The sequence below is a fragment of the Oncorhynchus keta genome, chromosome 22 (assembly GCF_023373465.1).
Source record: "Oncorhynchus keta strain PuntledgeMale-10-30-2019 chromosome 22, Oket_V2, whole genome shotgun sequence".
Taxonomy (NCBI): domain Eukaryota; kingdom Metazoa; phylum Chordata; class Actinopteri; order Salmoniformes; family Salmonidae; genus Oncorhynchus; species Oncorhynchus keta.
This window is the reverse complement of record NC_068442.1, coordinates 41,309,430-41,453,608: the sequence shown is the minus strand read 5'-3', so window position 1 is coordinate 41,453,608 and position 144,179 is coordinate 41,309,430. Positions and strand designations below refer to the sequence as shown.

At 41.6% G+C, this 144,179-nt stretch overlaps 5 protein-coding genes across 13 annotated transcripts in view; 3 read left to right on the top strand and 2 right to left on the bottom strand.

Annotated features, from left to right (window-relative positions):
- Window positions 1–73,753: 73,753 nt before the first annotated feature.
- Window positions 73,754–74,555, bottom strand: LOC118401514 (protein FAM174C-like). The gene is made up of 2 exons (XM_035799090.2): window positions 74,008–74,555; window positions 73,754–73,889 (listed from the first exon to the last, which is right to left on the bottom strand). The coding sequence occupies exons 1-2, from the start codon at window positions 74,283–74,285 to the stop codon at window positions 73,754–73,756; spliced, it is 414 nt and encodes a 137-aa protein (XP_035654983.1). The 5' UTR covers window positions 74,286–74,555.
- Window positions 74,556–75,441: 886 nt separating this feature from the next.
- Window positions 75,442–102,854, bottom strand: LOC118401513 (polypyrimidine tract-binding protein 1-like). 7 transcript variants are annotated; one of them, XM_035799088.2, is made up of 17 exons: window positions 102,706–102,796; window positions 101,897–101,950; window positions 101,505–101,524; window positions 98,356–98,386; window positions 88,960–89,023; window positions 88,660–88,832; window positions 88,279–88,425; window positions 84,852–85,010; window positions 84,665–84,775; window positions 84,285–84,474; window positions 82,854–82,934; window positions 82,458–82,594; window positions 80,166–80,199; window positions 78,800–78,892; window positions 78,472–78,688; window positions 78,222–78,299; window positions 75,442–78,058 (listed from the first exon to the last, which is right to left on the bottom strand). In XM_035799088.2, exons 5-17 carry the CDS (start codon window positions 88,973–88,975, stop codon window positions 77,926–77,928), a joined length of 1,569 nt encoding a protein of 522 aa, XP_035654981.1. In that variant the 5' UTR covers window positions 88,976–89,023; window positions 98,356–98,386; window positions 101,505–101,524; window positions 101,897–101,950; window positions 102,706–102,796; the 3' UTR covers window positions 75,442–77,925. The 7 variants fall into 7 exon arrangements, with proteins under 7 accessions (XP_035654981.1, XP_035654976.1, XP_035654978.1 ...); XM_035799083.2 differs by lacking the exon at window positions 101,505–101,524 and having other exon boundaries at window positions 102,706–102,854; XM_035799085.2 differs by lacking the exon at window positions 101,505–101,524 and having other exon boundaries at window positions 84,297–84,474; window positions 102,706–102,854.
- Window positions 102,855–109,608: 6,754 nt separating this feature from the next.
- LOC118401512 (uncharacterized) lies at window positions 109,609–117,503 on the top strand. Its single transcript, XM_035799081.2, has 3 exons — window positions 109,609–110,047; window positions 110,393–111,320; window positions 116,500–117,503. Exons 1-3 carry the CDS (start codon window positions 110,039–110,041, stop codon window positions 117,354–117,356), a joined length of 1,794 nt encoding a protein of 597 aa, XP_035654974.1. The 5' UTR covers window positions 109,609–110,038; the 3' UTR covers window positions 117,357–117,503.
- A 9,896-nt stretch (window positions 117,504–127,399) lies between these two features.
- LOC127910644 (uncharacterized) lies at window positions 127,400–137,040 on the top strand. The gene is made up of 2 exons (XM_052475252.1): window positions 127,400–127,547; window positions 135,198–137,040. The coding sequence occupies exons 1-2, from the start codon at window positions 127,541–127,543 to the stop codon at window positions 135,995–135,997; spliced, it is 807 nt and encodes a 268-aa protein (XP_052331212.1). The 5' UTR covers window positions 127,400–127,540; the 3' UTR covers window positions 135,998–137,040.
- A 2,663-nt stretch (window positions 137,041–139,703) lies between these two features.
- LOC118401510 (ELAV-like protein 1) overlaps window positions 139,704–144,179 on the top strand; it is a 6,279-nt gene continuing 1,803 nt past the window's right edge. The window contains exons 1-7 of one of the 3 annotated variants that reach the window (XM_035799079.2): window positions 139,704–139,871; window positions 140,649–140,708; window positions 140,902–140,979; window positions 141,159–141,333; window positions 142,276–142,379; window positions 143,061–143,214; window positions 143,420–143,645. In XM_035799079.2, the coding sequence (XP_035654972.1) occupies window positions 140,673–140,708; window positions 140,902–140,979; window positions 141,159–141,333; window positions 142,276–142,379; window positions 143,061–143,214; window positions 143,420–143,645 (773 nt within the window). In that variant the 5' untranslated portion in view covers window positions 139,704–139,871; window positions 140,649–140,672. Of the gene's footprint in view, window positions 139,872–140,648; window positions 140,709–140,901; window positions 140,980–141,158; window positions 141,358–142,275; window positions 142,380–143,060; window positions 143,215–143,419; window positions 143,646–144,179 lie in introns of those variants that run through there. The other 2 variants (XM_035799078.2, XM_035799080.2) reach the window with 2 other exon arrangements.

The following is a 144,179-nucleotide window of genomic DNA, read 5'->3' as shown; positions in this document are numbered from 1 at the left end:
GGGGGGACAATTAACAAAAACATACAAAAACAATAGACAACTTAACATTTACATACACTACATACATTTCCACAAACATTAATGACATCACACTTCCTCAGACCCACATGTTCCCACCATATCCAAACCCAATGTTGTTTCTAATGCTTGGAAGACTCTGCCCCATATGACTTCAAATTGTGTTACGTTGTTTCTGACTGTAGACAGATTTTTTTCAATATTTAAATAATAAAACATTTGATTCTTCCATTCTCTTAATGCTGGGGTTGTCATGCCCTGATCTGTTTCACCTGTCTTTGTGCTTGTCTCCACCCCCTCCAGGTGTCGCCCATCTTCCCCATTATCCCCTGGATACTTATACCTGTGTTCTCTGTTTGTCTGTTGCCAGTTCGTCATTGTTTGTCAAGTCAACCAGCGTTTTGTCTCAGCTCCTGCTTTTCCCTGCTATTCCCCAGTCTCTCTTTTTCCTCGCACTCCTGGTTTTGAACTTTGCCTGTCCTGACTCTGAGCCCGTCTGCCTGACCACTCTGCCTGCAGTCCTGTGCCTTTGCCACTACTCTGGATTAATGACCCCTGCCTGCCTTGACCTGTCGTTTGCCTGCCCCTGTTACTGTAATAAACATTGTTACTTCAACACAGTCTGCATTTGGGCTTTACCTAAAATGTGATAGTACGAACTGACCCTGACTGACCCAGCAGACTTGGACCAGCTCCGCAACGCCCAAGGAGCCATCATTAATAGACATGAGGAGTTGCCTCGCGGTCTGATGGAAGGGTTCCAGGACGAGGCCAAACGTCATGACCTAGCATTGGACGCATTGTGGGAGCAATTCCAGGGGTTTCCTACCAGGCAGCCTACCACGACGGAAACCTCCCAGCCCCTCAGAAACCTGGCTGTTGCCGCGCCGTCACCCCGTTTTCCCGGGAACCCCGCTTAACTACCCCGGAGCACTATGATGCTCTAAATGCTCCCTCATTTTCGAGCTGCAGCCTTCTTCGTTCCCCTCGGACCGCTCAAAAATTGCATACATTATTACGCTGATGTCCGGAAGGGCACTCGCCTGGGCCATCGCGGTGTGGGAGCAACAATCCACCGTCTGCCTCAGTCTGGAGGTATTCGTGGCGAAAGTGATTCAAGTTTGAGGTTCTGGTGTGTGGGAGAAAGGCTGCCCGGAAGTTACTCCAGCTTCGGGCAGGACTCCCTCGATGTGGCAGACTATTCGGTGGATTTCCGCACGCTAGCAGCCTGGAACATGGAAGCGCTGTTCGACGCGTTCCTGCATGGCTTATCGGAGGAAGTAAAGGACAAGCTTGCAGCCAGGGAACTACCGACAGATCTTGACTCATCACTTTAACCATTCTGCTTGATGGTCGGCTACGGGAACGTAGGAGGGAGAATAGGTCTGATTGCAGTCCCAATCGCTCACTCAAGGATCCCACCTTGCATCTCATGAACTCTGGAAGTCCCAGAGAGGATACGACCTTACCTGAGTTCCTCCATGTGCTTCCAAAGACCGCCGATTTGCCTCTTCCCAAGCTGATACAGCTCGGCAGGGCTAGGCTGTCTCCAGCAGAATGCATACACAGACTTATCACCCAGAGTTGTCTGTATTGTAGTACTGCTGGTCATTATGTGTCTATCTGTTCCTTCAAGGGACCTAGCTCATTGGTAGGAATGAGTACTCTGGTAGGTCTTAAGGATAATTTTGCTTCTCCCCTTACTCGCCCGCCTCTCCATGCCACCCTGCGGTGGGGCGACCAGTCCAATTCTTTCCAGATCAAATCAAATCAAATCAAATGTATTTATATAGCCCTTCGTACATCAGCTGATATCTCAAAGTGCTGTACAGAAACCCAGCCTAAAACCCCAAACAGCAAGCAATGCAGGTGTAGAAGCACGATAGTCATTGACTCGGGGGCCGATATGAGTCTTATGGACGTTACTCTGGTGTCTGAGCTGGGCATCACTACTCAATCCTTCTCTGTTCCCATGAATGTTAGAGTGCTGGATGGGCGCTCTATAGGCCAGGTCACCCACCATACCACCCCATCAACCTACGTGTGTTGGAGAACCACAGCAAGATGATCCAAGATAGGCTTTCTGCAAGGTTTTGTACATCTTACCTATCATATGAGTACCTGTTTCTGACTCAATTAGGATTTCCTCAACTTAAAAATATATATATTTCATCTTTATTTTACTACTTTGCTCTGATGTCCAAACGCTTTCAGGTCGATATTTTGTGATATACAACTTTTAAGTTCTAAACTCAGCAATAAAAGAAATGTCCTCTCGCTGTCAACTGTATTTATTTTCAGCAAATGTATCATGTGTAAATATTTGTAAGATCATAACAAGACTCAACAACTGAGACATAAACTGAACAAGTTCCACAGACATGTGACTAACAACAATGGAATAATGTGTCCCTGAACATAGTGGGGGTCAAAATCAAAAGTAACAGTCAGTATCTGGTGCATTAAGAACTGCAGTGCATCTCCTCCTCATGGACTGCACCAGATTTGTCAGTTCACTCTTGTCTTGCAGGAAATCACTCACAGAACGAGCAGTGTGGCTGGTGGCATTGTCATGCTGGAGGGTCATGTCAGGATGAGCCTGCAGGAAGGGTACGACATGAGGGAGGAGGATGTCTACCCTGTATTGCACAGTGTTGAGATTGCCTGCAAGGATAACAAGCTCAGTCCGATGATGCTGTGACACATCGCTCCAGACCATGACGGACCCTCCACCTCCAAATTGTTGCCGGTGATGTCTGGTGAGGACCTGCCTTACAACAGGCCTACAAGCCCTCAGTTCAACCTCTCTCAGCTTATTGCGGACAGTCTGAGCACTGATGGAGGGATTGTGCGTTGCCCTGGCCACATCTGCAGTCCTCATGCCTCCTTGCAGCATGCCTTAGGCACGTTCACGCAGATGAGCAGGGACCCTGGGCATCTTTCTTTTGGTGTTTTTCAGAGTCAGTAGAAAGGCTTTAGTGTCCTAAGTTTTCAGAACTGTGACCTCAATTGCATACCGTCTCTAAGCCATTAGTGTCTTAACGACCGTTCCACAGGTGCATGTTCATTCATTGTTTATGGTTCGTTGAACAACCATGGGAGACAGTGTTTAAACCCTTTACAATGAAGATCTGTGAAGTTATTTGGATTTTTACAAATGATCTTTGAAATAACAGGGTCCTGAAAAAGGGACGTTGGTCATTGGTCAATCTAAAATTGGACTGTCATAGATTTTTGTCATGGATTTTTTATTTTATTTCCTATTACAACGCTTTCCATGTGGTCCAATTTATCAGTGAATTCTGAAAAGCTATCCAAGGATTGTTCCCTGGGGGGGGGGTTATGGAGTGATGTTGGTTCTTGTAGAATCCGTTTCATTTTTCTCCATGTTGTTATAGTGTTCTTAACTATGAAGTTGTTCATGTTCTTAGCGCCAACCTTTGAAAACAGACACGTGAGAAGATTCTGGGGATGAGCATGTGCATCTTCAATATGTACCTGTTGTTCCTCTTTAGTGTATTTAACAATATGTCACAAGTAAAAGCCTTGTGTGGTGAGTTGAATTCCAAACCTGGAAGGTTAAAACCACCCTCAGATTTAGGGACATTTAAAACTTTCCTATTTACTGTGAGTTGTATTTGCCCATATAAAGTCTGTTATGGCCGAGTATACTTTTTTAAAGAATGTCTTCAGTGGGGTAATAGATAAATAAACAGTACAACTTTAGGAGCCATTCTATTCTAGAGGTTTATTCTTCCTATAAGATTTATGGGGGAGATTGTTTCATTGAATTAGATCTGCTTTCATGCTCCCGAGTGGTGCAGCAGTCTAAGGCACTGCATCTCAGTGCTTGAGGTGTCACTACAGACACCCTGGTTCGATTTCAGGCTGTATCACAACCGGCCGTGATTGGGAGTCCCATAGGGCGGTGCACATTTGGCCCAGCATCATCTGGGTTTGCCCGGTGTAGGCCATCATTGTAAAAAAAATATTTGTTTTTAACTGACTTGCCTAGTTAAATAAAGGTTAAAAAATGTTTTTTAATTAGGATATTTACTTTATTTTTGTGGATCACTTAAAGGAGTCATTCATTTGTTTTATTCTACATTCATTTTATTTATCTTGAGATTTTAGATTATTCTGAAAATATTTTTAACAAGTAGGGCATTGAGTTTTCAATATTAGTCAGGTATATCAGGAGATCGTCGGCAAATAAGTTTAGTTTATATTCATATTTACCAATTCTGATACCAGTTACGTTTGGATCCTGTCTAATTCTTTCTGCAAGCGGGTCAATTGTCGTGTTCATTACATGACACAATAGACTTCCTAATATGGATGCCGTATAGATGAGCACGCAATGTGCCAATGAGACAGTTCTCAGGTCAGTTGTCTTATCTGGAGAGCCACCCGTCTGGGCAAGAGCAGTTTACCAGTCAAGTGGGACTTGTGACATTACATTTATATATTTTGCTAAGGCTAATACACCACTGATATGAATGTTTTTGAAATTGCCGAAAATTGTCCTGTTAATGGCAGGCCTATGGTTCTTTGAGACAAATGGGTACATGAACTTCACAAGAGGTTAAATTAGCGACACCGAAGCCTCAAGCAAACGCTCGTGCCGACTCACTCTTTCTCACAGAAACATCCACGGTAGTTGAGTGAGTGATGGTGCCTTCACTACCCATCATCACCTGCCGCATCACGACCAATCTGTCTGGTATACCCTTACATGTAGTTTCATGTTATCACGTTTTGCTTTACATGTTGCCACACGTTATCACATTAAATTCACATGAGATCACATTATCACATTAAATTCACATGAGATCACATTATCACAATAAATTCACATAAGATCACATTATCACATTAAATTCACATAAGATCACATTATCACATTAAATTCACATAAGATCACATTATCACATTAAATTCACGAGATCACATTATCACATTAAATTCACATGAGATCACATTATCACATTAAATTCACATGAGATCACATTATCACAATAAATTCACATAAGATCACATTATCACATTAAATTCACATAAGATCACATTATCACATTAAATTCACATAAGATCACATTATCACATTAAATTCACATAAGATCACATTATCACATTAAATCCACATAAGATCACGTTATCACATTAAATTCACATAAGATCACGTTATCACATTAAATTCACATAAGATCACATGATCACATGAAAACACATGTTTTTTGGAACACTTCCCATGTGAAATTCAAGAGGATACAGTATAAGTGAGGAGATAAATAAATAAAAGACACTAGATGTAGAGACTGTTTTCCCCAGAATGCCAGATAAGCCAATGTTCCTTAAGGATGACAGAGCAACATCACTGACGCCCTCAGCTCTCCCCAACTGTCAGGTGCTGAGGTGGCGCAGTAGAGGAAGATGGACAGACAGAAGGACCGTCGAGACCTGACGTGTCTGAAGGTAGGTGAGAGGCATCACTCAACGGACAAGTTGGCATATCAAGAGGTCAGAGTGCGTGTCAGGGAGTTACTGACTGCATTAATCCACACAGTGCCCTCCACCACTGCTGCCTACCGGCCATTTGTCTAAATCTTTTTCAGCCCGAGTCATCTGATGTCAACAGCCAGACAACCAAGGAGGCGAGTTATATGCATTGACATCGGTTAAGGTGAGAAAGGGAGTGTGAGAACTTCCCCATTGAGAAAAATACAAGTACTTTCCTAGCCATTATGATGACGAACTGACTTAAAAACGGAACAGTCAGCAGCCTTACAGCATCAACAACTAGCTGTGTGACTCAGAAACTGACCTGATAGCCTGATAACAGAATGACCATAGTTTGGATGTCTTTGGTAAGAAAACATCAAACACAATGAAGAGATGTCACATCGTAACAGCGATTTGACTGGTCAAATAATACACTGTGACATTATCTGTCAAAGGGACATGCTACTGACACACCTGTTCCTTTCAGTCATATGACCCTGATCCTAACATCTCAAACCTTCTGCGATCCGAAGATTTCCACTCCTCCTGCATGTAACAAAGTCTTTCAGTGACGGCTTGCTGAGTATGGTAGTCTACAATTTGACTTGAAGATTTTGTGTCGGCCTGTCCCTCAACAAGTTCTATATTCAGCCTAGTAAGGGAATACCCCATACATCACACAAACACACACACACACACACACACCTAGAGTAGAATTACTGTGAAGTTGTTACCTAAACAACCCTCATTATCAGTTCTAATGAAAACACTTTGCTGCTAAATGCTTAATGGTTCCAATGAAAACACTTTGCTGCTAAACGCTTAATGGTTCTAATGAAAACACTTTGCTGCTAAATGCAGAATGGTTCCAATGAAAACACTTTGCTGCTAAACGCTGAATGGTTCTAATGAAAACACTTTGCTGCTAAACGCTTAATGGTTCTAATGAAAACACTTTGCTGCTAAATGCAGAATGGTTCCAATGAAAACACTTTGCTGCTAAACGCTTAATGGTTCTAATGAAAACACTTTGCTGCTAAATGCAGAATGGTTCCAATGAAAACACTTTGCTGCTAAATGCAGAATGGTTCCAATGAAAACACTTTGCTGCTAAACGCTGAATGGTTCTAATGAAAACACTTTGCTGCTAAATGCAGAATGGTTCCAATGAAAACACTTTGCTGCTAAACGCTGAATGGTTCTAATGAAAACACTTTGCTGCTAAATGCAGAATGGTTCCAATGAAAACACTTTGCTGCTAAATGCAGAATGGTTCCAATGAAAACACTTTGCTGCTAAACGCTGAATGGTTCTAATGAAAACACTTTGCTGCTAAATGCAGAATGGTTCCAATGAAAACACTTTGCTGCTAAATGCAGAACGGTTCTAATGAAAACACTTTGCTGCTAAATGCAGAATGGTTCTAATGAAAACACTTTGCTGCTAAACGCAGAATGGTTCTAATGAAAACACTTTGCTGCTAAATGCAGAATGGTTCCAATGAAAACACTTTGCTGCTAAACGCTGAATGGTTCTAATGAAAACACTTTGCTGCTAAATGCAGAATGGTTCCAATGAAAACACTTTGCTGCTAAACGCTGAATGGTTCTAATGAAAACACTTTGCTGCTAAATGCAGAATGGTTCCAATGAAAACACTTTGCTGCTAAATGCAGAACGGTTCTAATGAAAACACTTTGCTGCTAAATGCAGAATGGTTCTAATGAAAACACTTTGCTGCTAAACGCAGAATGGTTCTAATGAAAACACTTTGCTGCTAAATGCAGAATGGTTCCAATGAAAACACTGCTGCTAAACGCTGAATGGTTCTAATGAAAACACTTTGCTGCTAAACGCAGAATGGTTCTAATGAAAACACTTTGCTGCTAAATGCAGAATGGTTCCAATGAAAACACTGCTGCTAAACGCTGAATGGTTCTAATGAAAACACTTTGCTGCTAAATGCAGAATGGTTCCAATGAAAACACTTTGCTGCTAAATGCAGAACGGTTCTAATGAAAACACTTTGCTGCTAAACACTGAATGGTTCTAATGAAAACACTTTGCTGCTAAACGCTTAATGGTTCTAATGAAAACACTTTGCTGCTAAACGCTTAATGGTTCTAATGAAAACACTTTGCTGCTAAACGCAGAATGGTTCTAATGAAAACACTTTGCTGCTAAACGCAGAATGGTTCTAATGAAAACACTTTGCTGCTAAACGCTGAATGGTTCTAATGAAAACACTTTGCTGCTAAACGCTTAATGGTTCTAATGAAAACACTTTGCTGCTAAACGCAGAATGGTTCTAATGAAAACACTTTGCTGCTAAACGCAGAATGGTTCTAATGAAAACACTTTGCTGCTAAACGCAGAATGGTTCTAATGAAAACACTTTGCTGCTAAATGCAGAATGGTTCCAATGAAAACACTTTGCTGCTAAACGCTGAATGGTTCTAATGAAAACACTTTGCTGCTAAACGCAGAATGGTTCTAATGAAAACACTTTGCTGCTAAACGCAGAATGGTTCTAATGAAAACACTTTGCTGCTAAATGCAGAATGGTTCCAATGAAAACACTTTGCTGCTAAACGCAGAATGGTTCTAATGAAAACACTTTGCTGCTAAACGCAGAATGGTTCTAATGAAAACACTTTGCTGCTAAATGCAGAATGGTTCCAATGAAAACACTTTGCTGCTAAACGCTGAATGGTTCTAATGAAAACACTTTGCTGCTAAATGCAGAATGGTTCCAATGAAAACACTTTGCTGCTAAATGCAGAATGGTTCTAATGAAAAGATGTTGCTGCTAAACGCTGAACAATTCTGTCTTTAGTGAAGGCTCTCTATCCTGAACAGCTACATTCTACACTCATCAGCATTTCTCTTCAACTCTTCTCTTAACTGTTTGCAGGAAATATTTCAATATAACACAATTGTAAAAAAAATCTGGAAAGATACATCTGTTGTTTTGCCATTTTTGTTTTACTCTGCCAGAAAACACACTGGATGATTCAGAATCCATTGAAGAACTTGAACGATTTAAAAATATATATATATTTTTATTTTACCTTTATTTTACTAGGCAAGTCAGTTAAGAACAAATTCTTATTTTCAATGACGGCAGGAACAGTGGGTTAACTGCCTGTTCAGGGGCAGAACGACAGATTCAATGATGAGAGATACTTACGAGCTCAAAAAAATGTTGCTGGTTTCGGAAGATTTAAGCACTGTTAAGGACAACAAACCCAATCAAAGAAACAAACCAAAGCCAAGTTGGCCAAGCGGTATCAACGATTGCATCAAGCAAGAGGGCGCGCCTGGAGAGTGGGGAGAGGTTTACGGATATGGATGTTGAAATCCATCAATGAAAGGCCAAACTAGATATCTTAGATATACTACAAGAGGACATCAATGATTATGTGCCAGTCTAGAATTCAGACAATGTCAGATTGATGATCGAGGGAAAGAGAAACAGTGGTGAAGGGTATTGTAGACAAACGGAGAACAAACAACAAAGAGAGAAAGGGAGAATAAACAACTTAAAGAAACCTTGCTTGATGTACAATCGTATATTTTCAGGGATACCGGAGCATACGCTGTGAGGACACTGTCCAAGACTTTATGTCAACTCAACTGAAACTGCCCATATGCTTCCGGCGCCGACAGAGATGGCCGACCTCGCTATGTGTTCTTAGGAAACTATGCAGTATTTCGTTTTTTTTATGTATTATTTCTTACACTGGTACCCCAGGAAATCTTAAGTCTTATTACATAAAGCCGGGAGGAACTATTGGATATAAGAGCAACGTCAACTTACCAACATTATGAGCAGGAATACGATTATTCCAAAGCGGATCCTCTGTTTGGTCCACCACCCAGGACAATGGATCGGATCCCAGCAGGCAACCCAAAACAACGGCACCGCAGAAGGAGAAGACGGAGCGGACTTCTGGTCAGGCTCCGTAGACGAAATCCGAGCAAGGGTTGACTTCCAGAGAGACATCAGAGATTGTAACATTCTCTGTTTCATGGAAACATGGGTCACTCGATATACGTTATCAGAGTCGGTACAGCTACCTGGTTTCTTCACGCATCGCGCCGACAGAAACAAGCATCTCTCTGTTAAGAAGAAGGATGGGGTGTATACCTTATGATTAAAGAGTCATGTTGTGATCATAACAACATACAGGAACTCAAGTCCTTTTGTTTACCTGACCTAGAAGTCCTTACAATCAAATGCCAACCGCATTATCTACCAAGAGAATTCTCTTAGATTATAATCACAGTCGTGTACACCCTCCCCCCCCCCCCCAAGCAGACACCCTGACAGCCCTGAAAGAACTTCATTGGACTCTATATAAACTGGAAACCACGTATCCTGAGGATGCATTTATTGTAGCTGGGGATTTTAACAAGGCTAATCTGAAAACAAGGCTCCCTAAATTTTATCAGCATATCAAATGCGCGATCCGGGCTGGCAATATTCTGGATCATTGTTACTCTAACTTCCGGGACACATACAAAGCCCTCCCTCGCCCTCCTTTCGACAAATCCATTTTGTGCTCCAAGCCTATAGACAGAAACTAAAACAGGAAACGCCTGTGCTCAGGACTGTTCAACGCTGGTCCGACCAATCTGATGCAAGTGTAGCGAAATGCTTGTGCCTCTAGTTCCGACAATGCAGTAATATCTAACAAGTAATCTAACAATTTAACAAAAACTACCTTTTACACACAAGTGTAAAGGAATGAATAAGAATATGTACATATAAATATATGGATGAGCGATGGCCGAACGGCATAGGCAAGATGCAGTAGATGGTATAGAGTACAGTATGTACATATGAGATGAGTAATGTAGGGTATGTAAACATTATATAAAGTGGCATTGTTTAAAGTGACTAGTGATACATTTATTACATCCAATTTTTTATTATTAAAGTGGCTAGAGATTAGAGTCAGTATGTTGGCCTCAGCCACTCAATGTTAGTGATGGCTGTTTAACAGTCTGATGGCCTTGAAATAGAAGCTGTTTTTCAGTCTCTCGGTCCCTGCTTTGATGCACCTGTACTGACCTCGCCTTCTGGATGATAACGGGGTGAACATGTAGTGGCTCGGGTGGTTGTTGTCCATGATGATCTTTTTTTTTTATCCCTCAGGACCGGAGCACTGCAAGGATGCATGCTCTCATCTCTACTCTACTCTACTCACTCTACATCAATGACTGCACCTCCAACAACGCATCTGTCCAACTACTGAAGTTTGCAGATGACACCACTCTGGTCTCTCTCATCACTGACGGCTAGAGAACTCCCCCCATCAGGTCTCCCCCTCGAGATTGATGGCTCAGCTGTTAGCACAGATGAATCATTCAAATTCCTGTGGACCATCATCAGCGGAAGGACAACATCACAGCGGTCACCAAAAAGGCACACCAGTGGATTTACTACTTATGGCAGCAATGTTGAAGAACCAATGGCATCGATTCTTCTCTGCAGATGCTCTTAAACTCAGATTGGATGGGAAGTGTCGCTGCACGGCTATTTTCAGGTCTCTCCAGAGATGTTAGATCGGGTTCAAATCCAGGCTCTGGCTGGGGACTCAAGGACATTCAGAGAATTGTACTGAAGCCACTCCTGCATTGTCTTGGCTATGTGCTTAGGGCCATTGTCCTGTTGGAAGGTGAACCTTCACCCCAGTCTGAGGTCCTGAGCGCTCTGCAGCAGGTTTTCATCAAGGATCTCTCTGTACTTTGCTCCATTCATCTTTCCCTCGATCCCGACTTGTCTCCTAGTCACTCCTAATTAACATCCCCACAACATGATGGTGCCAGGTGTCCTCCAGATGTGACGCTTGGCATTTAGGCCAAAGAGTTCAATCCTGGTTTCATCAGACCAGAGAATCTTGATTCTCATGATCTGAGATACCTTTAGGTGACTTTAAAAAATTGTTTTACCCCCTTTTCTCACCTATTTTGTGGTATCCAATTGTTAGTAGTTACTATCTTGTCTCATTGCTACAACTCCCGTACGGGCTCGGGAGAGATGAAGGTCCTCCGAAACACAACTCAACCAAGCCGCACTGCTTCTTAACACAGCTCGCATCCAACCCGGAAGCCAGCCGCACCAATGTGTCGGAGGAAACACTGTGCACCTGGCGACCTGGTTAGTACGCCACAGGAGTCGCTAGTGTGCGATGAGACAAGGATCTCCCCACCGGCCGAACCCTCCCTAACCCCAACGCTAGGCCAATTGTGCATCACCCCACCGACCTCCCGGTCGCGGCCGGCTGCGACAGAGCCTGGGCGCAAACCCAGAGTCTCTGACCAAGAACCTCCTCCCTTGATGGCTCAGTTTGGCCAGGCAGCCAGCTCTAAGAAGAGTATTGGTGGTTCCAAACTTCTTGGGGACCTTCAATGCTTTCACCCAAACATAATGATGGTCATTATGGCCAAACAGTTCTATTTTTGTTTCATCCGACCAGAGGACATTTCTCCAAAAAGTACGATCTTTGTCCCCATGTGCAGATTTTTTTGGCGGTTTTGGAGCTGTGGCTTCTTCCTAGCTGAGCGGTCTTTCAGGTTATTTCGATATAGGATTTGTTTTACTGTGGATATAGATACTTTTCTACCTGTTTCCACCAGCCCCTTTCAAGGTCTGCTGTTGTTCTGGGATTGATTTGCACTTTTCACACAAAAGTACGTTCATCTCTAGGAGACAGAACGCGTCTCCTTCCTGAGCGGTATGACGGCTGCGTGGTCCCATGGTGTTTATACTTGCGTACTATTGTTTGTACAGATGAACGTGGCACCTTCAGGCATTTGGAAATAACTCCCAAGGATGAACCAGACTTGGAGGTCTACATTTCTTTTTCTGAGGTTTTGGCTGATTTCTTTTGATTTTCCCATAATGTCAAGCAAAGAGGCACTCAGTTTGAAGGTAGGCCTTGAAATACATCCACAGGTACACCTCCTATTGACTCAAATTATGTAAATTAGCCAGAAGCTAAAGCCATGACATCATTTTCTGGAATGACGCACTGGAATTGTGATACAGTGTTAATCTTCTCTTTCTTTAAACAATTGTTGGAAAAATTACTTGTGTCATGCGCAAAGTAGATGTCCTAACCGACTTGCCAAAACTACAGTTCACTGACAAGAAATTTGTGGAAGGTTTGAAAAACACGTTTTAATCTTTTCCCGTTATTTAACTAGGCAGTTAAGAACAAATTCTTATTTTCAATGACAGCCTTGGAACAGGTGGGTTAACTGCCTGTTCAGGGGCAGAACGACAGATTTGTACCTTGTCAGCTCGGGGATATGAACTTGCAACCTTTCGGTTACTAGTCCAACACTCTAACCACTAGGCTACCCTGCCGCCCCAATGATGAATGATGAATGTAAACTTCCGACTTCAACTGTAAATAAGGTATTTCTATTTTTTTTATTTTAATACATTTGCAAACATAAAAAAACGGTTTTCACTTTGTCATCGTGGGGTATTGTGTGTAGATTGATGAGGATTGTTTTTATTTCATCAATTTTAGAGTAAGGTTGTAATCTAACAAAATACGGAAAAGGGGAAGGGGTCTGAATGCTTTTCGAATGTACTGTATATCAACTTTGATTAAACTCCACTGTCTGTATTCTGTCTCTAAATGGTGTCTATCACTAGCAGCACCATATCACCAAGTAACATTCTGACTATGTGCACATGCACTTAGTGAATAAAGGTGATTGATTCTGATTCTGACAAAGCTTGGTTAAAGTCTAACATTAGCTTGAGCCTTTGGGGAGAAGAACAATAGTGAATGTAAGGGATGTTCAGATAGATACAGGCTGACAGTGAGGCTATGCGGATGCTTCCAGAGTGAGTGCCCACAGCGAGAAGAGGTCTCTGATATTGACAAAGTCATTGGCTGGAAAACATTGCCATTTGGAGAGTCAGCGGGATAGACTGTCTTCAATAACATCACGCCTGTGTACAAATCAATTAGAAGGGAGAGCGGGTATAACTTAAAGGCTTGCTGCTCACACACATAAACATGCATACATAAGTACATCCACATATATGTGGTCCTTCTGTAGCTCAGTTGGTAGAGCATGGCGCTTGTAACGCCAGGGTAGTGGGTTCGATTCCCGGGATCACCCATACGTAGAATGTATGCACACATGACTGTAAGTCGCTTTGGATAAAAGCGTCCGCTAAATGACATATATTATATTTTATTTTTTACATATGCATGAACACATTCATACATGGATAAAGCGCCAGTGTTTCCTCTATATTCATTTAGTAGCGGCGCTCCACCGCTAAATCACGGCCACCACTGCAAATATACAATGAGAGTACAAAACATTAGGATCACCTTCCTAATATTGAGTTGCACGCCCTTTTGTCTCAGAAGAGCTTCAATTCGTCAGGGCAGGGACTCTCTACAAGGTGTTAAAAGCGTTCCACAGGGATGTTGGCCCATGTTGACGCAAATGCTTCCCACAGTTGTGTCAAGTTAGCTGGATGTCCTTTGGGTGGTGGACCATTCTTGATACACACTGGAAACGGTTGAGCGTGAAAAACCCAGTAGCGTTGCAGTTCTTGACACATACCAGTGCGCCTGGCACCTACCCTGTTCAAAGGCACTTCAATATTTTGTCTTGCCCATTCACCCTCTGAATGGCACACATACACAATCCATGTCTCAATTGTCTCTATTCTTAAAAATCCTTCTTTAACTTGTCTTCTTCCCATTCATCTGCACTGATTGAAGAGGATTTAACAAGTGACATCAATAAGGGATCATGGTTTTCACCTGGATTCACCTGGTCAGTCAAGAGCACGTGTCCTTAATGTTTTGCATACTCAGTGTATATGCAGTACCAGTCAAAAGTTTGGACATACCTACTCATTCAAGGGTTTTTCTTTCTTTTTTACTATTTTCTACATTGTAAATAGTGAAGACATCAAAACTATGAAATAACACATATGGAAAATAGTGTCAAACAATTCAAAATATATTTTATATTTAAGATTATTCAAAGGAGCAAACCCTTTGCTTTGATGACAGCTTTGCACACTCTTGACATTCTCTCAACCAGCTTCATGAGGTTGTCACCTGGAATGCATTTCAATAAACAGGTGTGCCTTGTTAAAAGTTCATTTGTGGAATTTCTTCCTAAGCTCATCAATTGTGTTGTGATAAGGTAGGGGTGGTATACAGAAGATAGCCTTACTTGGTAATAGACCAAGTCCATATTATGGCAAGAACAGCTCAAATGAGCAAAGAGAAACGACAGTCCATCATTACTTTAAGACATGAAAGTCAGTCAATTCGGAACATTTCAAAAACATTCTTTAAATGCAGTCGCAAAAACCATCAAGCGCTATGATGAAACTGGCTCTCATGAGGACCGCCACAGGAAAGGAAGACCCAGAGTTAACTCTGCTGCAGAGGATAAGTTTGTTAGAGTTACCCGCCTCAGAAATTGCAGCCCAAATAAATGCTTCACAGAGTTCAAGTAACAGACACATCTCAAAATCATCTGTTCAGAGGAGAATAGGGTAAGTAATCCTTCTCACCCCCCTCCCCTAAAAAGATTTAGATGCGCTATTGTAAAGTGGCTGTTCCACTGGATGTCATAAGGTGTATGCACCAATTTGTAAGTCGCTCTGGACAAGAGCGTCTGCTAAATGACTTAAATGTAAATGTAAATGTAAATGAGAATCAGACCTTCATGGTCGAATTGATGCAACAAAAAAAACACTGCTAAAGGACACCAATAATAAGAAGAGACTTGCTTGGGCCAAGAAACACAAGCAATGGACATTAGACCGGTGGAAAGCTGTATTTTGGTCTGACGAGTCCAAATAATCCTGGAAATAATCCTAATCTTCCATGCCGTCCCTAGGAGGGGTGCGTCACTTGAGTGGGTTGAGTCACTAACGTGATCTTCCTGTCCAGGTTGGCGCTCCCCCTTGGGTTGTGCCGTGGCGAAGATCTTTGTGGGCTATACTCGCCCTTGTCTCAGGATGGTAAATTGGTGGTTTGGAGGCTGTGCTTTGGCAAAGTGGTTGGGGTTATATCCTGCCTGTTTGGCCCTTTCCGGGGGTGTCATCGGATGGGGCCACAGTGTCTCCGGACCCCTCCTGTCTCAGCCTCCAGTATTTATGCTGCAGTAGTTTATGTGTCGGGGGGCTAGGGTCAGTTTGTTATATCTGGAGTAATTCTCCTGTCCTATCCAATGTCCTGTGTGAATTTAAGTATGCTCTCTCTAATTCTCTCTTTCTCTCTTCCTTTCTCTCTCTCAGAGGACCTGAGCACTAGGACCATGCCTCAGGACTACCTGACATGATGACTCCTTGCTGTCCCCAGTCCACCTGGCCGTGCTGCTGCTCCAGTTTTAACTGTTCTGCCTGTGATTATTATTATTTGACCATGCTGGTCATTTATGAACATTTGAACATCTTGGCCATGTTCTGTTATAATCTCCACCCGGCACAGCCAGAAGAGGACTGGCTACCCCACATAGCCTTGTTCCTCTCTAGGTTTCTTCCTAGGTTTTGGCCTTCGAGGGAGTTTTACCTAGCCACCGTGATTCTACACCTGCATTGCTTGCTGTTTGAGGTTTTAGGCTGGGTTTCTGTACAGCACTTTGAGATATCAGCTGATGTACGAAGGGCTATATAAATACATTTGATATGATTTGATCTATAAACATTTGAACTTGGGCATGTTCTGTTATAATCTCCACCCGGCACAGCCAGAAGAGGACTGGCTATTAGATGCCTGGTTCCTCTCTGGAAAACCTCAGGAAGACTCCAGGAAGTTTTGCTCCAGGCTTCTAGACCTCAGGTTTTAAGTCCCTGATGTAAGAAGACATTTGATTGATTGGAAGACCTCAGATGTATTAGAGTCCCCAGGAAGACCTCAAGAAGTCCCCAGGAAGACCTCAGGAAGTCCCCAGGAAGACCCCAGGAAGACCTCAAGAAGTCCCCAGGAAGACCTCAAGAAGTCCCCAGGAAGACCCCAGGAAACCCCAGGAAGACCCCAGGAAGACCTCAGAAAGATCACAGGAAGACCCCAGGAAGACCCCAGAAAGACCCCAGGAAGTCCCCAGGAAGACCCCAGGAAGACCTCAGGAAGACCCCAGGAAGACCACAGGAAGTCTCCAGGAAGACCCCAGGAAGACCTCAGGAAGACCCCAGGAAGACCCCAGGAAGACCTCAGAAAGATCACAGGAAGACCCCAGGAAGACCCCAGGAAGACCCCAGGAAGACCCCAGGAAGACCCCAGGAAGACCTCAGGAAGACCCCAGGAAGACCCCAGGAAGACCACAAGAAGTCCCCAGGAAGACCCCAGGAAGACCTCAGGAAGACCCCAGGAAGACCACAGGAAGTCTCCAGGAAGACCACAGGAAGACCTCAGGAAGACCCCATGAAGACCACAGGAAGACCCCAGGAAGACCACAGGAAGTCTCCAGGAAGACCACAGGAAGACCTCAGGAAGACCCCATGAAGACCCCAGGAAGACCCCAGGAAGACCACAGGAAGACTCCAGGAAGACCCCAGGAAGATCCCAGGAAGACCCTAGGAAGACCTCAGGAAGACTCCATGAAGACCCCAGGAAGACCCCAGGAAGACCCTAGGAAGACCCCAGGAAGACCTCAGGAAGACTACAGGAAGACCCCAGGAAGACCCTAGGAAGACCTCAGGAAGACCCCAGGAAGACCTCAGGAAGACTCCAGGAAGACCCTAGGAGTTGGCTACAACTTATTTGAGCTGTTCTTGCCATAATAGGGACTTGGACATAATATGGACATAATATCACACACTACACCCCACAAACGCACACACATGGGCGCACACACACACACACACACACACACACACACATATATATATATATATATATATATATATATATATATATGTGCACTCACGCACAGCAAACAAGCTTTCAATTTCCCCGGATTATCCCGACCCAGTATGATAACATAATCAAACTACCCGTGGTGAAGGAGAGTGAATGTCAATAGCGGTGACCTCCACACCTCTTTTGCCTCTCCATGTGGGTTCCTACCGTAATCAAGATGTCTTTTAAGGGCTGGCGTCCGGGCGAGTTGGAGGGTCTATGCATGCGCCTGCACAGCGAAGTTGAAAGGCAACATTAAGGAAACATTGCCTGTCGTGTATGGGGGTATACCAGGCAACAGGCACAATTGGCTCAGTTTGGCGCCACAGCGAGACACAGAGGCCCATGGAAATGTGTTCCTAAGCAGCATGTTTATCTAACCTCCCACCACTTTCTGTTTCATGATTATCGTGTGTGTGTGTGTGTGTGGGGGTGCTCTGTGTGCATGAGGATGCGTGTGTGTGTGTGTGCATGTGTGTAGAATGTGTGTGTGTGTGTGTGTGTGCTCTGTGTGTGTGTGTGTGTGTGTGTGTGTGTGTGTGTGTGTGTGTGTGTGTGTGTGTGTGGGGGTGCTCTGTGTGCATGAGGATGCGTGTGTGTGTGTGTGCATGTGTGTAGAATGTGTGTGTGTGTGTGTGTGTGTGCTCTGTGTGTGTGTGTGTGTGTGTGTGTGTGTGTGTGTGTGTGTGTGTGTGTGTGTGTGTGTGTGTGTGTGTGCATGAGTAGATTGTATGTGCATGTGTGTAGAATGTGTGTGTGTGCGTGCTCTGTGTGTATGAGGATGTTTGCGTGTGTGTGTGCATTGAATAAGGAGTAAAAGATTGGGAGATTGAGAATGAGAGACCGCAGCTCCATCTTTCTTTCCATCACCGAAAGGGATAATTAGGTATTCAAATGAACCACCGAGCTGTCAGCACTCAGGAGGACAGCATCCTCAATCAGGGTTGGCGCAGAGAGGTGCCATGGGTTCATTTCTAATTACAACCATGATATCCTGGTGTCACCACTCTACCACTGTCTGTTGTCAGCTAACACAGATCAGAGGCAGGCCTATCCCTATCATCCTCATCACAGGGCTCCACCTGTAAGGCAGGAACCATTATCTGTGGCTCGTGTTTCCCTGAGCAAGATAACAAGATGGACAAGCACACCACCAGCATGTTGTCTTCAGTAGGAGGGTGTGCAGGGCCTAGCTGTAAGGCCTCCCTTGTGACATATACAGGCATTGAATTGATTCCTACAGGGTCGACTAACTAAAGCAATGATAAATCAGAGTGGATGATGGAAGGGGTTGAAAAGAGCATGGTGCATTAAGAACACAAAAGGAAAGTATGTCCTGCTTCTACCAACGGATCTCTCTCACTACCTTCCGCTTTCTTTGTCTCTCTCTATGTCCATCAATCAAATAATCCATCTATCTATTGAAGCTGGTGTCATGTGATGTGTCATATGATCAGTGTTGACAGGGAGGTCTGCATTAGGTGGATTCCATTAGGAGTCAGTGTAGGTGGGTAGGAGTGGATAGAGAGACACACATGAAAACCTCATCTCAGGGTGACACTGCCAGACGGACTCAGCGGCTGCTAGGGAGGCTTAGACTGTGTGTTCAGAATGGGGAATCGGAGCCCAGAATATATATATGTGAGAGAGAGAGAGAGAGAGAGAGAGAGAGAGAGAGAGAGAGAGAGAGAGAGAGAGAGAGAGAGAGAGAGAGAGAGAGAGAGAGATAGAAAAAGAGAGAGACAGAAAGTCACTGTATACATGACACAACATGAGTTCCTGTTGAGCAGAGCAGGTAAAACTAAATTACAAGGAGATTTAGAGAGTGTGTATGTGCTCGTACACACGAGGAAGAGAGAACACGCTGAGGGACCAGAGTGAAGTATCCACTGCCGGTAGCTTTCGAAGAGCTTGAGGCAAAATTACAATCGTGATGCGACATGGGGGCCTTAGCGACACCTTAGCGACAGCCAGGTAATTACCTCCCAGGGCTGAGAGGGCCCTGATGTTCACCCCACGGGCTACCTGTCCCAAATGGCACCCTATTCCTTATGTAGTACACTACCTTTGTATACAAAAGTAATGCAATGTATAGTGAATATGGCGCTATTTGGGATGCAACCAGGGTTTGCTTCTGATTCCACCAGTATAGAATTGTGATAGTCTCCTGATTGTATGGTGGGGTTGGCCTCGTCTAGCTCTGTAGACTGCCTGAATTCAGTGAGGTAGAATGGCCTGCCACCCTGCATCCATGCCAGTGTCTACTGAGTGCCTGAAGAAGTGAACACATCAATGCCGTTTCTGTTTCTCAAGATTCGAGAAGCATCAGAGGGGTGCGCTGCAACTGGGGTGCGCTGCAATCCTTCAGCGGGCGATATACAGATTTCTCTTTCGATTAGGTGTACACGTTTTGAAATTGACCCCAGTCTGGAACCTGCTGTCACACGAGGAGCTTGATGTTTTCACCTGAGAGGGCTTTGTGATAAACACAGATGATTTGACGTTTTACAAGAGACTGCTGTCACGAACCTGTCATAACAATGTCATAGGAGTGATATAACAACTGTTATGCAATGTCATGCAAACCAGCTAAATCTTGTCAGTAAAAGGAGGATGGAGGAAAGAGAGTGTGGAAAGAGTGGAAGATGTTTTTCTCTCACTACAACTGTAGATATCTTCAGATGAATAGTATCCGTGGAGGGAGAGCACAAGCTTGTTATGGGAAAGTGCACTCGCAGACATATTGGTAACACCTTACTTGACACCCAGCTACATAACACGTTATTACAAGGTCATAACCATGTCATAATATGCCATAACAGCTGACATAATTTGTCAAAATCTGTGTCGTGACATTACATTCATTCATCTGATGACTGTTATATATCTAATAAATAACTATGTTTAATTGTTACCCGATTAAATGAATCATGTAACAATTAACTCATTAGGATTTGGGGCACCACGAGAGCGGTTCTTTAAAGAGTTTCCATCTCCCGAATTAAACTCTAAAGGTATTAAATCCATAAGCAGTCAAATTAATAATCATAACTTCGTATCATATCATTATTCTGAACAAAAACTCAAGCCTTACTTATGATTCAGTACTACACAAATTGGTTTAATTATTTATTTACTAGCTAACTAAATGGCAACACAGGATAAACATGCACACTTAATGCATTAGAAATAGCAGACTGACAACAATATGGTTGCTTGTTACAAAAGACATGGAGGGCGAGAAAGAGAGAGAGAGAGAGAGAGAGAGAGACAGACAGACAGACACTTAACATTGGTACATTTAGAAACTACTCTCACTTATACTGTGCACACGAACCGCTGCCTGCTTGGAGTTAAAAATCATGAACGTATTTATGAGGAAATGCCTTGGTTTGCCGTATATCTCTCCTAACTGGGCCTTCTTGGAAAGGGGGTTGTTGGGCATTTTCGCGGCACGCTTGTCCAAACGGGGTCCCCACCCGTCTTCTACTGTTGTTCTCCTCTGCAGTCATCTGGTATCCAGTGACTTGTCGTGTAGTCCTGAACAGAACTACATGGTTTATTCTCCTTCCATTCGCTCTGGAAGATGCCTCTTTGAAGATAGGCTAGCCAGCCATGTTCATGGTTCCCAGTGGGGTGATGAGAGTAGCGTAATACGATGGTTTGAGAATAGTAGAAAAGTCCCACTTAAATGTGCTTTTCTAGATACTTTACATAGGAGCAGTGATTGTACGGGGGGTGACTTTATCGTCTCTACCTCATGTTGAGACTTCAGAGTTCAAACCACTTTAAACATGAGCTGCAGCTCAACGTCTCTTTGGTCTGTTAATTCTTAACCCATAATTTTACAAAGTTCGCTCAAAAGGGGCGGTTCCGTCAGGCTCACACTTTCTCTAACCTCACTCAAGGCGTGACTTGTCACTTGTACAAAGTTATGTAAAACTATTATCTCTTATGGCTCCTAAAATCATATCCCTAATTTTTCAGATTTCATGCAGGATGGACACTTCACACATAGTGGTTATACTTTCCAAATCACACTATTTCCTCTATAACATTTTGAATGACATCACAAAATAACGGGGGAGGGGGTGCCGGTTGAAGTTATTTATTGTAAAGCTGATCTGACCTATTTGGATCCGTACAGGATAGTCATGACATCTTTCATGATATGGTCATAACACTGTCATGAGCCATATATTTAAACCTGTTGTGACATATGTTGCGTTATTTTATGGCTGGTTATGATACCTACAAAACCCACATTTATTCAAATATTTTTTTCCCTGCCAAGAAGTATCCTTTCGGTTGAAAGTTTGTTTTTTAAATCATTTGTTGTTGTTGTAATGAATTCTTTACAGTCATGTTTTTTCATAATATTTTAAATAACTTGTAGAAGAATTATGACCATCCTGTGTCACTTTACTTGGACTAAGAAAATACACTTCTGTGGCTCAGTTGGTAGAGCATGGCGCTTGTAGCGCCAGGGTAGTGGGTTCGATTCCCGGGACCACCCATACGTAGAATGTATGCACACATGACTGTAAGTCGCTTTGGATAAAAGCGTCAGCTAAATGGCATATATTATTATTATATTATTATATTATTACAATGGCAAGAAGCATTATGACCATCATAATCATATAAGCCAGATAGGCCTATCATGTGCATGTCCTTATGTCAGTCATCAGTCAAAAAGAGGGTGTCTTGTCCTGCTCCTGAAATCTGCTCCTGCATTCATCCCAGTCATCACCAACAGAGCATTGGGGGTAGTTGCATCTCTGACATCAATGTGAGAACAATTACAATGATCATTTAATATGGTCAATTTCTGAAAGGTTTATTTGACATTTTGCAGGATGAAATCTCTAGAGATGCTCCATCTCATTTTCAAGTGTGTCCAAATTAACAATACAAAACAAACAAACAATACCTAACAACAATACTATGGCAACTACTGTCTAATAATAATAACAATTAAATAATAATTGTAAAAATTAAGTACATTAACAACATAAAATCTTTTGTACAACGAATAGGCCTACAAGTAATACAACTACTGCTCCAACTACTAAAACAACTAATACAACCAATAAAACTACTGTTCTAACTACTAATACAACTAATAAAACTAATGCTACAACTACTAATACAACTAGTAAAACTAAAGCTCCAACTACTAAAACAACTAATACAACCAATAAAACTACTGCTCTAACTACTAATACAACTAATAAAACTAATGCTACAACTACTAATACAACCAATTAAAAAAAAACTACTGCTACAACTACTAATACAACTAATAAAACTACTGCTACAACTACTAATACAACTAATAAAACTACTGCTACAACTACTAATACAACTAATAAAACTACTGCTACAACTACTAATACAACTAATAAAACTACTGCTACAACTACTAATACAACTAGTAAAACTACTGCTCTAACTACTAATACAACTAATAAAACTAATGCTACAACTACTAATACAACTAGTAAAACTAATGCTACAACTACTAATACAACTAGTAAAACTAATGCTCCCACTACTAATACAACTAATAAAACTAATGCTACAACTGCTAATACAACTAGTAAAACTACTGCTCTAACTACTAATACAACTAATAAAACTAATGCTACAACTACTAATACAACTAATAAAACTAATGCTACAACTATTAAAACAACTAATACAACCAATAAAACTACTGCTCTAACTACTAATACAACTAATAAAACTACAGCTACAACTACTAATACAACCAATAAAAAAAAACTACTGCTACAACTACTAATACAACTAATAAAACTACTGCTACAACTACTAATACAACTAATAAAACTAATGCTACAACTACTAATACAACTAGTAAAACTAATGCTACAACTACTAATACAACTAATAAAACTACTGCTACAACTACTAATACAACTAGTAAAACTACTGCTACAACTACTAATACAACTAATAAAAGTAATGCTCCAACTACTAAAACAACTAATACAACCAATAAAACTACTGCTCTAACTACTAATACAACTAATAAAAGTAATGCTCCAACTACTAAAACAACTAATACAACCAATAAAACTACTGCTCTAACTACTAATACAACTAATAAAAGTAATGCTCCAACTACTAAAACAACTAATACAACCAATAAAACTACTGCTCTAACTACTAATACAACTAATAAAAGTAATGCTACAACTACTAATACAACTAATACAACTAATGCTACAACTACTAATACAACTAGTAAAACTAATGCTACAACTACTAATACAACTAGTACAACTAATGCTCCCACTACTAATACAACTAATAAAACTACTGCTACAACTACTAATACAACTAATAAAACTAATGCTACAACTACTAATACAACTAGTAAAACTAATGCTACAACTACTAATACAACTAATACAACTAATGCTACAACTACAACTAATAAAACTAATGCTACAACTACTAATACAACTAATACAACTAATGCTACACCTACTAATACAACTAATACAACTAATAAAACTAATGCTACAACTACTAATACAACTAAGAAAACTACTGCTACAACTACTAATACAACTAGTAAAACTAATGCTACAACTACTAATACAACTAATACAACTAATGCTACAACTACTAATACAACTAATACAACTAATACAACTAATGCTACAACTACTAATACAACTAAGAAAACTACTGCTACAACTACTAATACAACTAGTAAAACTAATGCTACAACTACTAATACAACTAATAAAACTAATGCTACAACTACTAATACAACTAATACAACTAATAAAACTAATGCTACAACTACTAAAACAACTAATACAACCAATAAAACTACTGCTCTAACTACTAATACAACTAATAAAAGTAATGCTACAACTACTAATACAACTAGTAAAACTAATGCTACAACTGCTAATACAACTAGTAAAACTAATGCTACAACTACTAATACAACTAGTAAAACTAATGCTACAACTGCTAATACAACTAGTAAAACTAATGCTACAACTGCTAATACAACTAGTAAAACTAATGCTACAACTGCTAATACAACTAGTAAAACTAATGCTACAACTGCTAATACAACTAGTAAAACTAATGCTACAACTGCTAATACAACTAGTAAAACTAATGCTACAACTGCTAATACAACTAGTAAAACTAATGCTACAACTACTAATACAACTAGTAAAACTAATGCTACAACTGCTAATACAACTAATACAACTAATAAAACTACTGCTCTAACTACTAATACAACTAATAAAACTACTGCTCTAACTACTAATACAACTAGTAAAACTAATGCTACAACTGCTAATACAACTAGTAAAACGAATGCTACAACTACTAAAACAACTAGTAAAACTAATGCTACAACTACTAATACAACTAGTAAAACTAATGCTACAACTACTAATACAACTAGTAAAACTAATGCTACAACTACTAAAACAACTAGTAAAACGAATGCTACAACTACTAATACAACTAGTAAAACTAATGCTACAACTGCTAATACAACTAGTAAAACTAATGCTACAACTGCTAATACAACTAGTAAAACTAATGCTACAACTACTAAAACAACTAGTAAAACTAATGCTACAACTACTAATACAACTAGTAAAACTAATGCTACAACTACTAATACAACTAGTAAAACTAATGCTACAACTACTAATACAACTAGTAAAACTAATGCTACAACTACTAATACAACTAGTAAAACTAATGCTACAACTACTAATACAACTAGTAAAACTAATGCTACAACTACTAATACAACTAGTAAAACTAATGCTACAACTACTAATACAACTAGTAAAACTAATGCTACAACTACTAATACAACTAGTAAAACTAATGCTACAACTACTAATACAACTAGTAAAACTAATGCTACAACTGCTAATACAACTAGTAAAACTAATGCTACAACTGCTAATACAACTAGTAAAACTAATGCTACAACTGCTAATACAACTAGTAAAACTAATGCTACAACTACTAATACAACTAGTAAAACTAATGCTACAACTGCTAATACAACTAGTAAAACTAATGCTACAACTACTAATACAACTAGTAAAACTAATGCTACAACTACTAATACAACTAGTAAAACTAATGCTACAACTACTAATACAACTAGTAAAACTAATGCTACAACTACTAATACAACTAGTAAAACTAATGCTACAACTACTAATACAACTAGTAAAACTAATGCTACAACTACTAATACAACTAGTAAAACTAATGCTACAACTGCTAATACAACTAGTAAAACTAATGCTACAACTGCTAATACAACTAGTAAAACTAATGCTACAACTGCTAATACAACTAGTAAAACTAATGCTACAACTACTAATACAACTAGTAAAACTAATGCTACAACTGCTAATACAACTAGTAAAACTAATGCTACAACTGCTAATACAACTAGTAAAACTAATGCTACAACTACTAATACAACTAGTAAAACTAATGCTACAACTACTAATACAACTAATAAAACTACAGCTACAACTACTAAAACAACTAATACAACTAATAAAACTACTGCTCTAACTACTAATACAACTAATAAAACTACAGATACAACTACTAAAACAACTAATACAACTAATAAAACTACTGCTCTAACTACTAATACAACTAATAAAACTACAGATACAACTACTAAAACAACTAATACAACTAATACAACTACAGCTACAACTACTAAAACAACTAATACAACTAATAAAACTACTGCTCTAACTACTAATACAACTAATAAAACTACAGATACAACTACTAAAACAACTAATACAACTAATAAAACTAATGCTACAACTACTAATACAACTAGTAAAACTAATGCTACAACTGCTAATACAACTAATAAACCTACTGCTCCAACTACTAATACAACTAATACAACTAATAAAACTAATGCTACAACTACTAATACAACTAGTAAAACTAATGCTCCAACTACTAAAACAACTAATACAACCAATAAAACTACTGCTCTAACTACTAATACAACTAATTCTACAACTACTAATACAACTAGTAAAACTAATGCTCCAACTACTAAAACAACTAATACAACCAATAAAACTACTGCTCTAACTACTAATACAACGAATAAAACTACAGCTACAACTACTAAAACAACTAATACAACTAATAAAACTAATGCTACAACTACTAATACAACTAGTAAAACTAATGCTCCAACTACTAAAACAACTAATACAACCAATAAAACTACTGCTCTAACTACTAATACAACTAATGCTACAACTACTAATACAACTAGTAAAACTAATGCTCCAACTACTAAAACAACTAATACAACCAATAAAACTACTGCTCTAACTACTAATACAACGAATAAAACTACAGCTACAACTACTAAAACAACTAATACAACTAATAAAACTACTGCTACAACTACTAATACAACTAATAAAACTACTGCTACAACTACTAATACAACTAATAAAACTACTGCTACAACTACTAATACAACTAGTAAAACTAATGCTCCCACTACTAATACAACTAATAAAACTAATGCTACAACTACTAATACAACTAATAAAACTAATGCTACAACTACTAATACAACTAGTAAAACTAATGCTCCCACTACTAATACAACTAATAAAACTACTGCTACAACTACTAATACAACTAATAAAACTACTGCTCCAACTACTAAAACAACTAATACAACCAATAAAACTACTGCTCTAACTACTAATACAACTAATAAAAGTAATGCTACAACTACTAATACAACTAGTAAAACTAATGCTACAACTGCTAATACAACTAGTAAAACTAATGCTACAACTACTAATACAACTAGTAAAACTAATGCTACAACTACTAATACAACTAATAAAACTACTGCTACAACTACTAATACAACTAATAAAACTACTGCTCCAACTACTAAAACAACTAATACTACCAATAAAACTACTGCTCTAACTACTAATACAACTAATAAAAGTAATGCTACAACTACTAATACAACTAGTAAAACTAATGCTACAACTGCTAATACAACTAGTAAAACTAATGCTACAACTACTAATACAACTAGTAAAACTAATGCTACAACTGCTAATACAACTAGTAAAACTAATGCTACAACTGCTAATACAACTAGTAAAACTAATGCTACAACTACTAATACAACTAATAAAACTACAGCTACAACTACTAAAACAACTAATACAACTAATAAAACTACTGCTCTAACTACTAATACAACTAATAAAACTACAGATACAACTACTAAAACAACTAATACAACTAATAAAACTAATGCTACAACTACTAATACAACTAGTAAAACTAATGCTACAACTGCTAATACAACTAATAAAACTACTGCTCCAACTACTAATACAACTAATACAACTAATAAAACTAATGCTACAACTACTAATACAACTAATAAAACTACAGCTACAACTACTAAAACAACTAATACAACTAATAAAACTACTGCTACAACTACTAATACAACTAATAAAACTACTGCTACAACTACTAATACAACTAATAAAACTACTGCTACAACTACTAATACAACTAATAAAACTAATGCTACAACTACTAATACAACTAGTAAAACTAATGCTACAACTACTAATACAACTAATAAAACTACAGCTACAACTACTAAAACAACTAATACAACTAATAAAACTACTGCTACAACTACTAATACAACTAATAAAACTACTGCTACAACTACTAATACAACTAATAAAACTACTGCTACAACTACTAATACAACTAATAAAACTAATGCTACAACTACTAATACAACTAATAAAACTAATGCTACAACTACTAATACAACTAGTAAAACTACTGCTACAACTACTAATACAACTAGTAAAACTAATGCTACAACTAATAAAACTACTGCTACAACTACTAATACAACTAATAAAACTATTTTTTTTTTATTTTTTTATTTCACCTTTATTTAACCAGGTAGGCTAGTTGAGAACAAGTTCTCATTTGCAACTGCGACCTGGCCAAGATAAAGCATAGCAGTGTGAACAGACAACACAGAGTTACACATGGAGTAAACAATTTAGCAAGTCAATAACACAGTAGAAAAAAATGGGCAGTCTATATACAATGTGTGCAAAAGGCATGAGGAGGTAGGCGAATAATACAATTTTGCAGATTAACACTGGTGATAAATGATCAGATGGGCATGTACAGGTAGAGATATTGGTGTGCAAAAGAGCAGAAAAGTAAATAAATAAAAACAGTATAAAAACAGTATGGGAATGAGGTAGGTGAAAAAGGGTGAGCTATTTACCAATAGACTATGTACAGCTGCAGCGATCGGTTAGCTGCTCGGATAGCTGATGTTTGAAGTTGGTGAGGGGAGATAAAAGTCTCCAACTTCAGCGATTTTTGCAATTCGTTCCAGTCACAGGCAGCAGAGTACTGGAACGAAAGGCGGCCAAATGAGGTGTTGGCTTTAGGGATGATCAGTGAGATACACCTGCTGGAGCGCGTAAAACGGATGGGTGTTGCCATCGTGACCAGTGAACTGAGATAAGGCAGCTTTACCTAGCATGGACTTGTAGATGACCTGGAGCCAGTGGGTCTGGCGACGAATATGTAGTGAGGGCCAACTAGAGCATACAAGTCGCAGTGGTGGGTGGTATAAGGTGCTTTAGTGACAAAACGGATGGCACTGTGATAGACTGCATCCAGTTTGCTGAGTAAGTGTTGGAAGCCATTTTGTAGATGACATACAAGTCGAGGATCGGTAGGATAGTCAGTTTTACTAGGGTAAGCTTGGCAGCGTGAGTGAAGGAGGCTTTGTTGCGGAATAGAAAGCCGACTCTGGATTTGATTTTTGATTGGAGATGTTTGATGTGAGTCTGGAAGGAGAGTTTGCAGTCTAGCCAGACACCTAGGTACTTATAGATGTCCACATATTCAAGGTTGGAACCATCCAGGGTGGTGATGCTAGTCGGGCATGCGGGTGCAGGCAGCGATCGGTTGAAAAGCATGCATTTGGTTTTACTGCGTTTAGGAGCAGTTGGAGGCCACGGAAGGAGTGCTGTATGGCATTGAAGCTCGTTTGGAGGTTGGATAGCACAGTGTCCAATGACGGGCCGAAAGTATATAGAATGGTGTCGTCTGCGTAGAGGTGGATCAGGGAATCAACGCAGCAAGAGCAACATCATTGATATATACAGAGAAAAGAGTCGGCCCGAGAATTGAACCCTGTGGCACCCCATAGAGACTGCCAGAGGACCGGACAGCATGCCCTCCGATTTGACACACTGAACTCTGTCTGCAAAGTAATTGGTGAACCAGGCAAGGCAGTCATCCGAAAAACCGAGGCTGTTGAGTCTGCCGATAAGAATTTGGTGATTGACAGAGTCGAAAGCCTTGGCGAGGTCGATGAAGACGGCTGCACAGTACTGTCTTTTATCGATGGCGGTTATGATATCATTTAGTACCTTGAGTGTGGCTGAGGTGCACCCGTGACCGGCTCGGAAACCAGATTGCACAGCGGAAGGTACGGTGGGATTCGAGATGGTCAGTGACCTGTTTGTTGACTTGGCTTTCGAAGACCTTAGATAGGCAGGGCAGGATGGATATAGGTCTATAGCAGTTTGGGTCCAGGGTGTCTCCCCCTTTGAAGAGGGGGATGACTGCGGCAGCTTTCAATCCTTGGGGATCTCAGACGATATGAAAGAGAGGTTGAACAGGCTGGTAATAGGGGTTGCAACAATGGCGGCAGATAGTTTCAGAAATAGCGGGTCCAGATTATCAAGCCCAGCTGATTTGTACGGGTCCAGGTTTTGCAGCTCTTTCAGAACATCTGCTATCTGGATTTGGGTAAAGGAGAACCTGGAGAGGCTTGGGTGAGGAACTACGGGGGGGCGGAGCTGTTGGCCGAGGTTGGAGTAGCCAGGCGGAAGGCATGGCCAGCCGTTGAGAACTATTGAAGTTTTCGATAATCATGGATTTATCGGTGGAGACCGTGTTTCCTAGCCTCAGTGCAGTGGGCAGCTGGGAGGAGGTGCTCTTGTTCTCCATGGACTTACAGTGTCCCAGAACTTTTGGAGTTGGAGTTACAGGATGCAAACTTCTGCCTGAAGAAGCTGGCCTTAGCTTTCCTGACTGACTGCGTGTATTGGTTCCTGACTTCCCTGAACAGTTGCATATCACGGGGGCTATTCGATGCTATTGCAGTCCGCCACAGGATGTTTTTGTGCTGGTCGAGGGCAGTCAGGTCTGGAGTGAACCAAGGGCTGTATCTGTTCTTGGTTCTGCATTTTTGAACGGAGCATGCTTATCTAAAATGGTGAGGAAGTTACTTTTAAAGAATGACCAGGCATCCTCAACTGACGGGATGAGGTCAATGTCCTTCCAGGATACACGGGCCAGGTCGATTAGAAAGGCCTGCTCACAGAAGTGTTTTAGGGAGCGTTTGACAGTGATGAGGGGTAAAACGTTTGACTGCGGCTCCGTGGCGGATACAGGCGATGAGGCAGTGATCGCTGAGATCCTGGTTGAAGACAGCGGAGGTATATTTGGAGGGCCAGTTGGTCAGGATGACGCGTCTATGAGGGTGCCCTGTTTACAGAGTTAGGGTTAAACCTGGTGGGTTCCTTGATGATTTGAGTGAGATTGAGGCATCTAGCTTAGATTGTAGGACTGCCGGGTGTTAACATATCCCAGTTTAGGTCACCTAACAGAACAAACTCTGAAGCTAGATGAGGGGCGATCAATTCACAAATGGTGTCCAAGCTAATGCTACAACTACTAATACAACTAGTAAAACTAATGCTACAACTACTAATACAACTAGTAAAACTACTGCTACAACTACTAATACAACTAGTAAAACTAATGCTACAACTAATAAAACTACTGCTACAACTACTAATACAACTAATAAAACTACTGCTCCAACTACTAAAACAACTAATACAACCAATAAAACTACTGCTCTAACTACTAATACAACTAATAAAAGTAATGCTACAACTACTAATACAACTAGTAAAACTAATGCTACAACTGCTAATACAACTAGTAAAACTAATGCTACAACTACTAATACAACTAGTAAAACTAATGCTACAACTACTAATACAACTAATAAAACTAATGCTACAACTACTAATACAACTAATAAAACTACTGCTACAACTACTAAAACAACTAATACAACCAATAAAACTACTGCTCTAACTACTAATACAACTAATAAAAGTAACTACAACTACTAATACAACTAGTAAAACTAAACAACTAATACAACTAGTAAAACTAATGCTACAACTGCTAATACAACTAGTAAAACTAATGCTACAACTACTAATACAACTAGTAAAACTAATGCTACAACTACTAATACAACTAGTAAAACTAATGCTACAACTACTAATACAACTAATAAAACTACAGCTACAACTACTAAAACAACTAATACAACTAATAAAACTACTGCTCTAACTACTAATACAACTAATAAAACTACAGATACAACTACTAAAACAACTAATACAACTAATACAACTACAGCTACAACTACTAAAACAACTAATACAACTAATAAAACTACTGCTCTAACTACTAATACAACTAATAAAACTACAGATACAACTACTAAAACAACTAATACAACTAATAAAACTAATGCTACAACTACTAATACAACTAGTAAAACTACAGCTACAACTACTAAAACAACTAATACAACTAATAAAACTACTGCTACAACTACTAATACAACTAATAAAACTACTGCTACAACTACTAATACAACTAATAAAACTACTACAACTACTAATACAACTAATAAAACTAATGCTACAACTACTAATACAACTAGTAAAACTAATGCTCCAACTACTAAAACAACTAATACAACCAATAAAACTACTGCTCTAACTACTAATACAACTAATAAAACTAATGCTACAACTACTAATACAACTAGTAAAACTAATGCTCCAACTACTAAAACAACTAATACAACCAATAAAACTACTGCTCTAACTACTAATACAATGAATAAAACTACAGCTACAACTACTAAAACAACTAATACAACTAATAAAACTACTGCTACAACTACTAATACAACTAATAAAACTACTGCTACAACTACTAATACAACTAATAAAACTACTGCTACAACTACTAATACAACTAATAAAACTAATGATACAACTACTAATACAACTAGTAAAACTAATGCTCCCACTACTAATACAACTAATAAAACTACTGCTACAACTACTAATACAACTAGTAAAACTAATGCTCCCACTACTAATACAACTAATAAAACTAATGCTACAACTACTAATAAAACTACTGCTACAACTACTAATACAACTAATAAAACTACTGCTCCAACTACTAATACAACTAGTAAAACTAATGCTACAACTGCTAATACAACTAGTAAAACTAATGCTACAACTGCTAATACAACTAGTAAAACTAATGCTACAACTACTAATACAACTAATAAAACTACAGCTACAACTACTAAAACAACTAATACAACTAATAAAACTACTGCTCTAACTACTAATACAACTAATAAAACTACAGATACAACTACTAAAACAACTAATATAACTAATAAAACTACTGCTACAACTACTAATACAACTAATAAAACTAATGCTACAACTACTAATACAACTAGTAAAACTAATGCTACAACTACTAATACAACTAATAAAACTAATGCTACAACTACTAATACAACTAATAAAACTACAGCTACAACTACTAAAACAACTAATACAACTAATAAAACTACTGCTACAACTACTAATACAACTAATAAAACTACTGCTACAACTACTAATACAACTAATAAAACTACTGCTACAACTACTAATACAACTAATAAAACTAATGCTACAACTACTAATACAACTAGTAAAACTAATGCTCCAACTACTAAAACAACTAATACAACCAATAAAACTACTGCTCTAACTACTAATACAACTAATAAAACTAATGCTACAACTACTAATACAACTAGTAAAACTAATGCTCCAACTACTAAAACAACTAATACAACCAATAAAACTACTGCTCTAACTACTAATACAACGAATAAAACTACAGCTACAACTACTAAAATAACTAATACAACTAATAAAACTACTGCTACAACTACTAATACAACTAATAAAACTACTGCTACAACTACTAATACAACTAATAAAACTATTGCTACAACTACTAATACAACTAATAAAACTAATGCTACAACTACTAATACAACTAGTAAAACTAATGCTCCCACTACTAATACAACTAATAAAACTACTGCTACAACTACTAATACAACTAGTAAAACTAATGCTCCCACTACTAATACAACTAATAAAACTAATGCTACAACTACTAATAAAACTACTGCTACAACTACTAATACAACTAATAAAACTACTGCTCCAACTACTAAAACAACTAATACAACCAATAAAACTAATGCTACAACTACTAATAAAACTACTGCTACAACTACTAATACAACTAATAAAACTACTGCTACAACTACTAATACAACGAATAAAACTACAGCTACAACTACTAAAACAACTAATAAAACTAATGCTACAACTGCTAATACAACTAATAAAACTAATGCTACAACTACTAATACAACTAGTAAAACTAATGCTACAACTACTAATACAACTAGTAAAACTACAGCTACAACTACTAATACAACTAATAAAACTACTGCTCTAACTACTAATACAACTAATAAAACTAATGCTCCCACTACTAATACAACTAATAAAACTACTGCTACAACTACTAATACAACTAATAAAACTAATGCTCCAACTACTAATACAACTAATAAAACTACTGCTCCAACTACTAATACAACTAATAAAACTACAGCTACAACTACTAATACAACTAGTAAAACTAATGCTACAACTACTAAAACAACTAATACAACTAGTAAAACTACTGCTCTAACTACTAATACAACTAATAAAACTACAGCTACAACTACTAATACAACTAGTAAAACTAATGCTACAACTACTAATACAATGAATAAAACTACAGCTACAACTACTAATACAACTAATAAAACTACTGCTCCAACTACTAATACAACTAATAAAACTACTGCTACAACTACTAATACAACTAATAAAACTACTGCTCCAGCTACTAAAACAACTAATAAAAGTAATGCTCCAACTACTAATACAACTAATACAACCAATAAAACTAATGCTACAACTACTAATACAACTAATAAAACTACAGCTACAACTACTAATACAACTAGTAAAACTAATGCTCCCACTACCAATACAACTAATAAAACTACTGCTACAACTACTAATACAACTAATAAAACTACAGCTACAACTACTAATACAACTAGTAAAACTAATGCTCCCACTACCAATACAACTAATAAAACTACAGCTACAACTACTAATACAACTAATAAAACTACTGCTCCAACTACTAATACAACTAGTAAAACTAATGCTACAACTACTAATACAACTAATAAAACTACTGCTCCAACTACTAATACAACTAATAAAACTACAGCTACAACTACTAATACAACTAGTACAACTAATGCTACAACTACTAAAACAACTAATACAACTAGTAAAAGTACTGCTCTAACTACTAATACAACTAATAAAACTACAGCTACAACTACTAATACAACTAGTAAAACTAATGCTACAACTACTAATACAATGAATAAAACTACAGCTACAACTACTAATACAACTAATAAAACTACTGCTCCAACTACTAATACAACGAATAAAACTACAGCTACAACTACTAAAACAACTAATACAACTAATAAAACTACTGCTCCAACTACTAATACAACGAATAAAACTACAGCTACAACTACTAAAACAACTAATACAACTAATAAAACTAATGCTACAACTACTAATACAACTAATAAAACTACAGCTACAACTACTAATACAACTAGTAAAACTAATGCTCCCACTACCAATACAACTAATAAAACTACTGCTACAACTACTAATACAACTAATAAAACTACTGCTCCAGCTACTAAAACAACCAATACAACCAATAAAACTACTGCTCTAACTACTAATACAACGAATAAAACTAATGCTACAACTACTAATACACCTAATACAACTAATAAAACTACTGCTCCAACTACTAATACAACTAATAAAACTACAGCTACAACTACTAATACAACTAGTAAAACTAATGCTACAACTACTAATACAACTAATAAAACTACTGCTCCAACTACTAATACAACTAATAAAACTACAGCTACAACTACTAATACAACTAGTACAACTAATGCTACAACTACTAAAACAACTAATACAACTAGTAAAAGTACTGCTCTAACTACTAATACAACTAATAAAACTACAGCTACAACTACTAATACAACTAGTAAAACTAATGCTACAACTACTAATACAATGAATAAAACTACAGCTACAACTACTAATACAACTAATAAAACTACTGCTCCAACTACTAATACAACGAATAAAACTACAGCTACAACTACTAAAACAACTAATACAACTAATAAAACTACTGCTCCAACTACTAATACATCTAATAAAAGTAATGCTCCAACTACTAATACAACTAATACAACCAATAAAACTAATGCTACAACTACTAATACAACTAATAAAACTACAGCTACAACTACTAATACAACTAGTAAAACTAATGCTCCCACTACCAATACAACTAATAAAATTACTGCTACAACTACTAATACAACTAATAAAACTACTGCTCCAGCTACTAAAACAACTAATACAACCAATAAAACTACTGCTCTGACTACTAATACAACGAATAAAACTAATGCTACAACTACTAAAACAACTAATACAACTAATAAAACTAATTCTACAACTGCTAATACAACTAGTAAAACTAATGCTACAACTACTAATACAACTAGTAAAACTAATGCTACAACTACTAATACAACTAATAAAACTACAGCTACAACTACTAAAACAACTAATACAACTAATAAAACTACTGCTCCAACTACTAATACAACTAATAAAACTACAGCTACAACTACTAATACACCTAATAAAACTACTGCTCCAACTACTAAAACAACTAATTGTTAGAGGAAATTATAGTTAAGATGATTAATTATGTATACATTATTGATTAGAACCATTTATTCTAATACTATTATGTTATGGTATGAAGAGTAAAAGTTATTGGTTAAGCTGTTACTGAAAATATAAGCAGAACAAATTAATTGTCTGTGTCTCTTGGGAAGGTTAAAGGGCGAGCAATGCTATGGCTTTTCATACAGATAAGAATGTTTTGGTTGGATTCCATTAGTGGAGAGAAGTATATATTTTAGACAGGTTGGAATGTAGTTTTATGAGGGGAGTAAAACATCTCTAGGACTGAATACTACCTATTGTAAGGATGGGAGAGGGTGTGAAACTGATGACGTCATTTTATGTTCTCTTTCTTTAAAATGTAATGTTCTTTGTATTTTGGGTCAGTACTCATCAAGAATAAATGCTGAACTTGTTTTTAAGACTGGTCTCTTGCTAATTCATGCAAATGATAAACTTACAACTTATCATGAATTAGAAATGAGTGCGAATTGAATTGGTTTTGGCAATAAAACATAAAGGAATTTAGAATTCCTCTATCACTAATACAACTAGTAAAACTACTGCTCTAACTACTAATACAACGAATAAAACTACAGCTACAACTACTAAAACAACTAATACAACTAATAAAACTACTGCTCTAACTACTAAAAATTTTTTTTTTTTTAAATGGGCTAATACTAATACAACGAATAAAACTACAGCTACAACTACTAATACACCTAATAAAACTACTGCTCCAACTACTAATACAACGAATAAAACTACTAATACAAATAATAAAACTACTGCTCCAACTACTAATACAACGAATAAAACTACAGCTACAACTAACACAACCAATTCAACTACTGCTACAACTAACACAACCAATAAAACTACAGCTACAACTACTAATACAACCAATTAAACTACTGCCACAACTAACACAACCAATTCAAATACTGCTACAACTACTAATACAACCATGGCTTAGGATTAGCCCATTGTTTTCAATTTTCACCTAAAATGACATATGTGTATGTGCAAAGTTTTAGACTGATCCAATGAACCATTGCATTCATGTTCAAAATGTTGTATCAAGACTGCCCAAATGTGCCTAATTTGTTTATGAAACTTTTCATGTTCAAAATTGTGTACTCTCCTCAAACAATAGCATGGTATTATTTCACTGTAATAGCTATTGTAAATTGGACAGTGCAGTTAGATTAAGAATAATTTAAGCTTTCTGCCAATATCAGATATGTCTATGTCCTGGGAAATGTTCTTGTTACTTATAACCTCATGCTAAACGCATTAGCCTACGTTAGCTCAACCGTCCCGTGGACAGGACACCGATCCCGAAGAGTAACGTATACAGGGAAATATAACAAACATACTGTTGACAAGTAGGTGGGGAATTGAATGTTTTGCCTTGTGTGGTAGGTTTTGTGGGTTTTGATACTTTTATGCAGGTGTCATAGCCAGATATAAAATAACACAATATATGTCACAACAGGTTGAAATGTATGTCTCATGACAGCAGTGGTGTGAAGTACTTAAGTAAAAATACTTTTTTTTTTGTATCTGTACTTTATATTACTATTTTTTATTTTTGACAACTTTTACTTTTACTTCACTACATTCCTAAAGATAATAATGTACTTTAATCCATTAATTTCCCCTGACACCTAAAAGTACTTCTTACATTTTGAATGCTTATCAGGACAGGAAAATGGTTCAATTCACAATACTACCTGATCTGGCGGATTCACTAAACACAAATGCTTGGTTTGTAAATGATGTCTGAGTGTTGAAGCAGGCCCCTTGCTATCTGTAAATTTAATATAAGGAATTTAAAATTATTAATACTTTTACATTTGATCAATTACATTTACTTTTGATACTTAAGTATATTTAAAACCAAATACTTTTAGACTTTTACTCAAGTAGTATTTTACTGGGTGACTTTTACTTGAGTATTTTCTATTAAGGTATCTTTACTTTTACTCAAGTATGACAATTGGGTACTTTTTCCACCACTGCATGACAGTGTTATGACCATATTATGACCAGTTATGACAAGTTATGTTATGACATGTTATGACCTTGTAATAACGTGTTATGTAGCTGGGTGTCAAGTAAGGTGTTACCAATATGTCTGCGAGTGCACTTTCCCATAACAAGCTTGTGCTCTCCCTCCACGGATACTATTCATCTGAAGATGTCTACAGTTGTAGTGAGAGAAAAACATCTTCCTCTCTTTCCACACTCTCTTTCCTCCGTCCTCCTTTTACTGACAAGACTTAGCTGGTTGGCATGACATTTCATAACAGTTGTTATATCACCCCTAGGTGTCAAGTACAATATTGCCGATATATTCAAGTGCATATCCATAGCACGGGTCAATTCAAGGTTTGCAGCATTTGAAATAGTCATTGTGTGGTCCTTTCAACATGAATACCATCACCTGGTTGACCCAGTCTTTGAGGATTTGAAATCAGAAGACCAAACGCCGCCCAGACGCTCCAGAGACTTAACCTGGGTCCCCTGACAACTCCTGACACTTCAAAGTGAACTTTTCCCCAAAACGGTGCCTCAACTATTAGAGAGAGAAAGGGGGAGGGGGATAAAACAGTCAAATTGTCTGCTTGGAACAATGTTCTGTGGAGAATGGGAGAGGGAGACTGAATGGGAGAGGGGCTATTTATACCTGTTATGACACTGAAAAGAACACAAAAAGAACCGCGCCTGGTATAACAGTTCATACCGCTACGCAAATGGCTTTTTCATGAGGACTAATAGGAAATGATATATTATTATGTCTTGCCGCTTGACACACTGATTATAAAATGAATCAAAACAAAGACCGCGGGAGGAGAATTTGTTTTTTAACATGAACCGGTGGGGGAACACTGATTTATTTTGAAAATAATTTCATTGTTTTATTCATTGCTCTCCCAAGAAGCAATACACACCTCGTTAAACAGAAGTGGGGGGGAAATGTCTTTGTTTTTCTATTATTTTTACTCATCTCAGCGACCGAATCCTTTCGGTAACCTCTAAAATGTCATTCTCTCTTACTATCGCCTCCCAGTCTTCATACCGAGACTATCAAGCTTAATGGTATTCAGAGAAGCCCCTCTTCCACCTTCCCTCACCTTCATTCCCAAGCATTGTGCGGTCTCAGACAAATGAGTAGCAATCACAACAGGATCAAATTTAATCCGGAGAAAAATCGACTTATTGGTAAATGCATGGCTAAATTAGTCCCTTGTCATTACTTACCAAGGCCTATACTCTCCCTACTCAATCCCACTTCCCTCATTTCCTCTAATGCTGCAACTCTGTTTGCTGTTTTGGGGATGTATGGCAGGCTGTACAATACACCACCTCAAAAGGCTCAGAACGAGTCACATTTGTCTTCTGCTTTTTTATTTTCTCATCAGCTATTAGTTTGGCAACGTTTTCATATCGCATTCCTATATCAATTCATCACATTTAAAATTATCATTTTAATGTCGCTCGTTGTGTTAGGATTTCACAACAGATTCTGCATTTAACCCAACTCCTCTGAATCAGAGAGGTGCGGGGGACTGCCATAGTCGACATCCTCGGCGCCCGGGGAACAGTGGGTTAACTGCTTTGTTCAGGGGCAGAACGACAGATTTTTACCTTGTCAGCTCAAAGATTTGATCCAGCAACCTTTCGGTTACTGGCCCAACTGTCACGACTTCCGCCGAAGTTGGCTCCCCTGCATGTTCGGGCGGTGCTCGGCGGTCGTTGTCACCGTCCTACTAGAAGTTGGCTCCCCTGCCTGTTCGGGCGGTGCTCGGCGGTCGTCGTCACCGTCCTACTAGAAGTTGGCTCCCCTGCATGTTCGGGCGGTGCTCGGCGGTCGTCGTCACCGTCCTACTAGAAGTTGGCTCCCCTGCATGTTTGGCTCGGCCCTGCATGTCCTACTAGAAGTTGGCTCCCCTGCATGTGCTCGGCGGTCGTCGTCACCGTCCTACTAGAAGTTGGCTCCCCTGCATGTTCGGGCGGTGCTCGGCGGTCGTCGTCACCGTCCTACTAGAAGTTGGCTCCCCTGCCTGTTCGGGCGGTGCTCGGTGGTCGTCGTCACCGTCCTACTAGCCGCCACCGATCCCTTTTTCGTTTGTCTGTTTGTTTTGTCTTATTAGTTTCACCTGTGTTTCTGTTGTTTGGTTTAATTAGCTTCCCTATATTTAGTAGGTAGACCCACCCTTGTTTTGTGCGGTATTGTCTTTATGTTACGTGTGTGCATTTTAGGTAGTGGTCGATTTTCTTTTCTTTAACTTGGCACCCTGTGGTTTTTGGGTTGTCTCGCGCCATGTATTTGTTGGGCTTATTATTTTGTTGTGCCTGAGTAAAGCACTTAACCTCAGTGGAACTCTCTCTGCGTCTGATTCCTGCACCCACCTAGTCCCGCGTGACACCAACTCTCTAACCACTAGTTGGTAGTGTGAAGGTGTGTGGTCGTGTGATTGTGTGTGGTAGAGTGAAGGTGTGTGGTAGTGTGAAGGTGTGTGGTAGTGTGAAGGTGTGTGGTAGTGTGATTGTGTGGTAGATTGAAGGTGTGTGGTAGTGTGATTGTGTGTGGTAGTGTGATTGTGTGTGGTAGTGTGAAGGTGTGTGGTAGTGTGATTGTGTGTGGTAGAGTGAAGGTGTGTGGTAGTGTGAAGGTGTGTGGTAGTGTGATTGTGTGGTAGATTGAAGGTGTGTGGTAGTGTGATTGTGTGGTAGATTGAAGGTGTGGTGTAGGCCCCAAGTTCCCGTAGTTCCCATAGTTCCCGTAGTCAAACTGCAACTGTAATTGTCAGAAGGCGGGTTTCTCATGAGAAGTATCTCGCCAAAGAAGCGTTCAATAGCCAAGGTCGGACAAAAGCCTGTCACATTCGTCAGCCAGATGGCGGAGCTCTTATGAATTCCTCTAAAATAGATTAACGCTGGCGTGTTGGGAAGGTGAAGGGTCCACAGGGTGAACAAACAAGGAGTTTAACTCCCTTTGACTGGGGTCAGACCTACAGAATGAGGCTAGGGCCGTGGGGGGAGGGGATTCAGACCCACATTTTTCTGAGACGGAGGACAAAAAGGTCAGGAGTATTAGCAGAACACACCCTGATACCCCTGCAATCTCACCTCGAGTCCTGTGGAGGGAGGCTGCGCCCCGAACCCCCAAAACACAGCCTATAGGCTTTTGTTCCCCCTGCAACAAGGGAGGAAAAAGGCAGCGTCAAAGAGCTACTAAAAGGAGAAATCTTTAATCATCTTGAAAGGGACTATTGAGTGAGGCTGTGTCTCCCCTCTCTTCTGAACTGTCCATCAGCCTTACCATGGAATGTGGGGGAGCCACTGAGGGGTGACAGGCGGGACTGTTAGATGGGGAGGGGGGTTGGAGTGGAGGAATGGGAGGCTTGAAGGTTGGGTACTGGGCAGGGGAGGGGTGTGGATAGAGGCAAAGGAGTAGGTTTTGGGGGTGTTTGTGTGTGTGTGTGGATGTGCATATCTATATGTGTGTGTGTTTGAGGGGAGGGGTGGATTATGCAAAAAAAAATAGTCCAAAAATGCATCAAGTGGAACGCTCTGTGCTTGACTACAATGTGAGACCAAGCTGGCATGCCGGCGCTTTTCCCACAATCCCTCTTTGTTCGCTGGCGTGTCACCCGGGCCCGGCGTGGGGAGAGCGGGAAAGAGAGGGAGAGAGGCAAGCCACTGATCACTGTGAGGAGGAAAGGGGGGATGATAGATGGAAGTGGATATGGACCCTTCTCCTCCATCCAACAAGGCTCTCCAATCTCTCCATCTCATTTACATGGGATTGAATTCAAGGCCAGATGCATCACTTCTTCATTTTATTATCCACCCTGTCTTTCTTGTTTCTTTGATTCTTATTATTGTCATGGTGGAAGTCTTTGATCTAGTTGGCCTTGGCTGTGATGAACCTCCTCTTCTCTAAAGACCAGTGAACTTCCTCTTCTCTAAAGACCAGTGCCCTGCCTCCTCAGGCCTTCTACAGTCCTCTTCTCTAAAGACCAGTGCCCTCCCACTGGAGACACACCTTTAGAATCAACATTGTTTCCACGTCATTTCAACAAAATGTGGAATAGACATCTGTGCCCAGTGACCTGCCTCCTCAGGCCTTCTACAGTCCTCTTTTCTAAAGACCAGTGAACTGCCTCCACAGGCCTTCTAAAGTCCTCTTCTCTAAAGACCAGTGACCTGCCTCCTCAGGCCTTCTAAAGTCCTCTTCTCTAAAGACCAGTGAACTGCCTCCTCAGGCCTTCTAAAGTCCTCTTCTCTAAAGACCAGTGAACTGCCTCCTCAGGCCTTCTAAAGTCCTCTTCTCTAAAGACCAGTGAACTGCCTCCTCAGGCCTTCTACAGTCCTCTTCTCTAAAGACCAGTGACCTGCCTCCTCAGGCCTTCTACAGTCCTCTTCTCTAAAGACCAGTGAACTGCCTCCTCAGGCCTTCTACAGTCCTCTTCTCTAAAGACCAGTGACCTGCCTCCTCAGGCCTTCTACAGTCCTCTTCTCTAAAGACCAGTGAACTGCCTCCTCAGGCCTTCTACAGTCCTCTTCTCTAAAGACCAGTGAACTGCCTCCTCAGGCCTTCTACAGTCCTCTTCTCTAAAGACCAGTGAACTGCCTCCTCAGGCCTTCTACAGTCCTCTTCTCTAAAGACCAGTGAACTGCCTCCTCAGGCCTTCTACAGTCCTCTTCTCTAAAGACCAGTGAACTGCCTCCTCAGGCCTTCTACAGTCCTCTTCTCTAAAGACCAGTGAACTGCCTCCTCAGAGTGTCACTCGTTTAGAGGAGAGGGCATTGGGATTTCAGTGTAGAGATTGATGGGCGAGTCTGAACTTGATATACACACGCGCAAACTTACCTTTCCATTATCATCCGTATATAATTTGTTTCTTGATGATCAGCTTCCCAGACCAGAAGTCTACTCTTGATCAAAAAAAGCATGTTGAATAGAGAACCTTCATTGAAAGTGGTTTTAAGAACACAAATAGTCTTAAACTAGCTCCACCAAAGTCGGCCTGAGAGTTCATGGTATGTCGGAGAAAATAAACCTAATGGTGACAAAGGGTTAGCAATTAGCCAAAATGGGTCGAGTGGTCCAACTTTTACCAGGCCACAGTCAGTGATGAATAGCACCAAAAGCCTACAAGCCCACAGCTGGTTTTAGCATGTTCCCCCAATCTGCCCCATTCAGTCTTCCAACAGGCCAGGGAGATTAGAGAAGGAGCATGGAGTGGATTCTGTTTGCACAGTATTTACCCAACACTGCTTCTTTTCATTTCAGAGGAGCAAAGCCACTTGAAGGGATAAAGAGACCGAGAAACATGGATAAATAGACATATGACCAGGGAGCTGACAGACAAATGTGTTCTTATGGTCTTTCGGGGTTATTGCCTTCTCTGTTTACAAACGCTTGACTGCTCTCCACACAAAATCCTATGATGGACTACTGAAACGTTTCCCTTCATCGTCATCGTTTAGGAGAGGACAATCAAAACATCTCCTAACTGAAAGTGGGGAGAAAGTGACATGTGCAAATAAAGGTAGACATGCAGATTCCATGCATAGCCGAAGTACAACTATTACTTCATACCTCAAACAATGTTCTAGTCATTTCCAGCCTAGTTGCTTTTCCAATTTCTTAAGGGATCTGAATGACTGCACCAATGCAGGTTTGTCCAGTAGTATAAAGAGTCTAAAAGGACACTAAACCAGAGGTTAAAAAGCCAAACCAATCACTAACTTCTATGAAAATAAAGAACAATTTGACTGTGTTCAACTCCATGGTGACATCCATATACTTAAAGGTGAGCGGGACTTTTGCCATTGAATACATACAGTATGTGATTCAATGTTGTGGGATTCTCATATGACGGTGTGGTAAGGAATACAATTACATTTCATTAGGGTTGATTTCCTTATGCTCACACCAAGAAGCAAATATAGCCTACTGCACAAGGTACGTTATGAGGAGAGCACTGTGCAGAGAAATTAGGCTCCTGAAATGTACTGTAGGCTATACCAGATGATTTATATGTACACTAGAGGGGCGTTGTTTCGAAGTCACCATGCCTCCATCTTGGCACTCCTCTACCATTATAAAAAATATTTTGGAAGCTATAGAAATGCATTTATTAACGTCTAAATTTGTTCTTGCCACATTTATTCTATTACAGACACCTTAATGCATACTTTGAATGATATTATGTGAGCTAAACATTCAAATAAAACATCAAATAAATATATAACAACATTTTTTGAAAGTTCTAATGTTACTGTCCCTGTGACCGGGAATCCCATAAGGTGGTGCACAATTGGCCCAGCGTCGTGACGGTTTGGCCGGGGGGCTTTACTTGGCTCTAGCGACTCCTTGTGGTAGACTGTGCGCCTGCAGGCTTCTGGGTTAAGCGGGCTGGTGTTAAGAAGCAGCTATGAAATTGGATCGCAACTGAGTTGAAAAAGAAGATAAAAAAATGCACACAGAAATATGTATACAGTACCAGTCAAAAGTTTGGACACACCTACTCAAGGTTTTTCTTTATCCTCTATGGGATCGGTGTCCCTATACCGGGACGGTTGAGCTAACGTGCAATAATGTGATTAGCATGGCATTGTAAGTAACAGCAAACTTTCCAGGACATAGACATGTCTTATACGGGCGGAAAGCTTAAATTATTGTTAATCTAACTGCACTGTCCAATTTACAGTAGCTATTACAGTGAAAAAAATACCATGCAATTGTTTGAGGATAGTGCACAACAACAACAAAAAGGTAAATAATGTTCTTACATTCAGTAATCTTGCTCTGATTTGCCATCCTGGGGGTCCCTGAGATAAATTGTAGCGTAGTTTTGTTTGATAAAATCTATTTCTATATTCAAATGTAGGAACTGGGTTCTACAGTTTGAACCCCTGCTGTCTCTGGCTCCACACCCACCCCGCCATCTAGATGTGTGAAGGTTAGTGTCTTTTCTGTAGGGATGCTAATCATCCATCATGTATGACCTTCTTGGGAGTGTGTAAACTTCCAAAAATGACAAAAGTAATAAAAAATGTATGTTTTTATGTACTTGTACATTTTGATGTACTTGAAAATGTATCAATTGAAAAAATTGGCACATTTGGGCAGGCTTCATTCAAAATGTTGTGCAGTATTGTCATGCTTGATATGAATCCATGCTGTATCCCAGGCGCACATTTGGCCTGCGTGGTCCGGGTTTGGCCGGGGTAGGCCGCCATTGTAAATAAGTTGTTCATAAATTACTTAGTTAAATAAAAGTGAAATAACAACATTTTTAAAAAATGATTCACTGGCTCAGTCTGAAACTTTGTGTACATCTAAACTCCTGTCATTTTTCTTGCATTTCAAAGATGATGGAACAACAACAACAAAATATAATATATATATTGTGGTAAACCGTGGGTGTTGGGTTGAGCGTACAGAGACAGGGAGGCTTTAGTCCACAAAACAACTTTACTAAGACGGATAATAAATATATCAAAGAAATCACTTTGGTTTTGCTCGGTCTTTCTTCGCTCTCTTAACTGGTGTCCGTCTCTCCCTCTTCTCCCTCGCGGTGTGCTATCGTGCTCCTTTTATTTAGCCTCCACGGCTGATTGGCACGTTCCTCTAATTACCTCCACTGATATTTAGATTTTGGCCACTAAATGGCATCAGTGTATGTGCATAGTTTTAGACTGATCCAATGAACCATGCACTCTACTCAAACAATGGCATGGTATTCTTTCACTGTAATAACTCATGTAAATTGGACAGTTCAGTTAGATTAACAACCATTTAAGCTTTCTGCCAATATCAGATATGTCTATGTCCTGGGGAATGTTCTTGTTTCTTTTTTTGTATTGTGTTATTGACTGTACGCTTGTTTGTTCCATGTGTAACTCTGTGTTGTTGTTTGTGTCGCACTGCTTTGCTTTATCTTGGCCAGGTCGCAATTGTAAATGAGAACTTGTTCTCAACTAGCTTACCTGGTTAAATAAAGGTTAAATATTTATTTATGATCCAAGCCCAGCTTATTTAATCTCTACCATTGTGTAGCTGAGTTGTCATAACGCTTCAGCAAATGTACATTATTCCAGGGGCGTTGGAAGACACAATGTAAGTAACCTAATTTATGTCCCTCTAACTGCTCTGAATGCCTCTGCTGATCCCACAGCTATTATAGTATGCAGTAATCATGTGACTATGAACCAGAGTTATACTGTTAGGACTGAGGCGGTGTGCCCTCGTAGGAAGTCCACTGTGTGCAGCTCACCCTGCATGAACATAAATAGCATGAGTATGTCTACTTCTGCTTAGCTTCCCAGTAAAGCAATGAAAACAATAAAGCGTCCCCGAAAAGTGATAAAAATAGCCCACGTAAACATATATAGCCTTAGAAACAAGGTTCATGAAGTCAATAACTTGCTTGTAACAGATGTCATTCATATTCTGACTATCTCTGAAACTCTCTTAGATAATACCTTAGATGATACAGTGGGGGCAATACATGGTAGAAAATACAGAAATACCAATGGGGGGGTGTTGAGGTCTATATTAAGAACCACATTCCTGTAAAGCTTAGAAGGGAGCTCATGTTAAATACTGTTGAAGTAACATGACTACAGGTTTATCTGCCTCACCTAAAGCCCATTCTGGTGGCAAACTGCTATAGACCACCAAGTGTTAACAGTCTGTATCTGGATAATATGTGTGAAATGCTTGATAATGTATGTGATAAACAGGTATATTTTCTGGGTGATTTAAATATTTATTGTCATTCATCAAGCTGCCCACTCAAGAAAAAGCTTCAAACTGTAACCAGTGGCTGCAACCTGGTTCAGGTTATCAGTCAACCTACCAGGGTAATTCAAATCAAACCAAATCAAATGGTATTGGTCACATACACATCCTTTAGCAGATGTTAATGCAAGTGTAGCGAAATGCTTGTGCTTCTAGTTCCGACAGTGCATTAATATCTAAGAAGTAATCTAACAATTCCTCAACAACGACCTAATACACACAAATCTAAAGGGATGGAATTAAAATATGTACAGTCGTGGCCAAAAGTTTTGAGAATGACACAAATATTAATTTTCACTAAGTCTGCTGCATCAGTTTGTGTGATGGCAATTTGCATATACTCTAGAATGTTATGAAGAGTGATCAGATGAATTGCAAAGTCCCTCTTTGCCATGCAAATGAACTGAATCCCGAAAAAACATTGCCACTGCATTTCAGCCCTGCCACAAAAGGACCAGCTGACATCATGTCAGTGATTCTCTCGGTAACACAGGTGTGAGTGTTGACGAGGACAAGGCTGGAGATCACTCTGTCATGCTGATTGAGATCAAATAACAGACTGGAAGCTTCAAAAGGAGGGTGGTGCTTGGAATCATTGTTCTTCCTCTGTCAACCATGGGTGCCTGCAAGGAAACACGTGCCATCATCATTGCTTTGCACAAAAAGGGCTTCACAGGCAAGGATATTGTTGCCAGTAAGACTGCACCTAAATCAACCATTCATCAAGAACTTCAAGGAGAGCAGTTCAATTGTTGTGAAGAAGGCTTCAGGGTGCCCAAGAAAGTCCAGCAAGCTCCAGGACCATCTCCTAAACTTGCTCAGGAATGGCAGCAGGCAGGTGTGAGTGCATCTGCACGCACAGTGAGGCGAAGACTTTTGGAGGATGGCCTGGTGTCAAGAAGGGCAGAAAAGAAGCCACTTCTCTCCAGGAAAAACATCAGGGACAGACTCATATTCTGCAAAAGGTACGGGGATTGGACTAATGAGCGCTACCATCAGTCCTGTGTCATGCCAACAATAAAGCATTCTGAGACCATTCATGTGTGGGGTTGCTTCTCAGCCAAGGGAGTGGGCTCACTCAATTTTGCCTAAGAACACAGCCATGAATAAAGAATGGTACCAACACATCCTCTGAGAGCAACTTCTCCCAACCATCCAGGAACAGTTTGGTGACGAACAATACCTTTTCCAGCATGATGGAGCACCTTGCCATAAGGCAAAAGTGATAACTAAGTGGCTCGGGGAACAAAACATTGATATGTTGGGTCCATGGCCAGGAAACTCTCCTAACCTTAATCCCATTGAGAACTTGTGGTCAATACTCAAGTGGCGTGTGGACAAACAAAAACCCACAAATTCTGACAAACTCCAAGCATTGATTATGCAAGAATGGGATGCCATCAGTCAGGATGTGGCCCAGAAGTTAATTGATAGCATGCCAGGGCGGATTGCAGAGGTCTTGAAAAAGAAGGGTCAACACTGCAAATATTGACTCTTTGCATCAACTTCATGTAATTGTCAATAAAAGCCTTTGACACTTGTGAAATGCTTGTAATTATACTTCAATATTCCATAGTAACATCTGACAAAAATATCTAAAGACACTGAAGCAGAAAACTTTGTGGAAATTAATATTTGTGTCATTCTCAAAACTTTTGGCCACGACTGTACATATAAATATACACACTTGGATTGCGTCCTACCTGACAGGTCGCTCCTACCAGGTGGCGTGGCGAGAATCTGTCTCCTCACCACGCGCTCTCACCACTGGTGTCCCCCAGGGCTCTGTTCTAGGCCCTCTCCTATTTTCGCTATACACCAAGTCACTTGGCTCTGTCATAACCTCACATGGTCTCTCCTATCATTGCTATGCAGACGACACACAATTAATCTTCTCCTTTCCCCCTTCTGATGACCAGGTGGCGAATCGCATCTCTGCATGTCTGGCAGACATATCAGTGTGGATGACGGATCACCACCTCAAGCTGAACCTCGGCAAGACGGAGCTGCTCTTCCTCCCGGGAAGGACTGCCCGTTCCATGATCTCGCCATCACGGTTGACAACTCCATTGTGTCCTCCTCCCAGAGCGCTAAGAACCTTGGCGTGATCCTGGACAACACCCTGTCGTTCTCAACTAACATCAAGGCGGTGGCCCGTTCCTGTAGGTTCATGCTCTACAACATCCGCAGAGTACGACCCTGCCTCACACAGGAAGCGGCGCAGGTCCTAATCCAGGCACTTGTCATCTCCCGTCTGGATTACTGCAACTCGCTGTTGGCTGGGCTCCCTGCCTGTGCCATTAAACCCCTACAACTCATCCAGAACGCCGCAGCCCGTCTGGTGTTCAACCTTCCCAAGTTCTCTCACGTCACCCCGCTCCTCCGCTCTCTCCACTGGCTTCCAGTTGAAGCTCGCATCCGCTACAAGACCATGGTGCTTGCCTACGGAGCTGTGAGGGGAACGGCACCTCAGTACCTCCAGGCTCTGATCAGGCCCTACACCCAAACAAGGGCACTGCGTTCATCCACCTCTGGCCTGCCATCCTCCCTACCACTGAGGAAGTACAGTTCCCGCTCAGCCCAGTCAAAACTGTTCGCTGCTCTGGCCCCCCAATGGTGGAACAAACTCCCTCACGACGCCAGGACAGCGGAGTCAATCACCACCTTCCGGAGACACCTGAAACCCCACCTCTTTAAGGAATACCTAGGATAGGATAAAGTAATCCTTCTCACCCCCCTTAAAAGATTTAGATGCACTATTGTAAAGTGGCTGTTCCACTGGATGGCATAAGGTGAATGCACCAATTTGTAAGTCGCTCTGGATAAGAGCGTCTGCTAAATGACTTAAATGTAATGTAAATGTAAATAAATATATGGATGAGTGATGGATGAGAGGCATAAGCAAGGTGCAATAGATGGTATAATTTACTGTCTAGACCCCTTACTTTTAAAAATCTTTACTAACGACATGCCAACTGACTTTGAGTAAAGTCAGTGTGTCTATGCATGCAGATGACTCTACACGTCAGTTACTCCAGTGACTGAAATGACTGCAACACTTAACAGAGAGCTGGAGTTAGTTTCAGAATGGGTGTCAAGAAATAAGTTAGTCCTAAATATATCAAAAACTTAAAGCATTGCATTTGGGACAAATCATTCACTAAACCCTAAAGCTCAACTAAATATTGTAATGAATAATGTGTAAATTGAACAAGTTGATGTGACTAAACTGCTTGGAGTAACCCTGGATTGTAACCTGTCATGGTCAAAACATATTGATACAACAGTAGCTAGGATGGGGAGAAGTAATAAATCGCTGCTCTGCCTTCTTAACAGCACTATCAACAATGCAGGCCCTACAGGCCTTAGTTTTGTCACACCTGGACTACTGTTCAGTCATCTGGTCAGGTGCCACAAAGAGGGACTTAGGAAAATTGATATTGGCTCAGAAGAGGGTAATACGGCTGGCCCGTGGATGTACACAGAGAGCTAACATTAATAATATGCATGTCAATATCTCCTGGCTCAAAGTGGAGGAGAGATTGACTTCATCACTACTTGCATTTGCGAGAGGTCTTGACATGTTGAATCCACCGAGCAGGACATGCCACCAGAGGTTTCTTCACAGTCCCCAAGTCCAGAACATACTATGGGAGGCGCACAGTACTACAGAGAGCCATGACTTTGTACTCCCCCATTCTCATCGACGGGACTGTAGTGGTGCAGGTTGAGAGCTTCAAGTTCCTTGGTATCCACATCACCAACAAACTATTATGGTCGAATCACACCAAGACAGTCGTGAAGAGGGCCCGACAATGCCTATTCCCCCTCAGGAGACTGAAAAGATTTGGCATGGGTCCTCAGATCCTCAAAAAGATCTACAGCTGCACCATCGAGAGCATCCTGACTGGTTGCATCACCACCTGGTATGGCAACTGCTCAGCCTATGACCGCAAGGCACTACAGAGGGTAGTGCGTACGACCCAGTACATTACTGGGACCAAGCTTCCTGCCATCCAGGACTTCTATACCAGGCGATGTCCGAAGGCCCAAAAAATTGTCAAAGACTCTAGCCACCCTAGTCATAGACTGTTCTCTCTGCTACCGCACTGAAAGTGGTATCAGAGCGCCAAGTCTAGAACCAAAAGGCTTCTAAACAGCTTCTACCCCCAAGCCATAAGAATCCTGAACAGCAAATCAATTGGCTACCCGGAGCGTTTGTATTGTCCCAATCTGTTGATGGAATTTATAGCTTTAAAGGAATGATTAGACTACTCCACTCAGAAACTAATTGTAGAAATTGACTAGAATCATAAAGTTATAATTAATGATGTGTGTAGTTTTAGTCAGTCAAACAATATGTCTATTATAGTGTCTTGAGCACAGACTGTCTGAGCAATATTCGGTGCCGACCTGACTAGAGATTTGGGAGAGAACTGGACATCTCAAGGACAAGGTCTCCCTAATCTCTGTCGGCTGGGTAGTGAGACAGTATGTGCGTCGGATACCTTCTGTTTCGTGTGGAAGTATGTGTGTGTGTATGTTTGTGTGAATGTGTAGCCTGATGTTTGTGTGAAGGTGTGCGTGAGAAGCCAGTTTAAAATGAATTGTTTTGTACAATAGAGCAGCGCGCTCTCGTAAATACATTTTCTGACTATCGTAGCTGGGCCTCCGTCTGATTCATTTCAACCAGTTTCTTACAAATTCTGGGTTTCAGGCTGAGTAGTTAATTGAATTGGGTTTATGAACATTGAGAGCATAATTCTCGTGACACAACCACACCCCCCATTTTTACCTCGACTAACCAGTGCCCTTGCAAATGGACTCTGTACCGGTACCCCCTACATATAGACTCACTACTGTTATTTTATTGTAGCTTCTTATATATAAACTCAGCAAAAAAAGAAACATCCCTTTTTCAGGACCCTGTCTTTTGAAGATAATTCGTAAAAATCCAAATAACTTCACAGATCTTTATTGTGAAGGGTTACAGCACAATGGTTTGATTTGTTTGATCGTAGCTAGCTACATAGCTAGCTACATAGCCGTCTTTGTATCAAAGATAATTGTGTAGTCTAGAGCGATTTTCTAGGTTAGCTAGCCAGCTATTGTCGTTCTTTTAACGCAACGTAACGTAATCAACACTGCTAGCTAGCCAGCTAGCCCCCGAATAGCAGCACTGTAGAAACTATTACACTCAACGGAACGACTTGATTAGTGTAGTGTCAACAACGCAGCCACTGCCAGCTAGCCTACTTCAGCAGTACTGTATCATTTTAATCATTTTAGTCAATAAGATTCTTGCTACGTAAGCTTAACTTTCTGAACATTCGAGACGTGTAGTCCACTTGTCATTCCAATCTCCTTGCATTAGCGTAGCCTCTTCTGTAGCCTGTCAACTATGTGTCTGTCTATCCCTGTTCTCTCCTCTCTGCACAGACCATACAAACGCTCCACACCGCGTGGCCGCGGCCACCCTAATCTGGTGGTCCCAGCGCGCACGACCACGTGGAGTTCCAGGTCTCCGGGAGCCTCTGGAACTGCCGATCTGCGGCCAACAAGGCAGAGTTCATCTCAGCCTATGCCTCCCTCCAGTCCCTCGACTTCTTGGCACTGACGGAAACATGGATCACCACAGATAACACTGCTACTCCTACTGCTCTCTCTTCGTCCGCCCACGTGTTCTCGCACACCCCGAGAGCTTCTGGTCAGCGGGGTGGTGGCACCGGGATCCTCATCTCTCCCAAGTGGTCATTCTCTCTTTCTCCCCTTACCCATCTGTCTATCGCCTCCTTTGAATTCCATGCTGTCACAGTTACCAGCCCTTTCAAGCTTAACATCCTTATCATTTATCGCCCTCCAGGTTCCCTCGGAGAGTTCATCAATGAGCTTGATGCCTTGATTTACATTTACATTTAAGTCATTTAGCAGACGCTCTTATCCAGAGCGACTTACAAATTGATGCAAACACCTATGACAACCAGTGGAACAGCCACTTGCATCTAACTCTTGTTGGGGGGGAGTGAGAAGGATTACTTACCCTTACTTACCCTATCCTAGGTATTCCTTGAAGAGGTGGGGTTTCAGGTGTCTCCGGAAGGTGGTGATTGACTCCGCTGTCCTGGCGTCGTGAGGGGGTTTGTTCCACCATTGGGGGCCAGAGCAGCGAACAGTTTTGACTGGGCTGAGCGGGAACTGTACTTCCTCAGTGGTAGGGAGGCGAGCAGGCCAGAGGTGGATGAACGCAGTGCCCTTGTTTGGGTGTAGGGCCTGATCAGGGCCTGGAGGTACTGAGGTGCCGTTCCCCTCACAGCTCCGTAGGCGAGCACCATGGTCTTGTAGCGGATGCGAGCTTCAACTGGAAGCCAGTGGAGAGAGCGGAGGAGCGGGGTGACGTGAGAGAACTTGGGAAGGTTGAACACCAGACGGGCTGCGGCGTTCTGGATGAGTTGTAGGGGTTTAATGGCACAGGCAGGGAGCCCAGCCAACAGCGAGTTGCAGTAGTCAAGACGGGAGATGACAAGTGCCTGGATTAGGACCTGCGCCGCTTCCTGTGTGAGGCAGGGTCGTACTCTGCGGATGTTGTAGAGCATGAACCTACAGGAACGGGACACCGCCTTGATGTTAGTTGAGAACGTCAGGGTGTTGTCCAGGATCACGCCAAGGTTCTTAGCGCTCTGGGAGGAGGACACAATGGAGTTGTCAACCGTGATGGCGAGATCATGGAACGGGCAGTCCTTCCCCGGGAGGAAGAGGAGCTCCGTCTTGCTGAGGTTCAGCTTGAGGTGGTGATCCGTCATCCACACTGATATGTCTGCCAGACATGCAGAGATGCGATTCGCCACCTGGTCATCAGAGGGGGAAAGGAGAAGATTAATTGTGTGTCGTCTGCATAGCAATGATAGGAGAGACCATGTGAGGTTATGACAGAGCCAAGTGACTTGGTGTATAGCGAGAATAAGAGAGGGCCTAGAACAGAGCCCTGGGGGACACCAGTGGTGAGAGCGCGTGGTGAGGAGACAGATTCTCGCCACGCCACCTGGTAGGAGCGACCTGTCAGGTAGGACGCAATCCAAGCGTGGGCCGCGCCGGAGATGCCCAACTCGGAGAGGGTGGAGAGGAGGATCTGATGGTTCACAGTATCGAAGGCAGCCGATAGGTCTAGAAGGATGAGAGCAGAGGAGAGAGAGTTAGCTTTAGCAGTGCGGAGCGCCTCCGTGATACAGAGAAGAGCAGTCTCAGTTGAATGACTAGTCTTGAAACCTGACTGATTTGGATCAAGAAGGTCATTCTGAGAGAGATAGCGGTAGAGCTGGCCAAGGACGGCACGCTCAAGAGTTTTGGAGAGAAAAGAGAGAAGGGATACTGGTCTGTAGTTGTTGACATCGGAGGGATCGAGTGTAGGTTTTTTCAGAAGGGGTGCAACTCTCGCTCTCTTGAAGACGGGAGGGACGTAGCCAGCGGTCAGGGATGAGTTGATGAGCGAGGTGAGGTAAGGGAGAAGGTCTCCGGAAATGGTCTGGAGAAGAGAGGAGGGGATAGGGTCAAGCGGGCAGGTTGTTGGGCGGCCGGCCGTCACAAGACGCGAGATTTCATCTGGAGAGAGAGGGGAGAAAGAGGTCAGAGCATAGGGTAGGGCAGTGTGAGCAGAACCAGCGGTGTCGTTTGACTTAGCAAACGAGGATCGGATGTCATCGACCTTCTTTTCAAAATGGTTGACGAAGTCATCTGCAGAGAGGGAGGAGGGGGGAGGATTCAGGAGGGAGGAGAAGGTGGCAAAGAGCTTCCTAGGGTTAGAGGCAGATGCTTGGAATTTAGAATGGTAGAAAGTGGCTTTAGCAGCAGAGACAGAGGAGGAAAATGTAGAGAGGAGGGAGTGAAAGGATGCCAGGTCCGCAGGGAGGCGAGTTTTCCTCCATTTCCGCTCGGCTGCCCAGAGCCCTGTTCTGTGAGCTCGCAATGAGTCGTCGAGCCACGGAGCGGGAGGGGAGGACCGAGCCGGCCTGGAGGATAGGGGACATAGAGAGTCAAAGGATGCAGTAAGGGAGGAGAGGAGGGTTGAGGAGGCAGAATCAGGAGATAGGTTGGAGAAAGTTTGAGCAGAGGGAAGAGATGATAGGATGGAAGAGGAGAGAGTAGCGGGGGAGAGAGAGCGAAGGTTGGGACGGCGCGATACCATCCGAGTAGGGGCAGTGTGGGAAGTGTTGGATGAGAGCGAGAGGGAAAAGGATACAAGGTAGTGGTCGGAGACTTGGAGGGGAGTTGCAATGAGGTTAGTGGAAGAACAGCATCTAGAAAAGATGAGGTCAAGCGTATTGCCTGCCTTGTGAGTAGGGGGAAGGTGAGAGGGTGAGGTCAAAGAGGAGAGGAGTGGAAAGAAGGAGGCAGAGAGGAATGAGTCAAAGGTAGACGTGGGGAGGTTAAAGTCGCCCAGAACTGTGAGAGGTGAGCCGTCCTCAGGAAAGGAGCTTATCAAGGCATCAAGCTCATTGATGAACTCTCCGAGGGAACCTGGAGGGCGATAAATGATAAGGATGTTAAGCTTGAAAGGGCTGGTAACTGTGACAGCATGGAATTCAAAGGAGGCGATAGACAGATGGGTAAGGGGAGAAAGAGAGAAAGACCACTTGGGAGAGATGAGGATCGGTGCCACCACCCCGCTGACCAGAAGCTCTCGGGTGTGCGAGAACACGTGGGCGGACGAGGAGAGAGCAGTAGGAGTAGCAGTGTTATCTGTGGTGATCCATGTTTCCGTCAGTGCCAAGAAGTCAAGGGACTGGAGGGAGGCATAGGCTGAGATGAACTCTGCCTTGTTGGCCGCAGATCGGCAGTTCCAGAGGCTACCGGAGACCTGGAACTCCACGTGGGTCACGCTGGGACCACCAGATTAGGGTGGTCGCGGCCACGCTGTGGAGCGTTTGTATGGTCTGTGCAGAGAGGAGAGAACAGGGATAGACAGACACATAGTTGACAGGCTACAGAAAAGGCTACGCTAATGCAAGGAAATTGGAATGACAAGTGGACTACACGTCTCGAATGTTCAGAAAGTTCTTACGTAGCAAGAATCTTATTGACTAAAATGATTAAAAGATACAGTACTGCTAAAGTAGGCTAGCTGGCAGTAGCTGCGTTGTTGGCACTACACTAATCAAGTCGTTCCGTAAGCTCCTTTCCTGAGGACGGCTCACCTCTCACAGTTCTGGGCGACTTTAACCTCCCCACGTCTACCTTTGACTCATTGCTCTCTGCCTCCTTCTTTCCACTCCTCTCCTCTTTTGACCTCACCCTCTCACCTTCCTACCCTACTCACAAGGCAGGCAATACGCTCGACCTCATCTTTACTAGATGCTGTTCTTCCACTAACCTCATTGCAACTCCCCTCCAAGTCTCCGACCACTACCTTGTATCCTTTTCCCTCTCGCTCTCATCCAACACTTCCCACACTGCCCCTACTCGGATGGTATCGCGCCGTCCCAACCTTCGCTCTCTCTCCCCCGCTACTCTCTCCTCTTCCATCCTATCATCTCTTCCCTCTGCTCAAACCTTCTCCAACCTATCTCCTGATTCTGCCTCCTCAACCCTCCTCTCCTCCCTTTCTGCATCCTTTGACTCTCTATGTCCCCTATCCTCCAGGCCGGCTCGGTCCTCCCCTCCCGCTCCGTGGCTCGACGACTCATTGCGAACTCACAGAACAGGGCTCCGGGCAGCCGAGCGGAAATGGAGGAAAATCTCGCCTCCCTGCGGACCTGGCATCCTTTCACTCCCTCCTCTCTACATTTTCCTCCTCTGTCACTGCTGCTAAAGCCACTTTCTACCACTCTAAATTCCAAGCATCTGCCTCTAACCCTAGGAAGCTCTTTGCCACCTTCTCCTCCCTCCTGAATCCTCCTCCCCCCTCCTCCCTCTCTGCAGATGACTTCGTCAACCATTTTGAAAAGAAGGTCGACGACATCCGATCCTCGTTGCTAAGTCAAACGACACCGCTGGTTCTGCTCACACTGCCCTACCCTGTGCTCTGACCTCTTTCTCCCCTCTCTCTCCAGATGAAATCTCGCGTCTTGTGACGGCCGGCCGCCCAACAACCTGCCCGCTTGACCCTATCCCCTCCTCTCTTCTCCAGACCATTTCCGGAGACCTTCTCCCTTACCTCACCTCGCTCATCAACTCATCCCTGACCGCTGGCTACGTCCCTTCCGTCTTCAAGAGAGCGAGAGTTGCACCCCTTCTGAAAAAACCTACACTCGATCCCTCCGATGTCAACAACTACAGACCAGTATCACTTCTTTCTTTTCTCTCCAAAACTCTTGAACGTGCCGTCCTTGGCCAGCTCTCCCGCTATCTCTCTCAGAATGACCTTCTCAGAATGACCTTCTTGATCCAAATCAGTCAGGTTTCAAGACTAGTCATTCAACTGAGACTGCTCTTCTCTGTATCACGGAGGCGCTCCACACTGCTAAAGCTAACTCTCTCTCCTCTGCTCTCATCCTTCTAGACCTATCGGCTGCCTTCGATACTGTGAACCATCAGATCCTCCTCTCCACCCTCTCCGAGTTGGGCATCTCCGGCGCGGCCCACGCTTGGATTGCGTCCTACCTGACAGGTCGCTCCTACCGGGTGGCGTGGCGAGAATCTGTCTCCTCACCACGCGCTCTCACCACTGGTGTCCCCCAGGGCTCTGTTCTAGGCCCTCTCCTATTCTCGCTATACACCAAGTCACTTGGCTCTGTCATAACCTCACATGGTCTCTCCTATCATTGCTATGCAGACGACACACAATTAATCTTCTCCTTTCCCCTTCTGATGACCAGGTGGCGAATCGCATCTCTGCATGTCTGGCAGACATATCAGTGTGGATGACGGATCACCACCTCAAGCTGAACCTCGGCAAGACGGAGCTGCTCTTCCTCCCGGGAAGGACTGCCCGTTCCATGATCTCGCCATCACGGTTGACAACTCCATTGTGTCCTCCTCCCAGAGCGCTAAGAACCTTGGCGTGATCCTGGACAACACCCTGTCGTTCTCAACTAACATCAAGGCGGTGGTCCGTTCCTGTAGGTTCATGCTCTACAACATCCGCAGAGTACGACCCTGCCTCACACAGGAAGCGGCGCAGGTCCTAATCTAGGCACTTGTCATCTCCCGTCTGGACTACTGCAACTCGCTGTTGGCTGGGCTCCCTGCCTGTGCCATTAAACCCCTACAACTCATCCAGAACGCCGCAGCCCGTCTGGTGTTCAACCTTCCCAAGTTCTCTCACGTCACCCCGCTCCTCCGCTCTCTCCACTGGCTTCCAGTTGAAGCTCGCATCCGCTACAAGACCATGGTGCTTGCCTACGGAGCTGTGAGGGGAACGGCACCTCAGTACCTCCAGGCTCTGATCAGGCCCTACACCCAAACAAGGGCACTGCGCTCATCCACCTCTGGCCTGCTCGCCTCCCTATCACTGAGGAAGTACAGTTCCCGCTCAGCCCAGTCAAAACTGTTCGCTGCTCTGGCCCCCCAATGGTGGAACAAACTCCCTCACGACGCCAGGACAGCGGAGTCAATCACCACCTTCCGGAGACACCTGAAACCCCACCTCTTTAAGGAATACCTAGGATAGGATAAAGTAATCCTTCTCACCCCCCCCCCCCTTAAAAGATTTAGATGCACTATTGTAAAGTGGCTGTTCCACTGGATGTCATAAGGTGTTAATTTGTAAGTCGCTCTGGATAAGAGCGTCTGCTAAATGACTTAAATGAAATGATGTTAAATGAAGGGTTTAAACACTGTTTCCCATGCTTGTTCAATCAACCATAAACAATTAATGAACATGCACCTGTGGAACGGTCGTTAAAACACTAACAGCTTACAGACGGTAGGCAATTAAGGTCACAGTTATGAAAACTTAACACACTAAAGAGGCCTTTCTACTGACTCTGAAAAACACCAAACGAAAGATGCCCAGGGTCCCTGCTCATCTGCGTGAATGTGCCTTAGACATCTGCAAGGGGGCATGAGGACTGCAGATGTGGCCAGGGCAATACATTGCATTATGCTCAGACTGTCCGCAATAGGCTGAGAGAGGCTGGACTGAGGGCTTGTAGACCTGCTGTAAGGGAGGTCCTCACCAGACGTCACCGGCAACAACGTCGCCTATGGGCACAAACCGACCATCGCTGGACCAGACAGGACTGGCAAAAAGTGCTCTTCTCTGACGAGTCGCGGCTTTGTCTCACCAGGAGTGATGGTGGGATTCGCATTCGCGTTTATCATCGAAGGAATGAGCGTTACACCGAGGCCTGTACTCTGGAGCGGGATCGATTTGGAGGTGGATGGTTTGTCATGGTCTTGGGTGGTGTGTCACAGCATCATCGGACTAAACCTGTTGTCATTGCAGGCAATCTCAACGCTGTGCGTTACAGGGAAGACATCCTCCTCCCTCATGTGGTACCCTTCCTGCAGGCTCATCCTAACATGACCCTCCAACATGACAATGCCACCAGCAATACTGCTCGTCCTGTGCGTGATTTCCTGCAAGACAGGAATGTCAGTGTTCTGCCATGGCCAGCGAAGAGCCCGGATCTCAATCCCATTGAGCACCTCTGGGACCTGTTGGATTGGAGGGTGAGGGTGAGGGTTAGGGTCTTTCCCCCCAGAAATGTCCGGGAACTTGCAGGTGCCTTGGTGGAAGAGTGGGGTAACATCTCACAGCAAGAACTGGCAAATCTAGTGCAGTCCATGAGGAGCAGATGCACTGCAGTACTTAATGCAGCTGGTGGCCACACCAGATACTAACTGTTACTTTTGATTTTGACCCCTCCCTTTGTTGAGGGACACATTATTCCATGTCTGTTAGTCACATGTCTGTGGAACTTGTTCAGTTTATGTCTCAGTTGTTGAATCTTGTAATGTTCATACAAATATTTACACGTTAAGTTTGATGAAAATTAACGCAATTGGCAGTGAGAGGACATTTCTGTTTTTGCTGAGTTTATATATATACACTACCGTTCAAAAGTTTGGGGTCACTTAGAAATGTCCTTGTTTTTGAAATATATATTGTTTTGTACATTAAAATAACATCAAATTTATTAGAAATACAGTGTAGACATTGTTAATGTTGTAAATTACTATTGTAGCTGAAAACGGCTGATTTTTTAAATGTAATATCAACATGGGTGTACAGAGGCCCATTATCAGCAACCATCATTCCTGTGTTCCAATGACACATTGTGTTAGCTATTCCAAGTTTATCATTTTAAAAGGCTAACATGATCATCATTAGAAACCCTTTTGCAATTATGTTAGCACAGCTGAAAACTGTTGTTCTGATTAAAGAAGCAATAAAACTGGGCTTCTATATACTAGTTGAGTATCTGGAGCATCAGTAATTGTGGGTTTGATTACAGGCTTGAGCCTGTAAAAAAAAACTTCTGAAACTTGTCAGTCTATTCTTGTTCTGAGAAATGAAGGCTATTCCATGCGAGAAATTGACAAGAAACTGAAGATCTCATACAATGCTGTGTACTACTCCCTTCAAAGAACAGTGCTAACTGGCTCTGACCAGAAGAGAAAGAGGAGTGAGAGGCAGAGTTGCAAAGAAAAAGGCATATCTCAGACTGGCCAATAAAAAGAAAACATTAACATGGGCAAAAGAACACAGACACTGGACAGAGGAACTAAAAGGCCAGCATCCCGGAGTCGCCTCTTCACTGTTGACGTTGAGACTGGTGTTTTGCGGGTACAATTTAATGAAGCTGCCAGTTGAGGACTTGTGAGGTGTCTGTTTGTCAAACTAGATACTCTAATGTTGTCCTCTTTGCTCAGTTGTGAACCCGGGGCCTCCCACTCCTCTTTCTATTCTGGTTAGGGCCAGTTTGCGGAGTTCTGTGAAGGGAGTAGTACACAGCGCTGTATGAGATCTTCAGTTTCTTGCCAAGAATGCATCTGAGCTCAATTTGGAGTATCATAGCATCTGTCTGAATTCTTTTATAAAAAAGGTATTTCTGTTTTTTTTCATACATTTGCTAAAATAAAAATAAAACTGTTTTCGCTTTGTCATTATGGGGTATCGTGTGTAGATTGCTGAGAAAAAATATATATTTAATCCATTTTAGAATAAGGCTGTAACATAACAAAATGTGGAAAAAGTCAAGGGGTCTGAATACTTTCCGAAGGCACTGTATATGGTAGTAGAGTAGTGGTCCGAGGGCACACATTTAATGTCTTGTGAAATCTGTTGTGAATGTATTATAATGTTTTAAAGATTGTATAACTGCCTTATTTTTGCTGTATTTTCCTTGGCATCAGCTAATGGGTATTATGGGGCTCCATAATAAATAGAAATACAAATCTGATAGTGGTAGTGATAGTGATAGTGATAGTGGTAGTGATAGTGATAGTGGTAGTGGTGTCCTGTGGTAGCCTAGTGTCCCTTATGGGTTCAGATCAGGTGCTTACAAAGTATACACAATAGACATACATAATTTACACACACACGCGCACGCACGCACGCACGCACGCACGCACACACACACAAAAAGTCAGCTCAGACAGATCAGGCTGAGAGGCCCAGCTCATGTGCTCCGTCAGCATAAGCTGGGCGGAAAATGAATGTGTTTATGCAACAAATGTTGGTGCATTGATCGTATCGAACCGAATCACATAGCATCGATTTGTTCTCTAATCAAACTGAATAATTTCAAACTAAAACATATTGTTCCTGTATCATATCGGAGCCGGTGTATGTATCGAATCATCTTGAAATGTAAAGATGCACATCCATATTAATTACATGTCATTTTGTTCCCTGAATCATTTAATTGAAATACTGTAAAATTCCATGAATTCCTATGGAGGACTTCTCCTTCTGGGGAGTACCAATATGGCCGACTGGAGACTTTAAAACATCTCATTGACCAATACATAGCATCAATAATCCTGGGTTATACCTTTTGACATTTAACCTTTTTGGGATTGCTTCTATCACTCAATCCCACAGACAGGAAATGTCCCTTAAGCGCAAACTCCCCAAATACCATCAACAGAAAAATTAACATAACCAATCATCATTACCCCCTTTTGTGAGGGAGAGAGAGAGCGTGTGTGTGTGTGTGTGTGTGTGTGTGTGTGTGTGTGTGTGTGTGTGTGTGTGTGTGTGTGTGTGTGTGTGTGTGTGTGTGTGTGTGTGTGTGTGTGTGTGTGTGTAGTTTGCTCAGGATCCCCCTCTCTCCCCTCCTGCCACTCAACTCTTCACAAGATCTATTCAGTGCAGGTCTTCTTTGTTCGGGAGACTTCCTTTGAGGCCCCCGAAATCTTCTCCTCTCCATTCTTTGTGTCGGGGATGAAAAGGGCGCCGTTTATTATGTCTCCCAGTGGCGCTCCAGCAGCCTGGAGCAGCCTATCCACTCAAGCATTGAGCAAGGTCAGTAGTGAGTGTCTCCTCTGACTTGAAAAAGTGGAGGGAGGAAAGGGGAGAGCGAGGCAGAGGGCGGTGGGGGGTAGAGAGAAAGAAGGAGAAATAGAGGGTCCAGGTGACAGCAGAGGGAGGTGGGGAGAGAGAGAGAAAGAAGGAGAGAGGGAGGTATCAACAGAAAGTAAAGGAAGAGGAAAGAGAGAGCTTGAGTTGTGCCTCGGCCTCTCTCGCTCCTCAGGGGCTTTCCCTGTTGCTGGGTTTGACCTCTCAGTGAGGGGAGAAAGACCACCTCTGTCGAGGGAATATCATCTCACGTCTAGTCCCATCAGAAACAGGTCCAGCTGGTAGAGCTTGGCCTTGGGCCACACAGTAGGAGTCACACAAGATACTGGGGGCTACACTGCTTGTGAAATTCTTGTGAGCTCACAGAAGTTTTTTCTATCGTTTCCATAGCAAGACAGAAGATCACACTCAAGTTCAATAGGGGCAATATTGTATAGATTACAGTAATACAGCTAGACTTGATCCCCAAACATACCACAGATACAGTAAGCTTCTGGTTTCAGTTAGTTTACTCAGAAGAGGTAGGCCCCATCCACAACTATGTAAGAAGATTTTTTAGACTTCCTTTCACAGCAACTGCAGTATAATTCAAATAGAAATTGTATACTAGAATCATGGGAAGAAGAAGAGATATACAGATAAATGCTTTGGTTTTTTTCAGGATGTCACCAATCACTTTAGAAAAAAATATTATTTCTTAAACCTGGTAATATCATGCCCCTCTTCAGCCGAAAACAGGACAATCGATAAGAGTGTAGTGTAGTCTCTCTCTCTCTCCCTCCCCTCCCGGAGGACCTGTGCCCTAGGACCATGTCTCAGGACTACCTTGGCTGTCCCTAGTCCACCTGATCATGCTGCTGCTCCAGTTTCAACTGTTCTGCCCGCAGCTAGGGAATACTGTCATGTTCAACGGACGTGATACCTTGTCCCAAACCTGCTGTTTTCGAATCTCTCTCTACCACACCTGCTGTCTCAACCTCTCAATGCTTGGCTATGAATTGCCAACTGACATTTACTTCCGAGGTACTGACCTGTTGCAATCTCTACAAACACTGTGATTATTATTTGACCCTGCTGGTGATCTATGAACGTTTGAACATCTTAAAGAACAATCTGGCCTTAATGGCCACGTACTCTTAGAATCTCCACCCGGCACAGCCAGAAGAGGACTAACCACCCCTCAGGGGCCTGGTTCCTCTCTAGGTTTCTTCCTAGGTTTCTGCCTTTCTAGGGAGTTTTCCAAGCCACCGTGCTTCTACATCTGCTTTGCTTGCTGTTTGGGGTTTCTGTACAGCACTTTGTGACATTGGCTGATGTATAAAGGGGTTTATAAATACATTTGATGGATTGATTGACTGTAGGACATTGTATAAGACGCAGCATAATCTGATAAGAACAGGTATGAGGAGTGTTCCCTCCTAGCGAGTGTGGTACAGCCAAAAGACTGAGGGACTGAAGAAGTGTACATGGCCTAACAGAAGTAACCCAGACAACACAGTAGGGATTCAAAAGCAAAGGTGTATTGTGGCCTCCCCGTGTCTTACAGGCTTACAGTTGCTTTAAATGATTTCTGCTGTGTTGGAAATGGCATGTGAAAAGCAAGCAGAAAGCTGACACTCTTTGAAGACTCAGAAAGAAGACAGAGAAAAAATAAGAATGATAAACATCACTTGTGTGGTTTCTCTCCTTCATTTAAATGCAGAGGATCCATCCCAGGCCACACGGTCCTACTGAGCAGGATTTGGAATAAATTCATTTCTCTCTTTGCTCTTCTTTCTTCCCTTCCTCTCTCTTTTAAATTTCAGATTTCTATGCTTCAGTCATTGGATTTCTTGGAGACGATTTCTCAAAGCTCCAGCTGTGCCACTCAATGGCATTCGTTCCCCTTGTTGGCTCGCTTCTCCACATTTTTTGGAGTGCTGCAAATTGCCGTTGACACGAGTCAACCGGAATTACCTAATGCAAATCCTCTTCTGGGCTGGGCCCGGCTCTCGGATGTTTGCATCGAGCAAGGATGTCACAGTGGAGTTTAACAGAGGTAATTGGAAAAGCATATGCAGCCCAGGCCAGAATGGCACACACCGGCATGTGCACCTGCAATGCTAGATGCCTCTCCAACACCAACTAATACAGGCATATACAAGGCAGTCAGCAATAAGAATGCACTTAGAATTTACAAGAAAGAGAGAGTGAGATGAACTATTTGTGACTCCAGGGTATATTACAGGGTATATTACAGGGTATATTACAGGGTATATTGTTACAAGCGTATTTCCCTCACATTTTCCCTTCCCTACTTCCTTCTTGTACGTACCATACCTGGCCTGTGCAAAACAGCATTATACACTGAGTCTACAAAATAGTTAGGAACAACTGCTCTTTCCATGACATAGGTGAATCCAACCCCATCCGATGCATTGAAAGGATGTGGGTGGACAATGTGTTCATAAGGGTGCAAATTAAAAACATTCACAAAAGCTCTGACGAAGGTCTTGAGGCCGATACGTAAAACGTAATAAAGAGCAGTGATACTAGCAAGAGCAGTGTGCAGGTTTCTTATTTTTTCTCTTCGGTGAATCCAGGTGAAAGATATTTTAAGCCTTGAGACAATCGAGACATGGCTTGTGTATGTGTGCCAGGACAGGGAAGAGCTTTGACTGGGCTGAGCATTAACTGCCTTCCCGAAGGAGAGGGTCAAGAGAAAAATCTTCGGTGGTGCACCTATGTCCAAACAGTAAACATTTTAAATATATGTTTTATATGTACAGTGCATTCGGAAAGTATTCAGACTCCTTGACTTTTTCCACATTTTGTTACGTTACAGCCTTATTCCTGAGTGGGTTTTATTATTTCCCCCCCCCAATCAATCTACACACAATACCCCATAATGACAAAGCAAAAACAGGTTTTTATACATTTTTGCTAATGTATAAAAAAAAAAATCACATTTATATAAGTATTCAGACCCTTTACTCAGTACTTTTTTGAAGCACACTGGCAGCGATTATGGCCATGAGTCTTGGGTATGACGCTACAAGCTTGGCACACCTGTATTCTGGGAGTTTCTCTCATTATTCTCTGCAGATCCTCTCAAGCTTTATCAGGTTGGATGGGGAGCGTCACTGGACAGCTATTTTCAGGTCTCCCAGTCCGGGCTCTGGCTGGTCCACTCAAGGACATTCAGAAACTTGTCCCGAAGCCACTCCTGTGTTTTCTTGGCTGTGTGCTTAAGGTCGTTTTCCTGTTGGAAGGTGAACCTTCGCCCCAGTCTGAGGTCTTGAGCGCTGTGGAGTAGTTTTTCATCAAGGATCTCTCTGAACTTCGCTCCAATCATCTTTCCCTCGATCCTGACTAGTTTCCTAGACTCTGCCACTGAAAAACATCCCCACAGCATGATGCTGCCACCACCATGCTTCAGCGTAGGGATGGTGCCAGGTTTCCTCCAGATGTGATGCTTGGCATTGAGGCCAAATAGTTCAATTTTATTTTCATCAGACCAGAGAAACTAGTTTCTCATGGTTTCTGAGAGCACAAAACATCTCAATTGGGTTGAGTTCAGGTGATTGTGGAAGCTAGGTCATCTGATGCGGCACTCCATCACTCTCCTTCTTGGTCAAATAGCCCTTACACAGCCTGGAGGTGTGTTGGGTCATTGTCCTGTTAAAAAACAAATGCTAGTCCCACTAAGCGCAAACCAGATGGGATGGCATATCGCTGCAGAATGCTGTGGTAGCCATGCTGGTTAAGTGTGCCTTGAATTATAAATAAATAACTGGAAGGAGTATCAGACCACTGCAAATCTACCAATACCTGGCCGTCCCTCTAAACTTTCAGCTCATACAAGGAGAAGACTGATCAGAGATTCAGCCAAGAGGCCCATGATCACTCTGGATGAACTGCAGAGATCTACAGCTGAGGTGGGAGACTCTGTCCATAGGACAACAATCAGTCGTATATTGCACAAATCTGGCCTTTATGGAAGAGTGGCAAGAAGAAAGCCATTTCTTAATGCAGTGGTCTGATACTCCTTCCATTTCAATATTGTCGCTTGCACAGTGCTCCTTGGGATGTTTAAAGCTTGGGAAATCTTTTTGTATGCAAATCCAACTTCTTCACAACAGTATCTCGGACCTGCCTGGTGTGTTCCTTGTTCTTCATGATGCTCTCTGCGCTTTTAACGGACCTCTGAGACTATCACAGTGCAGGTGCATTTATACGGAGACTTGATTACACACAGGTGGATTGTATTTATCATCATTAGTCATTTAGGTCAACATTGGATCATTCAGAGATCCTCACTGAACTTCTGGAGAGAGTTTGCTGCACTGAAAGTAAAGGGGCTGAATAATTTTGCACACCCAATTTTTCAGTTTTTGATTTGTTAAAGTTTGAATTATCCAATAAATGTCGTTCCACTTCATGATTGTGTCCCACTTGTTGTTGATTCTTCACAAAAAAATACAGTTTTATATCTTTATGTTTGAAGCCTGAAATGTGGCAAAAGGTCGCAAAGTTCAAGGGGGCCGAATACTTTCGCAAGGCACTGTGTATATATAAATACAGTTGAAGTTGGAAGTTTACATACACTTAGGTTGGAGTCATTAAGACTCATTTTTCAACCACTCCACAAATTTCTTGTTAACAAACTATAGTTTTGGCAAGTCGGTTAGGATATCTACTTTGTGCATGACACAAGTAATTTTTCCAACAATTGTTTACAGACAGATTATTTAACTTATAATTCACTGTATCACAATTCCAGTGGGTCAAAAGTTTACATACACTAAGTTGACTGTGCCTTTAAACATCTTGGAAAATTCCAGAAAAGGTCATGGCTTTGCATGCTTCTGACAGGCTAATTGATATAATTTGTGTCAACTGGAGGTGTACCTGTGGATGTATTTCAAGGCCTACCTTCAAACTCGGTGCCTCTTTGCTTGTCATCATCGGAAAATCAAAAGAAATCAGCCAAGACCTCAGAAAATAATTGTAGACCTCCACAAGTCTGGTTCATCTTTGGGAGCAATTTCTAAATACCTGAAGGTACCACGTTCAACTGTACAAACAATATTACGCATTTATAAACACCATGGGACCACACAGCCGTCATACCGCTCAGGAAGGAGAAGCGTTGTGTCTCCTATAGAAGAACATACTTTGGTGCGAAAAGTGCAAATCAATCCCAGAACAACAGCAAAGGACCTTGTGAAGATGCTGGAGGAAACGGGTACAAAAGTATCTATATCCACAGTAAAACTAGTCCTATATCGACATAACCTGAAAGGCCGCTCAGCAAGGAAGAAGCCACAGCTCCAAAAACGCCACAGAAAAAAGCCAGACTACGGTTTGCAACTGCACATGGGGACAAAGAGTGAACTTTTTTGAGAAATGTCCTCTGGTCTGATGAAACAAAAATAGAACTGTTTGACCATAATGGCCATCATTATGTTTGGAGGAAAAAGGGGGAGGCTTGCAAGCCAAAGAACAGTGTTGTGGGGGTGCTTTGCTCCAGGAGGGACTGGTGCACTTCACAAAATAGATGTCATCATGAGGCAGGAACATTATGTGGATATATCGAAGCAACATCTCAAGACATCGGTCAGGAAGTTAAAGCTTGGTCGCAAATAGGTCTTCCAAACGGACCATGACCCCAAGGATACTTCCAATGTTGTGTCAAAGTGGCTTAAGGACCACAAAGTCAAGGTATTAGAGTGGCCATCACAAAGCCTTGACCTCAATCCCATAGAACATTTGTTGGCAGACCGAAAAAGTGTGTGCGAGCAAGGAGGCCTACAAACATGACTCAATTTACACCAGCTCTGTCAGGAGGAATGGGCCAAAATTCACCTAACTTATTGTTTGAAGCTTGTGGAAGGCTACCTGAAACGTTTTACCCAAGTTAAACAATTTAAAGGCAATGCTACCAAATACTAATTGAGTGTATGTAAACTTCGGACCCACTGGGAATGTGATGAAAGAAATAAAAGCTTAAATAAATCATTCTCTCTACTATTATTGACATTTCACATTCTTAAAATAAAGTGGTGCACCTAACTGACCTAAAACAGGGAATTTTTACTAGGATTGAATGTCAGGAATTGTGAAAAACAATTTTTAAATGTATTTGGCTCAGGTGTATGTAAACTTCTGAGTTCAACTGTATATATATATATATATATATATATATATATATATATATATATATATATATAGCATTTTCAGGATGTGAAAAGGTTCAGAGTAAACTTAAACGACTAAAACCAGATATAACGTATGTAGAAAAAGATAATGAACTAATATATTTTTAAAATAAGATCATCTTTGAGAACTAACAATCACCAAAAGAAAAGATAGTCTGGAAGAATCTAAAATTCCAAAAATTAGTATTTTTGTCATGGCATGGGTCCCACATTGATTTTGTTATAATGTTTGAGTAACTCATAAGCCAAGGCAAAATGTGTAGAATTGCAGGAAATAAACTTTACAACATTTTTCACTGCAGCCAACCTGAGGGCCTCGAAAATGTTCGGCCAGCAACCGCACCATAAGTCCCCTTTTGAGCCAGAAAAAAACCCTGCCCACCTAAAATATTTCTGTCTTACTAGCTAGGTTTCCATCCAATGTGGTTACAAACCACGTTTCCGTCCACAGTTTTTATGCATATAAAGTCATACCGTATGATTGTATAGAAACATGAAGTTAGGTTCATTTGTTAGTTAGACATGGTGGGATCTTTTTGTGTTGGTAAAATTAATAATGAGAGAAATGGTAGTGTAAACTCCTCTATGTGCAAATATTGATATAATAACCATCATATTGAAGTAAACTTGGAATCACGTGATGATATGGTGTGTGGTCCTCTCCCACACTACTCGGGAAACCATGTGGTTTATCAGGTTACAAATGGATTAAATGATGAACTTCTCCGGGTGGTGAAAGTTCACCGTGATATTGATGTTCCTTTCCAATAAACATTGAGGGTCTTATTCTCTATTGAGTGCACGTGCCAAAACCAGCGTAGGCACATTTACTATTTAAGACAACAGTTTTTGTGACAAAACAGTCGGTAGAGTTGAAACTGCAATGGAAACACATTGAAAATCAGATTGTTATTCGGTCCACTTACAGGAGACAATATATTTTGTGTGCACTGTCATCATGCCCTGATTTTTATCCACAAGTCCATTTGGTGGAACCACACCACAGGTGGGAAAATGTGCATATTTTCTTTCCCTTGAAAATCTGTCACCAATTGAATGGAAACCTAGCTAGTTTATCTTATTACATCCCTGTATAAACAGCCAACTGATGCTTTGGGTAGTCAGAAGATAATGTACTGATCAGTAGAGTAGGATGAACAGCTATAATGATGATGAGTCAGAAAGGACCGAGGGGGTGTGGAGAAAATATACCCCATTGGAGAACATATGACACACACACTCAAATGTGGTAACATTCTTATATTCTAGGCCTCTGTCTCTGGGCAGAGTTTGGATATTAATAGTGGAACAAGTGGAGATAGGTTGCCATCTGGTGGCAATTCTTTGTTATGTCCATACTGTAAACTTTTCAAATCAAATCGGCAACATATGAAGAGAATTTGGGTCCATTCCATTTGAATTATTGTTATGTGAATGGCTAGGTCAAATTTAAATTGCATCCAATAAAACTCCTGAAGTTGCAATAGGCCCTGTTCTGTATACAGTTTTTCATAATCCCACTGATTTAGAACCTTCACAATGACCAGCAAAACCAGTCAGTTTTGGTCAAAGTTTCACTGTTTTTATTTTCATTGTTATTTGAAAAGAGCAAACAGGAACAGCCTAAGTGTCAGAACAATCGAACAAGGCTACCCACCACCAACCAGAGGGCCTCGGCCCTGCTGCATCCACACAGCACTCACTACTAGTCTTCAACTAGTCTTCAACATGGAACACAAGACTTAATACACACAGACTTTGAACTCATTCCCAACACGACTGTGACTTCTGTATCACACAGGCCAAAGTATTGACAAATGAATGATATTGTCGATCACAATGTCCATACAGTTGACAGAGAGAGGATGGCGAGAAAAAACCCATGAAAACAAGTCAAAACTGTATTGGTAACAAATTAGATATTCAAACTGAGAAGGTCATCGTTATATTTGTTAGATCCAGTCAGAGAATTGAAGTTTCAATGAGGCCTTAATCATGTGACTAACATCGCTAGCATTAAATACAAGATTAGCACAGACTGAATGGAATGCAGACAGAAAAACACCTTGAGACGAAACAAATCTTATTACACCAGCGAACGATGTGATCTGGCATCCCAACAGCTGCTGTTCCCAGCTCAGGTGCAGCATTTACATTCTTACAAAATATGACTGTTTCTAGTACAGACGTACTGTTTCTCCCCCACATCCACCCCCAAATGATTCCCCAATGGTTTCTCCCATTTCTGTCCTGTATCATCAGAAACCCTCCCTGGTAGTCAGTTCCAACTGTGTGCTCCCAGTCCCCCTACTCATTCTCTATAGAGGTCTGATGGCTGGAGAATAGTCTACATTGGCTGGGTGAGTGAGTGAGTGACATACTCTGCAAAACAGACACTCATGGCACTTGATGCCAGATTCTGGACCCTATTCAAACAAGCACAGTAACTGGGTTTTGTGGCATATGTTTTTGAGATAAGACTACACATTTGGATCCATGTACTTGACATAACAGTACAAATCAAAAAGGAGATGCTATATTAATTCAGAAATGCCATTTTCTGTCATGAGGGAAATATAGTTTTACACTTATCCCAGAAACACAATCCCAAATTTCGCTTCTTGAATAGCATCCAAAATGACTTATGGAGATACATTAGGGAGGGTATCAGGGTGATCAGCCAGATTAATGGGCCTGCTACTTTAGCCAGAGCAAAATGGCAGAGATGTTGACATTGTTTAAAGGGTATAATCAATTTTTCCAATATGTGTAATCACAAGAGAGACACCTGGGAGTATTCTCAGCAGGATAGCTGCCCTTTTGAGAGAACTCTCTCTTCTGATTATCGGGAAGGTAACCTCACATTCTACTATTACCTGTTACCTCCTTGAAAGAAAGGTACAATTAACCAAGATTTTACAATGTAATGTTTCCCCCTAGCAATTGCTATGGAAACAAGTACAGTAGTGACAGAGACTTCCAGGGATCCACTTAAAAAGTAAGTGCTTCAGCAACTTGAGTATGGTTTGGAAACGTAATACACAATAGATTCAAAAACGTATTTTGAATAACCAAGGATTGGTAAAGGATTTTCTTTTAAATAATGTAGGATCTTGTGTTAATACAACAGCAAGTTCTCTGGACAAAACACAGAGTAGATGTTTCCAAAAGTGAAAATGAACTTCATAAACATAAATACAATTTCAATCAGTCAACAGCAACCATGTGTAACAAAAAGCAAAGAACCAGCTCTGAAACGAGTCATTCTTTAGAAAATCCCATCATATGTTTTTTTTTTCTCGTTACAGTTGAACTGATATGAGTAACATCTTCTCTTACAAAGTTGCAGGTAAACATAAAGGAGGGCGTGATATTTATGATTTCCAGTGGAATTGCATATTGATTAGCCTGCATTTACTAAATAAGGTGCTATAATTAGAGACAAATTCCATACTGTCTTGAGATTGTAAAAATGTCTTAAGTATTGCTTTCTGAGAAACTCCTTTGTGTTAATAGTATTGTGAACATATTAGGTCTGGGTCTTCCAAATAGAGCAGGTACATCCTACAGTACAACATTCTAGTGCTGGTGCATAGTTCAAATGGGGTGGGGATATTGGTAGGCTGGTTTAGTTTACAGTAGTTTGTAAACACAATCAGGCTATTAGCCACTAGCCTAACGAATGGTCCAGTTTTGATTCAAGGTGGTCATCAAAATATATAGGATGACATGGCAACAGTATTTTGTTAGGAGACAAAGAAATAAAACCTTGGCAACACCACATCGACCGGGTTAATTGAGATATTTCATTTTGTTCATTGTCGTCTTTGTTATGCACAGTTCAAGATGGGCAGAGGGGACATAGTGGTCCACTTTACACGAAACAACGCATTGTCGCTGAGCTGATTTGAAAACATTATTCTGCTCACATTCACTCAAGCAGCTTTGGCATCAGACCCAGCACAACTGGTTTGGTCTTGTAATGTTACAAATCCCATTTCTTCTTCTTCATAGATAGAATCAAAGGTCGGTTTGGTCACCAAAAACACCATATCTTCTTCATACCCAGGCAGCTATACAACATGAGTGTTCATCAGAGGATAGAGCAGTCATTTTGATAGCCAGTTTTGCTGTTTTCATGGCCAAAAGATTAAGAAAAACAATGATATGCCATAATAACCATTGAAAAATATGCTTTGGGAAGGTCTCCATTCTTTCCCTAGTCCAATGTGTGTTCTTTGACAAGACCCAGACTTATCTGGTAAAGACAAAACATAAAGACAGACAGAGCACAAGTTAGATCAATCAAGTAATAATGACACCAACAAGGTTTGAAGGTGTAATAATTGAATCAGGGGTCATTGTCTAATAACAAACCACACATGTTGACACAATAACATGTTCAATGTGATTGGTGGACCAAGTTACATGAAAAAAAGCTGTCCTTTAAAGTTTGAGGTACTGTTCTTGTATTTGAGTGATCGTTAGTCTCAGTATCAATGCAAACTTGCAAAGTAAAGGACTTTGTACAGTTAGTACAGGAGTAACATTGCGTGGACTGTAGACATGGTATCTAACTCACTTTCTCAGGGACCTGGCTTCATATACAGTGTCGTCCTCCTCCTCATCACTCTCCAGAGCAGCCATCTCCAAGCTGTCATCATAGTTTGACAACAGGCCATATTTCTTCCGAGAGGTTGTTGTTTTCTTCAGCCTAAACATAACATAATTAAATGTCATATACACACGGAAACAGGCATTCAAAGCTGAAATGAATTAGGCAGCCATTGCTACCAACAACTAGTATGTTATAATCAACTTGTTATACTCACCGCACAGCTCTCACGAGGAAATAGAGCACTCCAATTGTGGTGATTCCAATAAGGACATACAATGTTCTTTGTATCATTGAATTATCTACATTGAAAGCGTTGAAAAAGTTGCGGTGATTGTTCTTGGACGTCGTGTTGTTGGCACTCGAATTCGTGATATGTTTGGTGTTGATGGCAGTAGTAATAATGCCTGTTGGCGACATCGTGGATTCCTCTGCTATGGTTGAAATAGCCCACAACGTCGGTAAAATAATCCTCATGGCTCCTTGAAATTGCATTTTTGCTGTTGGTTAACACTAAAAAAGATGGAGTAACACTAGAATTAAATCGGCACGTTGTTTCAATCGAGGTAATAGCAAGTTCACTCGAGCATTTCGTTGAAAGCATACGTGGTTTTGTTTGTTTTGATAAGTACATTCATCCACTGGGAAGTTCTTCCTGTAGTGACGCAGTTGTCCAGCAGTGTCACGGGTATTCGTGTACGTTTTAACGTTTAAATGTATACATGTCTTATTTTACTGTCAGGTGGGTCTACCTTCATTTACAATGTTTGGGGAAATGGAAAACGTAATGAAAGTAATAATACAATAGTCATCTTAACTAGAAACCTAATCAGCACCAGTGTATCATGATTATCATCAGCCCAAATGCCGGCAGATGGCGATATTGAGTCGTTTAATCTGGAACGACCCAATATCGCCATCTGCCTGCATTTGGGCTAGATTATCATCTAACTAATACATTGCTTAAATAGGCTCATCAGAAAAAAAACTATATAATATATAAAAAGTGTATAATTATACATCTGACCAGGGAAATCTCAAGGCCCTAGTTATAGCCACACATTTTCCTGATCAGGCCGTAAGGAAAAACAGGCCCCTATCTATGACATGAAACAAAACTAGCAAGCTACTACACAATGCAGTTAATAAAGAAGTTGGCTCTCAGCGTTACTAGTATTTAGGATACAATACATTCACTCAGACTTTACTGAATTTGACCACCAGTGCCCCCTCAAACATGTGATGTATGATGCCACACAAGGTACCTTCCAAAAGTATTGTATGCCAGTTTTACCATTTCAAATCAATACTTTTTATTTTACCTTTAACTATTAACCTTTATTTAATAGTGCTGCTCATGTCCAGTTCTTTCATAAGCATTTGGACAGATAAGCTCAAATAGGAACTATGGTCATTCGTGTGTGTTTGTAATATATTGAAAATTATGAGCAAGCAGGGCTCTATTGCAAAAGAGACCTTGTCTCAATGGGAACTCCTGTTAAAATACATTTACATTTTACATTTAAGTCATTTAGCAGAATAGATTCAAGTTAGTATTTAGCCCAGAAACAAATGGGAGCCGTCTTTATAGATCAAATGCTTTGCGGGACAAAGAAGAAACAGGTGAAGAACCTAAAGAGGAAATGACAAGTAAAAAGCAGAGAAAGTATTTATTGAAGGCACAAGAACCAGGAAAGTGTGAGCTATACAGAACACTACACAATGACAAAATAATTTACATTTGTGTTACAAAACAAATGTCATTTGTTTTCTATGACACATTTACATTTACATTTAAGTCATTTAGCAGACGCTCTTATCCAGAGCGACTTACAAATTGACACTAAATCAAAATATTAATGTTTCATTGATATAAAACCTATATTGCTTCTGAATAGATACTTTCCGTGGTACAAAAAAAAAGAAAATCATACACAGCTTTTCATCCCAACCCCTCCAGCAAGCAACATCACCTTGAAGAAAATCTGCCATCTTTAGTGATCGAGGTTGTAATTATTTTAAATGCTTTGCAATTTTGCATAATTGGTAAACCCACTCTTGCTATGGCCTGGGGTATGCAAAGTACGTAAAAGGGCTTTATTGTGAACACATGCTACATATTGATATAGAAGCAAGTGTCACTTATCCTTAAGTCAGGTTGAGTTGTCTAGAAATTGTGATTCTTCTACATTGGAGTCCATGCATAGGTTAGCATATAATAAACTGATATGGTCAAGGAACCTCAAGTGATTAAACAAAATGTCTGAGCCCTATGACGCCAAAATTCTATTATTGCTTTTGCACCAGGTCAACATTGGGAGAAACTGAGGAGTTGATGCACAACTAAATTGTGAAAAACTAAAAGAACCACTTACTCAACATTTCCAACAGAAAATGATGCACAAGTGAAATATGTATTAATACCGACCTTTCAAATAACTATTCATAAGTGGTGTACAACGTGTCCATCGATGTAGCCAGCGTATAGCTTCACTGCTGACGTATAGTTGTCTGGCGTGTGCAATTCCTACAAGTCTGAGGGCTTGTAAACCAGAAACACATTCATTACAACTAAACAGACAAAAAAAAAAAAAAAAACAGCCCAACGTTTGAAAAGCACCTGTCCAAAAATTGCTAAATGGATCTCAAATTGAGAGGCACGTTGTCCAGACGAGTCCAGTTCCTAGACTACCATGACAGAGGGTGCCGTATAGCCGCTTTTAGCATTGACTGAATGAAGTAAGTTACAGCCCTGTAACATAAGTCTACTAACCCCTCATGAGAAGGCCTTTGTGAACACTTATGAGTGACAGACTTTTGAAAATATTCACACATTTCTTAACATGTAAAATGACAATCATTCGTTCTTAGACGCAATTGTAAACGATATGACAGTTTAATGCCAAGATGAATGACGAACTGAGAAGCTTAATTCATAGATCACAGCAGCACAGTCGCAAATAGTCTGCATATGTGTAAGACTCAAAAGAGCCTAGTAAATGTGCAACAATGTGCAGGCAGACTCCCACACTGGTAGTGAACTATGAATAAAGCTGTGTCTCATGTTAGCTACAATAACTTGCAAAAAAGCCTCATTTGGTTTTGAGCTGAAGTGTATGACAGAAGTTGTACAAATGTACTAAATCAAACAGTCACTGCATCAGAGGGAGGCAAGCAATTAGGACAAAAATCATAAACAATACACTTATCAGGAAAGCTCAGCCAATAGACCTTTTGCAAAGGCACAGTGGTTAAGGCAACCACTGACCAAGACCTGTCTACAACAAACAGTATATTGGAATAACAATTGTGGCCAATATTGGATTTGTACAAAAATGATTGCATACATTTCAGAAAATTCTAAACAACCTACATCTAGAGATACATTAAACAAGACTAGGAATATGAATCACATAACCCATTGTACCGGCGTGTATGTATATATAGCATTGTGGATTGAATCATGCAACTAGTTATCTCAACTTTTAAAACAAGAGGGCGCTTTAAAACAAGTCAAAAAAATTATTTAAAAAAGGACACCTTCATGATATATCGGGGGGAGAAATGGACAACCTGGTAATACATTTCATACAAAATGGTAAACGCATAAATCAGCTGTAAACCTGGTCTTTGCAAACAAAGGGTTTGAGAGGGGAAGATGGCCAAAACAATTATCTTGTAAAATGCCCAAAATATAAATTTGAAGGACGTAAGACTTCTTTAGTAAGGCACAGAAAACATCAGAAGGCAAAGAGGACATGAGGCGTCACAGAATTACCTCAGTGCCTAGTGGTACTGGACCCCAAAGGCAAATGGAACTTTCCAGTAGGCTGAAGTTTAGGCTAGGTGAGTGTCTTTAGTCAGACTCAGAAAGGCAAGTGTAAACTACTTGTGTCTGTGCAGAGAGACAGAGCAAGGAATTCATTCACCTCAAAAAGGCAAGATAATAGAAAACTAAGAATGTAAAACCAAGTGTTAAATTACTTTTTCCATAGGTCAATGTATATAGCTTTGTGTATATAAATATCATATACTAGGAATGATGCAAGTGAATTCTGTGGTTGAGGCTACTATGAAGAGCCGAGTCACCACAACTCACTACGGCCCGTTAACAGTAGCGTTTTGGGCTGCCCCCTCAGATTGTGGATTTGGAGAAGGACACCCTCAGGTGGTGGTTCTCGCCCAGGTCGTGATTGTGGAACTTGATAAGGGACTCTATGGCCTCCTCCACTGAGTCCATCTGGACCAAAGCCATCTTGCGGTCTTTCCTAAAAAAAATAATGCACCAACAGTCAGATACACAGACTTAAAAAAAAAAAGTTGACATACGGTCCGATATGTAGACATTCCTTAAAACATCATCCATACAACCAGATAGAAAATAATATAATTTTTTAATATTTTTTTTTAAATGGGGAAAAGATAACTTACTGGAAGAACTTGAAGGCCTTGACCATTGCACCAGAGCTCGCAAACAGCATCTTAAGGTCATCCTCAACCACAGAGGGACTAAAAAGAAAGACAATTGTAAAACTTGACAAGACTTTAGCAGTAGTTCACCAAGACATCCTGTAGCTATTGGCTGAGTTTTTCCTGTACCATGAAAGTGGTACCTGTGGACTAGCAGCTATCGAAAGAGTCAGTGGGCTCATTGCAGCAGAAACGCCTCCAGTCTACTTACGGGATGTTTGAGAGGTGCAGGGTGACTGAGGGAGGGAATATGTTTGAGTAGTTCTTGGAGCCAGGCTTCTTGAAGCGGTGCAGAGGGGAGTTGCTGTAGTCCTTTGTCAGGCCCTGGTCCTCGTGGCCCTCACGGGGCAGCTGAACGTTGGTGTGTTTGGACAGGGTGACTCGCAGCGCTGTCCCGTGTAGCCTCTGGCCATTCAGGTGGCTCATTGCTGTTGGGAGCAGAGGTTAAGCCCTGAGTCTTCTAATCCAAGATGTACATCGCTCCCTACATATGGTTTTGTTTAGCACTACTTTTCCAATAAAGTTTAGCTGGGCCTTACCTAGCTGCGCCTGAGTCCCATCAGACATCTGGATCAGAGCGTTCTCCTTCTTGTTGAACAGGATCTTCACTCTCATTACATCACCATATACACCTTCACACAGATTTAGGATGGGGAGAGAACAACAACTGTTTTGAAACCAGGTTTTTGAGCACCTTTAAGATTTTAACACCTATTTTAACACCATTGGGAAGCTTGTGTATATGAATAACTTCAGTTCACAATCAAGATTCTCCTCCATTTAGTCAAATGAGAAGGGGGTGAAATGCATTCTAGCAAGAGCAACTGAAGCCACTGATCATTAAAATGTTGCATCATGGCCACTATTGTGAATTACTCAGGTACAGTTTGTGTGACTTCACTACACCATAAATGTCCATTAAAAAAACTACACCATAAATGTTCATCAAAAAGAGTAGACTACCGTGTGGACATCGGTTTAAATAAACTCAAGGAATTGGAATTCTCAAAGAGAAAGGCAGTGGAACTGCGAAACGTAGCTACACTTGGATGGAAAAAGATCAAAGGTCAAATGAGGGTTTTATGTAGAGGAAATGACTTGTCTACCAAGTGACCCCTCCCTGTTGAATTGGTAAATAACATTGAAGACCATTAATGGTTAAAAAAAATTTAAAAAAATAAAAAAACAGGAACCGAGTCAGAAATAAGAATAAGGATCCTAAACATTGAAAAATTGGCCATATGTACTCTGAACATTAACCAAAAGCAATTGACACAGCGTTTGTAAAAAGGGCATGCAAAATGAAAAAATCCAGCATGCAAATTTACCATGAAAGCTATGACTGAACAGACAAATTATAAAATCTCATGTAAGTTACAGCATCTCACTGAATTTCCCACAAGATATTCTTATCAATTCAAATGCACAACCTGCAGTCTTGTCATTTCCACTATTCTTAAGAGAATAGTAAACTCTGATAAAAACAATTATTCATAGGTTCTCAGGTCATGAAATTGGTCAATAGTATTAAAGAGAATAGTCAGCAATATCTATATAGCGTGGGACCTAAAAATGCAGCCTTGAGAGATCGGCACAAAATTTGCATTGCTTTTAAGGTCCACATATACTCTTTACCAATTTGGCTGAAGTTGACGACCAGACTCAAACCATATCAACTATAGACATTTCAGATAAGGAAACATTTTTGACCAATCTATTCCTTTAAAACATTTGCTATGCCTGTGGACACAAACATTGAAAATGCTGCAACTTTTCCACCAAGTTTCTCAAATCAACACGCAAAACGCATGAAACTCAAAACATTTGAAACAAACTGGTTATGAAAAATAGAACTGAACAAACAAGTAGTAATATTTTTTTTTAAAGGTGCCAATGACAACATACCGAAAAGAATAAAGAGGCATTGGGGCGTAACTCTCTTTATAAGACAGCAGAGGAAGGCAGCGGAGGGAGGAAGGGACAGGAAAAGGATCGGAGGCAGGAGAGTGGAGGAGGTTCAACATATCATCCACAGCGGAGGCAGTTCCACGGGGTTGGATCATGAGGAGGGTTAATAAATTGGACAGGAGATAGGAAGGGGAGGGGTATGTAACAACATGATATGAGCAGAGATGAGTGGATATGTTTATACGTGGTGTGTTGAAGATGTGGTGTAATGGTTCAGAAAAAGAAAGTGGATACATGAGGCGTGCAGTCAGTTTGGCAAAAAAAAAAAAAGGGTGAGAGGGTGAGATAGGGGGAATGGGGACAGAGAGAAACAAGAAAGAGGTAAAAAAAAAAAACAAGGTCAGTATACAAAGAAATATGAAGTGTTCCATACAGCATAGAATGTGCATTAAAAAGAGTTTAAATTATGTAAAGATCACCGAACCTACAATGAAACTAGGAGGAATGATACGCGAGTGGCTGAGACCATATGTATTCTATAATTCTGTCTGAGTTTAAGTGTACCATTGACATTAACATAAATAGATACACTCTTTAGATTAATGATTGTGGAAATATAGGTTGGGCTTAAGCTGAAGGCCATGCAAACGATAAAAGCAATGTTGGCTCTAAATTGGATGAAAAATGGCTCTACATGTATGTGATAGGTTACGGGAATGATTTCTCAAAGAACAATTTAAAGTGTATCATGTTTAGTAGATGAAGAGGGACTGGTAATATTATGTTGAGAAATTGAACGTTAATAGAAATTCCACACAGTTTATGTACAGTATGTAGGTCCTACTGCCTGGATGTTAAATACTATAGTCCGTATGCATGAGAAGGGCGCAAAAGCGAATCTGCATTTTGATTTAATGAAAACGTACATTTAGAATTCTAATAATGATTGAATGAGGCAACATAAATGTATCTCCTAAGTGTTTGTATCTTCTGCCTGTGAAACACCAGTATCGGGATGGTACAACACAGGAGTGAGAGGGAAAAAACGAGGGAAGAAGAAACCAAGAGCTCTGCTACACTGGACTTGTATGCAATGCCTTCTTGAAGGAGTTGACAGAGGAAAAGTGGGATGCTATATTAGGGTTGGACGACTTCAACCTTTTGTCCTTTCATGACTCGGTGCCCATAAAACCTTGTGGAATACATTAGCCACCCCCAATTTCATTTTCTTTTATTAAATACATTTAAACTATGATAAAATGACAATTGGGCATAAGCGCGAAATCGAATGCAACAGGACGAATCATGACAAAAAGCCTGGAAGCGCAGGTAATGGTAAAAATGTTCTAGTGTTCCTTTCTGGTGGAAGAGCAAAATATGGCAAGTTAGTGTCTTACCGTAGAGAGTTGGGTTATAGGCTGGATAGAAACAGTCTACCGTTTAAACAATTGCTTTATTTGCCTCACGAAACAATAGAAAAATAAGTTGTTTGTTCGCTCTCATAAAGCTATGCCTATAGACTTTCATTCTTGTTTATTTGTGAAAGTCACATCCACTCGGGACAACACCTTTGTAGGCTACTATATATGTATTTGGGTAATAAGCTAGACAAGGTAGTTGAGAAGTGTCCGTTATAAAAATAAATAAAAATAAGGTTTAGGCAATAGCCTAAATGCTCAGGCATCCGACAGAGAATTTTTTTGCACTGCTATCATGAATTAAGCCATTGTCGGTCACATCACGAGGTCGTCACCATCAATCATGGCTGTCAGAAGATGCTATCGTAATATCGCCCCAGCTCTATGCTGCTGTATATCACCGAGGCATGACTTAATGCATGTGTGTGTGTGTGTGTGTGTGAGAGAGAAGGGTGGGCAGAATTCTAAACATTTTCAATAGACATGGTACATTAACATAAATGTTTTAATGCCGAGTGCCAGCATATAATACACAGCCATCAATGTACTTGGCATGTTTCATGTGGGCCCACTGAAGCAGCTCTCTCCACATACTGGCTGCAGTCCAATTCTCTACCCTTTTCCCCAAAGTGTGCACTCATTCACTTCCTCTCATGGATTTAAAAGTAAGTACCTGGCGGGACGAAATATGGTGTTGAGTAACCCAGACTTATGACAATCAACTTCCTTTAAAAACACATGAAGGAAGAGAGAGCAAGTACACACTTGGGGGAACAGGGTAGGAAATAGGAAGGAAACCGAGAAGCTCACAGCTGGAGACTCCTTTGACCTGGGCCACCAGGGTGCGAGAGTGAGGCAAGGCAGGACTAACCTCTGGGTTGAGGTTACTGAGCAGCAGAACACAGTTGCCACCGGTGAGTTGTTGGAAGCCCATTCTGCCTGCAGCCGCTGCAGCCCCAGGCATGGTCAGATGGGCCAGGCCTCCAGGAACCCCCTGCATCGTCAGGCCTGTGGAGGGAAGCCAATGGAGCGGGATAACAATTCAGTGAACAAGCTTCGAAATGAGTTGACAGATAAACGGCTGGACAGGAAGCCGCACAATTGACACTAATCTGCTCATAGGTCAAGGTCTGCAAAAGTATCAAAGTAGTCAGTGTTGCCACTCAATGGTAGTAGATGAGGACAGTTTCCCCCTTTAAATGTAAAGTTCTAGTGAAAAAGTCTTATGTACGTCAGGAGCAGAGCGTCAGAGGAGGAGCCAACTAACCTGCAGCTTGCTGAATGGTGAAGGCTGGGGGGAAGGCATGAGCTCCCGCATATGGGTTGGCCGAGATAATCCCGGGAGGACCTTGAGAGAAAAACACGTGGATACAGAGGAGTGTTAATCAATTGCTTGAATTGATCAATTTATTGTAAATTATACAAACAAATGTTCAAATTATTGTACAGGGGAAAAAGGTACAGGGGTCAGCCATATACAATATATACACACAAAAAAAAGGATGTTGGCACCCCTTCAAATGAGTAGATTTGGCTATTTCAGCCACACCCATTGCTGACGGGTGTATAAAATTGAGCACACAGCCATGCAATCTCCATAGACAAATATTGCCAGTAAAATGTCCTTACTGTAGAGCTTAGTGACTTTCAACGTAGCACCGTCATAAGATGCCACCTTTCCAAAAAGTCAGTTCATCAAATTTCTGCCCTGCTAGAACTGCTCCGGTCAACTGTAGGTGCCGTTCTTATGAAGTGGAATCGTCTAGGAGCAACAACGGCACAGCCGCGAAGTGATAGGCCACACAAATTCACAGAATGGGAACACTGAGTGCTGAAGCGCGTAAAAAATTATCTGTCCTCAACACTCAAGTTCCAAACTTCCTCTGGAAGCAAAGTCAGCACAATAACTGCTCGCCAGGAGCTTCATGAAATGGGTTTCCATGGTCGAGCAGCCGCACACAAGCCTAAAATCACCATGCGCAATGCCAAGCGTCGGCTGGAGTGGTGTAAAGCTCTCTGCCATTGGACTCTGGAGCAGTGGAAATGTATTCTCTGGAGTGATGAATCACACTTCACCGTCTGGCAGTCCGACAGACTAATTTGGGTTTGGCGGATGCCAGGAGAACGCTACCTGCCCCAATGCATAGTGCCAACTGTAAACTTCGGTGGAGGAGGAATAATGGTCTGGGGTTGTTTTTGATGGTTTGAGCTTGGCCCCTTAGTTCCAGTGAAGGGAAATCTTAACGCTACAGCATACAATGTCCTCCAAGAGGATTCTGTGTTCCAACTTTGTGGCAACAGTTTGGGGGAAGGCCCTTTCCTGTTTCAGCATGACAACACCCCTGTACACAAAGCGAGGTCCATACTGAAATGGTTTGTCGAGATCAGTGTGGAAGAACTGGCCTGCACAAAGCACACAACACCAGTACCCAACCTCACTAATGCTCGTGGCTGAATGGAAGCAAGTCCCCGCAGTAATGTTCCAACATCTAGTGAAAAGCCTTCCCAGAAGAGTGGAGGCTGCTATAGCAGTAAAGGGGGGTGGGAACAACTCCACATTAATGTACATGATTTTGGAAGGCGATGTTCAAGGAGGTGGTGCCAACATACTTTTGGTCATGTAGTGTAGCTCCCCACCTGTTCAGTTATGTCTAAATGAAAAGCGAGAAAGGACGAGAGGTATTTTAAACATATTTACCATAGTACTCACCGAAGGCTGCAGCCATAGCCTGGTGGTCGATTGAGGGATGGCTGTCCCCCGTGGGCAGGTCGGGACGCGTGTAGTCCCGGCTCTTGTCATTGTTGTACTTCACATTCAGGCTGGTCAGCTTGGAGAAGTTGATGCGGAGGGTGCAGCAGGCGTTGTAGATGTTCTGCCCATCTAAACACTTCAACACAGGGCAACAGTTTCAACATTAAACTATCCATAAAAGTGGCCAAATATCCAGGATTTGCTCATTCGTCTTTCAGAGTATTCCTTTCCACCCCATTTTCAAAATGTTAACACATTCAAGTCAGGATCTAAGAATACAATGAAGTGCTGTGTATTAATTGTGACAGGTAGAGGGTGCCACTCACAAGTTTTGTGTGCTGAGCAGTCAGGCAGTCAGAGTACTGCAGCAGGGCCTGGAACTGGTTGTTTTTGGTGAAAGTAATGATCTTCAGCACCGCTCCGAACTTGGAGAAGATCTGTGAGCGACGACAGCATGGTCAGGCGGAATACAAACACAGACCTAAACATTCATACATGTAATGAGTGTGTTACCTGATGCAGCACGTCTAGGGTGACGGGGTAGAAGAGGTTCTCCACTATGACACGCAGGACGGGGCTGGCCCCGCTCATGCCGGCCGAGGCATCCACCCCTGCCATGGGCATGCCCCCCGTCTGCAATACGTTCACCGCCTGCAGTGCCGCCTGGGCTCTCTGTGGGGAGGGGAAGAGAGGAGGGTGGTTCAGTGGAAGAGTTGAAAAGCTCAGGTAGAAATGTAACGAGTAGAGCTGACGTGACTCCCAGACTAGAGGTCGACCAATTTAGATTGTTCAACGCCGATACCAATTATTGGAGGACCAAAGAAAGCAAACAACAATTTTTTTTAATTAAAAATGTAATACGCAGATTTGTATATATTTTTGTAATAATGACAATTACAACAATACTTGAATGAACACTATATTTTAAAATAAATATGATACATAAATAAAATCCATTTAGTCTCAAATAATGAAACATGCTCAATTTGGTTTAAATAATGCAAAAACGCATACCTTGACTATTGGATGTTCTAATGGGCACTTTGAATTGCCAGCCTAATCTCATTAGTTGAAGTCATAAACAGTGCTTTCATACAAGCATTGCTAAGAGCTGCTGGCAAACACAGTAAAGTCTGAATGAATGCTTACGAGCCAGCTGCCGCCTACCACCGCTCAGACTGCTCTATCAAATCAAAGAAAAATGAGCCTTTGGTCATTATTATTGTCAAATCTGGAAACTATAATTTCGAAAACAAAATGTTTATTCTTTCAGTGAAATACGGAACAGTTCCGTATTTTATCGAAAGGGTGGCATCCGTAAGTCTAAATATTGCTGTTACATTGCACAACATTCAATGTTATGTCATAATTATGTAAAATTCTGGCAAGTTAGGGCCGCTTGGCTCGTTGCGAACTAACTGTTGCACATACCCTAACTGCATGCAATGAACGCAATTAAAGTGACACAAATTACCTAGTTAATATTGCCTGCTAACATTCATTTATTTTAAATAAATATGCAGGTTTAAAAAAAGAAAAAGAAAAACTTCTGTGTATTGATTTTAAGAAAGGCATTGATGTTTATGGTTGGGTACATTCCTGCAGCGATTCTGCTTTTTTCGCAAATGCTCTTTTGTTAAATCATCCGTTTGGCAAAGTAGGCTGTGATTCGATCATAAATTAACAGGCAACGCATTGATCATATGCAATGCAGGACAAGCTAGTTAACGTCAAACATGTGAAGTTAACATAATCACTAGTTCATTTTTATTTTTTATAAGATAAGTTTAATGCTAGCTAGCAACTTACCGTGGCTCCTTGCTGCACTCACGTAACAGTTGGTCAGCCTGCCACGCAGCCTCCTCATGGAGTGCAATGTAATTGCAAAAACGCTGATTACCGATTGTTCTGAAAACTTGAAATCGGCCCTAATTAAATCGGCCATGCCTTAGGTCGACCTCTACCACAGACAGTCATCTGTTCTACACAAAACATTTAAATAAGTTAAGATCTTTAAGTTTCACCTCACAGAATAAACTCAGGTTAGTAATATAGCCCAAGTCCCTAGTTGCTTGACATTCACTTGGGGGGGGGGGGTGACATGTTTGTATACTCATCAGTGGAAACTCTGGGGCCTATTTGTGAGTGTAATACACCTGGTGGGAAGAAAAACACCCCATGGAGAGAAACTTCATATCAGCAAAACAAACATCTTGGAATGTTCATGTGCACCGCAGCAGTATTTATGTTCACTGAGCAGATAAGACTAAGAACGGAGTCATTTGAGCAGGGAGCAGAGAGAGCACAGCTGTGGCTTCTATTGGTCACCATTGGCATGCAGTCTCCCAGGGGAGTGCCTCATTTGGAGGGCGCATAGTACACACTACTCTCAACCACAAGATATGCAGGGAAAGGTAAACAAGCCTTTAACCTGTTAATCCTACCCCCTACTTTTTCGAACATTCTGTTAAAAATTGCGCAACATTTCAGCGCCCTGCTAATCATGCCAGGAATATAGTATATGCATATGATTAGTATGTGTGGATAGAAAACACTCAGACGTTTATAAAACTGGTTAAATCACGGCTGTGACTAACAGAACGTGCGTTTCATCGAAAAGCGCAGGAAAATCTGATCACTGAAAATGGAAATATATATCCATGCGCGACTTGAACCCATTGATAAAGGTGAACCACATTTAATGGGGCTGAGGTTGCAATACCTACAGCTTCCACACGTTGTCTAGAGTCTTGTCATTTGCCTAGGCTTTGTTTCTTGGTCAAACAGACGCAAGGCAACGCATTTCCTCCGGTCTCCGACCGGATATTTTGGTTGAGAATTACCCGGACATTTTTTCCAGACGGACAGCTAAAGAATATACTTCGCCTCGTGATCAATTTGATCGCTTATTAACGTTTAATAATACCTAAAGTTGCATTACAAAAGTATTTCGAAGTGTTTTGTGAAAGTTTATCGTAGACTTTTTTAATTTTAAAAAATGACGTTACGTTATAAGACGCTATTTTTTTCCGTTTATCACAGTCTTCATAGATCGATATCTAGGCTATATATGGACCGATTTAATCGAAAAAAAGACCCCAATAGTGATTATGGGACATCTAGGAGTGTCAACAAAGAAGATGGTCAAAGGTAATGAATGTTTTATATTTTGTGCGGTTTGTGTAGCGACGACTATGCTAATTATTTTGTTTACGTCCCCTGCGGGTCTTTTGGGGTGTTACATGCTATCAGATAATAGCTTCTCATGCTTTCGCCGAAAAGCATTTTAAAAATCTGATTTGTTGCCTGGATTCACAACGAGTGTAGCTTTAATTCAATACCCTGCATGTGTATTTTAATGAACGTTTGAGTTTTAACTAGTACTATTAGCATTTAGCGTAGCGCATTTGCATTTCCAGATGTCTAGATGGGACGCCTGCGTGCCAGGTAGGACCAAGAGGTTAAGCTTGTGAAACACACTGCAAAAGAAGGTAGAAGTTGAACAAATTAGCAGTCGAGTGCCGACAGCTCCCTTTTCGCTAACATGGAAAATCTTCATTCTGATTGGCTGTTGTCAGCTACGATGCTGACAAGTAGACAGGTGGTTTGCTTGTGCAGTCACACAAGGCCTGGCAAGAACACAGTTCCCAAATGAGTCATTCTGACCCTGAAAAACAGGAAAAAGAGGGGCGAGCTAGAGCCCATAGCCGGTTCAAAATATCTCTTAAGAGGAAACCCACTTTATGTTGGCTCTAAGCCTCAAAGTCTTTGCTCAGCGCTACCTACAAACAAAACAAAAAACAATCTTAATGAAAAGTCCTTGAGTCAAGTCCATATGTAGGCCTACAACTTCTCTTATGGCCTTCCACAAGAGTACACCTGAGCAGATAAAGGGGTGTGAAAAGTTGAGAAGGATGCACACTACATGAACGTGACTCACCACTTGGTTGGGGGAGTTGTCAGTCTTGAGCTCCTGGTGGTTGGAGTACTGCAGGAAGATGGGATGGTTGCGGATGACGGGCGTCACAGAGGCATAATAGCTGACCATGGCCTGGGCCGCGTCCTCCGTGTTCATCTCTACGAAGGCCTGGGCACACAGAAGAAAGCAAAAAGAATAACATCTCAGAACAGCACTACATGTTCCTTTCTGGATAACACTTGGCGGCTGCTACTACCACCACCACCTGCTAGAGCTAATGAGCAAGTGGTTCTCAAACCTCTTCTCGGGGACCCCCCAGACATCTCACAATTTTGCTGTAGCCCCTGGGCTTTAAATCAGGTCTATTAGTTCTGGAATAGAAATGCATGCAAGAACACTTACCTGGTTTTTTCCTTTGAGCATGAGCAGGTTGGTGACTTTACCAAAGGACAGGCCCAGGGAGATGACCTCAGCCTCGTTGATGTCGTCGGGGAGCTTGCGCATGTGGATTACACGCGACGGGATGCCCGGGCTCCTTATGTCACCTTTGAACTTCTTGCTGTCATTGCCATTGGCTGTGGAAGAAATGCAGAGCACAGTTTGGATGTACATCCTTTTGGAGAAAGGACAAACTTTTGGACAAACTTTAAAAAGTTTCTTTCTTTGATATTAAAACAACAAAATAGAGTTTTCAAAACTAACCTGTGGCACAGGTCATTATATTGGGTACGTTTGAGGCGCAGGAGAAAAGCTCGTCTGATCCTCTCTGCAAAGGGGAAAGGACATGATGTTGAGACCAATGCAGAATCTCCCCACCGGCACAAACTTATGAAGGGAAAAGGGAGAAACAACTTCCCATGTACATTGGCAACACAAAAGAAACGTAACAATAGCCACTAAGTAAACCATTCACTTTGACCTTGCAAAACAATGGGGAGACAAATATTGACAATGGCACGGGTTGTCCCAGTCACAGGTCGTCACCATCACAGCCTAAACTAACAGATAGCCTAGCAGTCATGATCCTTCAACAGCCTTGCCTTCAAACAGGAGACCCATTGAGTCAAACACAGGCCAGCAGGCAGTGCCTTGTGACAATGGGAACAGGAAAACAGGAAAGGGTCAGCTTCTTAGCTAACAGTAAAGGTTCTCGGACCACCCCTGAGCTACAAGTAGATGACCAAATGGTGAGACCAACGTTGCAGACTGATGGTGATCCAATGACAGGACTTGTAACCTCATTAGGTCCTCTATGGTCACACCCTGTCCCACTCAACACCTACCCCCACTGCCTATGCATTGTATGTGCATGCACGCAACTATGGGTGTTGGGGGTCACAGTACCGGCATAGGTTTTAGTGAGAGAACCAGAGAGGGAAGGGGAAAAACAACTCCATTTCTTGGTCGCCAAACTGCAAGAATGAGGGCGGGGGAGGGAGGGGGAACAGAAACCAGAGTCACTGGCCTGGCGGTACATCACCCCCGTAGTCTAGCCAACCCCGGGTGGTTACTAGTGGGGGTTGGAGACGGCTGTCGTGGAAATTTCCGGTATTTACCAAATCATGAGAGCAAACCACACTCAAGTCAAAGTTTGTGATAACTAAGTCCATCTTTAATTATATGAGCTCCATCACAACCCTGTGACTCTCAGATGAATTCAGTGTCTATCAATGAATTCTCTGAGAGTCCCTTACACATTGCAACTGAGATCCTTTATAGCAAAGACACTAAACTAGGTTCTTTTCTCAAAATCAGAACCATAAACAAATCCTCCATATCAACAGGCATATATCAAATCCATCCTATCTTGACAAGATCAGAGACACATTGACTGGCACACAGACATTGTGGAGCCAAGAGATCCACGCTCGACCTCTCCCCTCTCTCCGGCCCACAACTTAATCTTGACAGACCAGATGACTGCAAACCCCGCCACAGTATTATACAAAAACATTCTGATGAGAAGTAACTTACAAACATATGATGAATATAAAACATCTTACCTATGTTACCAACTAATTCTGATTATTCTCCAACACGGCTCAGATGGTGACCCGTTCACGTTTTCCTCATAGTGTGGGCCAAGCCCCCAAAACTCATTAGCTAAAAGCTCCATTCACCAATCTGGCCCTCATACCACCATGGCCACCTAGTCAGCCCCAGCTTCCAATTGGCTGATTCACCCCCCTCCCTCCTCTAACTATTCTCCAGGTCTTTGCCGTAAATGAAAAATGTGTTCAGTCAACTTACCTGGTAAAATAAGGGTGAAATAAAAATAAATAACCATCAGTTAGCTTGAAACAATCTTAAATGTTATTTTCTTGGTATCTTACCAAAAGCGGCACAGTCCAAATATTGTCTTTAATCTATAAACCCATATTAATAAAGAAAAGAGTCAACCAAGCTCAATTCTGATCACACACACACACACACACACACACACAAAAAAGTATCTATATCCATAGTAAAACAAGTCCTATATCGACATAACCTGAAAGGCCGCTCAGCAAAGAGAAACCACTGCTACAAAACCACCATAAAAATAACCAAACTACAGTTTGAAACTGCACATGAGGACAAAGATGGTACTTTTTGGAGAATGATTCATTTCAGCTTTTATTTCATTCATCATATTCCCAGTGTGTCAGAAGTTTACATACACTCAATTAGTATTTGGTAGCAGTGCCTTTAAATTGTTTAACTTGGGTCAAATGTTTCAGGTAGCCTTCCACAAGCTTCCCACAATAAGTTGGGTGAATTTTGGCCCATTCCTCCTGACAGAGTTGTGTAACTGAGTCAGGTTTGTAGGCCTCCTTGCTCGCACACGCTTTTTCAGTTCTGCCCACAAATGTTCTATGGGATTGAGGTCAGAGCTTTGTGATGGCCACTCCAATACCTTGACGTAGTTGTCCTTAAGCCATTTTGCCACAACTTAGGAAGTATGCTTGGGGTCATTGTCCATTTGGAAGACCCATTTGCGACCAAGCTTTAAATTCCTGACATGTTGCTTCAATATATCCACAATTATCCTCCCTCATGAAGCCATCTATTTTGTGAAGTGCACCACTCCCTCTTGCAGCAAAGCACCCCCACAACATGATGCTGCCACCCCATACTTCACGGTAGGGATGGTGTTCTTCGGCTTGCAAGCATCCCCCTTTCTCCTCCGAACATAACGATGGTCATTATAGCCCAACAGTTTTTGTTTCATCAGACGAGAGGTAATTTCTCCAAAAAGTATGATCTCTGTCCCCATGTGCTGTTGCGAACCGTAGTCTGGCTTTTTTTTTATATGGTTTTGGAGCTGTGGCTTCTTCCTTGCTGAGCGGCCTTTCAGGTTATGTCGATATAGGACTCGTTTACTGTGGATATAGATACTTTTGTACCCGATTTCTCCAACATCTTCAAAAGGGCCTTTGCTGTTGTTCTGGGATTGATTTGCACTTTTCACACCAAAGTACGGTCATCTCTAGGAAACAGAATGAGTCTCCTTCCTGAGCGGTATGACAGCTGCGTGGTCCCATGGTGTTTATACTTGCGTACTATTGTTTGAACAGATGAATGTGGTACCTTCAGGCATTTGGAAATTGCTCCCAAGAATTAATCAGACTTGGAGGTCTACAATTTTTGTCCTGGGGTCTTGGCTGATTCCTTTTGGTTTTCACATGATATCAAGCAAAGACGCACTGAGTTTGAAGGTAGGCCTTGAAATACATCCACAGCTACACCTCCAATTGACTCAAATCTTGTCAATAAGCCCAATCGAAGCTTCTAAAGCCATAACATAATTTTCTGGAAACTTCCAAGCTGTTTAAAGAATCTGTCTGTAAACAATTGTTGGAAAAATGCAAAGTAGATGTCCTAAGCCACTTGTCAAAACTATAGTTTGTTAACAAGACATTTGTGGAGTGGTTGAAAAACAAGTTAATGACTCCAACCTAAGTATGTAAACTTCCGACTTCAAATGTTCAAGATCCTATAAAAATGGGAGGTAGAGTGAAGTATACTTTACAACATGTGTAAAGAGGCTGCACACCAGCTGTCCTCTATATAACATCAACAAAAAGGGGAAACTGAAAAAGCTAGCCACCGTCCGCAAGCAGCTCTTTAAGTGATCAACAGAGTACACAAATAAACAGACTTCCCGCAGGGCTGAGACGCCAACAGAATGCCCTCTCCTCTCCCCCACCAGCCACTCCAAATTCCACTAGGTTGGGACTCAATGAAAACCATACATGAGGGGCTGGGGGGCTAGTGTGGGTAAAGGTCTTTAAAGAGGCTTAGTAGCTAAATGCATGTTCCTAGTGCTGTTATAGATGACACTTTAAATAGGATATTGCAGGGCTGGCAGGCAAGTCAGAGAGCAGGCTTCGTCTGCCACTAATATCCCTCTCACACACAGACCAAAATTCTACTAATTTACCATGCCCGTTTTTTTTTATACCAGCTTACTGTATATCTGAAAGGGGTAGGGGGTAAAAAAAAGATATGTCTAATTGAAATCCACCTAAAGACCTAGTCATGAATCCTGCATACAGGAAAATACAGGTATCAGGTCTGTGTGAATGGTTCTCTGCTTTTTTGCAGGTAAATTAAATTCACACTTCCATTTTTAAACACCTCCCGAATTTGAAATGCAAACAGACCCCATGGTTTTAACACCATCACCCACCCCTCCAAATTGTCCAGTTACCCACTGATATGTATAAAGGGGTGGAGATATAGATATAGATATATATATATATACACACACACACACGAAAGAGGTAAATACAAGGCTATATGAAAGAGGGGGGGGGGGTTCATATACAGGTATTGAAGTATTAACGGGCTGTGAAGTGTTAAGCCCGTTAAATATTATGTTCTATAAAATAAAACAGGCACCTTTGTCAGAAAACTCAGTTAAGCAGCAATGTTTCAAAATGCTGTGCTGAGGCAATAGGTTTACAAATATTAATGAAGTGACTTGTGTTATAGAGAAGTTTGGAGGGAGCCATCTTATCGAAGGCATAAATTAAATAGATTAGAAAGGTGAGACAAAAAAAAAAAAAAATACTTTAAGAGTTAACAGGCGAGCAGGAGACAATTACACCTCAAGAATGGGGCCTGTACCGGGGCATAGGAACCCTAGCCTGTGGCACCAGGTGAGCTGCTAGGCCAAACCAAACTCCTGACTTTTGGCCTGAACACAGAAAAGGCTGATTCTCCTCGGACCAACAGTTAGGTGTACATTTCTCCCAGCAATTACCAAGCTGCACACAATATTTGCCAAACCAGTTATGACGCCTCTAAAAAATAAAAGTTAATTAAGAACGGCAACTCAATGCTTTGCCTCTTGGAGCCACTAGGTCTGGGCTGCTGTGAGTTTAAATCTAGCTCATAACGTATATCAAATCAAATACACATGGTTAGCAATGTTACTGCGAAAGTAGCGAAATGCTTGTGCTTCCATTTCTGACAGTGCAGTAATATTTAACAATTCCACAACAAATACCTAACACACAAATATATGTAAAGAAATGGAATAAGAATATAAATATATGGATGAGCAATGACAGAGCAGCATAGGCTACGATGCAATAGATATCATATGTATATACTGTATTCTATGAGTAATGCTAGATATGTAAATATTATTAAAATGGCATCATTAAAGTGACAAGTGCTCAATTTACTCAAGTGGCCAATGATTTCAAGTCTGTATGTAGGCAGCAGCCTCTGTGTTAGTGATGGATATTTAACAGTCCGATGGCCTTGAGATAAACAGCTTCTTTCAGTCTCTTGGTCCCAACTTTGATGCACCTGTACTGACCTCGCCTGCTAGATGGTAGCGGGGTGAACAGGCAGTGGCTCAGGTGGTTGTTTTCCTTGATAATATTTGGCCTTCCTGTGACATCGGGTGCTGCAGGTGTCCTGGAGGGCAGGTAGATTGCCCACGGTGATGCGTTGTGCAGACTGCACAACCCTCTGGAGAGGCCTGCGGTTGTGGGCGGTGCAATTTTGCCACCTTCACCACATGGTCTGTGTGGGTGGACCATTTCAGTTTGTCCATGATATGTACACTGAGGAACTTAACTTTCCACTTTCTCCACTGCTGTCCCATCGATGTGGACAGGGGGGTGCTTCTTCTGCAGTTTCCCCGAAGTCCACGATCATCTCCTTTGTTTTGTTGACATTGAGTGAGAGATTATTTTCCTGACAACACTCAGTGGCCCTCACCTCCTCCCTGTAGGCTGTCTCGTCGTTGTTGGTGATCAAGCCTACTACTATTGTGTAGTCTGCAAACTTAATGACTGAGTTGAAGGCGTGCATGGCCACGCAGTCATGGGTGAACAGGGAGTACAGGAGGGGGCTGAGAACACATCCTTGAGGGGCCCCACAACAAAGTGGAGATGTTGTTTCCTACCTTCACCACCTGTGGGCAGCCCACCAGGAAGTCCAGCACCCAATGACCCAGGGCATCGAGCTTAATGATGCGCTTGGAGGGTACTATGGTGTTGAATGCTGAGCTACAGTCAATGAACAGCATTCTCACATAGGTATTCCTCTTGTCCAGATGGGACAGGGCAGTGTGACGGCGATTGCATAGTCTGTGGACCGATTGGGGCGGTAAGAAAATTAAAGTGGGTCTAGAGTGACCTGTAGGGTGATTTGATCCTTGACTAGTCTCTCAAAGCACTTCATGATGACAGAAGTGAGTGCTACGGGGGAATAGTAATTTAGTTCAGTTACCTTAGCTTTCTTGGGAACAGGAACAATGGTGGCCATCTTGAAGCATGTGGAGACTGTAGACTGGGATAGGGAGAGACTGAATATGTCCGTAAACACACCAGCCAGCTGGTCTGCACATGCTCTGAGGACGTGACTAGGGATGTGCTGGCTACCTAACAACGTTTGCTAATGGCGACTGCAATGATCAAAAACAGGCTCTTTACCATATTTTTCCTAATTAGCTTACGTTGGGAAACAGAGGCCAAAGGAACAACATGCATGTAGAAAATGGGGGGGGAAACATATTTGCATGAGCTGAATAGGTTCCATTCATCCCCATGCCCCCACCCTCTCCCATCCTTGAGGAATGCAATAGAGGACATCAACACAGCCAAGGTAAATAGTATTTTTTTAATTTCCCATTCCCCACACCAATTTGATTAAAAGATTAAGCGAACAATATGCAACGTTATAGGATTTTAGTTAGCCGATGGAAAAGCCCCAAAGGGCATTTGACGAGTAAAACAGTAGATAACACCTCCATAGTGGCATTTCAAGAACATGATGTAAAAGGGTTACAATTTTCTCCAGGATAACCACCGTTAACCACAACTGATCCAGTGAATAAACCAACTAACTAAATACTGCACTTGCCTTCTTACAATATTACTAACTAAGCCTAACAGTAAAGGAACACCATCTAAATTAGTTCCATCCAAGACCCTCCAGGCCTTTTTGATACAGTCAACAGGCCATTCTTTGAGGCCGGCAGTTTGTAATGACACACCTTGGGGGAGAACAGGAACCAAGAGGCAATTAGAAAACGGATGGAAAAAACACCCATATTCCAGTAAACTGCTCTCCTTTCCTGTGAATATAAACCACTCCATATTACCACCACCCCCATCTTAAGGTTACCGCTGGCTTGTGCGTAACAAAATAGCCTTCTCATATACATGTGGTACCTGTGAGAATCTGTCTTTGTGCTACGGGGCCCCGTGGCTAGGAACATACCACAGAATATTATCCATCTAAAAGAGCAACGGGGAATGCGGTTGCTGTGGGGCGGCTTTTGAAGGGTAAACTGGAAGACAGAAGTAACAGTGTTGTAGAACACAGACGACTAACACGCCGAGCTAGGAACACTTAGCGTTTGATCGCTATCCCAAACCCACATATCCTGGAGGAGCCACTCAACATCAGGGAGACAAGGTAGCACTTACCACTGCGTGTCTGCACTCGTTCAAACTTCCACCATCTAGAAACATCTGCTTTTGCTCAAGCTAGCTAGCCCCGGCCCAGACTGCAGGGCTCCAATGTGTGTGTTTAACCTGTTACTCCTACCCCCTACTTTTTCGAACATTCTGTTAAAAATCGCGCAACATTTCAGCGCCCTGCTGCTCATGCCAGGAATATAGTATATGCATATGATTAGTATGTGTGGATAGAAAACACTCAGATGTTTATAAAACTGGTTAAATCACTGCTGTGACTATAACAGAACGTGCGTTTCATCGAAAAGCGCAGGAAAATCTGATCACTGAAATGGAAATAAATATCCATGCGCCACTTCCAGGAATTGTTCAAAGTGAACAGAATTAAATGAGGCCGAGGTTGCAGTGCCTACAGCTTCCACACGTTGTCTAGAGTCTTGTCATTTGATTCAGCTTTGATTCTTCGTCTAACCGAATCAAGGGAATCGATTCCCTCCGGTCTCCGACCGGATGTTTTGGTCGAGCTCTCTCCAAGACATTTTTCCGAGACAGACACCCATAGACACCTATAGAATTGACATCGCCTCCTGATGAATTTTATCGCTTGTTAACGTGTACTAATACCTAAAGTTGCATTACAAAAGTATTTCGAAGTGTTTTGTGAAAGTTTATCGTCGACTTTTTTAATTTTAAAAAATGACGTTACGTTATGAAACGCTATTTTTTTCCGTTTATCACACAGTCTTCATAGATCGATATCTAGGCTATATATGGACCGATTTAATCGAAAAAAAAGACCCAATAGTGATTATGGGACATCTAGGAGTGCCAACAAAGAAGATGGTCAAAGGTAATGAATGTTTTATATTTTATTTGTGCGGTTTGTGTAGCGACAACTATGCTAATTATTTTGTTTACGTCCCCTGCGGGTCTTTTGGGGTGTTACATGCTATCAGATAATAGCTTCTCATGCTTTCGCCGAAAAGCATTTTAAAAATCTGACTTGTTGCCTGGATTCACAACGAGTGTAGCTTTAATTCAATACCCTGCATGTGTATTTTAATGAACGTTTGAGTTTTAACTAATACTATTAGCATTTAGCGTAGTGCATTTGCATTTCCAGAGCTCTAGATGGGATGTAGGACCAAGAGGTTAAAGTTGTTATTTTCCTGGGAAGGGTCTCAAGGGAGGGATGAGACCATCATACGAGTGGTACAGCATTAGAGGGGCTAAAAGTGAGTGGGACATGTACTGACGTAAATCAGTGATGAGACAGAAGTCCCTAAAGAGGGCTTGGAGGAGCCAGAGAGAGGGAACACAAAAATACCAGAGATTATTCCAGCCACTATGCCAAAGACAACCAATAATTAGACCATACCGTTTCCACAGCAACAGCAATGTTCTCACCACACTGGATGCAAACATTTTAAGAGATTTAAACTTGGCAACTGGTTACCAGTGACTGGGCATTGTGTGCTTTACTTACTTGACGTGTAGCGAAATGTAACAAAACAAGCAACATTAATTGTATCTACTACTAGTTTGTGAATGCCTCCTTCACAGTTTCACAACACAGTTTAAATAGCCAACTACCATACAAACAAAATAACCTGTAAGGGGATTTGAAACCACAACCTTTGCAACAGAATATTCCCATTGCCAGATCCAAACTGGTTGTAGGTGTGCCTTCTTATGCTAGCTTCTTTGAACTCTTTCATTTCTGATGCAGCAACACTGGGCATGGCTGTGTGACCCCAATGATCCAGATGACAGGACTAAATGTAGCCTTAGAAACAACTGGGCTACAATTTGTAAATCCTGCACAGCACACTGATACATCTATAAATCATCCTAATCTGAAGACCTAGTCAAACACCTTGTTGACTAGAGCTGGGAATTGCCAGGGACGTCACGATACGGTATTATCACGAGACGTAGGTGCCAATTCGATATGTATTGGGATTCGATACTGCTGGTTTTATTGTGATTTAATGTTCTAAACATATTGCTCTCTATACGTCTGCTGCAGAGAGACAAGAGAGCATGAGAAAATTAGTTGATTAGTAATAAATGCTGAAAAGTAGATCCATAGCACAGTATCTTGGACGATATAACTATTGATTTTTCGCCACACCACTAATGTCGAAGAGGAAAAAGGAGAAGAGGTGCCTACCTTTGTACCAACTGTAATATCATGGACACTGCTGTGAAGAAAAGAGAAGACAGGAATGTTAGAAGCAGTATAGATGAAAAATTGAAACTCCAAAAAAATCTAGGGTTAAGGAACTAAGAGGTTCACTATTGTGTAGTAAAGATTGGCATCATGGGAAAATCAAAAGAAATCAGCTAAGACCTCAGAAAAAAATTGTAGACCTCCAAGTCTGGTTCATCCTTGAGAGTAATTTCCAAATGCCTGAAGGTACCACATTCATCTGTACAAACAATAGTACGCAAGTATAAACACCATGGGACCACGCAGCCGTCATACCGATCAGGAAGGAGACGCGTTCTGTTTCCTAGAGATTAACGTACTTTGGTGCGAAAAGTGCAAATCAATAGCAGAACAACAGCAAAGGCCCTTGTGAAGATGCTGGAGAAATCAAGTACAAAAGTATCTATATCCACAGTAAAATTAGTCCTATCTCAACATAACTTGAAAGGCCGCTCAGCAAGGAAGAAACCACGGCTCCAAAACCGCCCAAAAAAGCCGGACTACGGTTTGCAACTGCACATGGGGACAAAGATCATACTTTTTGGAGAAATGTCCTCTGGTCTGATGAAACAAATAGAACTGTTGGGCTATAATGACCATCGTTATGTTTGGAGGAAAAAGGGGGAGGCTTGCAAGCCGAACAACCCCATCCCAACCATGAAGCACGGGGGTGGCAGCATCATGTTGTGGGGGTGCTTTGCTGCAGGAGGGACTGGTGCACTTCACAAAAAAGATGGCGTCATGAGGAAGATAAATGATGTGGATATATTGAAGCAACATCTCAAGACATCAGTCAGGAAGTTAAAGCTTGGTCGCAAATGGGTCTTCCAAATGGACAATGACCCCAAGCATACTTCCAAAGTTGTGGCAAAATGGCTTAAGGACAACAAAGTCAAGGTATTGGAGTGGCCATCACAAAGCCCTGACCTCAATCCCATAGAACATTTGTGGGCAGAATTGAAAAAGTGTATGAAGCATACGCAAGGAGGCCTACAAACACAACTCAGTTACACCAGCTTTGTCAGGAGGAATGGGCCAAAATTCACCCAACTTATTGTGGGAAGCTTGTGGAAGGCTTCCTGAAACGTTTGACCCAAGTTTAACTATTTAAAAGGCAATGCTACCAAATAGTAACTGAGTGCATGTAAACTTCAGACCCACTGGGAATGTGATATAAGAAATAAAAATAAAATCTGAAATAAATAATTCTCTACTATTATTGACATTTCACATTCTTAAAATAAAGTGGTGATCCTAACTGACCTAAGACAGGGAAGGGAATCTTTACTAGGATAACATGTCAGGAATTGTGAAAAACTGAGTTTAAATGTATTTGGCTAAAGTGTATGTAAACTTCTGACTTCAACTGTATGTCTATGAAAATTCCTTTAGTATTTTATGTTTTTTTTTACCAGAACCATACATAAAGCACATTCACTAATAACAACTAACTTCTTGTAGCAGGCATTCTAGAAAAAAATGTAACAGGTCTCAAACACAAGCCCACATGCTAGTGAGTAGCCAGCGAATCTGTATATTTCAAGTTTAGCGAATTTGGATCCACTTGCTAACTAACAAGACAGAACAGTTGAATTGTTTGGAACAGCATGCTAGCCTGTCCACTTTGTTCTGATATAATTGTGCTTCATGCTTATTGCACATTTACAAAACAGACTAGACACCTAGTATAACAGTCTTCGGCTAAAATGGTGCTAGCTGTATGTGAAAAACCGAGTAGAGTCTGCGCTGTGCACAATTTGAGGAGTTGAGACATAAAAAGAGTATTGTTAGGAAAGTTGATGTCTCCTCTAGTACAGTAAATTGTCTCAATGTGTTTCGCTGTCCATATGACTGATTCTGTTGGACCAAACTCAAACACTAATAGCGAGTTGAAACCACTTGTCATAGAGGAAGTGATCTGATCTGTGTTGTGAGTGGCATGGGGAAGGGATTGGTGTGTGTAAACAAAGAGGAAGAGGCGAAGCGAAAGGCAAAGCAAACCGTGCGTTTCTATGAGTTTATTTGGACCCATGCTTGTCACCTGCCTTCCCGCCTTTGGGACAACGACTCCCATTGTTAGGGCAGACATGAGCATCTCATCACTGTATTCAGATCTCTGGTGTAAAATGGTTAAGTGCACACAGCACAGAAGGAGACGAAACCAAGTGGACATAAAACGCTGATGAAAACATAACTCTTGCAATACAAGCCCTACTTGGGAGATCGTCAAATGGTTCCCCACTTCCAACTGTATTCACATGTTTAATGTACATAATATGTACAAGAAAGAATGTTAAAAAAAAAATGTAAATGAAGCATGTAAAAAATAAATATAGACCTATCATTCTATGAAAATAAAGAAATGTGTTTATTGATACACTACTGCTTAGAACGATTTAAGATGTGCCAAATAAATTGGCTCCAGCTCAGGGCTCGAGCTATGCACTTGGTTTGCCAACTTGTTAGCTAAGTGGCTAGCTTGCAAGAGCAAGTTTCTTGGTTACAGCAGAGACAATCCCCTCCTTGACCAAAATCCATGCTGCCCAAATTTGTTTAATACATACATTTTATATTATAGTTTTTTCAGTTTGTAAAGAAATATTGCCCCTTGTGTGCACTGCTGGTAATACCATACACACCAATATGGTACAGGGACTGTATGAAACCATCTGGATACCACCCAACCCTAGTCTATTTAAACGCATTCCCTTGATAACCCTCATGTTAAAGGCCAATAGAGAAAACAGTGCAAACATTCCCTTTCCCACAGCTCTGCCCGTGAAATATTAGTCGTATTTGGGACCTTGGCCCCGCCGACATTCAGTTGAAGATTAACCTCTCATGCGCTACAAGCAGGAAACACAGCCTAAGAGCTGCCTCCCATCTCCAACCCTTCCTAAATCAACATTTGACAGATGAGCCACTTGTGATCACTAAAATCATTTTACCACTGGCTGAAAACAGCGTTGACAAGGCACTGTTATTTAGGACAATTGTGTGCCAAATATGTCCCTCAAACTCCCCAGACCCAAATATCTGCAGCCATGAAAAATAAGTTGAGGTTTCGATGCCCACAGGCAACTTTTGCGCAAAAATAAATAAATACTTACCACTTTACACATGTTGAAACCTATTGGAAAACAAAATTATTTTCCATGTCAAATTGACATGCTTTCAGAGTAGGCTTGACACTAAGTAGACTAATAAAGGATAAACTGACGGGAAGAGAGAGGATGAGCGAGACAATGCAACAGCTCAAATTACAGGTCAAATCACTCAATGCTCACACCAAGTCATTGCATGCGGAGAAACCGGCTCAACACTCACCACCCTTATGGGGGTTATTCGGCATCAACAATGAGCATCTCACAATTCTACAATAATGAGATGTGAAAATGTATTCCAACATACGCACAAAAAAACTAAAGGTTTATTATCAGATATTCACAACGAATTAACTGGTACCGTACATTTATAAAATATTACTTAAATAATGACTTACTCTAGTTCAGTGACGTAAGTGGATCCCATGGGATACAAATCCGTCTCTGTGCGGCTGGAAGGAAGACACGTGGCGTTAATAACAAGCCTGGTAGTTAGCTAAGTCACATTATCTTGTCTTTTCACTTGACCGAAACTTCAAGTTGCTGCAAATCTAGCATAACGATGTGTCTAGCAATATTAATTTTAAAAAAATGTAAATGTTCAATTTTAGAATATTGTTCATCTCTGCAGTAGAAACGGAACATCAGAACAACAAGATGCATAGCCACGTTGTTGCCAAGACTTAACTAAAGCTAGCAAATATATAGTTAAATTGTCAGTCATTTCAGTCTGCTGTGCTCGCTAGACAATAAGGTAGAATGATGGAGAACGTTCTAGCTAGTTAAGTAACATCGCACTGCCACAGGTGGTTTCAAAATGTTCAGTGCAGTGGCTAGCTACAACATGCGCAAAAGGCAACACAGATGAGCAAAACCACAGTGCTCAGTCCACGCAATATGCACCAGTTGCTTGAATGTCTTGCTTTTATAAGATAACGGTACAGACCAATTGAATTCAGACAAAGTAAAATGTTAATTTAAAAAATAAACACACATATAGCCTGCTGGTGCTAACTAAAACACCAAAGCAACGATCTAACATTACTGGGTCTATAACGGGTACACAGAAAGCAGTTTTACCATGTTTCCATCGCAACCAAAATATAACACCGCTAATTTTCGTTACAGGATATAGCAATTTACAGATAATTACTTAGTTAAATACGTGCATATTCGTTTGTAGCTCTTTTCTCTACCTTGAACTTACCCGTCCATTGCACAACACAAAACTAGATAGTTGCACAGTTTAATTAGACCATCAGGTCTGTTTTGCTTGGCCGACTTTTCTTATACCCTTACAAAATGGCGGAGAATAGAGAAACGAAACGTGATTAGCCTAGCTAGCTAGTAAAGTTGTGGGCGTTTGAGACGAGAAGTGGGCGCTGCGCTGATAGGATAAGACGAAAGTTGCCAGAGAGGGGCGGTCTCAAACTAAGTTTAAGTTTGATTGTAAATGGTCAGTTACAAATCCATTCTGCATGATGATGAAATTAGTTTATGCATTTCATAATTTTTATGCAGGATTCATTTGTGATGGAACTGCGTATATGTTTTCAGAGGGAAATGTAAGGGAAATGGGCAATCAAGTATTCTTCATATGCCTAAAGAAAAAATAAAGGACAAAGATGCTATCAATTATGTTAATGTCAGTAAATGTTTTGGCAATCTATCCAAATTACTTGGCTCGCTATGAATAAAAAAAAATATATATCCTACAGATGGGCCTATAGGCACAAAGTCGTTCTTGTTTCGTAAGATGTAGGCCTAAATCTGTGAGCATGTCCTTGGCAAATGTATGAGATACTGGGAAGACAAAAAACAGTCGGGAATTTCTTGTTGAAAACCTTCACCTCCCTTTGCCGATGTCAGTGCATAGGCTACCCTGTGCAGCTGCCTGATCGGACATTTATCTAGGCGGATTAGATTTCAACCTTGTTTGGCATCAAAGGCTATGGGACTCTTTGATGTGGTAAAACCTCTGTAGTGGACAGGGAGACCGAGCCCCCATACCACCTGGACCTAAAATGCCTCACTGCAATGGCAACATCCTATACAAAAAAAAATCTAAATTCCTCTTCCCTTCATTTAAAATTTAACAATTAAACAACATAAGGAGAGATGGGTTGAATGCAATGTATGTAAAATGTCATAACTAGGCTACACTGACAACGACAACTGTGCAGATGAAAGATAATCTATTAAAATACAATGTACGTTTTTTTATTAACATGTACAGATTATTTGCATCATGTCAACATATACTGAACAAAAATATAGACGCATCATGGAACAATTTTAAAGATCATGTAAAAATCAGTCAATTGAAATAAATACATTTGGCCATAATCTATGGATTTCACATGACTGGGAATACAGATATACATCTGTTGGTCACAGATACCTTTAAAAAAAAAGTGGGGTCATGGGTCAGAAAATCAATCAGTATCTGGTGTGACCAACATTTGCCTCATGCAGCATGACACATTTCCTTCACATAGAGTTGATCAGGCTGTTGATTTTGACCTGTGGAATGTTGTCCCATTCCTCTTCAATGGCTGTGTGAAGTTTCTGGATATTGGCAGGAACTGGAACATGCTGTCGTATACGTCGATCCAGAGCATCCCAAACATGCACAATGTGTGACATGCCTGGTGAGTATGCAGGCCCTAGAAAAACTGGGACATGTTCAGTTTCCAGGAATTGTGCACAGAGCCTCACAACATGGGGCCGTGCATTATCATGCTGAAACATGAAGGGATGGTGGTGGATGAATGGCACGACAATGGGCCTCAGGATCTCGTCATGGTATCTCTGTGCATTCAAATTGCCATCGATAAAATGCCAATTGTGTTCCTTATCAAGGTTATGCCTGCCCATACCATAATCCCCCCGCCACCATGGGGCACTCGGTCCACAACGTTGACATCCAGTGGCCATACACGTGGTCTGCGGTTGTGAAGCAGGTTGGATAAATTCTCAAAAACGACATTGGAGGCAGCTTGTGGTAGAGAAACAAACATTCAATTGTCTGGCAACAACTCAAATCAATCTTTATTTATCACATGCGCCGAATACAAGAAGTGTAGGTAGAACTTACAGTGAAATGCTTACTTACAAGCCCTTAACCAACAGTGCAGTTTAAGAAGAGTTAAAAAAATATTTACCAAATAAACTAAAGTAAAAAATAATTAAAAGTAACACAATAAAATACAGTAAGTAACAATAACAACAGCTCTGGTGGACGTTCCTGCGATCAGCGTTCCAATTGCACTCTCCCTCAAAACTTGATACATCTGTGGCATTGTGTTGCTTGACAAAACTGCACATTTTACTGTGGCCTTTTATTGTCCCCAGCACAAGGTGCACCTGTGTAATGATCATGCTGTTTAATCAGCTTCTTGACATGCCACACCTCTCAGGTGAATGGATTATCTTGGCAAAAGATACATGCTCACTAACAGGGATGTAAAAAAAATAGTGCACAACATTTGAAAGAAATAAGCTTTTTGTGTGTATAGAACATTTCTGGCAGTGTTTATTTCAGCTCATGAAACATGGGGTCAAAACTTTACATGTTGCATTTATATTTTTGTTCAGTGTACATTCTGTACATACACTGAATAAATACTGGAAGGAAATAAACTTCATGTGTGCCAATTGCAGTGGAAGCTCCTCAACTCACCTGCCAACAGTATCTCACAAGCATCTCTGTATATCAGGTAACACACCATAAATAATTACCTCACATGCTCCCTTTCAGAAAATTACCATTCTGTTTGGGTGCAGGTGATACACCTGCCCATTGATGAATAATTGATGTGTCCACCATAGACCAGACCAGACTGAAGCCCATTGTTTCTTTAGGCTCATAGCCTGCCCTACACCATTCATCATTACATTTACATTTAAGTCATTTAGCAGACGCTCTTATCCAGAGCGACTTACAAATTGGTGCATTCACCTTATGACATCCAGTGGAACAGCCACTTTACAATAGTGCATCTAAATCTTTTAGGGGGGGGGGTGAGAAGGATTACTTATCCTATCCTAGGTATTCCTTAAAGAGGTGGGGTTTCAGGTGTCTCCGGAAGGTGGTGATTGACTCCGCTGTCCTGGCGTCGTGATGGAGTTTGTTCCACCATTGGGGGGCCAGAGCAGCAAACAGTTTTGACTGGGCTGAGCGGGAACTGTACTTCCTCAGTGGTAGGGAGGCGAGCAGGCCAGCGGTGGATGAACGCAGTGCCCTTGTTTGGGTGTAGGGCCTGATCAGAGCCTGGAGGTACTGAGGTGCCGTTCCCCTCACAGCTCCGTAGGCAAGCACCATGGTCTTGTAGCGGATGCATCACACAGCCAAAATACATTGAGCTACAATACAGGTCTGTCTAGGGCTGCATGTTCTGAAAGGGAATATGTGAACAATTCTATTCTGATAGTTCCAAAGATGTACCCCTACCTAACAGTGTGAAATAAATACATGAGTAATAATGCAAGACATACTAATATAAAGTTGCTTCTTATTTATACAAATCCAAACATATGGTTCAGCTATCAGAGCCATAGATATACCTCAGGGATTCTTGAAAGACTGGACAATCAGAACTTTTTTTTCACAAATATTTTTCTTAATATTAACAACATTTAAAATAGCCTATATATTTTAATATAAGTATCAGCTGTCCCACCATGTAAAGAAACAACCTGTTTTATTAAATGCAACCAACTGGATGTGCTAACTCTGTCAGAAGCCATCAGACGTATTTCATACTTCCCGAGTGGAAAACTCGGGATCATCTTTCTACCAGTTAAGTTTCCTACTTCCAACTAGCACGTAAACGCGGCAATAGAGCCGACATGGAAATTAATAATATTGAAAGTATTTTGAAAACTTCTCAAACAAATCTTTCCCTTCATAAAATTCCGCTAAATGTATACGGAACAAAAATATAAACGCAACATGTAGTGTTGGTTCCATATTTCATGAGCTGAAATAAAAGATTCCAGACATTTTCCATATACACAAAAAGCTTATTTCTCAAAAATGTTGTGCACAAATTTGTTTACATCCCTGTTAGTCAACACTTCTCCTTTGACAAGATAATCCACCTGATTAAGTGTGGCATATCAAGAAGCTGATTAAACAGCATGATCATTACACAGGTGTAACTTGTGCTGGGGACAATAAAAGGCCACTCTAAAATGTGCAGCTTTGTTACACAACGCAATGCCACAGATGTCTCAAGTTTTGAGGGAGCGTGCAATTGGCATGCTGACTGAAGGAATATCCACTAGAGCTGTGTGCAGATAATTTAATGTTAATTTCTCTACCATAAGCCGCCTCGAACATTGTTTTAGAGAATTTGGCAGTACGTCCAACCGGCCTCACAACCGCAGACAACGTGTAACCATGCCAGCCCAGGACCTCCGCATCTGGCTTAGTCACCTGCGGGATCGCCTGACACCAGCCACCCGGACAGCTGATGAGACTGAGGAGTATTTCTGTCTGTAATAAAGCCCTTTCGTGGGGAAAAAAATAATTCCAATTGGCTGGGCCTGTCTCCCCAGTGGCTGTGCCCATTGTGCGCCACCCTATGGGACTCCCAATCACAGCCAGTTGTGATACAGCCCAGGATGCAGTGCCTTAGACTGTTGCAACACGCGGGAGCCTACACTCCATCCAAATCATGGCCAATAATCAATTCGAATTTTTAGGACAATCTTAATAGTGTGCTGGTTATTATCGGCAGTGTCACACACGATTATGTTGGTCAAGTGTGTTCGATTGCCTTGGAAACGGGTTCGCCGTTTCATGTGCTGCCGTGTGCTGTTAAATCTGCGCTTGAGCGCCATCGTGCGGTTAACTGACGTAGGGTTTCCACCACTTCCAAATGTCAGACGAAGCCCCGCCCCATTCATTCTCAAAAGGGGCACGCGAAGCAATACGCAAGCGATTGTGAGGTTGAAAAATCTCTGCTCTACTTTATGCAAATATCACGCGGCCACCGCTTCCGTTAACCAATCAGGTGAGGAGCAGATGTTTGCTTGAAAATATTCCGTACATGAAACATAGTTCTACCTGTGATTAGTTCCGGGCAAGCACAACAACAACAAAATCTAGGAAAGCCAGTCATCGATGTGATTGGTATTACTATATGATGTGGCTTTGTAAAAATACAGAGAGACACAATCATACAGTCAATGGCATGGAGGAGGATTGCAGAGATTGTTGGTGTTGGTGGGTGAAGAGAGATTATACGTTTGCTTGTGCTGCTAACTAGCTAGGAACATAAATCTATTTAAACCTAAAAACTGACCAAAGCCACAATTTATGAATGTGTTGACGAAATTAAAATGTGAAATTTGCACCACAAAGGTTAGGATTCACCAGTATCACGCAATACCATTGTAAATGGTACACTAAGCATGCATTTATCCTATGCTACCAATTGGATTGTGGTATTTTAACATTGTGATTCTCAGTTTATGGCGTTCATTTGACCTGTGTCACGAGATTGACGATTATAGCTCACTTTCTGTAAAATACATAGGCCTACTTGTAAAACATAAACATTGTTGTGCAAATATATCTTCACCCACCATCAACATGTCTGCAATCCTCCTCCATGCCACTGAACTTCTGATTTTGTCTCTGTATTCTAAAAGATTTCTCAGCAAATAAACAAGGCAGAATTACAACACTCCCCATGATCCATTATTTTCATTTTAGACATTTTTAATTAGCCTACAAATTGTCAGTGACATATTTTAATGTACATTAATGTATATAGAATGCAAGGGTTGAATTTACTCTAAACAATTTAATGTCAGAAAAATAATGTACAAAATCTGGTTTATGGTTAGCCTCATATACAGTATCTACAGGTATCATTTTAAATCGAGAACATATAGCTAGCTCAACAATGTGCAAATGATGTGTGAGTTTAGCTAATCTCTGCTTCAGATGTACAATGACCACATGGATTGTATATGCTCATTAGGCTAGTAATGTCATCATACTCTAGGCCTGTCTGCATTGGTGATGCATTCCATTATGATAAACTGCTAAATGGGTTCACCTCAGCTGATATCTTGAGACCGAGTAAATCAAATAAAACAGATTGCAAAGCTCACAACTGGACAAAAAGGGTCATGTTCATTTGAGAAAGCAACACAGGAAACACAGACAAATTAGAGACAGATCCCCTTCATACATTTTTATTGCAGAATTGTGATGTGTGATTAATAAATATTGACACTAGTTCATCTTGAATAATGTTTTTACATGGACAATTAAAATAAGTTTAAACACTTCAATTAATCAACATTGAATGAATCAACATAATTTCAAAATGTACAAATAATCTAACTTGTTTGTAAATGTTAGACATCTTAGTATGTAGGCTATTCTTACGAAAGCATCATTTTGGACAAAAAAAGATCATACCAAAGGTGGCTAACCTTGCTCCACTCCCTGATCTAAAGGGTGAGCAGACTTCTATTCCAGCCCATCAATAATACACGTTATTGTCAACTCATTCGGTTTGATACATTGAATCAAGTGTGTTAGTGCTGGGCTGGAACAGAAGCCTGCACACCCAGCATACCTCCGGGAGGATTGGCCTGCTACAGTTGTAATAAGTTTGTAGCCTACATTGTGTGTGACTTGTAACTGTATTGTTGTGTACAACATGTGATAACATAAGTACACATACAACCTATGGCATAACAAGGACGTGCCAGCAGTCTCTTGGGACATTCACTGGGACCTCTTCATCTGCAGACAGGCTTTCGCAGCTCTCCATGTCTCAGGAAAGACATCACAAAGCAACATGTTTCATTTTATTTAAATTACACAGCCCTGATTATTATCTGCCTGTCTTCATAGTTCTCATCTCTAAGGACGAGAACTCTTTTCATGATGTCATCCTACAAACCGCCCTATTTAACTAGTAAACGTACTATTTTTATGACAGTTGGAGCAGAAAATTATTTCACCCTCTTCCATTGCTGAAATCTACAAATGTATTTAGAGCCTGAGTTTTTAATTTAAAATGATAAATCTGCCTAAATCAAGATACCATGCTAATATGAAGAAAGCTAACTGATGATATTTCACATAGCCAAGTATTTAGCTAGCAGCTCATTAGCCTACACACTAATTAGCCTACATAGCTAGCTAGCTAATAATACATCGTTTAACATTTTCAAAAATGTACTGACTTACTTACTTGAATAGGTTCATGCCCACGCCAACGAAGCTGTCAATCTTTTGTAGCGAAGCGTTGTCGAGCGGAGCCACCTCTTCTGGTTGAGACGTTTCACACGCTTTGAAAACATGCCATACTTTTCGCGGTGTATTTGAACGTTCTAAAATGCCAATGACATTCAAAATACTGTTGTCACAACATTAGATGATTGCTTGTTGATGTTTCAAAGCAAATGCACAAACTTAGTTTTGCAGAGCATTTAAAAATTAGGTAATAAGATATTTGACAATAATCGACGTTATTGATTTTGCACTCTACAGCAAAGGCATAGGAGCAATGGAAGAGGTAAGGAATTTTGCTTTACACTGATTTAGTTTTGCAAATAGGCTACATTTCTTTTCTAATATCTACGCTAAGCTGTCCTCGGATGAGTAGTTTATAACATACATTGTGTCTGTTTTCAGATTTGATAGCCTCATTTTAGTAGGCTAAAATGTATATTTCCCCCCCATTGATCAAATAAACAATACTTCCTGGGAGGATTATTGAATGTAACATTTGAGGTGCAGGTACTCCGCTCTGATGAGCTCCTGCCCAAGTCAAGCACTGATTAATGCAAATAGTTGATTTAACTGTCACTGGTTGCCAGACACTCAAAGCTTACATTTTTATTTTTTGTTACTTTGAAAGCCCACCTGCCATGTCCAAGCAGGTATTATGCTGGAGGATCTTAGGAAATTAGTGACTTGGGCTCACTCTCATGGCTCCCACTGTCCCCACAAGCTTTGGCACAAGGGAAAACTTAATCCAGGGGTTGGGCATCAGTGCAAAGTTAATTGGAGATGTGAGGTTGGACATGCCTTCGACTGGGCCTTGACACTTGCCACAGAGGTGAAAGTTGAGGAGGAAAAGACAGAGGAGGTGGATGTAGGTCATAGGAGCAAGAGGAGGAGAATACAATGCCTGTCCTCGGATGAGGAAGGGGAGATGGTATATACCCCATCCATTGGGAATATTACTGATGAAAATGGGGTTGAATCTGATGTGAGCCTCTGTAGCCTTGTGACCCATGTGTCAAGAGAGGGAGGAGATGCCCCAGTGAGAATGCGAGGAGATGCCCCAGTGAGAATGCTGGAAGAGGCCTTGACTTTAAAGTCCAAGCAGCAGAGAACTGTGAAACAACCATTCTTTCCTAGGATGATTGTTAAGGAGCAAACCAAAGGCAATATCAACATGGAAGTTAGGGTGGAGCTAGAGCAAAAGAACAAGGAGACAAACCAAGAGGGAAGGGGCATTGAGAAGAGGACAGTTCTAAAGGAGGAAAGCCCAGGCCCAAATGAAAACCTTATTACAGCTCTTGACATCACCCCTCTCCGAAGCTGCCTTTCAGACATTGAGCGTGCCCCAGAAGATGAGGAGTGGGCAACTCCTAAGGGTGTACAGTGTTCCCTCTCCCCTCCTAAACCCCTATTCCAGGGCCAGGGTGAAACCCACAGGCAGGGCTCCTGTAGTGCTGCCGTCTTCCCACCTACACCTGAGAGATCAGGTGCGGCCTCAGGGCACTGTCCCCTTAATAAAGGCAAGGTTAAGGCAGCACCCAAGAAACCAGCAGAGAAAAGTGAGTACATCTGCTGCGGTAATGATTAGTATATTATTATTGGACAGATTTACTAATAGCACCTGCTTTGTACAGAGGTTATGGTAAATATATTTTCATGTGGGTAGGACTTTACATTACAGCACAGAATATAGTGGTTATAACACCAAATCAAAGTTTGTCACATGTGCCGAATACAACAGGTGTAGGTAGACCTGACAGTGAAATTCTTACTTACAAGCACTTGACCAATAATGCTTTAATCCAGTCCTCAAGGGCCTGATTTGTGTCACACTTTTACTCCATCCTAGCAAACACAGCTGATTAATCAAAGTGCATTCTAAACTGAAGATCATGATTAGGGGATTATTGGATTCAGGTGTGTTAGCTGGGGCAGAACTGTAACACCAATCAGGCCCTCGAGGACTGGAATTGCCCACCCCTGCTTTAAGAAGTTAATCAAAAAGTGTTAAGTGAAAAAACATGAGTAAAAACATGAAACATGAAAAAAAAAGTAACAAATTAACAGTAGCAGTAAAATAACAAGCGAGGCTATATACAAGGGGTATCGGTACAGAGTCAATGGGCGGGGGCACCAGTTAGTTGAGGTAATATGTACGTGACTATGCATAGATTATAAACAAAGAGGAGCAGCAGCGTAAAAGAGGGGTCTGGGTAGCCCTTTGATTAGCTGTTCAGGAGTCTTATGGCTTGGGGGGTAGAAGCTGTTATGAAGCCTTGTGGACCTCGACTTGCCGCTCCGGTACCGATGCCCTGTGGTAGCAGAGAGAACAGTCTATGACTAGGATGGCTGGAGTCTTTGACCATTTTTAGGGCTTTCCTCTGACACCGCCTGGTATAGAGGTCCTGGATGGGAGGAGGCTTGGCCCCAGTGATGTACTGGGCCGTACACACTACCCTCTGTAGTGCCTTGCGGTCAGAGGCCGAGCAGTTGCCATACCAGGCAGTGATGCAACCATGCTTTCGATGGTGCAGCTGTAGAACCTTTTGAGGATCTGAGGACCCGTGCCAAATCTTTTCAGTCTCCTGAGGAGGAATAGGTTTTGTTGTGCCCACTTCATGACTGTCTTAGTGTGTTTGGGCCATTGTAGATTGTTGGTGATGTGTTCACCAAAGACCTTGAAGCTCTCAACCTGCTCTACTACAGCCCCGTCGATGAGAATGGGGGCGTGCTCGGTCCTCCTTTTCCTGTAGTCCACAACCATCTCCTTTGTCTTAATCACGTTGAGGGAGAGGTTGTTGTCCTGGCACCACATGGCCAGGTCTCTGACCTCCTCCCTATAGGCTGTCTCATTGTTGTCGGTGATCAGGCCTACCACCGTTGTGTCATCGGCAAACTTGATGATGGTGTTGGATACGTACCTGGCCATGCAGTCATGAGTGAACAGGGAGTACAGGAGGGGACTGAGCACGCACCCCAGAGGGGCTCCCATGTTGAGCATCAGCGTGGCGGATGTTGTTCCCTACCCTTACCACCTGGGGGCAGTCCGTCACGAAGTACAGGATCCAGTTGCAAAGGAAGGTGTTTAGTCCCAGGGTCCTTAGCATAGTGATGAGCTTTGAGGGCAATATGGTGTTGAATGCTGAGCTGTAGTCAGTGAATAGCATTCTCACATAGGTGTTCCTTTTGTGTAGGTGGGAAAGGGCAGTGTTGAGTGCAAGAGAGATTGCATCATCTGTGGATCTGTTGGGGCAGTATGCAAATTGGAGTGGGTCTAGGGTTTCTGGGATAATGGTGTTGATGTGAGCCATGACCAGCTTTTCAAAGCATTTCATGGCTACAGACTTGAGTGCTACGGGTTGGTTGTCATTTAGGCAGGTTACCTTAGTGTTCTTGGGCACAGGGACTATGGTGGTCTGCTTGAAACATGTTGGTATTATAGACTCAGACAGGGACAAGTTGAAAATGTCAGTGAAGATACTTGCCCGTTGGTCAGCACATGCTCGGAATACACGTCCTGGTAATCCGTCTAGCCATGCGGCCTTGTGAATATTGACCTGTTTAAATGTCTTAATCACATCGGCTACGGAGAGCGTGATCACACAGTCGTCCGGAACAACTGGTGCTCTCTTGCATGTTTCAGTGTTATTTGCCTCGAAGCGAGCATAGAAGTAATTTAGCTCGTCTAGTAGGTTTGTGTCACTGGGCAGCTCATGGCTGTAGTCTGTAATAGTAGTCTGTAATAGTTTGCAAGCCCTGCCACATCCGACGAGTGTTGGAGCCGGTGTAGTACAATTTCATCTTAGTCCTGTATTGACGCTTTGCCTGCTTGATGGTTTGTCAGGGCATAGCAGGATTTCTTATAGGCTTCCGGGTTAGAGTCCCACTCCTTGAAAGCGGCAGTTCTACCCTTTAGGTCAGTGAGGATGTTGCCTGTAATCCATGACTTCTGGTTGGGTTATGTACCCACAGTCACTATGGGGACGACGTCATCAATGTGCTTATTGATGAAGCCAGTGACTGATGTGGTGTACTCCTCACTCCTCAATGCCATCGGAAAAATCACGGAACATATTCCAGTCTGTGCTAGCAAAACAGTCCTGTAACTTAGCATCTGTTTCATCTGTCCACTTTCTTATTGACAGAGTCACTGGTGCATCCTGCTTTAGTTTTTGCTTGTAAGCAGGAATCGGGAGGATAGAATTATGGTCAGATTTGCCAAATGGAGGGCGAGGGAGAGCTTTGTATGCATCTGTGTGTGGAGTAAAGGTGGTCTAGAGGTTTTTTCCCCCCTCTGGTTGCACATTTAACATGCTGATAGAAAAGTCCCTGGCCACTAGGAGCACCGCCTCTGGATGAGCGTTTTCCTGTTTGCTTATGGCCGTATACAGTGCGGTCTTAGTGCCAGCATTGGTCCGCGGTGGTACAGTTGAAGTCGGAAGTTTACATACACCTTAGCCAAATACATTTAAACTCAGTTTTTCACAATTCCTGATATTTAATCAGAGTAAAAATTCCCTGTCTTAGGTCAGTTAGGATCACCACTTTATTTTAAGAATGTGAAATGTCAGAATAATAGAAGAGTGATTTATTTTAGCTTTTATTTCTTTCATAACATTCCCAGTGGGTCAGAAGTTTACATACACTCAATATTTGGTAGCATTGTTTAACTTGGGTCAAACGTAGCTTCCCACAATAAGTTGGGTGAATTTCGGCCCATTTCTCCTGACAGAGCTGGTGTAACTGAGTCAGGTTTGTAGGCCTCCTTGCTCGCACATACTTTTTCAGTTCTGCCCACACATTTTCTATAGGATTGAGGCCAGGGCTTTGTGTCCTTAAGCCATTTTGCCACAACTTTGGAAGTATGCTAGTGGCCATTGTCACTAGCATTGTCCATTTGGAAGACCCATTTGCGACCAAGCTTTAACTTCCTGACTGATGTCTTGAGATGTTGCTTTAATATAGCCACATAATTTTCCTGCCTCGTGATGCCATCTATTTTCTGAAGTGCACCAGTCCCTCCTGTAGCAAAGCACCCCCACAACATGATGCTGCCACCCCCATGCTTTACGGTTGGGATGGTGTTGTTCGGCTTGCAAGACTCCCCCCCCCTTTTCCTCCAAACATAATTATGGTAATTATGGCCAAACAGTTCTATTTTTGTTTCATCAGACCAGAGGACATTTCCCCAAAAAGTATGATCTTTGTCCCCATGTGCAGTTGCAAACCTTAGTCTGGGGTGGCATAGTGGTTAGAATGTTGGACTAGTAACCAGAAGGGTGCAAGTTCAAACCCCTGAGCTGACAAGGTACAAATCTGTCATTCTGCCCCTGAACAGGCAGTTAACCCACTGTTCCTAGGCCATCATTGAAAATAAGAATTTGTTCTTAACTGACTTGCCTAGTTTAAATAATAATAAAGTCTGGATTTTACAGCTGCATGGTCCCATGGTGTTTATACTTGCATACTATTGTTTGTACAGATGAACGTAGTACCTTCAGGCATTTGTAAATTGCTCCCAAGGATGAACCAGACTTGTAGAGGGCTACAATTTTTTTTCTGAGGTCTTGGCTGATTTCTTTGATTTTCCCATGATGTCAAGCAAAGAGGCACTGATTTTGAAGGTAGGCCTTGAAATACATCCACAGGTACACCTCCAATTGGCTCAAATCAGAAGCTTCTAAAGTCATGACATCATTTTATGGAATGTTCCAAGCTTTTTAAAGGCACAGTCAACTTAGTGTATGCAAACATCTGACCCACTGAAATTGTGATAGATTATTTCACTGTCTGTAAACAATTGTTGGAAAAAGTACTTGTCATGCACAAAGTAGATGTCCTAACCGACTTGCCAAAACTATAGTTTGTTAACAAGAACGAGTTTTAATGACGCCAACCTAAGTGCATGTAAACTTCCGACTTCAACTCTATATAGACAGCTATGAAAAATATAGATGTAAACTCTCTTGGTAAAAAGTGTGGTCTACAGCTTATGATGGGATACTCTACCTCAGGTGAGTAAAACCTAGAGAGTTCCTTAGATTTCGTGCACCAGTTGTTAACAAATATGCATAGGCCGCCGCCTCGTCTTACCAATAGGCCGCTGTTCTATCCTGCCGAAAAAGCTTAAAACCCACCAGCTGTATGTTGTCATCATTCAGCCACGACTCGGTGAAACATAAGATATTACATTTTTTAATGTTCCGTTGGTAGTATATACATGCTCATAGTTTGTCTATTTTATTATCGATTGATTGTAAGTTGGCTAATAGGACCGATGGTAAAGGTAGATTACCCTCTCTGCGCCGTATTCTTAAAAGGCACCCGGACTGTCGTCCATGATACCTCCGTCTTTTCCTCCTGCAGGGATGGACAGGGATGAGGGCCTTGTTGGGTGTCTGGAGTAAATCCTTCCCGTCTGACTCGTTGAAGAATTCCTCCAGCACGGGGGGAGTAATCGCTGCCCTGATATCAAGAAGCTCTTTTCGGTCATAAGACACAGCGGCAGAAACATTATGTACAAAATAAGTTACAAATAATGCAAAAAAACATACACAATAGCACAATTGGTTGTGGGATCGTAAAACGGTGGCCATATCCTTCGGCGCCATTATCGATGGTAATAGTATGATTGTTTACATTGTAGTTACTCACATTTAAATTACTGTAATGTTTATTCAATGTAAATGGTGTCTGGGGCAAGGTTAATAGTGTGACTGTTATTTTTCTATCTTCCAGGGGGGCCAAAGAGAGCAGAGGCCAGCCTGGGCAATCTCATGACCTTTGTCATGTGGCTAAACTCTCAAAACCATTCGGGGGCCCGCTGTCCAGGCAGCCTGCCTATCGCCGAGCTGGACAGGTTATTGGTCACCTTCTTCCAGTATGTGTGGGAGGAGTCCCGCCTGCAGGCCCTGAGCAGCAGCACTCTTACGACATACGCCCGTATGCTGGACCGTGATCTGCAGAACCAGGGCTGCAGCTTCAGTATCCGGAAGTCAGCCGAGTTCACAAACACCATTAGGGAACTGGATAGCTGCTGCCAGCACTTGAAGCAGAGAGAGTGGGACAGAGATATCCTGGTAATCCAGAGCTTGAGGAGAGAAGAGGAGGCTGCACTGAGGCAGGCAGGGGTACTGTCTAGGGCCACACCAGATGGGCTGCTCAACCTGGTCCTGCTCAACAACCTCAAGGCCTTTGGGAAGTTCCACCTCCAGGGAGTCTGGCCCGGGCGAGTCTCCGACTTCCACACGGCCACGGAGACCCACCCAGGGACGGGCGACGGGGAAAAACTGGAATACCTGGAGTGGAACAATACTAATTTCCCAGAACAGAGCCCCGTACGGATGCACAGCCTGGCCGACGACCCAGAACGCTGCCCCCTGTGGGACTACAAGCTTTATGTATCCAAGCGTGTTGGAAGCCACCTGATCGCCTCTGATGCAATGTACTGTTGCCCACTGAGCCAGTATAGGCCCTGGGATAATTACTGGTTCAGCCGCCATGCCATGCCCAAACCTCGCCTGGAAAAGATGATTAAGTCTCTTAGCCACCATATACTCTCCGTTCGTAATGGGAGGGCAGCAGCCGCATATTAGTCAGCAGGTACTAATAGAAGAACATTGATTGTATTTTAAATGTATACTGTATACATACATTCAAAGTGTGATGTCCTAGCATGACGTGTGTTTAATTATACCATTGAATGTTGTATGCTATGTTATGGTTGAAATACTCATAAATGGTATTACAAAAAAAATCTTATATTCATGACAATGATTCCTCATATTTCTAAGTGACACCAGTCTCCAGCCGCTCTCATAATGCAGATAACCTTCATTCAGTTAACTCGTGTCATAAATACTGTTCCCTAAATTACCAACTGTAGCCTGCATGAGAGTTACAGAAATGAGGAGCGAGAGAGGACCTCAATCACAGAATTCAATAGAACACAACTCTATGCTTCCAATCACAACTCTTACTCGTCCCGAAGATCACCCACGCAATGCTACACCACTACCAGCTAGTGCTTTTCATTAGGCTAGATTGCAGTATACTTTAGTCTTGACTCTTTAGTGCTGAACATACACATGAAATTAAACTGATTTATTTTTTACTGTATGACTTTCAGGACAAGAGCATATACAATCTAGTACGATACCACAACCTTCTACAACATTGTAAAATGCTTTAAGAATGGCAATTTGAAAATGTTTTGTGAGAAACATTGTGAACTGTAATTCAAACGTTGGACAAGGGAAACCTTTTTATCCTAAATCAAAATGTTGATTGCATACTAGTTGGGTCAACGAGAGAGAGAAACAGGATATGGAAAGTAATAACATTACTATTTGACTTTAAAAATGTAACCTTTATTTAACTATGCAAGACGGTTAAGAACAAATTTTTATTTACAATGACGGCCTACACTGGCGAAATCTGGACCACGCTGGGCCAATTGTGCACCGCCCTATGGGACTCCCAATCAAGGCCGGTTGTGATACAGCCTAAATTCAAACCAGGGTGTCTGTAGTGATGCCTCTAGCAATGAGATGCAGTGCCTTAGATACACTCGGGAGAAAAGACTGATTGTAAATTAAAGAAGCCTCAGGTTAATCTATTCCTACACAGAGTTCCTTTCTTATCACTAAAAATAGGGATATCAGACAAGGATTTCTGAATATGAAATTGTGGAAACCACTCTGGGGAGCTGATTTTTTTTGTTGTCTTGTAATTGTTCACTCAACCAAGTACCTGTGAAATCTATCCTCCGTGTGTATAGGTCTAGTACTATATATCTGAAGCAGGGCCTGCGTACCTCCTTGCCCGATCAAATCAAATATTGATCATTTATTTGACCGAGACACGTGCCGACAGAAAGACCCATCAATCTCAGCTAAAGCATCTGAGCGAGCAAAACAGTGTCCCTCTGTCTCAGTATGTGTAGACCATGTATCTGATTCTGTCTGGACCAAAAGAGTATGGCATACTATTTCTGGCGAGACAGTATCAGATACATGGGCTACATACAGTGGGGCAAAAAAGTATTTAGTCAGCCACCAATTGTGCAAGTTCTCCCACTTAAAAAGATGAGGCCTGTAATTTTCATCATAGGTACACTTCAACTATGTCAGACGAAATGAGAAAAAAAATCCAGAAAATCACATTTTAGGATTTTTAATGAATTTATTTGCAAATTATGGTGGAAAATAAGTATTTGGTCACCTACAAACAAGCAAGATTTCTGGCTCTCACAGACCTGTAACTTGTGATTTTAGAGGCTCCTCTGTCCTCCACTCGTTACCTGTATTCATGGCACCTGTTTGAACTTGTTATCAGTATAAAAGACACCTGTCCACAACTTCAAACAGTCACACTCCAAACTCCACTATGGCCAAGACCAAAGAGCTATCAAAGGACACCAGAAACAAAATTGTAGACCTGCACCAGGCTGGGAAGACTGAATCTGCAATAGGTAAGCAGCTTGGTTTGAAGAAATCAACTGTGGGAGCAATTATTAGGAAATGGAAGACATACAAGAACACTGATAATCTCCCTCGATCTGGGGCTCCACACAAGATCTCACCCCGTAGGGTCAAAATTATCACAAGAACGGTGAGCAAAAATCCCAGAACCACACGGGGGGATCTAGTGAATGACCTGCAGAGAGCTGGGATCAAAGTAACAAAGCCTACCATCAGTAACACACTACACCGCCAGGGACTCAAATCCTGCAGTGCCAGACGTGTCCCCCTGCTTAAGCCAGTACATGTCCAGGCCCGTCTGAAGTTTGCTAGAGAGCATTTGGATGATCCAGAAGAAGAAGATTGGCAGAATTTCATATGGTCAGATGAAACCAAAATATAACTTTTTGGTAAAAACTCAACTCGTTGTGTTTGGAGGACAAAGAATGCTGAGTTGCATCCAAAGAACACCATACCTACTGTGAAGCATGGGGGTGGAAACATTATGCTTTGGGGCTGTTTTTCTGCAAAGGGACCAGGACGACTGATCCGTGTAAAGGAAAGAATGAATGGGGCCATGTATCGTGAGATTTTGAGTGAAAACCTCCTTCCATCAGCAAGGGCATTGAAGATGAAACGTGGCTGGGTCTTTGAGCATGACAATGATCCCAAACACACCGCCCGGGCAACGAAGGAGTGGCTTCGTAAGAAGCATTTCAAGGTCCTGGAGTGGCCTAGCCAGTCTAGATCTCAACCCTATAGAAAATTTTGAGGGAGTTGAAAGGTCCATGTTGCCCAGGAACAGCCCCAAAACATCACTGCTCTAGAGGAGATCTGCATGGAGGAATGGGCCAAAATACCAGCAACAGTGTGTGAAAACCTTGTGAAGACTTAGACAGAAAGACAGAAAATGTTTGACCTCTGTCATTGCCAGCAAAGGGTATATAACAAAGTATTGAGATAAGTATTTGGTCAATAACAAAGTTTATTTTCCACCATAATTTGCAAATAAATTCATTAAAAATCCTACAATGTGATTTTCTGGATTTTTTTTTTTCATTTTGTCTGTCATAGTGTACGTATGATGAAAATGACAGGCCTCTCATATTTTAAGTGGGAGAACTTGCACAATTGGTGGCTGACTGACTACTTTTTTGCCCCACTGTATAGAGGGGTTGTTCTTTCGCTCGCTCAAATACTTTCTCAGGTGATATAGCTTCAGCAGAGGGGAAGAGACGAAGCGAGATGGATCTCGCCAAAATCTGTCAAGAATAAGCCCAATGCATTTCTATGGGCATAATATACAGACATAAACTTGGTGCCTGCCTTCTGGCATTTGGGACAAAGACTCCCATTGTTAGGGCAGAGATGTGATCATCTCGTCATTATATACAGATCTCTGGTTTCAGCCTCTTGTGAATTGGAAAAGAAAGTTGGCGAGTGCACATTGTAGTTTGCTGGATTGCACGAAAGGAAATTGATGTTTGGCCCAAATGATATAATTATATATAATATAATTACTTCACCAGGGAGCATGACCTAGCCACAGTGTTCATGAGCTTCTTTACATTAGTTAGTTGTGGTTTGTTTTAAATCACAAGTGTGTCGGCCTATGCCTAACCAGGTAGCACAAACATCTGGACTGATTCCGGCATGCCAGATCTAAAACTGCTGACCCAGCTACCGGATCCAGCCCCAGTCTGAAATGAATGACGGTACAGACTAGGCCCGAGTCATTCAGGCCAGATACGGCAGCCTGAACTGAATCAAAGTTGCCATTTTAGGGACAGAAACGGCCCCAGGAACGGCCCAAATCCACTCGAGTCTTAATCGAAATTACGGATTGCCTCTTAACCGCTGGTCGTCCCCATATGACATAGTCTGAACATCTCAATTGTCAGTAGAAACCACATTTGTTTAAGCAAGTCAGCCATATCAGCGATGTTTTTTTTAAAGGCAGTAAAGCAGCGGTAGGGTGTTGGGACTGCTGTTGGGACAGCTTTAGGCCCTAACAGTTTGTGGGCACAGTTTGTCATCGTTATAGTGCAATAATGTATTGTTTAGTGACTTTGCTGGCATGAATCCACATTTTTTTTGTTTTGTTTGCCCCACCAAGATTTACATGCTAAAATCGTCACTGTATGTGGTAGAAACACCTTCGCTCTGTACATTATCTGGAACAAAGGTGGAGACAGTCCATCAGAGATGCTGAGGGTGGAGAGGCAGAGTCTCCTGGTAGGAAGACAAACAAGAAGACATGCATTGTTGAGCACATCACTTTACATGGGGTTCAAGTGAGGAATGGGGTCAGATAGAAACACTCATCAATCAATAGAATGTTGTTTTACATCATACTTATAGTTTTATTTTTTTATAGATTTGCTTTTCAATGAAAGAAGACAGCAGCTGATTGGCTCACAGGGTTGGGTAGGTTACTTTCTAAATGTAATCCGTTACAGTTACCTGTCCAAAATTGTAATCGGTAACGTAACTTTTGGATTACCCAAACGCACTAATGTAATCTGATTACATTGTTACTTTTAGATTACTTTCCCCTTAAGAGTCATTTGAAGAATACAAAAATGAATATTACCAATTGAACCAAATCTATTGCAGAATAAATCAATGTTAAAGTTTACATAGCTGGCCATATATGGATGTTAAATTTTACTTTATGGTTTGGTTATGCAGGCTTCTTCCAACCTCTACTTTCTACTACATATGATTAAATGATATCTTTACATTAAAAACCAAAGTTGATCAGAATTCCAGTCATTCCAATAAATGTTATACCTTTTGATCTTAAGAAAAGGACTTGGAAATATGGAAGTATAGATTAGCCTAGGAACGTTGGGTTAACCTGTTAACTGCCTCGTTCAGGGGCAGAACGACAGATTTTCACCTTGTCAGCTCGGGGGATGCAATCTTGCAACCTTACAGTTAACTAGTCCAACACAATAATGCCTCTCACTCGTTGCACTCCACAAGGAGACTGCCTATTACGCGAATGTAGTAAGCCAAGGTAAGTTGCTAGCTATCATTAAACTTATCTTATAAAAAACAATCATAATCACTAGTTAACTACACATGGTTGATGATATTACTAGATATTATCTAACGTGTCCTGCGTTGCATATAATCTGACTGTATTGAGTCATAATCTGACTCAATACAAGTATCTAAGTATCTGACTGAGCGGTGGTAGGCAGAAGCAGGCGCGTAAACATTCATTAAAACAGCACTTGTGCGTCAAGCATTGCGCTGTTTATGACTTCAAGCCTATCAACTCCCGAGATGAGGCTGATGTAACCGAAGTGAAATGGCTAGCTAGTTAGTGCGTGCTAATAGCGTTTCAAACGTCACTCGCTCTGAGCCTTCTAGTAGTTGTTCCCCTTGCTCTGCATGGGTAACGCTGCTTCGAGGGTGGCTGTTGTCGTTGTGTTGCTGGTTCAAGCCCAAGGAGGAGCGAGGAGAGGGACGGAAGCTATACTGTTACACTGGCAATACTAAAGTGCCTATAAGAACATCCAATAGTCAAAGATTAATGAAATACAAACGGTATAAAAATCCTATAATGTGATTTTCTGGATGTTCTCTCATTTTGTCTGTCGTAGTTGAAGTGTACCTATGATGAAAATTACAGGCCTCTCATCTTTAAGTGGGAGAACTTGTACGTATGTATGGGTGTGTATATGTGTGTGTGTGTGCGTGTGTGTATGTATGCATATGTATGTGTATATGCATGGGTATATGTATATGTGTGTATGTATGTGTATGTATGTATGTGTATATATATGCACGTAGATATGGGTAAGTGGGGGCTGTTTTTCTTGTTTTTGTTCTGTGTGCTTTGTCTCTGTTGTTGTATCCCTTAATATGGGTGAAAATTGTGAAATTTCAATAAAAATACTGTTACAAAAAAAAAAAGTGGGAGAACTTGCACAATTGGTGGCTGACTCAATACTTTTTGCGCCACTGTATATCTTTATGTACATATTCTTCATCCCTTTACACTTGTGTATAAGGTATCTCTTGTGAAATTGTTAGGTTAGATTACTCGTTGGTTATTACTGCATTGTCAGAACTAGAAGCACAAGCATTTCGCTACACTCGCATTAACATCTGCTTACCATTTGTATGTGACAAATAAAAATTGATTTGATTTTGATTTGGAGCTTCGGCTAAGCTGATGGTGGTCATTTCTGGGGTTCCACTATTTATGTCCATAGATTATATAAAATAAAATGTAGAAGGGGCATTAAAAGACCTCATCCGAAACCCTAACGTCCTCCTCCTCTCCCCCTCCACCAAATTAAAGCCACAAGATGCAGTGACTGGAACAGCAGTCAACTCTGACCTCAACGCTGGAGTGCCTTCAACTTTGCTTAGATCACGGGAGTGATAACATTGACAGGTTCACATGGCATAATTTAAAGGACTTCCTATGACCAGGGGTTTCAATAAGATAGTTCAAATCTGACACTTTACGCAACACATTGAAAGGACCACAATATTTTGCCTGAAAAGGTGAACTTACAAGAGGCAGAAGAGCAAGTACACGATCACCGGGACTAAACTCACGCAGCTCAGCCTGTCCGTCATATTTCAGTTTCATTTTCCGTTGAGAAGATTTAAGTTTCTTTCGCCAGCCCTATACAACTTCAACCTAAAACCATTTACATAGTCAATAAGGTTCTGAGATGGTTCCTCAGGCAAACAACCATCCTGCAACACTGCTAAAGGCCCACGCACCTTATGACCAAACACTAAGTCATTTGGGCTAAACCCTGTGCTTTCCTGCACTACTTCACGAGCAGCTAGTAACAGCCAAGGTAACTCCTCCTCCCAATCTGCAGACAGTTCTGTACAGTATGCACGAAGCAAGAATTTTAAAGTTTGATGAAAACGTTCCAAAGCTCCCTGGCTCTGGGCATGAAACGCAGTAGACTTGTTGTGTTTAACTTTAAGCTGTTTGAGAACCTGAGCAAATAGATGGGAGGTAAAGTTAGACCCCAGATCTGACTGGATGATTTTTGGAATCCCAAATGTTGAAATACAGTGAGTTAACGCTTTAACTACTGATTTTGAAGTTATGGTACGCAAGGACAAAGCTGCCGGATATCTGGTTGCTTGACACATAACAGTTAATAAGTAGCTATGACCTGACTTGGACCCTGGTAAAGGCCCAACACAATCGATAATAAGATGCTCAAAAGGTTGCCCTACGGCTGGTATTGGATACAAAGGTGCTGGCTTTACAACATGGTTTGGCTTGCTTGTGCGCTGACAAGTATCACAAGTTTTAATAAACTGAGATACATCCCGCTTTAAACGAGCCCAGAAAAAAATGATTAAGTATGCGATCATACGTTTTACGAACACCCATATGACCTGCCACATCACCATGTGAAATGAACACTTTATGAACACTTTATTTCGCAAAGTAGTAGGTACAACTATTTGAAAGACTGGTTCACCTAGACCCTGATCAGTGTGGAACCCATTTCCTGACCAACAGCCCATCAAGAAGAAAATAACACTGAGCACTATTCCTCACCACTGAATCAGGACAACTATCAAACAGATCAGCCAAGTTAGTATCGGCCTTTTGCTCAGCCATCAATTAATCTGTAGAACTAGTCAACTGTTCTGTCTGGAGCTTGACTGGCAACTCAAGACTTTCTGGCTTACTCTCAATCTCCTCACGAGAGGCCGCACGGGTAACCGCACAAACTGGAAATACCTCAGGAGACATACAGTTTTGATCTGGAGATTCCCTTGCAGGTGACACTGAAGGTTGCTTCTTACAGATGTTTAGTTTGCCATCTGCCCACACCTTACTACCTGCCAAGTAGGGGGTGCATGCTGAAGAAGATGACTGGAAGAAGCAAGTCCACTCAAATTCCACTTTTGGTTGTGTGTTTAAATATGGCTGTAACTGATATAGAAAAAGCTGACTTGTTGGCAAAGACATTTAGGGTACATAGTGGGGTTATTTTGGATGAAGTATGTAAGCAACGCAGGTGTGAGATTTTAAATGCTCATGTTAATGTGTATAAGAAAAAGGAACACTTGACTTCTTTGGATGCTGTTTTTACCATACATAAAGATGCATTCAGCCTTAATAGGCTGCGGATATGCAGCCCCAGGTCATGATCAATTGTGCTATGCAATGTTTAAGCATCTACCTCATGCATGTTCTCCTGGGATTATTTAATAAGATTTGGAGTGAGATTACCTTCTGGTTATACCTTCTGGTTGGAAATGTGCAGTAATATTACCTTTTGTAAAGCCTGGTAAGGACCCTTCGTGTGCTGATAATTACAGACCAATAGAACTGACCTCTAACTTGTGTAAACTGATGGAAAAGATTATAGATAATAAATCATATTTTGTCATATGTCATATTTTCTGGAACATAGAGGTTTATTTTTTATTTATTTAACTAGGCAAGTCAGTTAAGAACAAATTCTTATTTACAATGACAGCCTAGTAATGGATACTGTCTTTGACATTGAAAAGGCCTATGACACTATGTGGAGAGAACTCGTACTAATTAAGATGGAAAGACTTGGTATTGGTGGGAGATTATATAACTGGGTTTTGTCCTCCTTATTTATTCGCTCTTTTCGAGATAAAATAGGATCCATTTTATCTGATGCCTATAGAGTTGACAATCCTGGTGAGATGCCTTTGGATATACAGCGTAAAGAAAATGGTAGGTTGAAAGGCTGTGATGTTGAGCATCCCACTGCTACCATACGGCGGCGCACAATTGGTCCAGCGCCGTCCAGGTTAGGGGAGGGTTTGGCCGGGGTAGGCTGTCATTGTAAAATAAGAATTTGTCCTTAACTGACTTACCTAGTTAAATAAAGGTTAAATGACAAATAAATACTGTTCTAGATGACTGTTGGGAATATACTAGTAGACAAGGCAGTGGTTTTGGTTGGACAGTTGGAAAGCTTGCTGTTGAAAGTGGTTTGAGGGAGTTGGAGGTTGGCCAGTCTGTGGTGATAGGGTATGTTCCTCCATGGCTACTCCCAGATCTCATTGTTGATCTATCCTGGGTAGAGGAAAGGAAAGAATGGTCAGTAGTCAGTGATATAGAAAAACTGGTTGATGCTTTTTTACCTCTTTTCACAGATGGATCTAAGGACCCAGATAGTGGGCGCACAGCAGCAGGCGTTTTAAGTTCCCAAATTTGATGAGCACATATGTAGAAGACTAATAGATGAACTGTCAGTATACTCAGTTGAACTGTTGCCGACAATAGTTGCCCTCCAGTGGGGGCTATCGCGTTTCAGGTAAGACCAAAATGCAGACTTTGTTGAAGTAACAATGTGTATTACAGCAACAGGGGCAAGCAAATGACAGGTCAAGGCAGGCAGGGGTCGATAATCCAGAGTAGTGGGGCAAAGGTCCAGGACGGCAGGCAGGCTCAGGTCAGGCAGAGGTCGGTAATCCAGAGTAGAGACTAAGGTACAGGATGGCAGGCAGGCTCAGGTCAGGCAGAGGTCGGTAATCCAGAGTAGAGACTAAGGTACAGGATGGCAGGCAGGCTCAGGTCAGGCAGAGGTCGGTAATCCAGAGTAGAGACTAAGGTACAGGATGGCAGGCAGGCTCAGGTCAGGCAGAGGTCGGTAATCCAGAGTAGAGACTAAGGTACAGGATGGCAGGCAGGCTCAGGCAAAGTGGTCAGGCAGGCGGGCTCAGAGTCAGGACAGGCAAGGGGGGGAAAAGAGAGAGACTGGGGAAAAGCAGGAGCTGAGAAAACCACTGGTTGTCTTGTCAAACAAGATGAACTGGCAACAGAGAGCACAGGTATAAGTACCCAGGGGATAATTGGGGAAGATGGGCGACACCTGGAGGGGGGTGGAGATGAGCACAAGGACAGGTGAAACAGATCAGGGTGTGACAGGTGGAGGACGTACAACCTGTTAGAATTATAGTATGCTCAGATTCTCTGTCTGTATTGAGTAGTTTATCATCTGGTAAATCTAATAAGAGTGACCTACTATTGGAGATATTAATGTTATTATGGAGAATTGAGTGAGATTCTGCTGGGTCCCAGCACATTCGGGTGTAGAAGGGAATGAAATTGTAGACCAGTTAGATGAAACAAGATATCATTTATATTAATTAATTTACACTCCAGCACAGTAGCTGGCGGAATGCACCTTTAATGTTGCTTTACGGACCGCCATTATATCATAGAAGAAGAAGACACACCCACAACTTCAACTTCCTTTTCGAAACCCCAACCGACGCCCACCCAGTTTACCTACAGTCAGAACAATATCTCAATCTTCTGAAACCAAATGGCTGGTAAGTACTGTATAAATGTGCCTTATAAAGATATGTTTTGCTAAACGTTTTTGGTATGAGAGAATGTCTTAACTTTGAGGACAGAATTTCAATTTCACTTTCATTTCTACCAGTCAAGAGTAATCACTAGCCAAAAACTCAACTCCACAACCTATGATGGAGTTGCGCAACGACGAGTGTGGGCAAACTGCACCTCTGACTAGATCGACTCGCTGTCAGTCAATAGTTGTAAAAAATGTCATTATTTAATGCCTACTGAAAAATACTAAAGGCTGATCAGGGAGGACCATGTAGAACTGGTACTAGTAGAGAGCTATAGGTGCCAGTAGATATGGTACAGCTGCCACAGGTCTGTCCGGCAAGAACACGTCAGATGTCTTCAGATCAGGTTTATTACAGATAAGGGTTCACCACACTCTTTGTATTGGCAGGAATGCAATTCACATCTTGATGGAATTGAAGCAACAGACTGAAACTTGAATATTCTTATTTTCATTGTGCTCTTCTGTCTGGATAGTCAATCAATTGAATGATGTCCAGGAGCAGTTTGTCAGCCTGGTGACAGAGGCTAATATTTCAGCATCCACAATCTAATCTGAAAACAAGACTCCCTAAATTTTATCAGCATATCGATTGCGCAACCAGGGGTGGGAAAACCTTGGATCATTGTTACTCTAACTTCCGCGACGCATATAAGGCCCTGCCCCGCCCCCCTTTCGGAAAAGCTGACCACGACTCCATTTTGTTGATCCCTGCCTACAGACAGAAACTAAAACAAGAGGCTCCCACGCTGAGGTCTGTCCAACGCTGGTCCGACCAAGCTGACTCCACACTCCAAGACTGCTTCCATCACGTGGACTGGGATATGTTTCGTATTGCGTCAGATAACAACATTGACGAATACGCTGATTCGGTGTGCGAGTTCATGCGTTGAAGATGTCATTCCCATAGCAACGATTAAAACATTCCCTAACCAGAAACCGTGGATTGATGGCAGCATTCGCGTGAAACTGAAAGTGCGAACCACTGCTTTAAATCAGGGCAAGGTGTCTGGTAACATGACCGAATACAAACAGTGCAGCTATTCCCTCCGCAAGGCTATCAAACAAGCTAAGCGTCAGTACAGAGACAAAGTAGAATCTCAATTCAATGGCTCAGACACAAGAGGCATGTGGCAGGGTCTACAGTCAATCACGGACTACAGGAAGAAATCCAGCCCAGTCACGGACCAGGATGTCTTGCTCCCAGGCAGACTAAATAACTTTTTTGCCCGCTTTGAGGACAATACAGTGCCACTGACACGGCCTGCAACGAAAACATGCGGTCTCTCCTTCACTGCAGCTGAGGTGAGTAAGACATTTAAACGTGTTAACCCTCGCAAGGCTGCAGGCCCAGACGGCATCCCCAGCCGCGCCCTCAGAGCATGCGCAGACCAGCTGGCCGGTGTGTTTACGGACATATTCATTCAATCCCTATACCAGTCTGCTGTTCCCACATGCTTCAAGAGGGCCACCATTGTTCCTGTTCCCAAGAAAGCTAAGGTAACTGAGCTAAACGACTACCGCCCCGTAGCACTCACTTCCGTCATCATGAAGTGCTTTGAGAGACTAGTCAAGGACCATATCACCTCCACCCTACCTGACACCCTAGACCCACTCCAATTTGCTTACCGCCCAAATAGGTCCACAGACGATGCTATAAGTACCTAGGTGTCTGGCTAGACTGCAAACTCTCCTTCCAGACTCACATCAAACATCTCCAATCAAAAATCAAATCCAGAGTCGGCTTTCTATTCCGCAACAAAGCCTCCTTCACTCACGCTGCCAAGCTTACCCTAGTAAAACTGACTATCCTACCGATCCTCGACTTCGGCGATGTCATCTACAAAATGGCTTCCAACACTCTACTCAGCAAACTGGATGCAGTCTATCACAGTGCCATCCGTTTTGTCACTAAAGCACCTTATACCACCCACCACTGCGACTTGTATGCTCTAGTCCAGGGGTGTCAAACTCATTTCGCATCGTGGGCCACATACGGCCTAGGGAGATGTCAAGTGGGCCGGACCATTAAAATTATACCATACTCTGCTATAAATAACCAAAATATAATGTCTTTCCTTTGTTTTGGTGTAAAGAAGCACAAGAACATTAGGAAAATATTGAAATTTAATGAACTATCCTTTTACAAAACATTTCATGAAACACCTCATATTTCCTTAGACAAATGTGCAATTTACTTTTATCATTCACAAATATGCATTGCAACTGATCCCACTGATTGTACAAAGGCACAAAACTTTAATTGGTACTGAAAAATATAGTAATGCACTTTAAGATTAAATGAGACTTTTAAAGAAAGGAATTTTTAAACCACTTACACATACGCATATAAAATCTAAATGTAATCCCTGCGTACACCTTACAAACTAAGGAGAGTGATTTTAAATGTGTAATGAAGAAAGTGTTCGCCTGTCCTGTAAATCTGTAAACTTCATACATGAAACATACATACACATACAATACATACTGAAAATGTATGGAGTTGTATGAACAGTAGAATTCCATCACACAACTTTTGTTTTGAAGCTGCTGACTAACATTAAAGTGCACATTTTTTAAATCACCACAGTAAGGATTCATCTTCACAGAGCTGTATTCTTTCAATGCAAACAGTATCTAAGGCAGCATTTTAAAGGTGTTAGTCTAGTCTGGACTTGTATTTGTACCTGAAACTTGGCATCTTTTGGCCTGTACAAGTGCATCAACACCAGGTGTCATGTCCTGACTAGCTGTCACTTTCAGAATGTCATTTAAGTGCTTGTTTGTGAGCCTTGAACGCATTTTTGTTTTATTGATATTCATCACTGAGAAAATTTGTTCACAAAGGTAGGTTGTCCCAAACATGCACAAAATTTTAGCAGCCAGGGCTGTTAATTTGGGGTACCCTGGTAGTAGATACTGATAAAATCAGGGCAGGGTTGCCATTTGCCAGTTGCATCTCCCACAAAGTCAGCTTCAACTTAAATGCATGTATGTTGTCAGAAAACTGTGTGACAACTTTTTTGCGGCCTTGCAACATTTTGTTCAGATTGTTCAAGTGTTCAGTAATATCAACCAAGAATGCAAGGTCCCGTAGCCATTCCTGAGATTGTAATTCCAACACCGGTTTTCCTTTTTCTCCATGAACTGTCCGATTTCCTCTCGTAGATCAAAGAAATGCCTCAGCACAGCGCCTCGGCTTAACCATCTCACTTCAGTGTGGTATGGCAGGCTGTGGCTAATGTTGCTGTCGCTGAGAAGTTTGTCAAACTGACGATGGTTCAGACCTCTGGACCGGATGAAATTTACAGTGCGAACAACCACCTCCATGACGTGGTCCATTTTCAGCGACTTGCAACACAATGCCTCCTGGTGCAAAATACAGTGAAATGTCCAGAAACGATCTCCTCCATTAAGGGCTTGTACTTTGTCTTTGAACTTTGTCGCGACACCTGCTTTCTTTCCGACCATGGATGGCGCGCCGTCTGTAGCCAGGCTGACAGCGCGGGACCAGTCCACTCCAACTCTGTCCAATGCAGCAAGGACAGAGCCGAAAATGTCCTCGGCTGTTGTGGTGTCCATCATTGGCACCAACTCAAGAAACTCTTCAGTAACAGTCAATGTCTCATCAACTCCTCGAATAAATATGGCCAGTTGGGCCACGTCTGTGATGTCAGTGCTCTCGTCAATTGCCACGGAAAATGCAATAAATGACTTGACTCTCTGTTTCAATTGACTGTCTAAATCTGCCGATAGTTCCGAAATCCTCTCTGCTATAGTATTCCTCGTCATGCTAATATTGGCAAAAGCTTGTCGCTTCTCGGGACATACAAGTTCAGCCGCCTTCATCATGCATCGTTTAACAAAGTCACCGTCGGAATACGGCTTCGATGCTAATGCTATTTCGCTAGCAATTAGGTAGCTGGCTTTTACCGCTGCTTCACTGACTTCTCGGCTCTGGATGAAAGTTGACTGCTGTTTCCTCAGACCCGCCAGCAATTCGTTAATCTTATCTCTTCTCAGTTGTCCTTGCAAGCCGTCATATTTTTTCGCTGTGATGAGTCTCGTAGTGGCGTCGAATATTATATTCCTTCAATACCGAAACTTGTTGCAAACACACCAAGCACAAAGGTTTTCCGTGCATCTCTGTAAATAAATAGGACGTGGTCCATTTTTCTTTGAAAATTCTACACTCCTTATCTACTTTTCTCCGTTTGGATAACGACATTTTGGCTAATGAGGGTGTAGTGGAGAGGTAGAGACATTAACAATCTTAACAACGTCGTAACAAGCAGCAGATGGCGCATTGATACCGTCTGCTGTTTTCAGTCTGTCTCAGTGATGCGGCTTGTCTTAAAAAAAAAAAAATTAATTCCATGTCTTTTATGCATTTTTTTCCACTTTCAAATTATCCTGCGGGCCTGATCGAACCTCCTTGGGGGGCGGTTCCGGCCCCGCGGGCCGTATGTTTGACACCCCTGCTCTAGTCGGCTGGCCCTCACTACATATTCGTCGCCAGACCCACTGGCTCCAGGTCATCTACAAGTCCATGCTAGGTAAAGCTCCGCCTTATCTCAGTTCACTGGTCACGATGGCAACACCCATCCGTAGCACGCGCTCCAGCAGGTGTATCTCACTGATCATCCCTAAAGCCAACACCTCATTTGGCCGCCTTTTTGTTCCAGTACTCTGCTGCCTGTGACTGGAACGAATTGCAAAATCGCTGAAGTTGGAGACTTTTATCTCCCTCACCAACTTCAAACATCAGCTATCCGAGCAGCTAACCGATCGCTGCAGCTGTACATAGTCTATAGGTAAATAGCTCACCCTTTTTCACCTACCTCATTCCCATACTGTTTTTATACTGTTTTTATTTATTTACTTTTCTGCTCTTTTGCACACCAATATCTCTACCTGTACATGCACATCTGATCATTTATCACTCCAGTGTTAATCTGCAAAATTGTATTATTCGCCTACCTCCTCATGCCTTTTGCACACATTGTATATAGACTGCCCATTTTTTTCTACTGTGTTATTGACTTGCTAATTGTTTACTCCATGTGTAACTCTGTGTTGTCTGTTCACACTGCTATGCTTTATCTTGGCCAGGTCGCAGTTGCAAATGAGAACTTGTTCTCAACTAGCCTACCTGGTTAAATAAAGGTGAAATAAAAAAATAAAAATAAATAAAAAATCTCAACCACACTGCACACTGCCCTAACCCATCTGGACAAGAGGAATACCTATGTGAGAATGCTGTTCATCGACTACAGCTCGGCATTCAACACCATAGTACCCTCCAAGCTCGTCATCAAGCTCGAGACCCTGGGTCTCGACCCCGCCCTGTGCAACTGGGTACTGGACTTCCTAATAATAGGCAGCAGAGTACTGGAACGAAAGGCGGCCAAATGAGGTGTTGGCTTTAGGGATGATCAGTGAGATACACCTGCTGGAGCGCATGTTTGCCAAAAGCCACCTGGGAGACACACCAAACATGTGGAAGAAGGTGCTCTGGTCAGATGAAACCAAAATTGAACTTTTTGGCAACAATGCAAAACGTTATGTTTGGCGTAAAAGCAACACAGCCCATCACCCTGAACACACCATCCCCACTGTCAGACATGGTGGTGGCAGCATCATGGTTTGGGCCTGCTTTTCTTCAGCAGGGACAGGGAAGATGGTTAAAATTGATGGGAAGATGGATGGAGCCAAATACAGGACCATTCTGGAAGAAAACCTGGTGGAGTCTGCAAAAGACCTGAGACCGGGATGGAGATTTGTCTTCCAACAAGACAATGATCCAAAACATAAAGCAAAATCTACAATGGAATGGTTCAAAAATAAACATATCCAGGTGTTAGAATGGCCAAGTCAAAGTCCAGACCTGAATCCAATCGAGAATCTGTGGAAAGAACTGAAAACTGCTGTTCCCAAATGCTCTCCATCCAACCTCACTGAGCTCGAGCTGTTTTGCAAGGAGGAATGGGAAGAAAATTCAGTCTCTCGATGTGCAAAACTGATAGAGACATACCCCAAGCGACTTACAGCTGTAATCGCAGCAAAAGGTGGCGCTACAGAGTATTAACTTAAGGGGGCTGAATAATTTTGCACGCCCAATTTTTCAGTTTTTGATTTGTTAAAAAAGTTTTAAATATCCAATAAATGTCGTTCCACTTCATGATTGTGTCCCACTTGTTGTTGATTCTTCACCAAAAAATAGAGTTTTATATCTTTATGTTTGAAGCCTGAAATGTGGCAAAAGGTCGCAAAGTTCAAGGGGGCCGAATACTTTCGCAAGGCACTGTATATACTGTACTCTATATCATCGACTGCATCCTTATGTAATACATGTATCACTAGCCACTTTAACTATGCCACTTTGTTTACATACTCATCTCATATGTATATACTGTACTCGATACCATCTACTGTATCTTGCCTATGCTGCTCTGTACCATCACTCATTCATATATCCTTATGTACATATTCTTTATCCCCTTACACTGTGTATAAGACAGTAGTTTTGGAATTGTTAGTTAGATTACTTGTTGGTTATTACTGCATTGTCGGAACTGGAAGCACAAGCATTTCGCTACACTCGCATTAACATCTGCTAACCATGTGTATGTGACAAATAAAATTTGATTTGATTTGATTTTTGACATGAAGGCAGAAGATTTATCAACAAGTTCGAGGCAGAAGAGGTGATACAAAAAAAACCTGAGAGGGCCGACAAGGCACGTTCTCTTATTGATATGGTAATTAGTAAAGGTGATGCTGCTTGCAAGATGATGTTAACCACATGGCATAATCTAGACCCCTCCAGCCAGATATTGAACACACCGGCACATGTCCTCACAAGCCAAAGGGCACTAGGTCAGTACTACTTACCCATTTCACTTCTCCCAGGCCAGCTCAATTTCAAATAGAATAGCCCTGTTTACATAGATATAGCACTGCTATGCCTGTTTATACTGTTTATACGAAAAATTTGATTAAAAAAAACGTGATCTACTTTATCAAACACTGCTCAGTAAATTCTGTTGGTATATCATAATATTTACAAAATGCACAATAATTTGCTATTTTGTTCAGGGTGCAACTTTGTTTTTAGAAGTGGGGGGACATACCTTTTGTGTGTGTGTGTTTTTTTACCCCCGTCGGAGAAGCACTCCAAACAGCCTACCCGACCGCTCAGAGGCATCCGCATGGTCCTGAAGCACACCGCTGCCTCGCTTTGTATCACATTCCAATTATAAAACTGGGGGGGACAAAAATGCAATTTCAGAATGTGGGGGGACATGTTCCCCGCATTCCCAGTGAAAGTTGCGCCCCTGATTTTGTTTAATGCCAAGATCTTATTAATTGCACACAAATGTGATCGTACTACAGACAATGATGTTCTATGTTCAACAAACAAAGTAAACGGAACAGGATGTCTACAGTGATTAATTATAACTACAGTAAGTGGGTACCATTTGTAATTCTAAGATTTTACATGGAGAATTGTCAAATTACGCTTTCCACTGTTCATAACCAAACACATTTATAATGTAATCTCATTACATATGTTGTGATGTAACTGTTTCACCTGTTATGCCTCCAGCTATGCCTATTCACCAAGCCCAACCAAACCTGAAGAGGAAGGCTGAAAGCATTGGAATTGGGACAGTTGGAAGCACTGTAAATAACGCCAAGAGGCCCAAAATTGAGGACCACCTTGATAAAAACATGAAGACCGCACCCAAGGCACCTGTACCCAAGAAGCCTGCTGCGGCGAAGAAGCCTAAAGTCAAGAAGCCTGCTGCAGCGAAGAAGCCTAAAGTCAAGAAGCCTGCTGCAGCGAAGAAGCCTAAAGTCAAGAAGCCTGCTGCAGCGAAGAAGCCTAAAGTCAAGAAGCCTGCTGCAGCGAAGAAGCCTAAAGTCAAGAAGCCTGCTGCAGCGAAGAAGCCTAAAGTCAAGAAGCCTGCTGCAGCGAAGAAGCCTAAAGTCAAGAAGCCTGCTGCAGCGAAGAAGCCTAAAGTCAAGAAGCCTGCTGCAGCAAAGAAGCCTAAAGTCAAGAAGCCTGCTGCAGCGAAGAAGCCTAAAGTCAAAAAGCCTGCTGCAGCGAAGAAGCCTAAAGTCAAGAAGCCTGCTGCAGCGAAGAAGCCTAAAGTCAAGAAGCCTGCTGCAGCAAAGAAGCCTAAAGTCAAGAAGCCTGCTGCAGCGAAGAAGCCTAAAGTCAAGAAGCCTGCTGCAGCGAAGAAGCCTAAAATCAAGAAGCCTGCTGCAGCGAAGAAGCCTAAAATCAAGAAGCCTGCTGCAGCGAAGAAGCCTAAAGTCAAGAAGCCTGCTGCAAAAAAATTGTTAAATAAAGATTTAAAACATAAGAGCACCAGGTGCATATGCCTAAAATTATTCTTATGAGATGTTGTGAAGTTTTAGGCATATTCCCTTTAAAACATTCAAAGCACCATATACAGTGGGGCAAAAAAAGTATTTACTCAGCCACCAATTGTGCAAGTTCTCCCACTTAAAAAGATGAGAGGCCTATAATTTTCATCATAGGTACACTTCAACTATGACAGACAAAATTTGAAAAAAAATCCAGAAAATCACATTATAGGATTTTTAATGAATTTATTTGCAAATGATGGTGGAAAATAAGTATTTGGTCAATAACAAAAGTTTATCTCAATACTTTGTTATTGTTGGCAATGACAGAGGTCAAACATTTTCTGTAAGTCTTCACAAGGTTTTCACACACTGTTGCTGGTATTTTGGCCCATTCCTCCATGCAGATCTCGTCTAGAGCAGTGATGTTTTGGGGCTGTTCCTGGGCAACACGGACTTTCAACTCCCTCCAAAGATTTTCTATGGGGTTGAGATCTGGAGACTGGCTAGGCAACTCCAGGACCTTGAAATGCTTCTTACGAAGCCACTCCTTTGTTGCCCGGGCGGTGTGTTTGGGATCATTGTCATGCTGAAAGACCTTGCTGATGGTAGGCTTTGTTACTTTGATCCCAGCTCTCTGCAGGTCATTCACTAGGTCCCCCCGTGTGGTTCTGGGATTTTTGCTCACCGTTCTTGTGATAATTTTGACCCCACGGGGTGAGATCTTGCGTGGAGCCCCAGATCAAGGGAGATTATCAGTGGTCTTGTATGTCTTCCATTTCCTAATAATTACTCCCACAGTTGATTTCTTCAAACCAAGCTGCTTACCTACCAGATTCAGTCTTCCCAGCCTGGTGCAGGTCTACAATTTTGTTTCTGGTGTCCTTTGACAGCTCTTTGGTCTTGGCCATAGTGGAGTTTGGAGTGTGACTGTTTGAGGTTGTAGACAGGTGTCTTTTATACTGATAACAAGTTCAAAAAGGTAACGAGTGGAGGACAGAGGAGCCTCTTAAAGAAGAAGTTACAGGTCTGTGAGAGACAGAAATCTTGCTTGTTTGTAGGTGACAAAATACTTATTTTCCACCATAATTTGCAAATAAATTCATTAAAAATCCTATAATGTAATTTTCTGGATTTTTTTTCTAAAACTCTTATTTACAATGACGACCTACCAAAAGGCAAACGGTCTCCTGCGGGGAAGGGGGGTTGGGATTAAAAATAAAAATATAGGACAAAACACATATCACGCCAAGAGAGACACTACATAAAGAATGACCTAAGACAACAACATAGCATGGCAGCAACACATGACAATACAGCTTGGTAGCAACACAACATGGCATCAGCACAATATGGTACATTATTGAGCAGACTACAGCACAAAGGCAACAAAACATCACGCGAAGCAGCCAAACTGTCAGTAAGTGTCATAATTGAGTCTTTGAATTAAGAGATTGAAATAAAACTGTCCAGTTTGAGTGTTTTTTTGTAACTCGTTCCAGTCGCAAGCTACAGCGAACTGAAAAGATGAGCGACCCAGGGATGTGTGTGTGCTTTGGGGACCTTAAACAGAATGTGACTGGCAGAACGGGTGTTAAATGTGGAGGATGAGGGCGGCAGTAGGTATCTCAGATCGAGGGAAGTGAGGCCTAAGAGGGTTTTATAAATAAGCATCAACCAGTGGGTCTCGCAACTATACAGAGATGGCGGAGGAGTGTAGAGTGCAATGATGTGTCCTATAAAAAAATATTTTGCGGCAAATCTGATGGCCGAATGGTAAAGAACATCTAGTCGCTCGAGAGCACAATTACCTGCCAATCTGTAAATTACGTCTCCGTAATCTAGCATGGGTAGGAGGGTAGGAGGGTCATCAATCAGGGTTAGTTTGGCAGCTGGGTTGAAAGAGCAGCGATTACGATAGAGGAAACCAAATCTAGATTACATTTTAGTGTGCAGCTTTGAAATGTGCTGAGAGAAAGACAGTGTACCGTTTAGCCATAATCCCAAATACTTGTATGAGGTGACTACCTCAATCTCTAAACGCTCAGAGGTAGTAATCACACCGGTGGGGAGAGGGCCATTCTTCTTACCAAAACCTAATTACCTTTGTGTTGGAGGTGTTCAGAACAAGGTTAAGGACAGAGAACTTGTTTAACACAAAATCCGGGGAGGGGCTCGCTGAGTATAAAACTGTCATACAAATGGATGTGAGAGCTTCCTACCACCTGAGCTGGGTTGGGGTCAATTCTAATTGATATGCCTATACAACTCATGAACTCAAAAACTTTTCTTTAGGGGTATTTCAATTGGATTTTTACATTTTTTATTGGCTTTTTCTTTGCAACTCTGCCTAGAAGGCCAGCATCCCAGAGTCACCTCTTCACAGTTGACATTGAGGCTGGTGTTTTGCAGGTACTATTTAATGAAGCTGCCAGCTGAGGACTTGTGAGGCGTCTGTTTCTCAAACTTGACACTCTAATGTACTTGTCCTCTTGCTCAGTTGTGCACCGGGGCCTCCCACTCTTCCTTCTATTCTGGTTAGAGACAGTTTGTAATGTTCTATGAAGGGAATAGTACACAGACATCTTCAGTTTATTGGCAATTTCTCGCATGGAATAGCCTTCATTTTTCAGAACAAGAATAGACTGACGAGTTTCAGAAGAAAGTTATTTGTTTCTGGCCATTTTGAGCCTGTAATCAAACCCACAATTGCTGGTGCTCCAGATACTCAACTAGTCTAAAGAAGCCCAGTTTTATTGCTTCTTTAATCAGAACCGTTTTCAGCTGTGCTGACATAATTGCAAAAGGGTTTTCTAATGATCAATTAGCCTTTTAAAATGATAAACTTGGATTAGCTAACACAACGTGTCATTGGAACACAGGAGTGATGGTTGCTGATAATGGGCCTCTGTACACCTTTGTAGATATTCCATTTAAAAAATCAGCTACAAATAGTCATTTACAACATTAACAATGTCTACACTGTATTTCTGATCTATATGATGTTTTTTTAAGTGACCCCAAACGTTTGAATGGTAGTGTATGTTATGGTTCACTCTTAGTTTTCCTTATCTCCACTGTGGAATGCCCATGTTGATCCTCTTGGTTCTCATGATCCATCCACCTATCTTCTTTGTTAGTCAGGCCTGACCCCTTCATCCCGTAGTTTCTTTCTGTAATCTAATTTATTATGACTGAAGATGCATACTTTTCTGCCGGGTCCCTTCTATTAGGGTATAACAGACTCGTTAGAACTTTGACCACACGCCCTCTATCAAATCAAAACTGGAATTTTTCCTCAAAACAAAGGTAAAAAAGTATGCTAGTCATTTATAGAAAAATTCATACCAAGTTTGATGTTTCTGTGACAAACGGTGAATTAGTTATTTATGTATACTGCTTTCAATGGCATTTTATGAATTGTATGTATTTCTATCAAGTCAAATGGAATTTCTACTCAAAACGAAGGCTGTTAAAGTATGCTCGACATATAATAAATCATATCTTGTTTGATGATTCTGTGACAAACGGTGAATTAGTTATTGATGTTTACATTTTTAAATGGCTTTTGGCGAATGTCTGTTGAATGTCCGAATGTGTGAATATCAAACCAATTTAACCTCGGTATTTTGCAGACCTTTTAGTGGAGTTGATAAAATGAACTTGAAGGACAGCCATCAAACCCAATCAACTGCAACAAAACACTTTGCCGCCTTTGGGGAGGGGGCGGAGTTTAGTGTGTTGAGAAGCTGTGACGTCGGCTATCCGCGCATGCTAGTAGCAGCACCAGCTTTTGTTGGACGAAGAGAAAAATTGCTGGCTAGCCAAGGATACCGTTAATTTGTTTTGATTTTTTTCCAAGGTCCGTTTTGGCCTATTATTAATCACAGGAGTATCAATAAAGCAGGTACGTTTCCCAATGTGTCTAGTGTTCAATCTTTCCATTAGTTCGCAGATTAACGTTAGTTAGATAGTAACGTTGGCTAGCTATGTGCCATGCGGTCCAGAAAGCCGGCCTAGTAGTAGTAACGTTAACTAACTAGCGAACGCTACTACCAAAGACTGTAGAGTGTCTGTGCTACAAAATACCTAATTCTTTGGAATAACTTGACCAATTCAAGGCATGGTTTCTAAACCTTATTCTAATAGAAAATGTTAGCTAGCTAACTGCGTAAATATGTAACGTTATGTTATTACCAAAGATAGCTTCGTAGTTCACGTTAGCTTGCTAGCCATTTGGCTAGCGAGTTCATTTAGTCCTTGCGTTGTCCAAAGTTGTCACGCCCACGCTGCTAGTGCTTGCTAGCTAGTAAGCTAACATTAGCTTGTAATAGCCAGCTAGATAGTTAACGACGTTACTATATTGCTGCACTTAGCTACCGAACATTACCGTTTGTTGATTAGCTACAATAGATCATATTGTTTTGGTCCTCTTTGCAATTTGATCATTTATCGAACTAACTCGATAACTCAAGGGGGGCGCGTTTGAGTATCATCAAGCCAGGAAGGCAAGAGACCCGTCCTTGACCGGACACTTTCCAAATGAATGACACTGGTTCAATAATTTCCGTTAAACCTAGTCATCAAGCCCTTTGCGTGGTGTTCAGTAGGACACAACAAAGGAAACCAAATCATGAACATGCTTTTGTGTTCAGGTAACTAAGGTAACCCCCCATACTTTCAGAATCCACATCTGTGAAGCATCAACATGGCAGTCAGAAGGGGACACATCAGATACCTCAAAGTGAGTCGCTCTATTAAGTGTTTTGAAGTTATTTCGTAGTTGTCTATATATTGTGGTTTATATTTATATTGTGGCAGATGGTTTGTATTATTGTGAAATGGACACGAAATAACTGGGGGGTATTTTAAATGGTGTCAAGTGCTCTGTTGTCTGCAGCAGAGGATTGTGAATTACCCAGTGTTTACTCTTGCAGGTGTGTGAGGTACAGAGTTGTCAGGGTGACAATAGGGAATCACAACAGCATGTCAGTAAGGGTTCGATGAACATGAAGGTAAATCCACAGATTAACTTTGGCTTTATTTTGAGAAGCATTCTGTTTTGTTGTTCTGTTCTTTTGGGACATGGGCAGCATTCTCTAAGAACAGAACCAGTTAACTGTCATCTTTCATAAAGTTCTAGATGTCTTTATAACGGCTTACTTACACCCATCCCATTCTCCTGAAATTATAGCAAGACGCTTATGATAACGGTTACGACGAACACATGGAAGATGAGCCCAAAGATGCCAAAACCAACCTTATTGTCAATTACCTGCCCCAGAACATGAGTCAGGACGAGTTGCGGAGTCTCTTCAGCAGCATCGGCGAGGTGGAGTCTGCCAAACTCATCCGCGATAAAGTGGCAGGTAATCCCTATCACAAAAACCAGAGTGAGTCCAACCCCTTTTCTTTTGACCTCGGTTCACTTACTTTGAGGAGAAATAATGCCCTGGAATTCTCATTGTTTGTCTGCACATGTGCTCTTTTGTTTTTCACTACAAAAGTCTGTGACATCAAATATTTTTGTTTGACTTCACCAAGATTTTCTGTCTCGATTACTAATCTGTAAAATCAATGCGGTATTTGCTGGTTACCGCAATTGTCTTTTACTTTGTATATAACTCCTGTGTACCCCCTCAATCTTATGAAAATGTATTTAGATGCTAAGACTATTTTTGTGTGTTGCAGACTCGCTGATTAGTGTTGGGATCAGAGATTGACTTTTTTTTCTTTGGGATGTTGTTCAACTCCTGTTTTTCTGTGCTATACATCTTGTTGACTCTGTTCTTTAAACTTTACTTTAGTGTCTCTTTTTTTTTTACATGGTGGTCGTTGGGAATTCTATTCATGGTCTTTGCAGATGTTTTCTTATTTCATTGGGTGTTATTAGATCTGGTGATTACAACATATGTAGACCCAATCTTAAAATGCATTTATTTTGTGAACCCTATATTATGGAATTTTATGTCGTTTTCTCTTGTCTTTTTAGTTTCACGTTTTTTATATTTATTGGAAACAGAAGAATTGTTTTCCTTCAATTTAGTGTTATTTTTGTTTGATAGAATGCCAACGTTTTAATATCATTGTTATTTTAAGAAGACAGATATTTTCATTTAGACTTTTCAGTGTGGATCAGCTTTTCTTTTTTTTCTTGAGCCATATTTAGCAGAAAATGTTTTCTTTTGCAAATGTTTTTGCCAAAATGCATGCCGTGTACCGATATCTCCCGTGGAAGACTGGTATCCAATCTGTAGAAATGGACAAACTTTTGTTATTTTATTTTGTTGTTTTTCCTTTTTTTTCTCTAGGCCACAGTTTAGGGTACGGATTTGTTAACTATGTTAACGCTAGTGATGCAGAAAGGGCTATCAATACCCTCAATGGGCTGAGACTACAGTCTAAAACTATCAAGGTAACGTGCAATAAGGTGTTTTTTTTTTTTCATGTTTCAACTGATGTGATATGTTCCTCAAGTAGTCCCTGGGCAGTTGAGGGCGAGCCCTCCTGCAAAGTGTCTATTTGCGAAAGGATATGAAGGTATTTGGGTAACATGTTTACTTAATCATGTAATTAACCTTTTTGTTCTATAATTTATCATTTTTGGCGATTTTGATTTAAGCAATTTGCGTGTGCGGTTAACCTGACATGGTTTTATTTTCGGCACATATTTATACTGAAGCCTATATTCATCTTGTTCAGACTACGTTTGTTTTTTTATTTAACACTACTGGTTATTGCTTGAGTGTGACGTTGTGCCGAATCAAAGCCCTGCATAATTTCGCAATTACATCTATTTTCCTTTTATAGATTTTTAACTTTTTAAAACAGACCTTTTACTTAATATTAGGGTTTTCTTTTATTACATAAATAGCGACTCAGCAATGTGACTGAATTATCAGAATAGGAATGTTTTTTGTACTTTTATTTTGCTTGAAAATTTCAATGCGGGATATTTGGGCATTTTGAATCTGATTTTATTTTTCAAATGTGTGTAATATTGTCAAATTGATTCCAAAGTTGTTGTTTTTTAAGATTTGTTTTCCTTTAAATTGCACTCAATGGAAACTGACCTTCCCTTCCGTCTCTTCATCAGGTGTCCTTTGCCAGGCCGAGCTCTGACGGTATTAAGGATGCCAATCTTTACATTAGTGGGCTGCCCAAGACCATGACACAGAAAGACGTGGAGGATATGTTCACACGCTATGGCCGCATCATCAACTCGCGTGTATTGGTCGATCAGGCCTCTGGTAGGTAGGCAGGCACAGCCTGAATGAGAAATATTTGTGTATAATCAGTTAAATGAGCACCAAGGATACCACTCGGTTAGACGTTACCCCTCTCAAAATCCTAACTATTTGCGTGTACGTTTTCAACAGACTTCAAATCAGTGTCTAATAGCATCTTCACCCTATTCCATTAATGACTTCTCCATTTCATCCCCTTGCTTCTCAGGCCTGTCCAGGGGTGTGGCCTTTATCCGCTTTGACAAACGGGCCGAGGCGGAGGACGCCATCAAAGACCTGAATGGGCAGAAACCCCCTGGTGCCTCGGAGCCCATCACAGTGAAATTTGCTGCCAGCCCCAACCAGGCCAAGAACTCCCAGCTCATCAACCAGCTCTACCACAACCAGGGCCGGCGCTTTGGAGGTCCAGTACACCACCAGGCCCAGAGATTCAGGTATGGTTGACTGTTCTACACACACAATCCATGTCAGTGACCGGTAGTGCTGAGCGCTTCAACTTTTTATTTTCTTCTTTTGGTTATTTAACTGACTGACGTTAGTTCAATTACTTGAAATGTATGCGTTTTCTGTGAGCCCAACTCTGTTTCTCTAGAGAAATCAGTAACTGTTGGACACTGGGCGGACGGGAGTTTTAGTTTTCATTGAGCAAGTATTCAACCTAGTTCAGTGCAGAAATGTGGTAATTGACTAGATTGACCATAATCCAATGCACCTGTTTTTTCGGCACAAGCGGAGATGGCTGCACTTTTCCGCCTGCTACATTAGATGCACACGGAACGCATAGACTACGATAGAAAGGAATGTACACAACGACAAGAGACTACGATAAGCCTTGTCATCTTTGACAAATTAGTCAACTTATTTTGTCAGATATAGCTCTGCGGCTAGCCTAACTAAATGGGATGTATGGGGAGTACAGAGAATGTTTGGCTGATACTACGTGAGCTGAGATGGTGACTTTAAGGAAA

Bases quoted from the DNA above. Each gene is read 5' to 3' on its own strand.
- LOC118401514 (XM_035799090.2), bottom strand. From the start codon at position 74,285: ATGCAATTTCAAGGAGCCATGAGGATTATTTTACCGACGTTGTGGGCT. The intron at 73,890-74,007 runs GTGAGTATAACA...TGTTATGTTTAG, and splicing joins TTCCTCGTGAGAGCTGTGCG to GCTGAAGAAAACAACAACCT.
- LOC118401513 (XM_035799083.2), bottom strand. The intron at 85,011-88,278 runs GTGAGTCACGTT...CCCTCCCCACAG, and splicing joins ACAACTCCCCCAACCAAGTG to AGAGCCCAGGCGGCACTGCA. The intron at 84,475-84,664 runs GTGAGTGGCACC...CCTGTGTTGAAG, and splicing joins CTGCTCAGCACACAAAACTT to TGTTTAGATGGGCAGAACAT.
- LOC118401512 (XM_035799081.2), top strand. The intron at 111,321-116,499 runs GTGAGTACATCT...TCTATCTTCCAG, and splicing joins CAAGAAACCAGCAGAGAAAA to GGGGGCCAAAGAGAGCAGAG.